At 44.7% G+C, this 144,179-nt stretch overlaps 2 protein-coding genes across 3 annotated transcripts in view; one reads left to right on the top strand and one right to left on the bottom strand.

Moving 5' to 3' along the window:
- The window catches only part of LOC121001799 (GTPase HRas-like), a 19,418-nt gene extending 2,095 nt beyond the window's left edge, over window positions 1-17,323 (top strand). For both annotated transcript variants that reach the window (XM_040433016.1, XM_040433022.1), the window contains exons 3-5: window positions 2,360-2,538; window positions 11,499-11,658; window positions 16,661-17,323. In XM_040433016.1, coding sequence (XP_040288950.1) covers window positions 2,360-2,538; window positions 11,499-11,658; window positions 16,661-16,771 — 450 coding nt within the window. In that variant the 3' untranslated portion in view covers window positions 16,772-17,323. The remainder of the gene's footprint in view (window positions 1-2,359; window positions 2,539-11,498; window positions 11,659-16,660) is intronic.
- Window positions 17,324-23,488: 6,165 nt separating this feature from the next.
- Window positions 23,489-133,233, bottom strand: KASH5 (KASH domain containing 5). The gene is made up of 14 exons (XM_040433007.1): window positions 133,159-133,233; window positions 119,863-119,917; window positions 116,518-116,679; window positions 105,366-105,483; window positions 97,544-97,594; window positions 95,305-95,382; window positions 95,144-95,200; window positions 91,522-91,581; window positions 88,143-88,207; window positions 79,309-79,390; window positions 77,309-77,413; window positions 61,709-61,836; window positions 45,445-45,495; window positions 23,489-23,946 (listed from the first exon to the last, which is right to left on the bottom strand). Coding segments are annotated over exons 2-14 (1,161 nt in total). The 5' UTR covers window positions 119,865-119,917; window positions 133,159-133,233; the 3' UTR covers window positions 23,489-23,744.
- Window positions 133,234-144,179: the final 10,946 nt, after the last annotated feature.

Raw genomic sequence — 144,179 nt, 5'->3', positions numbered from 1 at the left:
GTCCCCGCCTGCCATTGGCTGCCCCCCTCCCTCCAGACCCCAGATGTTTTCATCCGTGCACGGTGAGAAGCTGTAGCGGCAGTGCGGGGAGCAGGGCAAGTATATTCAATGTGGGGGGCCCGGCTTATTGGGGGACATTTTATACTCTCGGATAACCCCTTTAATCACAGGCATGTATCAGATAGAGCATTCACTAGCTTTTCATGATGTATCCTTTAAAGAGCACCCGTCATTGAGGTTAACAGTCCCTAGAGCTAGGGCCACACAGCGACTTTTTGTAATGCGACTCATTGATTTTTACTATTAAACCACAGCTGCAGTCCAAATGAATGCACTCAGTTGAATGCAATCTTGTGGACTGCAGCTGTAATGCAATAGTTAAAATCAAAAGGTTACAGTGTAGCCCAGGCCTACAGGTTATATTGGCATCATTTTAATGGATATGTCATGATAAGCTCATGGTGCCATTGATTCACCTGTCCATAGGCTACCGTGTTAAAGGGGTTGTGTCACTTCAGTAAATAGCATTTATCATATAGAGAACGTTAATACAAGGCACTTACTAATGTATTGTGACTGTCCATATTGCCTCCTTTGCTGGCTGGATTTATTTTTCTATCTCATTATACACTGCTCTTCTTCAAGAATTACGACCACCACTACAGCTCAGAGAGGTCGGTGCTATGTACTATCGCGTGTAAGCGCGACCACCATTGCTGGTAACTAGGGATGAGCAAATCTAGCTTCAGATCCAAAATTTGAAGGCGATTCGCTCCAAACCTCCTTTTAATGCTGTACAGAGATCTGTCTCCATACAGCATTAAAGGGGTTCTGCAAATCTTTTAAACTGATCTATCCTCTGGAAAGATCATCAGTATCGGGGACCGCCGATCAGCTGTTTGAGAAGGCAGCGGCGCTGGCAGTAGCCCCGTGGTCTTGGTGCGGCTAAGCTCCATTCAGGTGAACAGAGCTTAGCCCCACCTAGGCCAGTGATACTGGTCGTGACATCACTGGGCCTGAGGGAAACCGAGAGAAGGCAGTAGCGCCGTGGCCTGGGCGCGGCTAAGCTTCATTCAGGTGAACAGAGCTTAGCCCCGCCTAGGCCAGTGATACTAGTCGTGACGTCACTGGGCCTGAGGGAAACCGAGAGAAGGCAGCAGCGGTCCCGGGTGTCGGACCCCCGCCGATCAGATGCTGATGATCTATCCAGAGGAGAGTTCATCAGTTTAAAAGAACTGCAGAACCCCTTTAAAATGTATGGGCTCCGGCGAGGGAAATTCGTTTCGCAAGACTTTGGTGAATAACGTTGGGGTTTAATTTTTCAACTTTAAATCCCTTTAAAGCTTGGTACCGAAAGCCGACTTTGGATTCCTGATTTTAAAATGGTTTTCAATTTTAAAAATCTAATGCCAAAGTTGTAACTCATTTCAACTCGCCAGAGCCCATACATTTGAATACTGTAAGGAGACGAATCTCTGTGCCGCATTCAAACGAGGTATTGAGCGAAGCGACTTTGGATCTAGGATCTGAACCTTGCTTCACTCGTCAGTACTGGTAACCCCTGGATATGAGCAGTGTATAATATGATGGAAAAAATAAATCAAGCAGCAAAGGAAGCAGTATGGATAATAATATATTAGTAAATGGCTTGTTTTAACTTTATCTGCATAATAAATTCAGTTTGCTGATGTAAGACAACCCCTTTGGAATGATGTAGAATACTACACTTTTTTTTGCAATATAGTAATATACTAGCATATGCCAGCCAGGCGGAACCCAAATAGATGCACCTTTGGCCTCCATTTGAGTAATGACCCCCTATCCTATAGTCACATTTGGCATGTACATCAAGAGCTCTCCGAGCATGTATGCTAAATGTAGGGAGGAAACTCAGTGTAAACCCAACCTAAGATTGTGCTTTGTGTTCGGCTGTGTCTGGCAGACCCACACACTTTTGAATGGGAACATCAGGGCAAGTGGTTGACCACCAATCCATTCGAAGAGCTACCTTGGTGGCTGGATGACCATGGTCCCCTGTTCTGGTGATCAGTGGTGGGATCCAATTACCTATCCAGTGAGTGCTTTTGTCCGGAATGCACCTTTTAATGGAGGAGTCCAGTCAAAGTCAGTCTCTGATGTGTAGGTCATAGGTTCTGTACATGTCACATCATATTGGTGATCACCACTGAATGCTAGAATGAATGGTTGCCTTCACCCTCAGACCACTTTTTTTGGGTGAGTGGGGGAGCTGCACCATGTTACCGCTGTTCAGGTTCATCTGTGACCTATAAGAAATGTGGATGACGTGCCCATAAATGACATATCATAGTGCATTGTGTTGCTCTCTCTGCTATTACAGGATTCGTACAGAAAGCAGGTTGTCATAGATGGTGAAACATGTCTCTTGGACATTCTCGACACTGCAGGTCAAGAGGAGTATAGTGCCATGAGGGATCAGTACATGCGAACTGGAGAAGGATTTCTTTGTGTCTTTGCTATTAATAATACAAAATCCTTTGAGGATGTCCACCATTACAGGTTAGAGCCAGTGTCTTAACATGGTTAGATGGTATTCTTTGTTTCTTATATGGAGCCAAGCTGCAATACCAGACACAGTCTGTGGACCAGAGTGGCGCTGTGTGAGAAGCAGACCTTTTTGTGTCATCTTAGACCGCCCCTGTCACCTCTCCTGACATGTCTTTTAGTAACTATTAGCATTCCCCATGTAATAACAGTTCTGTCGCATGACTTATTTGTGCCATTTATGAATGAATTGCCAGCTGTCTGCAATGATGGTCCATCTGGGTGTTACCAGTTGGGCTTGTTGTCCCTGCACTGGCAGCACGGATTGGATAGTGGCAGGCTGTGCAGGGACATACCCTCAATTGGTAACATCTAGTTGGAGTTTTATTGCAGACTGCAGGCAATTCAATCATAAACTTATTTTAGGAATAATAGAGGTATAGCACAACGTAGAGCCATAGGAATAGATGCCCCAAAATTGTTATTACAATTTGAATGCACAATTCGCTCCCAGTATGTCGGCTTTATGGACCCCATTGACTGTATTGAGTTTACAGAGGATGTAGAGTGGTATTGTGTTTGAAGAGGTAACAAATGATCACTTATCCACAGGATAGGTGAAAACTGCTAGTTTTGGTGGGGTCCCACGGCTGAGACTCCCACCGATCACCAGAGTCCCATGACCCTGGTTTGAATAAAGTGGCATTCCATTCAAAGTCTATGGCACTGACAAAGGTAGCAGAGCACCGTACTTTGTCTGTCAGTCCCATAGACTTTGAATGGAGCAGTAGTGGGCATGCTTGACCTCCTCTATATTCAAATAGGGCACATGGGATCCCTATCCTGGCACTTGGAGGTCCCAACAGTTAGACCCCCTACCCATCTAGCAGTTATCACCTTTCTTGTGGATGGGGGATAATTTATTGTAACCTGAATACCCTTTTAACTGCAGTCAGTTATTTATTTTCTAGTTCTAAGTGGAGTAAGGCTTTAAAGAGGACCTGTCAGGTCGCCATGTCATTTTTAGTTTTCATAATTACCTTAGGCCTAGAAGCATGTAGTCCCCGATGCTTCTTTCCTGGATTCCTCTGGTTCCCCTGTGCTTGGGAGCTACATGTCCTCCACCTGACATCATCGCTCCGAAGTGCAGACGCACCAGAGGAAAGAAGCGTCGGGGACTACATGCTTCTAGGCTTAAGGTAATTCTGAAAACTAAAAATGACATAGCGACATGACGGGTTCCCTGTGATGTATGAGCTGCCGGCAGGAGGAGCTGAGCAGATTGATGTATAGTTTTATAGGAAAAGATTCAGTAAAACTTGTAATTTTATACATTTTAAATTCCTCCCCATTCTGGGCTTTGAAGTCAAGGAGGTGGTCCTATGAGTGATTGACAGCTATCTCTGTATAGTCATAGAGGGAAGGCTGTCAATCATTGATAGGACCGCCTCCTGAACTTCAAAGCCCAGAATGAGCAGGAATGTAAATGAATAAATTATAAGTTATACTGAATCTTTTCCCATAAAACTATATCGGTCTGCCCAGCTCTTCCTGCTCTATAACCTGCTGCCTGCAGATTACATTGCATTTTCATGGTGACAGGTTCCCTTTAAATTAGAAAAGACATATGTTAGCACAGCAATGTGCTGGCATTTTCTCTGCAAATCAAAGCACGAAAACTGTGAAAAACACATTTTGGACCCAGCCTTACACTCAAACTTTTGATGTACACTAAAATGTACAAAGCCAAAGCTGCACTTAATTAATTAAAGGGACAACTTCATCAGAATTTTTTTTTTTTTTTTTTTTTTTTTTTTTTTTTACACTCAATATTCATATAATTTTGCCTGTTTTTTCTAGAGTATACCATTGAAAATCAAATACAAAATATTGGCCTTCTGTAGCAGAAAATACAAATAAGGCTACTTTCACACTGGCGTTTCAGGGTCTGCCTGTGAGATCTGTTTCAAGGCTCTCACAAGCGGCCCCAAACGGATCAGTTTAGCCCCAATGCATTCTGAATGGATGCGGATCCATTCAGAATGCATCAGTTTGGCTCCGTTCCGCCTCCATTCCGCTCTGGAGGCGGACACCAAAACGCTGCTTGCAGCGTTTTGGTGTCCGCCTGGCGGTACGGAGCCAAACGGATCCGCCCTGACTTACAATGTAAGTCAATGGGGAAGGATCCGTTTACATTGACATAATATTGGTGCAATTGTAAACGGATCCGTCCCCCATTGACTTTCAATGTAAAGCCAGGAGTCCCTATTAACCACCTCAGCCCCTATAGCTTAAACACCCTTAAAGACGAGGCCACTTTTTACACTTCTGACCTACCCTACTTTCACCGTTTATTGCTCGGTCATGCAACTTACCACCCAAATGAATTTTACCTCCTTTTCTTCTCACTAATAGAGCTTTCATTTGGTGGTATTTCATTGCTGCTGGCATTTTTACTTTTTTTGTTATTAATCGAAATTTAACGATTTTTTTGCAAAAAAATGAAATTTTTTCACTTTCACTTGTAAAATTTTGCAAAAAAAACGACATCCATATATAAATTTTGCTCTAAATTTATTGTTCTACATGTCTTTGATAAAAAAAAATGTTTGGGTAAAAAAAAAATGGTTTGGGTAAAAGTTATAGCGTTTACAAACTATGGTACAAAAATGTGAATTTCCGCTTTTTGAAGCAGCTCTGACTTTCTGAGCACCTGTCATGTTTCCTGAGGTCCTACAATGCCCAGACAGTACAAAAGCCCCACAAATATTTTTTGTCACAAGTTAGTGGAAAATGATGATTTTTTTTTTTTTTTATTCCACTAACTTGTGACAAAAAATAAAAACTTCTATGAACTCACTATGCCCATCAGCGAATACCTTGGGGTGTCTTCTTTCCAAAATGGGGTCACTTGTGGGGTAGTTATACTGCCCTGGCATTCTAGGGGCCCAAATGTGTGGTAAGTAGTTTGAAATCAAAATGTGTAAAAAATGACCGGTGAAATCCGAAAGGTGCTCTTTGGAATGTGGGCCCCTTTGCCCACCTAGGCTGCAAGTTAGCGGAAATTGATTTTATTAATTTTTTTCTCACAAAGTCTCCCTTTCCGCTAACTTGGGACAAAAATTTCAATCTTTCATGGACTCAATATGCCCCTCACGGAATACCTGGGGGTGTCTTCTTTCCGAAATGGGGTCACATGTGGGGTATTTATACTGCCCTGGCATTCTAGGGGCCCTAAAGCGTGAGAAGAAGTCTGAAATATAAATGTCTAAAAAATTTTACGCATTTGGATTCCGTGAGGGGTATGGTGAGTTCATGTGAGATTTTATTTTTTGACACAAGTTAGTGGAATATGAGACTTTGTAAGAAATAAAAAAAAATTGGGCCAAAAAAATGTCTGAATGGAGCCTTACAGAGGGGTGATCAATGACAGGGGGGTGATCAGGGAGTCTATATGGGGTGATCACCCCCCTGTCATTGATCACCCCCCTATAAGGCTCCATTCAGATGTCAGTATGTGTTTTGCGGATCCGATCCATGTATCCGTGGATCCGTAAAAATCATACGGACATCTGAATGCAGCCTGACAGGGGAGGTGATCAATGACAGGGGAGGTGATCAATGACAGGGGAGGTGATCAATGACAGGGGAGGTGATCAATGACAGGGGAGGTGATCAATGACAGGGGGGGTGATCAATGACAGGGGGGTGATCAGGGAGTCTATATGGGGTGATCACCACAGTCATTGATCACGCCCCTGTAAGGCTCCATTCAGACGTCCGTATGCGTTTTGCGGATCCGATCCATCTATCAGTGGATCCGTAAAAATCATGCGGACGTCTGAATGGAGCTTTACAGGGGGGTGATCAATGACGGGGGTAAGCAATGACAGGGGGGTGTTTAGGGAGTCTATATGGGGTGATCAGGGGTTAATAAGTGACAGGGGGGGGTGTAGTGTGGTGCTTGGTGCTACATATTGCTGAGCTATCTGTGTCCTCTGGTGGTCGATCCAAACAAAAGGGACCACCAGAGGACCAGGTAGCAGGTATATTAGACGCTGTTATCAAAACAGCGTCTAATATACCTGTTAGGGGTTAAAAAAATCACATCTCCAGCCTGCCAGCGAACGATCGCCGCTGGCAGGCTGGAGATCCACTCGCTTACCTTCTGATCCTGTGAACACGCGCGCCTGTGTGCGCGCGTTCACAGGAGATCTCGCGTCTCGCGAGAGGACGCACCGGCGCGTCCACCCAGAAGAGCAGGGCCGCCGCCAAGACGTAATCCTGCGTACGGCAGTCCTGAGGAGGTTAATATACCATCGGATCTGAGTTTTCTCCAATCCGATGGTATATTTTAACTTGAAGCGTCCCCATCACCATGGGAACGCCTCTATGTTAGAATATACCATCGGATTTGAGTTAGATCATGAAAACCCAGATCCGACAGTATATTCTAACACAGAGGCGTTCCCATAGTGACGGGGACGCTTCAAGTTAGAATATACTAAGAACTGTGTACATAACTGCCCCCTGCTGCCTGGCAGTACCCGATCTCTTACCGCACCTGAGGGGTTAATTGTGCGGATCTCAGACCCCCCTCCCTCCCCAGTATTAAAAGCATTGGTGGCAGTGGCCACAGGCTAACAACCCCCCCCCCCCTCCCATCATTGGTGGCAGCGGAGCGGCATTTCCGATCGGAGTCCCAGTTTAATCGCTGGGGATCCGATCGGTTACCATTGCAGCCAGGACACTACTGCAGTCCTGGCTGCCATGGTTACCTAGCTTATACTTACATGCGCTGTCTGTGGCCGGCCGGCACTTCTCCTACTGGTAAGTGACAGGTCTGTGCGATGCCCCTGCTGCCTGACAGCACCCGATCAGTGCGGCACCTGACGGGTTAATTGTGCGGATCACAGCCCCCTGTAAGAGATCGGGTGCTGCCAGGTAGCAGGGGGCAGTTATGTACACAGTTCTTAGTATATTCTAACTTGAAGCGTCCCCATCACTATGGGAACGCCTATGTGTTAGAATATACTGTCGGATCTGAGTTTTCACGATCGTGAAAACTCAGATCTGAAAAAGGTGTTATGCAGACTGATCCGCACTGAACGGATACCATCGTTTGCATTTATAGGTGCGGATCCGTCTGTGCAGATACCAGACGGATCCGCACCTAGCGCAGGTGTGAAAGTAGCCTAAGACCTCCTGTATAGATCTGGAAACTATTATTAGTTTGCTACTGTTGTGAGGGAAAATGTTATCTGAAGGGTAATCCTCCGTTATTAAAGGGGTTGTCTGGCTTCTGTGCTGAACCAAAATACAGTCCTGATAAAAAGTTTAAGACCACTTGAAAAATGGCAAAAAATCAAATTTTGCATGGCTGGATCTTAACAAGGTTCCAAGTAGAGCTTCAACATGCAACAAGAAGAAATGGGAGTGAGACAAAACATTTTTTTGAGCATTCAATTTAATGAAAACAACGAATAAACTGAAACAGGCTGTTTTTCAGCTGATCAAAAGTTTAGGACTTCACCTCCAAAAAAAAACTAAACCTTCCCCCCCCCCCCCCCCCCAAAACAGAAATCCAACTTCCAAACATAAACTAATGAGTAGCTCCGCCGTTATTGTTTATCACTTCCAAAATTTGTTTCGACATGCTTGATGCAAGCGTTTCCATGAGGTAAGTGGGAACATTTCTCCAAGTGGTGAAGACGGCCGCACGAAGGTCATCTACTGTCTGGAACTGTTGTCCATTTTTGTAAACTTCCCTTGCCATCCATCCCCAAAGGTTCTCAATTGGATTTAGATTAGGGGAACACGCAGGATGGGCCAAAAGAGTGATGTTATTCTCCTGGAAGAAGTCCCTTGTCCTGCGGGCATTGTGTACCGTAGCGTTGTCCTGTTGAAAAACCCAGTCGTTACCACACAGACGAGGGACCCTCAGTCATGAGGAATGCTCTCTGCAACATCTGGACATAGCCAGCAGCCGTTTGACGCCCCTGCACTTCCTGAAGCTCCATTGTTCCACTGAAGGAAAAAGCACCCCAGACCATTATGGCCCCCCCTTCACTGTGGCACGTAGAAAACATCTCAGGTGGGATCTGCTTGTCATGCCAGTAACGTTGGACACCATCAGGACCATCAAGGTTACATTTTGAATGTCCCATGTTTGGTGCTCTCTTGCAAAGTCCAAACGAGCAGTTGTGTGGCGTTCAAGGAGATGAGGTCTTTGAAGACGTTTTTTTGTTTTTGAAGCCCTTCAGTCTCAGATGCCGTCTGATGGTTATGGGGCTGCAGTCAGCACTAGTTAAGGGCCTTAATTTGGGTCGAGGATCGCCCAGTGTCTTGACGGACAGCCAATTGGATCCTCCGGCTCAGTGCGGATGAATTTTTTTTTGGGTCTTCCACTTGACTTTTTTGTTCCATAACCCTCAGGATAATTTAAGAAATTGCAAATGACTGTCTTACTGCGTCCCACCTCAGCAGCGATGGCGCGCTGTGAGAGACCCTGCTTATGCAGTTAAACAACCCGACCACGTTCAAAAAGGGAGAGGTTTTTTTTGCCTTTGCCATCACAATGTGTGACTACCTGACAGAAAATGACAATGAATACACATCTTTGCACAGATTTGGCCTTTTAAAGGCATGTGGTCCTAAAATTAGGATCAGCTGAAAAACAGCCTGTTTCAGTTTAATCGTTATTTTCAATTAATTGAATGCTCAAAAAATGTTTTGTCTCACTCTTATTTCTTCTTGTTGCATGTTGAAGCTCTACTTGGAACCTTGTTAAGATCCAACAATGTAAAATATGATCTTAAAGGGCTTCTGTCACTCCACTAAACTCATTTTTTATTTTTTTTTTGTCTCCTTAAAATCCTTATGCTGCGATTTCTCAATATATAGGGCTATTACTCAGTTTGGTTCAGTAGTTCTATAAAAAAAAAAAAACTGACTTTTATAATATGCAAATTACCTCTCTAGCAGCAGGTAGGGCGGCTACCTGGTGCTAGCAGCCGCATCCTCCATTCATAATGACGCCCCCTCCTCATGTTGATTGACAGGGCCAGCGGACGCGCTCGTTCTCTGCTGGCCCTGTCTGCGTTATAAATCTCGCGCCGGTCTTCAGTTGGCGCAGGCGCACTGAGTGGAGGGCGCTCGCTTGGCCGCTCCATTCTCAGTGCGCCTGCGCCGGGTGTACATGTGACGTCATCGGCACAGGCGCACTGAGGATGGAGCGGCCGAGCGAGCGTTCTCCCCTCAGTGCACCTGCGCCGACTCAAGACAGGTACGGCGCCGATGCCAGATTTTGAATGCAGACATGGCCAGCAGAGAACGAGCGCGTCCGCTGGTCCTGTCAATCAACATGAGGGGGCGGCATTATGAATGGAGGATGCGGCTGCTAGCAGCAGGTAGCCGCCCTACCTGCTGCTAGAGAGGTAATTTGCATATTATAAAAGTCAGTTTTTTTTGTTATAGAACTACTGAACCAAACTGAGTAATAGCCCTATATATTGAGAAATCGCAGCATAAGGATTTTAAGGTGACAAAAAAAAAAAAAGTTTAGTGGAGTGACAGAAGCCCTTTAAACTTTTGATCAGGACTGTATAAGCTTTCCTTCACTCCTTTACCATGGAGGAGAGTGGAGCATCAGAGCATCTCCGTGCTCCAATGCTCCCCTTCCATTGCGCTTTATCACACAGGACAAAGTCTGTTTGTTGTGATACCCACCTCTAAAATGCCCATTTGTGCCGGTGATGTCACTGGGCTCCCTACTAGGTGGAAGTCTCTCCATAGCATACTGATGTGAAGCCCAGTACATCACTGGCTCACAACAAACAAGGGGAGCATCGGAGCAAGGAGATGCTCCACTCCTACATGGTAAAGATGTGAAGGGGAGCTTATATCCGGGTTTAGCCATGAACGTGGACAACCCCTTTTAATAGTAGATGTAGAATTGGGATGACTGTTCTATTGTTCTCTTGTTGGGCCTACATAAGATGCCCACAGAAGAGCATTGCATTGATTAGTGTAATATGTGATGCTCTAATCACTACAGGGGGTTCTATCTGGTTCCAGTGAATGGTCTGACTGATATAAAGTCAAGTGAGATTGTCTGCCATGCTAAATGTCCGGACATAAGAGGAAGTTAAAGAGCCATGACAAGAAGTAGAATACATGGAGTGACTACATAATTTATATCCAGAAAACCATTCACCCATTATTTTTTTTTGTGGGTTGGGGGGGGAAGATCACTTATGGGTTAAAGGGGTTTTCCAGGCTTTTCATATCGATGACCTATCCTCAGGATATGTCATCAATATCAGATTCTGACACCCGCCAATCAGCTGTGTAAAGAGAAGGCACGTGCTGTCTACATAGCAGCAGCAAGCAGGAAGAGAGACCGCTTCATACAGGTTATGGGCGGGGGTGCTGGGTGTCAGACACCGGCCGATCTGATATTGATGACCTATCCTGAGGGATAGGTCATCAATATTAAAACCTCGGAAAACCACTTTTATATCTGACAAACAATGTATTGTATCCCTTAATATAAAAAGGCAGAGAAAAGACCTTGCACTTTTTAAAACATGGACTTAGAGATGTGCCATGCCTCTGTTGGGGTTAGCTTCATGTAAAAGTCTTTGATGCAGCTCTTTCAGCCAAAGCCAGAAGTGCGTCCATCGGGAAGGAGATCAAAAGTCTTTCCTATAAATTTATCATTTCCTTCCCACCCATTTCAGGCTTTGGCTTAAAAACTGTCACAAAAGCTGCATGTGGCACCTCCTGGAAATCCTTGAAATACTCATGCAGGTAAGTAAGTGTAGTTTCTGTCCATTGGATGATGTGTATTCACAATTGACTAAATAATAAAGTTAATCCAGAGTTTGGTCTGGAATTACCTGTAATCTGACAATGGGGAGAAATGGCTCCAGTGCACAAATAATACAATGAACATTTTAATTTTCTTTCTCCAGAGAACAGATCAACAGGGTAAAAGATTCAGACGATGTCCCTATGGTATTAGTTGGTAACAAATGTGACCTTCCTTCACGGACAGTGGACACAAAGCAAGCACAGGATCTAGCGAAGAGTTATGGGATTCCGTTCATAGAAACCTCTGCCAAAACAAGACAGGTAAGCTTCCCGAGTGCTTCCTAATGGAATATCCTTCCCTCCTCCCGTCCACACTTTATATAACACGCCGCAATCTGTGTAGCTTTAATGCCTGATATTTGAAGGAGGCAAATTTTTCTTTTACTTTGGGTGCATATAAATTTCAAGCATGGCCAACCTTCTTTTCAGAAGATGACAGTCTGTCATTGGTCGGCTAAAACAATTGTCAACTATTAACCGCCTCCGGACCGCCTAACGCAGGTTCGCGTTCCGGAGGCGGCAGCTCCGGGCACAGTCACGCATATATGCGTCATCTCGCGAGACGCTAGATTTCCTGTGAACGCGCGGATCGGAAGGTAAGTGAGTGGATCTCCAGCCTGCCAGCGGCGATCGTTCGCAGGCAGGCTAGAGATGCGATTTTTTTTTTTTTTTTAACCCCTAACAGGTATATTAGACGCTGTTTTGATATTAGCGTTTAATATACCTGCTACCTGCTCCTCTGGTGGTCCCTTTTGCTTGGATCGACCACCAGAGGACACAGGCAGCTCAGTAATAAGTAGCACCACACCACACTACACCCCCCCGTCACTTATTAACCCCTGATCACCCCATATAGACTCCCTGATCACCCCCCTGTCATTGATCACCCCCCTGTAAGGCTCCATTCAGACGTCCGTATGTTTTTACGGATCCACGGATACATGGATCGAATCCGCAAAACACATACGGACATCTGAATGGAGCCTTACAGGGGGGTGATCAATGACAGGGGGGTGATCACCCCATATACACTCCATGATCACCCCCCTGTCATTGATCACCCCCCTGTAAGGCTCCATTCAGACGTCCGTATGTGTTTTGCGGATCCACGCATCCATGGATCGGATCCGCAAAACACATACGGACGTCTGAATGGAGCCTGACAGGGGGGTGATCACCCCATATAGACTCCCTGATCACCCCCCTGTCATTGATCACCCCCCTGTAAGGCTCCATTCAGACATTTTTTTGGCCCAAGTTAGCGGAAATTATTAATTTTTTATTTTTTTTCTTACAAAGTCTCATATTCCACTAACTTGTGTCAAAAAATTTAATCTCACATGAACTCACCATACCCCTCACAGAATCCAAATGCGTAAAAATTTTTGGACATTTATATTCCAGACTTCTTCTCGCGCTTTAGGGCCCCTAAAATGCCAGGGCAGTATAAATACCCCACATGTGACCCCATTTCGGAAAGAAGACACCCCAAGGTATTTCGTGAGGGGCATATTGAGTCCATGAAAGATTGAAATTTTTGTCCCAAGTTAGCGGAAAGGGAGACTTTGTGAGAGAAAAAAAAAAAAAAAAACAATTTCCGCTAACTTGTGCCAAAAAAAAAATAATTTCTATGAACTCGCCATGCCCCTCATTGAATACCTTGGGGTGTCTTCTTTCCAAAATGGGGTCACATGTGGGGTATTTATACTGCCCTGGCATTTTAGGGGCCCTAAAGCGTGAGAAGAAGTCTGGGATCCAAATGTCTAAAAATGCCCTCATAAAAGGAATTTGGGCCCCTTTGCGCATCTAGGCTGCAAAAAAGTGTCACACATGTGGTTTCGCCGTACTCAGGAGAAGTTGGGCAAAGTGTTTTGGTGTGTCATTTTACATATACCCATGCTGGGTGAGAGAAATATCTCGGTCAAATGCCAACTTTGTATAAAAAAATTGGAAAGGTTGTCTTTTGCCGACATATTTCTCACCCAGCATGGTTATATGTAAAATGACACCCCAAAACACATTGCCCAACTTCTCCTGAGTACGGCAATACCACATGTGTGACACTTTTTTGCAGCCTAGGTGGGCAAAGGGGCCCACATTCCAAAGGATTTCACAGGTCATTTTTTACACATTTTGATTTCAATATACTTCCCACACATTAGGGCCCCTAAATTGCCAGGGCAGTATAACTACCCCACAAATTACCCCATTTTGGAAAGAAGACACCCCAAGGTATTCCGTGAGGGGCATGGCGAGTTCCTAGAATTTTTTATTCTTTGTCACAAGTTAGTGGAATATGAGACTTTGTAAGGAAAAAAAAAAAAATCATCATATTCCGCTAACTTGTGACAAAAAATAAAAAGTTCTATGAACTCACTATTCCCATCAGCGAATACCTTAGGGTGTCTACTTTCCGAAATGGGGTCATTTGTGGGGTGTTTGTACTGTCTGGGCATTGTAGAACCTCAGGAAACATGACAGGTGCTCAGAAAGTCAGAGCTGCTTCAAAAAGCGGAAATTCACATTTTTGTACCATAGTTTGTAAACGCTATAACTTTTACCCAAACCATTTTTTTTTACCCAAACATTTTTTTTTATCAAAGACATGTAGAACAATAAATTTAGAGAAAAATTTATATATGGATGTCATTTGGGTGATAAGTTGCATGACCGAGCAATAAACGGTGAAAGTAGTGTAGTGCAGAAGTGTAAAAAGTGGCCTGGTCATTAAGGGTGTTTAAGCTAGGGGGGCGGAGGTGGTTAAAGTTCTCCAGCAAACAGTTGTTTTGATGAAAACATCACTTTTGCTTGCTTTTAGCATATATGCTGTTAGCGCTCTTGATGTACATGCCAAATATGACCATAGGGGTCATTAGTCAAATGGAGGCCGAAAGAACATCCATTTGGTCTCCGCCCTGACCAGCATATGCTAGTATATTGCAAAAAAAGAGAAAAGAACAGTGTAGTATTGTACACCATTCCAAAGGGGTTGTCCCTTTTAAGCAAATAGCATTTATCATGTAGAGAAAGTTAATACCAGGCACTGACTAATGTATTGCGATTGTCCATATTGCTTCCTTTGCTGGCTGGATTCATTTTTCCATCACATTATACACTGCGTGTTTCCATGGTTACGACCACTCTGCAATCCGTCAGCAATGGCCGTGCTTTCACACTATAGGAAAAAGCGCTGTCCTCTCTGGTGGCCAGGGCCATGGGAGCTCACATAGGCTGGTGCTTTTTCCTATAGTGTGCAAGCACGAGCACCACAGATGGATTACAGGGTGGTCTGTAACCATGGAAACGAGAAGTGTATAATGTGATGGAAAAATTAATCCATCGAGCAAAGGAAGCAATATGGACAATCACAATACATTAGTCAGTGCCTGGTATTAACTTTCTCTACATGATAAATGCCATTTGCTGAAGTGAGACAGCCCCTTTAAGCAAATGTTTAGATATAACATTTTAAAATATCTGAATTGTGTATTTATATATTATTGGAAAAAGTGCAGTTGTCACGATACTTTTTCTTGGTATTTCGATATTTGATACCAAGCAAAAAAAATATATATACAAAAGATACCCCCACACTAACCTCATGTTGCCAACTCAATATGATTACAGCAATACCAAACTTGTGTAGTTTTTATTTTGTTTTATTACTTAAAAATAAAAACCTTTTGAAAAGAAAAAATCTAATTTTCTATGCACCGCCATTTTCTGACTTTATTTTCAGTCTACAGAGCTGTATGAGGACTTGTTTTTTGCTGGACAGTCTGTAGTTTTTATTGGTACAATCTTTGGGGTACATACAACTTTTTGATCACTGCTATCTAACTTACCTCAAAGATGCTGCAATCGCTGTTGAATTCAACATCTGAGGGTTTCATTGACCGATTTTGGCGTGATCGCCGTTCCCCCAACATTGCGGATGGGTGTCTGCTGTAATATACATCCAGCACCCATCGCAGATAAAGTGGGCTCAATGCAGCAAACCTCTCCATACAAGTCCCTGCGCGTAATGTGTTAAAGGGTTAATGGAAGGCACATGGTGTTATTAATTTTAAACCTCAATGTGCCTCATATTAATAAGTAACACGATCATTAACCCCATGTTGCCCATTATGAGGCACATGATGGGGTCACTTGCTGTTAATGTTAGCCACATGAAGGTACTAAAGTAATAAGACCATGTGCCTCACATTAATACAGCCACACAGGATAGGCACGAACCATGGTGATGACCTTATCAAATGTCCTTTAACTTATCAGAATCCAGCACTGCGAGGACCCCGGTGAGTTTCTCTCCCTTGCCTTCCTATTCTCCCCTCTTCCTCCCCTGACATTCCCCCATCGTGCGGTTTAGTTTTTTCATTGGTGGCAGTGGCCGGGCGCATCCCATTGAGAGTTTCTCTCTCTCCTTCTGTGGCCGCTTATGAAAACACTGTGCACGCTCCATGTTCTCTGATGGGGACTGATACTAAGCTGTGCACTAGCGCAACTTGGTGTTGAAAAAATGCAGATCCGGATATCGTATAGAACCGGGTATCAAAGTATTGAAAAAAGTATCGAGACTTTGATACCTGGAGTAACCATAATTCGGCCACAGTTTACAGGTTTTGTCCCTACGGCGTTCCCTATGCAGCTTAATTCGTCGCATGGGATAAATATTTGTGTGTTTTATGTTTTTAGATTTTAATAGTACGGGCCCATGATTATTTTTTAGTTTATGTATTTATTCTAGGGTAACTTAATTCTAAGGTAATTTTCTGCAACAAAATCTAGTTTGGATTTTGCTGATGCAGATTTCCTATCCTGTGTGGCCACTTTCACATGGTCAGTATTTGTGAGCCAAAGCCAGACACAGAAATCTTTGCATTATCCATTTTCTCTGTAGGTTCCACTCCTGGTTTCGTCTTACAAAGCCCAAATACTGATGGTGTGAAAGCTTTTATAGGAAAGCGGCAACATTTGACTATCCTCAGGTTTATAAATGGTGATTTCTGTATGTAGTGTGATGAAAACTGTAGTATCGTGTGTACCATGCCAGGGTCATACTAGTATTGTACAAGGAAGCTACAGCGAGAGACAAATTGCTCTCCATTGTTTGGTAGCTTCAAGTGTTTATAGAAAGGGAAAGGATTTTGTAAGCAGAGGAGACGTTCCCATCCTGTTGGTGCCGTAATAAGGGACCTAATCTGGGGAAAATTCCTATCCATGATTAACTTGCTTTTCACTCTGCTTCTTTCCTGACACTAAGGGCGTTGAAGACGCGTTCTACACCCTCGTCCGTGAAATCCGCAAGCACAAAGAGAAGATCAACAATGGGAAAAAGAAGAAGTCCTCCAAAAGGAAGTGTATAATTCTTTAATTCAAGTGCCATCTTTCCTGAGGACCGCCAGTGAAGCCACAGCCTGTGTGCCAACTTGAACCAAGCAGATTGTGTGGACTTTAGTAATGCAGTGGAAGAGAACCAGTGCCATGAAATGCCAGATTCCCTTAATTTTGTTTTTATTGTAGGCAATGCATAAATCCAAATTTTTGGAGTGGGGTGTTCAGTCTTCAAAGATATACTCCTTTGGAGCCCCTTCTCGTGTATTCATTTGAGACAGGAACCTTAATATATGTGCAAACTTTTAATGGAAAGACTATTGCAGTGCCCACAGTACTTCTCCCCCAAGTAAGGATCTATGCCACCATATTTTTTATTTTCATTTTTGTAACCCTTTAGGGAGAAGCCAGTGGGTCAGATCTGCCTTTTGACAATTGTCTATGAATAAGCAGAACAGTATTTTAAAACTTCTCTAAAAGGAGGAAACCTAGGAACCTAATATCAAAGTGATGAAGCCTTGGTTGTGAACATAGTCTGAAAAGGGGGAAACATGCTAGAAAGAAATAAAGGACAAACATCTTTTAAAACTGAGGTGTGACTTGTTACTTTGGCTTTTACTTTAGTAATGTAAGAAGGCAGCGCTGATTATGATGACCACACTACACCTTCTAACTCGTTCACCTGTATTCTTTTAGACAGTCGAAGGGGATTCTGGCAAATTCCCAGCTGTCCACCTGTAATAAATGGTAAAGTCTAATATTCTGGATATTTTCTCCGATCCCATGTATACACTAGACCTCAGGGACACTGCTTCCATAGTGACACAAGGTCCAGTTCCTGCCACTAGATATTTCTCTGTGAACTAAAGGTCATTAGGACCTCGTACTAGGACTAGTGCAGAATATTTCTGAGGTGTCTCTCTCCTGGACGATCACCTTAACCCTAGGGTAATCCTGTGTAGCCATGTACTGCCTGTGTGGTAGAAATGCCAACCATGTAATACAGGTTCACCAGTGCCACTCTTGTTGTTTTTTGAGGGGTTAAGAGTGGGAGGTGGTCCCATCTGTGATAGCTTATGCCTGAGACAACAACCTTTTTGTTTTTTTTGTCTTCTAACAGGCTGGCACTTTAAAAAGGGACCAACTGAATCCTAGCCAACCTCTTTTTTGCAGCTGTCGAGAAAAACTTTGCTGCTTTTTTTCAAAAAATGCTCCAGATCTCTCGGGAAGTTGTGTGGTATTCATTCACTTCAGTGCTGGACACAACCTATTGATAGGTGTGATGCAGTTTTTGGAAGAAAACAACCTTTTTTGCTAATCCTTAACATGTGCTTTAAATGTCCATTTAATTTAGTTGTGAATTAAAGGGAATGTGTCATCAGAAAATGACCTATTGTTTAAATCACTTTTTTTTTGTTTAACATATTAAATAATTTTTGGTCGTTTTTTTGAATTTTCCATGTCAATTTCTATATTTAAAAAAAAAACATAAAATCCTGCAGTTTTCGCACTGATCACTAAGGCTAAACTTCCGTTATTTGGTCAGTTGTTTCGATCAGTTATTGGGAGCCAAAACCAGGTGTGGGTCAAAAACACAGAATAGGTGCAGATCTTTCCATTATACCTTATGTCTGTGGCTCACAATCACTAATGGAAATAACTGACGTGTGAACTCCACTTCTTGGTCTGTACAGATCACTTTACTGAAGTTATATATTATTCTAATCCTGCCTGTAATGATAAGGAGATATGACCTCTGTATATAGATAAGACAGGATCCACCATTCACAATAGGTGATTGTTAGAACTTATCTATTCTTTCCTTGTACAATCACCTCTGCACAGGTCACAGAGCATGCCTAGAAAACTAACATAGAAGTCAATGAGGTCCCCTCCTGACCACTATGGCCCATGGAGCTGCTGTAAAGCATTTTTTTAATGCTGTGTAAATTTCTTGAACTTGATTATGGCCACCTCCATAATCATGTTCAGGAAATGGAATAAAAATCTACAATCAGAAAATAAAATCAGATTAGAAGAAAAGGATATGTGCTACTATCTGACTTTTAACTGGCAGATAAAAAATTTCATGACGCATTTCCTTTAATAAAGCTCAATAGCCGTTATACTGCCTGCTAGCATTGCAGCCAATCAAATCCACCGCATTCCTTCACATGTAGCTGATTGGTGCTTGATTATACTATTACTTCTTTTTAAGAGGATATGAAAATCGGCTCTGTAAAATGTAAAGAAATCTTTTCCTTTTATAGTCAATTGGAAGATATCTATCCTATAAGTTCAGTGTTTGACCGTTTAAACAGGTCTTGATTTAATCTCTTTTAGGAAAGAAAGTTAATATACATATCTTTCCCAAGAGGAGGAGCATTGAATGGCCTATAAGACTCGCTCATGCCTATTAAGCCCTCTCCACAAGAAGAAATAGGGTCCCAGTAAAGGCCTCTTTCACAGCTAAGTCAGTTTTCTCTCCTGTGTACTGATGAGTGGATGCGGTACTGGCTTGGCTACAATCCTAAGTTATGTTGCAAGTAGGGCTGCAGCTATCAATTATTTTTGTAATCAAGTATTCTACTGATTTTACTCGAGTGCTCTAATAAGAAAAAACTAATTAAAAGAATGTTTTCCTTTTTAAAAACTGTTCCCCCCCCCCCCAGTGCCATCAGGTCCCCACCCCCAAGTGCCATCAGGCTTTCTGCCAGTGCCGTCAGGTGTCCCCCTCCTAGCCATCAGTCCCAGGGCCAGTGAAGTAAAATACTTACCTTTCCTGTATGGGCACTGCCGACACTCCGCAGTTGCATCATCTTCTTCACGCTCTGCACTGTATCCTGATGTCATACTGCGTCAGGTCATAGTGAGCGCTTACATGCACTACATCCTGATGATGTATGTATGTCAGGCTGGCCGGCAGGAGACCATGAAGCTTGAGTAATAGCATGCGCTTCACTCATACTCCGTGGTCACATGGCACAAACCAATTGTATCGTTTCGGCCCTAGTTGCATGGCCTGTGCAGCCTAGTGACTGCCTCAGGGGGATGAACAGGTCCGACATTGGGGTCTCCCTCCACCTCTACTGACTAAGCTGGGCAGTCACTAGGCTGCATAGGGGAATAGGTAGGGATACCCAAGTAGATGAGTTCTTTTTGTCCACTGGGGTCCCCCTCAATAGGGTGATCGTGGTGCTCCTTTGATAGGTTTAAGTCCAGGCCAAGTAGGGCGTGATAGGGTCAGAAACAAAGCACTTGGATCCTGGAGACCCTAATGGTGGTGCCACTTTGTGACCCTGTGGTAAGACTGTTCCTTTTTTTACTGAGCACTGGTAATAAAGGCACACTCGTGCAGCACATATTATTGAATATTATTGTACCTATGGGCTATTATCTTATAATATTGTTGATTAAAAGTTAAGCTTTAACAAGGTCACCCATTTTTGTTATAGTCCCTGACAAAAGTCTTGTCGCTTCTCTATTTTGTAGAAACTCCTGCTATTAACCTGACTTTTAATTAATCAATTGGTGTTAGAAATAGCTCATATGAAAAGCTAAAGCCCTCCCAAATGATGTTTAATGCACTGAAATATATTAGTTTCACTGAAAAAAGATTTATCATTTAATCAAGACAGGTCAAATTTTGGCAAATGTTTTGTCGCCTATACAGATATTTAACAACTTTACTGCAAATCCAAAAATATGTCAGCAAATTAAGTAGTGGTGCTGTGAGATCCAAATTTAATATCTTGTATGACTTCCACGAGCTTGAAGGACAGCATTAATGCAGTTTGGCAAGGATTCATACAATTTATTGATGAAGTCATCAGGAATAGCAAAGAAAACAATCTTGCGTGCCTTTCAGAGTTCATCAATATTCTTTGGTTTTGTCTTCCATGCTTCCTCTTTCATCCTACACCACATATGCTCAATGATGTTCATGTCTGGAGACTGGGCTGGCCAATCCTGGAGCATCTTGATCTTCTTCGCCTTAAGGAACTTTGATGTGGAGATGGAAGTATGCGATGGAGCACCATCCTGCTGCAGAATTTGGCCTTTTTTATGGTTGGGAATATAAGAGGTAGCTAAGATTTCTTGGTATTTTAGACTATTGATGTTGCCTTCCACCCTGCAGATCCCTCGCACACCCCCATACTGGATGTAACCCCAGACCATGATTTTGCCTCCACCAAACTTCACTGTTTTCTGGGTAAATCTCAGCTCCATGCGGGTTCCAGTAGGTCTCCTGCAATATTTGCGGCGACTGTGGTGTAATTCAACAGAAGATTCATCTGAAAAATCCACCTTCTGCCACTTTTCCAGCGTCCATTCTTTTAGCAGGCTGTGGCCCTTGGCAAATGCCACACTATTTTTCAATTGTCTTTTGTTTAGTGCTGGCTTATGGGCACTGGTTTCCCATTTCGAGACAGAATCCGACAAACTGTTCTGGTTGACACAGGGACTTCAGGTGACCAGGTCTCGTGGAGCTCTGCTGCATTGGAAAATGGGCTGGCCTTGGATTTTTGAGCCAACAAACGGTCCTCTCGAGTAGTTGTCTTGCGGGGTCAGCCTGGCCTTGTTCAAAACGTCTCCAGTCTCTTCAAATCTTTTTTTTATACTCTGAACTTGACGCTGAGACACATTGAAGGTGTCTGCCACATCAGCAGTGGATCTGGTCTTCAGCCTCTTGATAATCAACACTTTAGTTACCGGGTGAATCTTAGGCATGTTTGCAGAGGTCTAGTTGCTGTTGATGTGAAGGTCTAGTGTACTGGGGTTCTTTTTATATACACCTGAGACCTAATTGATCCATTATTAGTCACAGATGAAGCTCCTATGACAAGGCGACAACACTTAGGTCTTGGCAAAAATTGACTCAATGGGCTTTACCAAGCTGTGAATATTAGAATACTTTTTGTCAGTTTCGTTTTGCACTGAAACATGATTACAAAAGCTGTTGGGATTAAAATGACCCATTTCTTGTAACAAAATCTTGATTAGAAATAGATTTTAGCGGCACTTCAGGTCAATTTGTACACAAGCGACAAGACTTTTGTCAGGGACTGTATATTCTATTTAAAGGGTTGCCCTACACTTATCATTACTGAGCCATTCATTTAGGGTTTTTGTTTTTATCAATGTTGCCATGATGTATCAGATGTTTTCTGAAATTGTAGCAAGGTCTTAACAGGCTCTTTAGACAGCAGCTTCAATTTTATGATGCTTGGATATTATGGACAGGGTAAGGCTCTCTGCACACGGGTGAGGCCTGTCTTGCAAAAATTCCGCACAAATATCCATGTGTATTTCTGTGCATTTCCGCTCCAAAAACTGCAAGTGTTACTTGTGGCACAAAAGAGCCGCACATTGACATGACAATCCGCGCACACTGCACATGAGATTTCTCTAATCTCATACACTTTGCTGGTACTGTATTTCTCTGCAATTTTTCCACATGAGAATCTGCACAGAAAAACAGCGTGTGATCCATATCATGTGCAGGTAGACTAAATGGATTTTAAATTGGATCTTTTTGCAGTTTTTAACCAATCAAGGTCCCATCCTTTATGCACAAGTACACTTTGCTACACTTCCAGTAGATTTTATATGATATATTGTAGGGGGAGTTGACTGTAGTGAAGTGGATTGCGTCCAGTTTGTGTAGTTAAGGTTTATTTAACCCTTTGTAAAATTGTTCTTTGTGGTCCCTGAGCCAGGTTCTCATGGATGCACTGTGCTCTGGACTCGCAGCGCAGCTCCTGTCTTGAACTTCCAGCACTACTGGGGTTGCATAGCATTATATTGATTTATGATGCTATGTAACCCTTACAGTTCTGGAATGTGTTGGATAACACTGACATAATGTTTTAGCATGCAGTTTTGGAAACCAAAATCAGTGGATAATAGGAGAGAAAATATAAAGGACTGATACGACTTCTCTTTTTAGAATTGGGTTCCAAAACTGCATGCACAGTCCTCAGTTTGGCTGTACCCTAAGGCCCCTTGCACATGAGAGACTTTTCCACGTGAATGCAATGCGTGACGTGAACGCATAGCACCTGCACTGAATCCTGACCCATTCATTTCAAGGGGTCTGTGTACATGAGCGTTTTTTTTAAGCATCAGTTCTGCGTGAAAAATGAAGTATTTTCTATATTCTGCGTTTTTCACGCAGCCCTGGGCTTCAGTAAAAAAATGCATTGCATCCAGACTTGCAAGTCCGGATGCAATGCGTTTTTTACTGATGGTTGCGAAGAGATGTTTGTAAACATTCCGTTTTTTATCAAGCGCGTGAAAAACGCATCAAAATGCATTGCACCCGCGCGGAAAAAACTGAGCACAATTGCAGACAAAACGGACTGAACTTGCTTGCAAAATGGTGCGAGTTTCACTAAACGCATCTGGAGCCAATTCGTATAGTTCGTGTGAAAGAGGCCTAAGGGGTCACGCACACGGTTGTTGTTACAGTCATCATTCCTCTCAATGGGACAAAAAAATAGAATATGTCCTATACTTGTCTGTTTTGCGGACAAGGATAGGACATTTCTGTAGGAGAAAAAAAAAAAAGGCAGCATGCACTCTGCCGCGATTTGCGGACGGCAATACACTTATGACCGTGTACATGAGCCCTCAAGGTGTAGCAGTGGCCCATGGCTTGCTTTACTCTTCCAAAGGGCCTCTGAAGGGTCTATAACAACCAGACTCCAACCATTACCAAGCTGGAGTCTGGTTGTTATAGACCGTTCCTCCACTTTTCTTAGCATCAGTTTAGATAAATTTCCATCTTGGCAAAACTTGTAATCCAATAAATGATCAGTTAGTTTAAATTATAGGACAACTGGCATGGAAGGACGAGTAAATTCAGACAATGTAGAGAATAGACATGCAAGGTTATGGAACAGGAACTTGAACATATTTAAACTTGCTCTTAGCCAGCGTTTTAGTTCTTGCTGAGAGATAATAACTGTAGTACATATTAGTTATTCCTCTTACTACAGTCCAGGGGAGAACTAAATTGGTGGCAGCTTCAGATGTTGCAGTTTGAGGTGAGGCCACAGAATTGTTGATACAACTGTCCAGATGTTCTCTCCAGACCATATGGAGAAGATCAAGGTGTAGAGAAGAATCACCAGGAAAAGTCTCCGAGTGGAAAAGTAAGATCTCATCTTTGGAATAAAGGGAGCCAAGGAGCAGCCTTCCTCTGAAAATAACCTAAATATAATGAATGGTATCAGGGAATAAGTGACGTGAAAAGAATTCCAATATGATAACTAGCAAATGCCATAGGGAACCACATCACTCATCATAGGATTTATAATAAATGTAATGCAAAGTATACGTCACTAAGGTTGGGTTCACATCACATTTTATGTCTCCATTTGAAGTATATGTTAGTTAAAAAAGGATACAAAAACGCAGCACACTATGCTCTTGTATCCTGCACAGTCTGGTAAAATAAGTCCTTGCACAGTGATACTGTCCAATCTGTATTTCTTCGAACAGACATATTAAGGCCCCTTTCACGCGAGCGAGTTTTCCCGCGTGGGTGCAATGTGTGATATGAACGCATAGCGCCCGCACTGAATCTTGACCCATTCATTTCAATGAGTCTGTGTGCATGAGTGTTGTTTTTCACGCATCAGTTCTGCGTTGCGTGAAAATCGCAGCATGTTCTATATTCTGTGTTTTTTACGCAGAAGTGAATGGGGCTGCGTGAAAAACGCATTGCATCCGCAAGCAAGTGCGGATGCAATGCGTTTTTGACTGATTGTTGCTAAGAGATTTTGTTTGTAAACCTTCAGGTTTTTTTATCACGCGCGTGAAAAACACATTGAACCCGCCTGGAAAAAACAGAACAACTGATTGCAATTGCAGACAAAAGTGACTGAACTTGCTTGCAAAATGGTGCGAGTTTTACTGAACGCATTCGGACCTAATCCGTCACGCTCATCTGAAAGAGGCCTTAAGAGAGGTTCTCTAAAAATCTGGCAGATAGCAGGGGATATAAGAGAACAAGAAAAAACTCATAGGGCCCTTTTACACATGCAGATGATCAATTTTTGGGAACAAACGCTCATTGTCAGGAATTGGCCCATGATCTACTCGTTTATGGGGGCAGTAATTTCCCCAATAGTCAGCAGCACTAGCCACTGTGTAAACCGGTGATATGCTGTTGACATAGTCTTAAAGTATGGGGAATGAATGATCGTAGTAATGATTGTTCATTGTTCATGTTTAAATTTATCGTTCATTAGTATTCAATATGGTACAGAACTGGACCATGTAAAAGGATCTGCCAGTCTGGTGCTCCCACTAATCTCTGTTAAGGCGGATTTACACTACCCGACTGAGCAGACAATTAATGGGAAAGTATGTTCCTTCCCGATAACTGCCTGCTTGTTAGTGGAGGTAAACAGCAGTGTTTACATGCAGCAATCACCTCCACAGTATGGGGACAAGCATCAATTATTCTCATACAGATTCATTGTTTCTGGACGGCAGAATTCTGTTCACACAGCACAATCTGCTGACCAGAAATAATTATTTAATGTGCTGTATGAAAGATCATTTCACCCAGATAGAAATGCTCATTCAACAGGCGATTGGCAGCACACAGGCCTATTACCAGGAACGTGCATTCATAGGGATGTTCATTCCAGATAATATAATGTGCCCAACAGTTGTGCTATGTAAATCCGCCTTTACTGTCCTGCAGTGATGACATTGAGACTACCCAAATGTGACTGTTGCAGCCAATCACTCTTTGCAGTAATATGTGGGTTGCTGGAATGACACTTTGTGTGTGAATGTAACGATGATATATGTAAGTGATTACAATATTAGAGTGAAAGGGTAAGTTTATTGAGGAAAACTACAATTGAAGGGAGGCTCTACTATCCTGTTAGGCCCCTTTCATACGGGCGAGTTTTCCGCGCGGATGCAATGCGTGAGGTGAACGGATTCATTCATTCATTTCAATGGGGCTGTGCACATGAGCGGTGATTTTCACGCATCACTTGCAGCATGTTCTTTATTGTGTGTTTTTCACGCAACGCAGGCCCCATAGAAGTGAATGGGGCTGTGTGAAAATCGCAAGCAGGTGCGGATGTGGTGCGATTTTCACGCATGGTTGCTAAGGAGACGATTGGGATGGGGACCCGATCTTTATTATTTTCCCTTATAACATGGTTATAAGGGAAAATAATAGCATTATTAATACAGAATTCTAAGTAAATTAAGAATGGAAGGGTTAAAAAAAAATACTAATTTAACTCACCCCGTCCACTTGGTCGCGTAGCGGATCTCCTCTTCTTTCTTCGGGACCTGGGTAAAGGACCTTTGATGATGTCGCTGCGCTAATCACATGGTCCATCACATGATCCACCACCATGGTGATGGACCATGTGATGAGCGCAGTGACTTCATCAAAGGTCCTTTACCCAGGTACTGAAGAAAGAAGAAGAGATCCTCTACGCGACCAAGTGGATGGGTTAGTTAAATTTTTAATCCCTCAATGGACATTTTACTAAGCATTCTGTATTAAGAATGCTATTATTTTCCATTATAACCATGTTATAAGGGAAAATACAGGGAGTGCAGAATTATTAGGCAAGTTGTATTTTTGAGGATTAATTTTATTATTGAACAACAACCATGTTCTCAATGAACCCAAAAAACTCATTAATATCAAAGCTGAATATTTTTGGAAGTAGTTTTTAGTTTGTTTTTAGTTTTAGCTATTTTAGGGGGATATCTGTGTGTGCAGGTGACTATTACTGTGCATAATTATTAGGCAACTTAACAAAAAACAAATATATACCCATTTCAATTATTTATTTTTACCAGTGAAACCAATATAACATCTCAACATTCACAAATATACATTTCTGACATTCAAAAACAAAACAAAAACAAATCAGTGACCAATATAGCCACCTTTCTTTGCAAGGACACTCAAAAGCCTGCCATCCATGGATTCTGTCAGTGTTTTGATCTGTTCACCATCAACATTGCGTGCAGCAGCAACCACAGCCTCCCAGACACTGTTCAGAGAGGTGTACTGTTTTCCCTCCTTGTAAATTTCACATTTGATGATGGACCACAGGTTCTCAATGGGGTTCAGATCAGGTGAACAAGGAGGCCATGTCATTAGATTTTCTTCTTTTATACCCTTTCTTGCCAGCCACGCTGTGGAGTACTTGGACGCGTGTGATGGAGCATTGTCCTGCATGAAAATCATGTTTTTCTTGAAGGATGCAGACTTCTTCCTGTACCACTGCTTGAAGAAGGTGTCTTCCAGAAACTGGCAGTAGGACTGGGAGTTGAGCTTGACTCCATCCTCAACCCGAAAAGGCCCCACAAGCTCATCTTTGATGATACCAGCCCAAACCAGTACTCCACCACCACCTTGCTGGCGTCTGAGTCGGACTGGAGCTCTCTGCCCTTTACCAATCCAGCCACGGGCTTATCCATCTGGCCAATCAAGACTCACTCTCATTTCATCAGTCCATAAAACCTTAGAAAAATCAGTCTTGAGATATTTCTTGGCCCAGTCTTGACGTTTCAGCTTGTGTGTCTTGTTCAGTGGTGGTCTTTCAGCCTTTCTTACCTTGGCCATGTCTCTGAGTATTGCACACCTTGTGCTTTTGGGCACTCCAGTGATGTTGCAGCTCTGAAATATGGCCAAACTGGTGGCAAGTGGCATCTTGGCAGCTGCACGCTTGACTTTTCTCAGTTCATGGGCAGTTATTTTGCGCCTTGGTTTTTCCACACGCTTCTTGCGACCCTGTTGACTATTTTGAATGAAACGCTTGATTGTTCGATGATCACGCTTCAGAAGCTTTGCAATTTTAAGAGTGCTGCATCCCTCTGCAAGATATCTCACTATTTTTGACTTTTCTGAGCCTGTCAAGTCCTTCTTTCGACCCATTTTGCCAAAGGAAAGGAAGTTGCCTAATAATTATGCACACCTAATATAGGGTGTTGATGTCATTAGACCACACCCCTTCTCATTACAGAGATGCACATCACCTAATATGCTTAATTGGTAGTAGGCTTTCGAGCCTATACAGCTTGGAGTAAGACAACATGCATAAAGAGGATGATGTGGTCAAAATACTCATTTGCCTAATAATTCTGCACGCAGTGTAATAAAATCTACAGAACACCTAACCCAAACCTGAACTTCTGTGAAGAAGTCCGGTTTCGGGTCTGGGTACCAAACATGCCGATTTTTCTCACGCGCGTGAAAAACGAATTAAATGCTTCGCACTCGCGGTGAAAAATCACGCATTTTCCCGCAACACACCCGCATCTTTTCCCGCACGTCACCCTCAACGCCCGTGTGAACCCAGCCTTAGGCCGCTTCTAGTCCAGATAGAAGATGAGATATGGTGGGGCATGGAGGCATACAGGTTCTGTATAATATCCTGCGGCACATTTACCGACATATGTTACAGTTGGGCCTGTAGATCCTGCACTGGCGTCCAAGCTGGTCCCATAAATTATCAATTGGCGATAAATCTGGTGAAAGGACAGGCAAGGGAGTGTTGCAATCTGGAGGATACGTTTGTGGGAAACTGGGGTGCCTAGGGCCCATCAGTAAAATTTATTTTGGAGGCCAACTGAACAGCAACATGCAAATATTACTTTCTCAAACAGTGGCAGACAGCAGCAAGACGCTGCAAGATTATTTATTATGGGGGTAACTGCAGCAACTTTGAGAAGGCAGGTCCCTAAGGAAAGATGATTCTGGCTGGCCTTCCTCTATACCCAGAAGTTATCTCAGCCATCTGATGCATCTATAATAAAAATCTGGGCAGTTTGCTAAATAATCTACCCAGTTTTTTATATGAACATGGGCTAATTGAGGTGCGGTATGATGCTTATCTATATGCAGTGCAGTCTGTGCCACTTGTGTAAGCAATTGGGACTAGGGGCCCGTCTTGCTCAGGGGCCCATTGGGGAATGGAGAGCATTATCCTGCTAAGAAATGCCAGTTGGAAATCCTGCCATGAGAGACAAGATATGTGGCTGCAGGATGTCCTGCACATATTGCTGAGCTATTAGTGTTCCTTGTATTAGTACTAGGGTTCAGTGATTGTCGTATGCCATGTCTACCCAGATCATCACACCAGCAGTTCTAGCAGTGTGTCACTCTACAGCAAAGGCAGGGTTCAAGCGCTCACCTTGAGGCCTCCATACTGAATCCAATCATCGACAGATCCTAAACAGAACCTGGATTCTTAGCCAAAGATTATATGATTCCAGTGTGTAGCAGTCCAAATTTCATGTTCATGACACCACTGCAAACGAAGACTATGGTGGATGGCTGACAATGGAAAGACATGTAATGGGCACTGCGACACCAAATTTCCTTCTGCTAAGTGCCTTAAAATGGTTCAGGCAGAGACAGTGGTGTGTAATGAAGGTGCCACCTGTGTCTAGATGGTGGACAACAAAACTGAAGGGGCTGCTCGTGCTTCTCGGTGTACCAAACAATCCTCTCGACTAGTGGTCTGTCTGGGATGTCTGTGGCCTGTTAAGTGGTAGGCAATTAAGAGTGCCGTGTTTGTGTGAGGGGAGGCGGGGCTTTAATTATTTAAACCTGGCTCTCCTGCCCCCACTTGTTGGTTCGAATGCTTTCGAATCGGCTCGTGGGTTGGCTGTCCTTCCAGAGAGGTCGCGTGTCTCGTTAATTCGTGTGGTTGGCTGCGTCGGGGTCATCGCTGCGGAGTATAGGTAGGCCGGGGGGATGCCCACCCGTCTCGTTTATTTATGTCATGTTACGCGGCCGAGTGTGGCCGCGGTCCCCAGCCGCACCTGGGACTGCCCGCACTTTCCGATCCGGTTTAAGGCTCCCCCGCTCACATGCAGCGTCCCCCAGGCTAACGGTGCAATAGCCTCCTCGGTCACCCCTCACCTGTTGCTCCGCTGCGGCCAGTCGCACTCCCGCTCATACCATGGCGCTCACGCCGCCCACCGGCTTCACAGTGCGGCTTACTGCCCTTCGGCACTCCAGCAGGTTCTTAGCTGAGAGAGGGCAACACCTACAGGCAGACCATTCTTACAGGTTTAGTGTAAAACATATGAGTGGGTGAATTTTATATAATGTGCCATCGGCCCAAATAACTAGTTAAATTTTCATGCATCCTGTATAGCAAACAGATCAGGAATGATACTCTGAATTCAATGATTTATCAAACTGTATACATGTATGGGACATAATACCAGAATGCAACATCATTTGCAGATCTATTTGGTTAATGGATGAACTAGATAACTAGTAAACAGTAGGAAGAAGCAGATAACATGTTTGTACTGGTCTATAAAACCAGATGCACTCAGTGTTTTGTCATGTAGGGCCTGACACAGTGGTAGTGACATTCCTAACCTATATCCACCTAAGTTAATGAGTAATTTTTTTTTTTTTTTTTTAAAACAATATGAGGTAAGCTGGAAATGCCATAGGTCTGAACACACCTGAGACAGGTGAAAGTGTTACCAGTTACTGGTACTGCAGTCCAGGTACTGGGCTCCTTGCTCAGCACTAGTGTCTAGGTACTAAGGCAGGCATCAGTTGGTAAAAAAAAAGGGCTTTATTAAATAAGGGGGTTCAAGGAAGGGGGATTGCCACTACGCCTCGGGCACGTAGCCTGGCCGCCCATAGCACATACGGTACGTGGGGAGTTAGTGGCTCGGGTCGGGGCACAGCCGCGACAAGGCGGTGGATATTTAGGGAGCGGTTGCGTGGTTGAAGGATCACTCAGCCGGGGTTCGCTCACTCACATGTCTGTCCTTGTTTATTCAGGTCCACAGGTGGTTGGCTACTTTGCGATTCTGCGAGGTTTGTGGCTGTCATGGCCGCCAGGTGAGTCAGGTGTGGTGCGCATGCGTGGGCCACCCCTTTACTCCCGCGTGGACTTAGGGGACTGGGTATGGTGGCCTATCTAAGCTCAGGCCACTGACGCATGTCTTGCAGGGTGGCGCGTACAGTCGCGGCCTTTGGTGGGAAGTTGTAAGAAAAATAAATAAATAAATTGAAATTTTTTTTTAAAAAAGCCCTGCCACGACTGCAGGCATTAGTCTGTCACGACTACAGACTCGTTATAAAGCCCTGCCACGACTGCAGGCATTAGTCTGTCACGACTACAGACTCGTTAGAAAGCCCTGCCACGACTGCAGGCATTAGTCTGTCACGACTACAGACTCGTTAGAAAGCCCTGCCACGACTGCAGGCATTAGTCTGTCACGACTACAGACTCGTTAGAAAGCCCTGCCACGACTGCAGGCATTAGTCTGTCACGACTACAGACTCGTTAGAAAGCCCTGCCACGACTGCAGGCATTAGTCTCATGTCAACAGACTCGTGAGGTAATACTACCACGTCTACAGGCGATGGTCCGTTACCGCTACTCTCGATGTAGGGTCCCCTCACGACTACAGGGGCTAGTCGGTCACATCCACAGACTCGGTCGCACTCCCGTTGACTACAGGCACTGGGTGGGCATCTACGGGTAGTTGCGTCACGTCTACGCACGCGGGTCAGCCACGGCCTGGGAGGTCAGCCTTCACGGTCACAGGTAGGTCCGGTCAGGCTTCAGTCTCCCAGCGGGTTCCAGTCACAACAACCAGCCCCTAGGGGAGGGGGGGGGGGCACTCCCGCACCGGCGCACAATGCCAGGGAGCTGTGCGGCTCCTCACGCGGCACACGATTCAAACCAGCAGGGGCCGGGGCCCACGGTAAAGGAAGGGCTCCCTCTGATCCGGTGCACATTGCCAGGGAGTGGCGCTGCTCCCCACGTGGTACGAGTGTCCAGCCGGCGGTGGGTCGGCCCTAGCTGAGGGGGGGGGCTCCCCCGCACTGGTGCATTCTGCCAGGGAGCAGCGTGAGCTCCCCACGCGGCTGGGGGTAAACGCTCCTCATCTTCAATAAAGTCTGGCACGGGCCGCCGTGCCGTTAGGTAGGCAGAGATCAAGGGAAGGAGTACTAGGCTCGGTCAGGGGGAGCAGATCATAGGCGGTGGCTGGCTTCCTGCTGCCGGCCGTACATAAGGTTCCAAGGGGGTTATTTAGGCACAGGATGTTAGTTAGTCCGTGCAGGTGATCTGCGTTATACCATGCTCTTCATGCTCTTACTCGGAGCTGTGCCCATACGGGAGCTGCTTAAGTGGTTTATAGTATATAAAAATAAAAAAAATAATTTGAGTCTCTCACGCATGGCTTCTCCGTTTTAGGTTACACATATGACTCCTCTATTAGAGTCTCTCACGCATGGCTTCTCCGTTTTAGGTTTACACATATGACTCCGCCATTAGTCTCTCACGCATGGCTCCGCCATTAGTCTCTCGCGCATGGCTTCTCCGCTTTAGGTTTACACAGATGACTCCGCCATTAGAGTCTCTCACGCATGGAGGAAAAAAAAAGAAAAAAAGATTCCTTTACCAGGCCCAGCTGCGCTGGGACTAGTCTCTCATCTCACCATAGCTAAGAGACTGATGGCCAATTCCTTGGCCAGTAATACTCTGAGGGCTTACAAGACAGCTTGGCGCCTGTTTCAGAGATATGAGAACACCTACCCGGGGGCCTATCACTCACCTATTGGGCTTCGTCTGGGTTTTGCCACTCTCAATTAAACCTGTCCTATAGCACTGTTAACTATACCTGGCAGGTATTCAGCACCATTGGTACATGCTACATCCGGACCTACCGTCACTCTTCTCTGCCCACCCGATCAAAGCGGCGTTGAAGGGTTTGCGCAAGATGTCTGTTGTGAAACGACATGTGCGTCAGCCATTTACCGGTAGCTTGTTCAAGCCGTGACAGACAAACTGCAGGGTAAACCGTTCGGGCCGCAGGTTAGCGCTCTGGTAGAAACAGCCTGGTACCTGGCCTTCCATGGATTCCTCAGGTCAGACGAGCTCATAGGCACCAATACGCTGGCTGGGTGCTTGCGGAAAGGTCAGCTCATCCGGCGCGGGTCCATCTATGTCCTCACCTTGGCCTCGTCCAAGACGTCACGGTCGGGGGAATCGGTGCAGATGGTGTCCGGTGCAGGCCTTGGAGGCTTGGCTGCGTAGTATTTAGTCCAAGCCGGCATGTTCTCCCGTACTCGAACTAGGCAATGCCCGGCTAACCACCACGGCCTTTCTTAGGTACATTCGGGTTTAGTTGACAGGTTCAGGGGTCGGTCCTCTCTGGATCACAGGACATTCCTTCCGCATGGGCGCGGCAGCTGCGGCGTCCATGCATAAGGTGCCAGTACATGTCATCAAACGGTTGGGTCGTCGCAGTTCCGCGTGTTCCATGCGTTATATCCTGGATCCTTAATACGAAATGTCACTGGCTTTCGAGTTTTGGTTTTGTAGTTTCTGTTATCAAAGTCTTTTCAAACTCCTATGCATGGTTCTTTTGGCCCCTTTAGGCTACCCTTCGATAAGCAGTTCCGGCATAACTCTGCTGCTTCTAGGTAGGAGGGGGAGTATAGGCTTAGGTAGGGGACCCTCTCATCATGAGCCGATCCGAGCACAAGTGGTAGGCAATTAAGAGTGCCGTGTTTGTGTAAGGGGAGGTGGGGCTTTAATTTTTTAAACCTGGCTCTCCTGCCCCCACTTGTCGGTTCGAATGCTTTCGACCCCTCCTGAGGCCCTCCCTTCTTCTCAGGACTAGGGATGAGCGAACCCAAAAGACTAAAGATTAACTCCTCCAAAAGACTTCATTCTGTGATCGATCTGCAGCTGTGGATCATTGAAGTGCTATTATTGACTTGCTCACTTTTTTGAGGCTGCCCAGAGCGTTTTTAGATCACTTTTTTTCTGGGGTGATCGGCGGCCATTTTGTGACTTGTGGTGCGCCAACACAAGCTATCACCAAGTGTATTTAACCATCAATAGTGTGGTTATTTTGTGCTATATCCTACATCAGCTGCAGGCTGAGCCTGTGTCACCGAAGCGCATTTAACCATCAACAGTCTGGTTATTTTTTGGCCATATACTACATCAGCTGCAGGCTGAGCCTGTGTCACCGAAGTGCATTTAACCATCAACAGTCTGATTATTTTTTGGCCATATACTACATCTGGTGCAGGCTGAGCCTGTGTCACCCAAGTGCATTTAACCATCAACAGTGTGGTTATTTTTTGGCCATATACTACATCAGGGGCAAGTTGAGCCTGTCACCCAGCGCCTAAAAAATAGACCTGACATTTCTATTCAACCAAATCTGTACTGTTTTAGCTGGTCAAGTTATTTGTAGTGACCGTAAAAGCACACTTTTTGTTCTGGGTTGAAAAACTATTCCCAAATTTGCCATTCTCAAAATAACTAGTTTCTGGTATTTTGAGGCCTACTTGAAATCTATCCCAAAAAGGATATCTTACATTGAAGGTACTGATAGTGTCATTCAGAAAAACCTAAGACACACGCTACCGTGCAGATAGAAGTCTGATTCTGTGATTAAACCTATACCTGTCACACAGCGCAAAAAAAAAAAAGGCCTCACATTTCTATTCAACCAAATCTGTACTGTTTTAGCTGGTCAAGTTATTTGTAGTGACCGTAAAAGCACATTTTTTTTTCTGGGTTGAAAAACTATTCCCAAATTTGCCATTCTCAAAATAACTAGTTTCTGGTATTTGAGGCCTACTTGAAATCTATCCCAAAAAGGATATCTTACATTGAAGGTACTGATAGTGTCATTCAGAAAAACCTAAGACACACGCTACCGTGCAGATAGAAGTCTGATTCTGTGATTAAACCTATACCTGTCACACAGCGCAAAAAAAAACAGGCCTCACATTTCTATTCAACCAAATCTGTACTGTTTTAGCTGGTCAAGTTATTTGTAGTGACCGTAAAAGCACTTTTTATTTTCTGGATTGAAAAACTATTCCCAAATTTGCCATTCTCAAAATAACTAGTTTCTGGTATTTGAGGCCTACTTGAAATCTATCCCAAAAAGGATATCTTACATTGAAGGTACTGATAGTGTCATTCAGAAAAACCTAAGACACACGCTACCGTGCAGATAGAAGTCTGATTCTGTGATTAAACCTATACCTGTCACACAGCGCAAAAAAAAACAGGCCTCACATCTCTATTCAACCAAATCTGTACTGTTTTAGCTGGTCAAGTTATTTGTAGTGACCGTAAAAGCACTTTTTATTTTCTGGATTGAAAAACTATTCCCAAATTTGCCATTCTCAAAATAACTAGTTTCTGGTATTTGAGGCCTACTTGAAATCTATCCCAAAAAGGATATCTTACATTGAAGGTACTGATAGTGTCATTCAGAAAAACCTAAGACACACGCTACCGTGCAGATAGAAGTCTGATTCTGTGATTAAACCTATACCTGTCACACAGCGCAAAAAAAAACAGGCCTCACATTTCTATTCAACCAAATCTGTACTGTTTTAGCTAGTCAAGTTATTTGTAGTGACCGTAAAAGCACACTTTTTGTTCTGGGTTGAAAAACTATTCCCAAATTTGCCATTCTCAAAATTGTGGTGAACGGGAACAATGAGGAAAACATCTAATAAGGGACGCGGACGTGGACGTGGACATGGTCGTGGTGGTGTTAGTGGACCCTCTGGTGCTGGGAGAGGACGTGGCCGTTCTGCCACAGCCACACGTCCTAGTGTACCAACTACCTCAGGTCCCAGTAGCCGCCAGAATTTACAGGGATATTTGGTGGGGCCCAATGCCGTTCTAAGGATGGTAAGGCCTGAGCAGGTACAGGCATTAGTCAATTGGGTGGCCGACAGTGCATCCAGCACGTTCACATTATCTCCCACCCAGTCTTCTGCAGAAAGCGCACAGATGGCGCATGAAAACCAAGCCCATCAGTCTGTCACATCACCCCCATGCATATCAGGGAAACTGTCTGAGCCTCAAGTTATGCAGCAGTCTCTTATGCTGTTTGAAGACTCTGCTGCCAGGGTTTCCCAAGGGCATCCACCTAGCCCTTCACCAGGGGTGGAAGAGATAGAATGCACTAACGCACAACCACTTATGTTTCCTGATGATGAGGACATGGGAATACCACCTCAGCACGTCTCTGATGATGACGAAACACAGGTGCCAACTGCTGCGTCTTTCTGCAGTGTGCAGACTGAACAGGAGGTCAGGGATCAAGACTGGGTGGAAGACGATGCAGGGGACGATGAGGTCCTAGACCCCACATGGAATGAAGGTCGTGCCACTGACTTTCACAGTTCGGAGGAAGAGGCAGTGGTGAGACCGAGCCAACAGCGTAGCAAAAGAGGGAGCAGTGGGCAAAATCAGAACACCCGCCGCCAAGAGACTCCGCCTGCTACTGACCGCCGCCATCTGGGACCGAGCACCCCAAAGGCAGCTTCAAGGAGTTCCCTGGCATGGCACTTCTTCAAACAATGTGCTGACGACAAGACCCGAGTGGTTTGCACGCTGTGCCATCAGAGCCTGAAGCGAGGCATTAACGTTCTGAACCTTAGCACAACCTGCATGACCAGGCACCTGCATGCAAAGCATGAACTGCAGTGGAGTAAACACCTTAAAAACAAGGAAGTCACTCAGGCTCCCCCTGCTACCTCTTCTGCTGCTCTTCTGCAGCTCTCCATCTCACAAACATTTGAGAGAAAGCGTAAATTCCCACCTAGCCACCCTCGATCCCTGGCCCTGAATGCCAGCATTTCTAAACTACTGGCCTATGAAATGCTGTCATTTAGGCTGGTGGACACACACAGCTTCAAACAGCTCATGTCACTTGCTGTCCCACAGTATGTTGTTCCCAGCCGCCACTACTTCTCCAAGAGAGCCGTGCTTTCCCTGCACAAACAAGTGTCCGATAAAATCAAGTGTGCACTGCGCAACGCCATTTGTGGCAAGGTCCACCTAACCACAGATACGTGGACCAGTAAGCACGGCCAGGGACGCTATATCTCCCTAACTGCACACTGGGTAAATGTAGTGGCGGCTGGGCCCCAGGCGGAGAGCTGTTTGGCGCACGTCCTTCCGCCGCCAAGGATCGCAGGGCAACATTCTTTGCCTCCTGTTGCCTCCTCCTCCTACTCAGCTTCCTCCTCCTCTTCTTCCACCTGCTCATCCAGTCAGCCACACACCTTCACCACCAACTTCAGCACAGCCCGGGGTAAACGTCAGCAGGCCATTCTGAAACTCATATGTTTGGGGGACAGGCCCCACACCGCACAGGAGTTGTGGCGGGGTATAGAACAACAGACCGACGAGTGGTTGCTGCCGGTGAGCCTCAAGCCCGGCCTGGTGGTGTGCGATAATGGGCGAAATCTCGTTGCAGCTCTGGGACTAGCCGGTTTGACGCACATCCCTTGCCTGGCGCATGTGCTGAATTTGGTGGTGCAGAAGTTCATTCGCAACTACCCCGACATGTCAGAGCTGCTGCATAAAGTGCGGGCCGTCTGTTCGCGCTTCTGGCGTTCACACCCTGCCGCTGCTCGCCTGTCTGCGCTACAGCGTAACTTCGGCCTTCCCGCTCACCGCCTCATATGCGACGTACCCACCAGGTGGAACTCCACCTTGCATATGCTGGACAGACTGTGCGAGCAGCAGCAGGCCATAGTGGAGTTTCAGCTGCAGCACGCACGGGTCAGTCGCACTGCGGATCAGACACACTTCACCACCAATGACTGGGCCTCCATGCGAGACCTGTGTGCCCTGTTGCGTTGTTTCGAGTACTCCACCAACATGGCCAGTGGCGATGACGCCGTTATCAGCGTTACAATACCACTTCTATGTCTCCTTGAGAAAACACTTAGGGCGATGATGGAAGAGGAGGTGGCCCAGGAGGAAGAGGGGTCTTTTTTTAGCACTTTCAGGCCAGTCTCTTCGAAGTGACTCAGAGGGAGGTTTTTTGCAACACCAGAGGCCAGGTACAAATGTGGCCAGACAGGGCCCACTACTGGAGGACGAGGAGGACAAGGATGAGGAGGAGGTGGAGGAGGATGAGGATGAAGCATGTTCACAGCGGGGTGGCACCCAAAGCAGCTCGGGCCCATCACTGGTGCGTGGCTGGGGGGAAACTCAGGACGATGACGATACGCCTCCCACAGAGGACAGCTTGTCCTTACCTCTGGGCAGCCTGGCACACATGAGCGACTACATGCTGCAGTGCCTGCGCAACGACAGCAGAGTTGCCCACATTTTAACGTGTGCGGACTACTGGGTTGCCACCCTGCTGGATCCCCGGTACAAAGACAATGTGCCCACCTTACTTCCTACACTGGAGCGTGATAGGAAGATGCGCGAGTACAAGCGCACGTTGGTAGACGCGCTACTGAGAGCATTCCCAAATGTCACAGGGGAACCAGTGGAAGCCCAAGGCGAAGGCAGAGGAGGAGCAAGAGGTCGCCAACGCAGCTGTGTCACGGCCAGCTCCTCTGAGGGCAGGGTTAGCATGGCAGAGATGTGGAAAAGTTTTGTCAACACGCCACAGCTAACTGCACCACCACCTGATACGGAACGTGTTAGCAGGAGGCAACATTTCACTAACATGGTGGAACAGTACCTGTGCACACCCCTCCACGTACTGACTGATGGTTCGGCCCCATTCAACTTCTGGGTCTCCAAATTGTCCACGTAGCCAGAGCTAGCCTTTTATGCCTTAGAGGTGCTGGCCTGCCCGGCGGCCAGCGTTTTGTCTGAACGTGTATTCAGCACGGCAGGGGGCGTCATTACAGACAAACGCAGCCGCCTGTCTACAGCCAATGTGGACAAGCTGACGTTCATAAAAATGAACCAGGCATGGATCCCACAGGACCTGTCCATCCCTTGTGCAGATTAGATATTAACTACCTCCCCTTAACAATATATTATTCTACTCCAGGGCACTTCCTCATTCAATACTATTTTTAATTTCATTTTACCATTATATTGCGGGGCAACCCAAAGTTGAATGAACCTCTCCTCTGTCTGGGTGCCGGGGCCTAAATGTGTGACAGTGGCCTGTTCTAGTGGTGGGTGACGTGAAGCCTGATTCTCTGCTATGACATGAAGACAGATTCTGTGCTGACATAAGGCCAGATTCTCTGTTACGGGACCTCTCTCCTCTGCCTGGGTGCCTGGGCCTAAATATGTGACAGTGGCCTGTTCCAGTGGTGTGTGACGTGAAGCCTGATTCTCTGCTATGACATGAAGACAGATTCTGCGCTGACATAAGGCCAGATTCTCTGTTACGGGACCTCTCTCCTCTGCCTGGGTGCCTGGGCCTAAATGTGTGACAGTGGCCTGTTCCAGTGGTGGGTGACGTGAAGCCTGATTCTCTGCTATGACATGAAGACAGATTCTGCGCTGACATAAGGCCAGATTCTCTGTTACGGGACCTCTCTCCTCTGCCTGGGTGCCTGGGCCTAAATGTGTGACAGTGGCCTGTTCCAGTGGTGGGTGACGTGAAGCCTGATTCTCTGCTATGACATGAAGACAGATTCTGCGCTGACATAAGGCCAGATTCTCTGCTACGGGACCTCTCTCCTCTGCCTGGGTGCCTGGGCCTAAATATGTGACAGTGGCCTGTTCCAGTGGTGGGTGACGTGAAGCCTGATTCTCTGCTATGACATGAAGACAGATTCTGTGCTGACATAAGGCCAGATTCTCTGTTACGGGACCTCTCTCTTCTGCCTGGGTGCCTGGGCCTAAATGTGTGACAGTGGCCTGTTCCAGTGGTGGGTGACGTGAAGCCTGAATCTCTGCTATGACATGAAGACAGATTCTGCGCTGACATAAGGCCAGATTCTCTGTTACGGGACCTCTCTCCTCTGCCTGGGCCTAAATGTGTGACAGTGGCCTGTTCCAGTGGTGGGTGACGTGAAGCCTGATTCTCTGCTATGACATGAAGACAGATTCTGTGCTGACATAAGGCCAGATTCTCTGTTACGGGACCTCTCTCCTCTGCCTGGGTGCCTGGGCCTAAATGTGTGACAGTGGCCTGTTCCAGTGGTGGGTGACGTGAAGCCTGATTCTCTGCTATGACATGAAGACTGATTCTGCGCTGACATAAGGCCAGATTCTCTGTTACGGGACCTCTCTCCTCTGCCTGGGTGCCTGGGCCTAAATGTGTGACAGTGGCCTGTTCCAGTGGTGGGTGACGTGAAGCCTGATTCTCTGCTATGACATGAAGACAGATTCTGCGGTGACATAAGGCCAGATTCTCTGTTACGGGACCGCTCTCTTCTGTCTGGGTGCCGGGGCCTAAATGTGTGACAGTGGCCTGTTCCAGTGGTGGGTGACGTGAAGCCTGATTCTCTGATATGACATGAAGACAGATTCTGCGCTGACATAAGGCCAGATTCTCTGTTACGGGACCGCTCTCCTCTGTCTGGGTGCCGGGGCCTAAATGTGTGACAGTGGCCTGTTCCAGTGGTGGGTGACGTGAAGCCTGATTCTCTGCTATGACATGAAGACAGATTCTGTGCTGACATAAGGCCAGATTCTCTGTTACGGGACCTCTCTCCTCTGCTTGGGCCTAAATGTGTGACAGTGGCCTGTTCCAGTGGTGGGTGACGTGAAGCCTGATTCTCTGCTATGACATGAAGACAGATTACGCGCTGACATAAGGCCAGATTCTCTGTTACGGGACCGCTCTCCTCTGTCTGGGTGCCGGGGCCTAAATGTGTGACAGTGGCCTGTTCCAGTGGTGGGTGACGTGAAGCCTGATTCTCTGCTATGACATGAAGACTGATTCTGCGCTGACATAAGGCCAGATTCTCTGTTACGGGACCTCTCTCCTCTGCCTGGGTGCCTGGGCCTAAATGTGTGACAGTGGCCTGTTCCAGTGGTGGGTGACGTGAAGCCTGATTCTCTGCTATGACATGAAGACAGATTCTGCGGTGACATAAGGCCAGATTCTCTGTTACGGGACCGCTCTCTTCTGTCTGGGTGCCGGGGCCTAAATGTGTGACAGTGGCCTGTTCCAGTGGTGGGTGACGTGAAGCCTGATTCTCTGATATGACATGAAGACAGATTCTGCGCTGACATAAGGCCAGATTCTCTGTTACGGGACCGCTCTCCTCTGTCTGGGTGCCGGGGCCTAAATGTGTGACAGTGGCCTGTTCCAGTGGTGGGTGACGTGAAGCCTGATTCTCTGCTATGACATGAAGACAGATTCTGTGCTGACATAAGGCCAGATTCTCTGTTACGGGACCTCTCTCCTCTGCTTGGGCCTAAATGTGTGACAGTGGCCTGTTCCAGTGGTGGGTGACGTGAAGCCTGATTCTCTGCTATGACATGAAGACAGATTACGCGCTGACATAAGGCCAGATTCTCTGTTACGGGACCGCTCTCCTCTGTCTGGGTGCCGGGGCCTAAATGTGTGACAGTGGCCTGTTCCAGTGGTGTGTGACGTGAAGCCTGATTCTCTGCTATGACATGAAGACAGATTCTGCGCTGACATAAGGCCAGATTCTCTGTTACGGGACCTCTCTCCTCTGCCTGGGTGCCTGGGCCTAAATGTGTGACAGTGGCCTGTTCCAGTGGTGGGTGACGTGAAGCCTGATTCTCTGCTATGACATGAAGACAGATTCTGCGCTGACATAAGGCCAGATTCTCTGTTACGGGACCTCTCTCCTCTGCCTGGGTGCCTGGGCCTAAATGTGTGACAGTGGCCTGTTCCAGTGGTGGGTGACGTGAAGCCTGATTCTCTGCTATGACATGAATACTGATTCTGCGCTGACATAAGGCCAGATTCTCTGTTACGGGACCTCTCTCCTCTGCCTGGGTGCCTGGGCCTAAATGTGTGACAGTGGCCTGTTCCAGTGGTGGGTGACGTGAAGCCTGATTCTCTGCTATGACATGAAGACAGATTCTGCGGTGACATAAGGCCAGATTCTCTGTTACGGGACCGCTCTCTTCTGTCTGGGTGCCGGGGCCTAAATGTGTGACAGTGGCCTGTTCCAGTGGTGGGTGACGTGAAGCCTGATTCTCTGATATGACATGAAGACAGATTCTGCGCTGACATAAGGCCAGATTCTCTGTTACGGGACCGCTCTCCTCTGTCTGGGTGCCGGGGCCTAAATGTGTGACAGTGGCCTGTTCCAGTGGTGGGTGACGTGAAGCCTGATTCTCTGCTATGACATGAAGACTGATTCTGCGCTGACATAAGGCCAGATTCTCTGTTACGGGACCTCTCTCCTCTGCCTGGGTGCCTGGGCCTAAATGTGTGACAGTGGCCTGTTCCAGTGGTGGGTGACATGAAGCCTGATTCTCTGCTATGACATGAAGACTGATTCTGCGCTGACATAAGGCCAGATTCTCTGTTACGGGACCTCTCTCCTCTGCCTGGGTGCCTGGGCCTAAATGTGTGACAGTGGCCTGTTCCAGTGGTGGGTGACGTGAAGCCTGATTCTCTGCTATGACATGAAGACAGATTCTGCGGTGACATAAGGCCAGATTCTCTGTTACGGGACCGCTCTCTTCTGTCTGGGTGCCGGGGCCTAAATGTGTGACAGTGGCCTGTTCCAGTGGTGGGTGACGTGAAGCCTGATTCTCTGCTATGACATGAAGACAGATTCTGCGCTGACATAAGGCCAGATTCTCTGTTACGGGACCGCTCTTCTCTGTCTGGGTGCCGGGGCCTAAATGTGTGACAGTGGCCTGTTCCAGTGGTGGGTGACGTGAAGCCTGATTCTCTGCTATGACATGAAGACAGATTCTGTGCTGACATAAGGCCATATTCTCTGTTACGGGACCTCTCTCCTCTGCTTGGGCCTAAATGTGTGACAGTGGCCTGTTCCAGTGGTGGGTGACGTGAAGCCTGATTCTCTGCTATGACATGAAGACAGATTACGCGCTGACATAAGGCCAGATTCTCTGTTACGGGACCGCTCTCCTCTGTCTGGGTGCCGGGGCCTAAATGTGTGACAGTGGCCTGTTCCAGTGGTGGGTGACGTGAAGCCTGATTCTCTGCTATGACATGAAGACTGATTCTGCGCTGACATAAGGCCAGATTCTCTGTTACGGGACCTCTCTCCTCTGCCTTGGTGCCTGGGCCTAAATGTATGACAGTGGCCTGTTCCAGTGGTGGGTGACGTGAAGCCTGATTCTCTGCTATGACATGAAGACAGATTCTGCGCTGACATAAGGCCAGATTCTCTGTTACGGGACCGCTCTCCTCTGTCTGGGTGCCGGGGCCTAAATGTGTGACAGTGGCCTGTTCCAGTGGTGGGTGACGTGAAGCCTGATTCTCTGCTATGACATGAAGACTGATTCTGCGCTGACATAAGGCCAGATTCTCTGTTACGGGACCTCTCTCCTCTGCCTGGGTGCCTGGGCCTAAATGTGTGACAGTGGCCTGTTCCAGTGGTGGGTGACGTGAAGCCTGATTCTCTGCTATGACATGAAGACAGATTCTGTGCTGACATCAGGCCAGATTCTCTGTTACGGGACCTCTCTCCTCTGCCTGGGTGCCTGGGCCTAAATGTGTGACAGTGGCCTGTTCCAGTGGTGGGTGACTTGAAGCCTGATTCTCTGCTATGACATGAAGACTGATTCTGCGCTGACATAAGGCCAGATTCTCTGTTACGGGACCTCTCTCCTCTGCCTGGGTGCCTGGGCCTAAATGTGTGACAGTGGCCTGTTCCAGTGGTGGGTGACGTGAAGCCTGATTCTGTGCTGACATGAAGCCAGATTCTCTGCTATGGCATGAAGAGACTGATTCTCTGCTGACGTGAAGCCAGATTCTCTGCTATGAGACCTCTGTCCAATTGATATTGGGTCATTTTTATTTTTTTTATTTTTATTTTAATTCATTTCCCTATCCACATTTGTTTGCAGGGGATTTACCTACATGTTGCTGCCTTTTGCAGCCCTCTAGCTCTTTCCTGGGCTGTTTTACAGCCTTTTTAGTGCCCAAAAGTTCGGGTCCCCATTGACTTCAATGGGGTTCGGGTTCGGGACGAAGTTTGGTTCGGGTTCGGATCCCGAACCCGAACATTTCCGTGAAGTTCGGCCGAACTTCTCGAACCCGAACATCCAGGTGTTCGCTCAACTCTACTCAGGACTCATCATTGGTGTGGCCCCCTTTAGGCTACCCTTCGATAAGCAGTTCCGGCATAACTCTGCTGCTTCTAGGTAGGAGGGGGAGTATAGGCTTAGGTAGGGGACCCTCTCATCATGAGCCGATTCGAGCACAACTGTGTGCATGCACACACAAAGTCACTGCTCCCAACACCACCTAACAGCTAGGTAAGATCGGCCTAGCTGGTGGGCAGTTGTCGCAATGATCATCTTGCTTCTCTCAGTCCAGTGATGTGCCCCCTCTCAAAGTCAGTCAACCTGTACCAGTGGGATAGTGAGTGATGATTTAAATCTACTATAATCTAAGGATGCTTTCACACAGTCAGTGTTTGGTCAGTGTTGTACATCAGTGATTGTGAACCAAAGCCAGGAGTGGAACCTACACCCTATAAGGTATAATGGAAACATTTCCACCTCTTCTGTGTTTTTGACCCGCATCTGGTTTTGGCTCACAACCACTGATGGAAATCACTGATCAGACATGGATCAAGTGAATAAGGCCCTAGGCTAAAATTTGTGGTAAAATTTGCAGGCTTTCCTGTTTGTCTGTCGGAAACATCCAGATGGGTTCTTTCTTTCATGTCAATATGGTAAGGAGTAAAAGTCTTGAAATACTGCAGGAGCATACAGATGGTAAAAGAGTTTATCTCAAATATTTTATCTAAACAGACAATTAAAAGTCCTGTGATCACAGCTGCAAAGGTACTGATTCAGGCACTGTGTAGGAGTATATATATATACGGTTGGTCTTATCAGCTGAGTTCTATAAAAAAAAACAACTGGAAAAAAATGTAGCATGAGTTTTTTTTTTTTCATCGAACCAAAACTAGGAATGGATCCAAAGAAGAGAAATTTCAGTCTTTCAGGAACACTTCTACTTGATTTAGGATCCACTCTTGCCTATGGCCATGAAACTGCACCAAGACTGGTTTCACACAAAGAGTTTTTTGGAAAAACAGCACGTTTTCTTGCCAAAAACCACTGGCCAGATATTACATGCAATTGTGTAGTGAAGTATAATGTGCACTACTAGAAATGTGTTTTTGTTTGTGGATTTAGTTTTTTAGTTTTTTGCTTTTTTGGGTTGATGTAATTTTATTTATTTTTTTTAACATATAATAGGGGTCATTTTTTAAGGGACTTGAGACTATTATAGTCAAAAGATAGTCACAAGTCCCTTTTTTTAACTGGCCGTGCGACAATATTTAGTTAGATGGGCAGTTTCACACTGTGTTCGGCAGCTGGGCAGAGCTGGTGGGGTTGGGGGCCAATTTACTAACATTTACGCCTGGAAACAGGCATAAATGTTGGCAAAAAACGTCAGCCAGGGTCTGGCATAGTTTTCTCAACAGGCACAAGGACTTCTAGATGCGCCTAATTTATGACGAGGCACATTCCTTAGACAAATCTAATAGCAGCACAAGGGGGAAATTAAGTTCTCTTTGTAAATGTGCCCCAGTGTGCTCTTTTTATGGATTTTCTACTGTTTTTCCCATAGGTTTCTGTATAGGACTTGAAAAACACAGGAAATAAAATATGTTACAAATGTAACAAATCAGAAAAACATGCTTCTAAAACTTCTTCTAGAAAAGACTAAAAAAGCTTGAAGAAAAAGCATTTAAATGAAAGTATGATCTAGCCCGATCTCTTAACTGTTGTTACACATCTTTGAATATTAACTTTCACTCACCCGGTTATGCAAGCGGCAGCTGATATGGCATCTTGTACTCTCTGCTCCTGCCTATAATACAGAGAGTTGGTTATTCAGAAGCAGCAATGGTCACTCAGTAGAAAACCTATTTGTTTATAGAATGGTTTATGCCATATACTTTTCTCATAATTATAATACTTATTTGGAAGGTAAAAAACCTTGCAAAAAATGGCAAGTCCAGCCTTGGAGCCGACAACCCCTGGTGTCCTAACATATGCCCCTTTACATGAAAACATCACTCGCTGGTGTGTGGCCCCATTGCTGCTGCATTCCTGGATACTTACAGTTCCTGCAGGACCAGGAATCAGCTTGGTCCCATGAATGCTGCTGCCAAGCACAGACCTCAGCGGTCACATCGGCTTGAACAATTTGTTACAACTGTGTAGTATTGTTCAAGCTGATGTGACAGCTGTGGCCTGTAACTGACTGCAACGGTCACGGGACCAAGCTGCTTCCTGGTCCTACAGGGTGGGACCACAGACAGATGAGTAGTATTTTAATTTTAAAAGGCACAGGTTAGGACCCAAGGGGTTGCAGGCCCCAAGGCCAGATAACTCCTTTAAAGGGGTTGTCCTAAGATACAAAACTATCCCCTATCAACAGAATAGGAAATAAGTATCTGGTCGTGGGGGGCAAACTGCTGGGGTGTTTACTGATCACCGAGAATGGGGGTCCCAATTTCTCCAAATGAATGAGGGTGGTGATTGAGCAAGTGTGTTGCCTATATGCGTGTTGTCCTATGTTGAATGGAGTGGCAGAGTGCATATTCAACCACCCCCGTGGGGAACTTGCGACCCCTACTGATCAGATACTTATCCCCTACTATCTGTCATAAGTTGTCTCATATGTGACATACATTTGCAGAAATATTTGTACACAGATTATACAGTGGGGCAAAAAAGTATTTAGTCAGCCACCAATTGTGCAAGTTCTCCTACTTAAAGAGGACCTTTCACTAGTTTAAAAACTAAAAACTAACTATATCAGTGGGCAGAGCAGCGCCCAGGGGTCCCCCTGCACTTACTAGTATGTCTGGGCGCCGCTCCGTTCGCCCGGTATAGGCTCCAGTGTGTGCAGCTCCCTCTGTTGTACGGGGCAGAGTTTTTGTATTAGGGTTGTCCCTTGCTGCAGCGCTGGCCAATCGTAGCGCACAGCTCATAGCCTGGGAGTCCCTGGCTACTAGTAAGTGCAGGGGGACCCCTGGGTGCCGCTCTGCCCACTGATATAGTTAGTTTTTAGTTTTTAAACTAGTGAAAGGTCCTCTTTAAAGGGCTTCTGTCACCCCCCTAAACAAATTTTTTATTTTTTGGCTACTTAAAATCCTTATACTGCGATTTATCAATATATAGTGCTCTTACTCTTTTTCGTTCAGTAGTTTCTTTAAAAAAATGGACTTTTATAATATGTAAATTACCTCTCTACCAGCAAGTAGGGTGGCTACTTGCTGGTAGCAGCCGCATCCTCCTTTCATAAAGACGCCCCCTCCTCATGTTGATTGACAGGGCCAGCGAGCGCTCTCGTCCTCTGGCTGGCCCTGTCTGCGTTTTAAATCTCGTGCCTTCGCCGTACCGGTCTTCAGTCGGCGCAGGCGCACTGATAGGAGGACGCTCGCTCGGCCGCTCCTTCCTCAATGCGCCTGCGCTGATGATGTCACATCTACACCCGACACAGGCGCACTAAGGAAGGAGCGGCCGAGTGAGCGTCCTCCTATCAGTGCGCCTGCACCGACTGAAGACCGGTACGGCGAAGGCGCAAGATTTAAAACGCCGACAGGGCCAGCCAGAGGACGAGAGCGCTCGCTGGCCCTGTCAATCAACATGAGGAGGGGGTGTCTTTATGAAAGGAGGATGCGGCTGCTACCAGCAAGTAGCCACCCTACTTGCTGGTAGAGAGGCAATTTACATATTATAAAAGTCCGTTTTTTGAAGAAACTACTGAACGAAAAAGAGTAAGATCACTATATATTGATAAATCACAGTATAAGGATTTTAAGTAGCCAAAAAATGAAAAATTAGTTTAGGGGGGTGACAGAAGCCCTTTAAAAAGATGAGAGAGGCCTGTAATTTTCATCATAGGTACACTTCAACTTTGTGGGACAGAATGGGGGGAAAGAATACAGGAAATCACATTGTAGGATTTCTAATGAATTAATTGGTAAATTCCTCGGTAAAATAAGTATTTGGTCACCTACAAACAAGCAAGATTTCTTGCTCTCACAGACATGTAACTTCTTCTTTAAGAGGCTCCTCTGTCCTCCACTCGTTACCTGTACTAATGGCACCTGTTTGAACTTATCAATATAAAAGACACCTGTCCACAACCTCAAACAGTCACACTCCAAACTCCACTATGGCCAAGACCAAAGAGCTGTCGAAGGACACCAGAAACAAAATTGTAGACCTGCACCAGGCTGGGAACACTGAATCTGCAATAGGTAAGCAGCTTGGACTGAAGAAATCAACTGTGGGAGCAATTATTAGAAAATGGAAGACATACAAGACCACTGATAATCTCCCTCGATCTGGGGCTCCACGCAAGATCTCACCCCGTGGGGTCAAAATTATCACAAGAACGGTGAGCAAAAATCCGAGAACCACATGGGGGGACCTAGTGAATGACCTGTAGAGAGCTGGGACCAAATTAACAAAGGCTACCATCAGTAACACACTACGCCGCCAGGGACTCAAGTCCTGCAGTGCCAGACGTGTCCCCCTGCTTAAATGTAATAAAAATATACCCAGTCCGTCAATAATGGTGATAAATTGCTGCGTGTCTCAGACGTGTTGTGGGTTCAGTTCACACGAGGTAAAATGCAGTAATGATGTATGAGGCCGCACATTTTTCTTCCACACAACTAATCACAGGTATTAACACTTTTGCTTCCTCACAGTGGAATCGAGTCTCACAGACGTCTTCTGTCTTAAAACATCCTGTGAAACATCAGAAAGGTGCACTGATAGTAAAGCACTATTTAAACATACACTGCTATATCTTTGCCAGAATACTCACAAACACCAGCGGGATATAGGCACATCACGTGAATGATGATCTGTTGTCCTTTTTCTGTTTTCTGTCTTCACTGTTATAGTGATCCTCCAGCTATAGTGCTTTAAATGGGCAATCTACTGTGTGGCAACTGGGGTAGTTATCAATGCAAAGCTTGGCACAATTGCCCTTCAGCACTACTATAAAGTGGCCATCCTCAGCTGTCATGTAAGTACAGGGCTTGCTGGGGGCAGATCACCACGCATTATAGTACAAACCACTCGGCACCTCCGGCACTATAGCTGGAGGATCACTAGAACAGTGAAGACAGAAAACAGAAAAAGGACAACAAATCATCATTCACCTGATGTGCCTATATCCCGCTGGTGTTTGTGAGTATTCTGGCAAAGATATAGCGGTGTATGTTTAAATGGTGCTTCACTATCAGTGCACCTTTCTGATGTTTCACAGGATGTTTTAAGACCGAAGACGTCTGTGAGACTTGATTCCACTGTGAGGAAGCAAAAGTGTTAATACCTGTGATTAGTTGTGTGGAAGAAAAACGCGCGCCCTCAAATATTATTACTGTGTCCCCTGCTTAAGCCAGTACATGTCCGGGCCCGTCTGAAATTTGCTAGAGAGCATTTGGATGATCCAGAAGAGTACTGGGAGAATGTCATATGGTCAGAGGAAACCAAAGTAGAACTTTTTGGTAAAAACTCAACTAGTCGTGTTTGGAGGAGAAAGAATGTTCAGTTGCATCCAAAGAACACCATACCTACTGTGAAGCATGGTGGTGGAAACATCATGCTTTTGGGCTGTTCTTCTGCAAAGGGACCAGGACGACTGATCCATGTAAAGGAAGGAATGAATGGGGCCATGTATCATGAGATTTTGAGTGAAAGCCTCCTTCCATCAGCAAGGGCATTGAAGATGAAACGTGGCTGGGTCTTTCAGCATGACAGTGATGACAAACACACCGCCCGAGCAACGAAGGAGTGGCTACATAAGAAGCATTTCAAGGTCCTGAAGTGGCCTAGCCAGTCTCCAGATCTCAACCCCATAGAAAACCTTTGGAGGGAGTTGAAAGTCCGTGTTGGCCAGCGAAAGCCCCAAAACATCACTGCTCTAGAGGAGATCTGCATGGAGGAATGGACCAAAATACCTGGAACAGTGTGTGAAAACCTTGTGAAGACTTACAGAAAACGTTTGACCTCTGTCATTGCCAACAAAGGGTATATAACAAAGTATTGAGATGAACTTTTGTTATTGACCAAATACTTATTTTCCACCATAATTTGCAAATAAATTCTTTAATAATCAGACAATGTGATTTTCTGGATTTTTTTTTTCTCAGTATGTCTCTCATAGTTGATGTATACCTATGATGAAAATTACAGGCCTCTCATCTTTTTAAGTGGGAGAACTTTACTGCATTTTACCTCGTGTGAACTGAACCCACAACACGTCTGAGACACGCAGCAATTTATCACCATTATTGACGGACTGGGTATATTTTTATTACATTTAAGCAGGGGGACACGTCTGGCACTGCAGGATTTAAGTCCCTGGTGGCGTAGTGTATTACTGATGGTAGCCTTTGTTACTTTGGTCCCAGCTCTCTACAGGTCATTCACTAGGTCCCCCCGTGTGGTTCTGGGATTTTTGCTCACCGTTCTTGTGATCATTTTGACCCCACGGGGTGAGATCTTGCATGGAGCCCCAGATCGAGGGAGATTATCAGTGGTCTTGTATGTCTTCCATTTTCTAATAATTGCTCCCACAGTTGATTTCTTCACTCCAAGCTGCTTGCCTATTGCAGATTCAGTCTTCCCAGCCTGGTGCAGGTCTACAATTTTGTTTCTGGTGTCCTTCGACAGCTCTTTGGTCTTGGCCATAGTGGAGTTTGGAGTGTGACTGAGGTTGTGGACAGGTATCTTTTATACTAATAAGTTTAAACAGCTGCTATTAATACAGGTAACGAGTGGAGGACAGAGGAGCCTCTTAAAAAAGAAGTTACAGGTCTGTGAGAGCCAGAAATCTTGCTTGTTTGTAGGTGACCAAATACTTATTTTACCGAGGAATTTACCAATTAATTCATTAGAAATCCTTCAATGTGATTTCCTGTATTCTTTCCCCCATTCTGTCTCTCATAGTTGAAGTGTACCTATGATGAAAATTACAGGCCTCTCTCATCTTTTAAAGTGGGAGAACTTGCACAAGTGGGAGAACTTGCAGAATTGGTGGCTGACTAAATACTTTTTTGCCCCACTATATAACAGAGACAAGTATGTGCCATTTTATGCAACTAATATAAATGGTCTTCAGTGCTATTCAAAATAGCTTGAAATACAACCTACCCTTAAAGGGAATGTATCATCAAAAATGATCTAGTGTTTAAATCAAATTTATCTATTAAAGGTGTTAAGGGTAAGGGATATGGGACATGGGGACCCTCTCAAGACCCCCAGTGATCCGACATATATCATCTATCCCGTCCTTTTCATGTTATAACCCCTAGCACATATATTATATTGTATTTTTCTAATTTTCCATATCACTATCTATATTTTTTGTTTAAAAAATCTGAAATCCTGCAGTTTTCTTTTTGGGTTTACACATTTTGTTTTTGTTGCAGTAAAATAATGCAACAAAAATTGCATTGTAAAAACTGCATGCTTTTGCCACGTTTTTGTGATACAGTAAGTAGTGCCATTGTTTTTAAAGTTGAAATATACAGTATTAACTACTTGTGAACCACTGGACAACTTAAAACTTCCAGCAAATCCACATTAGACTCTGCAAGGATGTTTCTGAACATCTTTGCAAAGTCTGCACCTGCACAGAGATCATACAGCTACAGAGCACAGAGCAGGTGTCAATGACAGCCAGGTTCCCCATAGAGAAGGCAGAGATGGTTTATCACTGTCCCAGCCTTCCAGATTGCTTTATATATGGCATTCGATGCTGTGTATTCTAATCTGGACGTGGCCTTACTGCTTCATGCTCCCATCCTGGCAATCATCACATGATCTTAGCAGACCCAAATCATCTCTGAAGTGAGGCCCCCAAATTTTTCTCCTTATAACTAGAGCTAACCTGTCCTGTAGAGAGTCATCTAATTATCATCACAGGCACTATTACAATAAAAGGTAACACCTTGATTATAGAGCTGGAGGCCCATAACAATGAACCTATTGTCAGTGGTGCTTCCCTGAACAATGACCTCTGCACAGGACAATGACCACACCACTATCCCAATGAAATCAATGAATTATCTCTAGACATATGTATTAGTTATGCCCCTTAAATGCCCCTTCACAGTAAGGGCTCATGCTCACATCCGTAGCCTGTTTGGGGGGACCATGGTTTGGTTCCGCATCCGAGCTGCATTTTTTGTGGCTCGGGGGGGGGGGGGGGGGGGGGGGAACCATTCACTTCAATGGGGCCACAAAAGATGCAGACAGCACTCCGTGTGCTGTTCACATCCCTTGCTCAGTTCCGTGGCCCCGCAAAAATTATGAGTCATGTCCTGTTCTTGTCCGTTTTGCGGACAAGAATAGGCATTTCTATAAAGGGCCTTTTATTCCGTTCCGCAAATTGCGGAAGGCACACGGACGCATCAGTGTTTTGCGGATCCACAATTTGCGGACCGCAAAATACGGCACGTTCATGTGAACAAGCTTTAAGAATGACTCCTGAGTGCCTCTCCTACAGATGTGCTGCCCCCTTAGTGCCCTCTCACAATCGTGCTGTCCCCTTAAAGCCCCACTTAAAGGGATTTTGTCACCAGGTTTCCCCCGTCAGCTAAAAATATGCTGATGTTCAGGGCGTCTTCACGATTCCTAATGTGGGCTTATAAATGTCATCTGTGGGCTTATTTAGCTAAAAAAACTGCTTTTACTAACCTGTCAGTCAAACAAATAAGGTGCCCAAGGGGATGTTAATGGATGCAAGGTGCCGGCCGCACCCGCCGCCGTTCGTGCCCAGCGCCGCCTTTCCAGACTTCTGTGCCGCCTCCTAATCCTCTGTGCCGCCTCTCGCTCTCCCTCCCTCCCCCCTCCTTCTGCTGTAAGATCTCGCGCTTGCGCACAGGGCTCTGCCTGATGCGCCCGTGCGGACTTCTCAATTTGGCTTCTTACAGCGAAGTGCGCATGCGCCGGCACTTCGCTCAACCCCTGTATGCGCGAGATCTTACAGCAGGAGGAGGGGGGAGGGAGGGAGAGCGAGAGGCGGCACAGAGGATTAGGAGGCGGCACAGAAGTCCGGAAAGGCGGCGCTGGGCACGAACGGCGGCGGGTGCGGCCGGCACCTTGCATCCATTAACATCCCCTTGGGCACCTTATTTGTTTGACTGACAGGTTAGTAAAAGCAGTTTTTTAGCTAAATAAGCCCACAGATGACATTTATAAGCCCACATTAGGAATCGTGAAGACGCCCTGAACATCAGCATATTTTTAGCTGACAGGGGTGAAACCTGGTGACAGAATCCCTTTAAAAGCCGTAATTACTCACCGGTAATTCTGTTTCCTCATGGTCACGACAGCACCACCAGAGAGATGGACTCCTCCCCCCGGGACAGGAAGCCTAGGGCACAAAAGGAAGCACTTCCTTCCCCTTTATCAGTGAATTACAGAGATCTAGGAAGCCTTCCAGTTAGTTAACATCTTACAAAACGCATACAACTTAAACAACCAAAGAACAGGCTAACACCTTTTTTTTTTTTTTTTAACCACACCCCGTGAACTCCACTTGTGCACACACAAAAATAGAAGGGTGGGAAGTCCCTTGGTGCTGTCGTGACCATGAGGAAACAGAATTACCGGTGAGTAATTACCGGCTTTCCCCCTGTCACGACAGTACCACCAGAGAGAATACCAGAGAAGAAAATTAGGGTGGGACCACCGCCTGAAGCACTTTACGGCCAAAAGTTAAGGAAGAAAAGGAACCCACGTCCAGTCTATAGTGACGTAAAAAAGTGTGTGGAGACGACCAGGTAGCTGCCCTGCAAATCTGGTCAATGGAGGCCCCTCTCCTTTCCGCCCAGGAAGATGCCACCGCCCGAGTGGAATGGGCCTTCAGATTATCCGGAGGAGACAAACCTGCAGTCCTGAAGTCTTTAGTCCTGTCTATGTATTCCAGAACACATCTACGTACATCCAACATATGAAAAACCCTTTCTCCTTCGGAAGAGGGATTAGCACAGAAGGAGGGCAGCACCACTTCCTGGGACATATGAAAAGCGCAGACCACCTTGGGCAGAAATGCTGGATCCGGCTTAAAGATTATTCTGTCTTCTAGGATCTGAGTATAGGGCTCTCTGACAGATAAGGCTGCTAACTCCCCTACCCTATGAGCCGATGTCACTGCGACCAAGAGGGCGGTCTTCTGAACTAGCAGTCTGAGAGGAACATTATCTAAGGGCTCAAAAGGACCTACACATAAGGACTGAAGAACCACTGAAAGATCCCAAGTTGGCGATCGTATCGGTACGGATAACTGCAGTCTCTTGACTGACTTAAAGAGGACCTTTCACCGATTTTTACACTATGAACTAAGTATACAGATATGTAGAGCGCCGCCCGTGGATCTCACTGCACTTACTATTATCCCCGGGCGCCGCTCCGTTCTCCTGCTATGCCCTCCGGTATCTCTGTTCACTAAGTTATAGTAGGCGGAGTCTCCCAGGCTGTGAGCTCTGCGCTGCGATTGGCCAGCGCTAGAGCAGAACAAGGGAAGACTCCGCCTACCATAACTTAGGGACTGAAATCTCTGCCTACTATAACTTAGTGAGCGGAGATAACGGAGGGCATAACGGGAGAACGGAGCGGCGCCCAGGGATAATAGTAAGTGCAGTGAGATCCCCGGGCGCCGCTCTACATGTCTGTATAGTTAGTTCATAGTGTAATAATCGGTGAAAGGTCCTCTTTAAGGAATCTGATGATCCAGGGATGATCCGCAATCTTCTGGCCAAACAAAACTCCCAAGGCAGAAACCTGAACTTTGAGAGTGGCCACTCTCAACTCCTTTTCCAGACCTTTCTGCAGTAAATTCAAAATATCCGCCAAGCTGGGTTTTTCCGGGTCAAAGGAAGCAAGGTTACTCATGGACAGAAATTTTCTCCAGATCTTGACATAAATCTTATACGTATCTTCTTTCCTGCTGGCTTGTAACGTGGAGATGACGGCATCAGACAATCCCTTAGCTTTTAAGGTTAACCTTTCAAAAGCCAAGCCGTCAAATGGAGATTGAGCACCTTCGAATGACATACTGGGCCCTGTAAGAGTAGGTTGGGAAGCTCCGGAAGGACCCAGGGATCCCCTAGCGACATGGATCTTAGACAGGAGAACCAAGCCCTCCGGGGCCAAAAGGGAGCCACCAGGATGACTTTTGCCCCTTTTTCCTTTATCTTTTTGATGACTCTGGGGACCAGCGCCAGCGGGGGAAAAGCGTACGCTAGGTCCCAATCCCATTTTTGAGATAAAGCGTCCACTGCTAGAGGTCCGTCCGCCAGAGATAGCGAGTAAAATTTGCTGACTTGCCTGTTTACTCTAGTGGCAAAGAGATCTATCTGAGGCTTGCCCCATAATGCCGAGATCTTTCGGAACACCTCTGGATTTAACTTCCACTCTCCTTGACGAATCCGGTGTCTGCTGAGATAGTCTGCTCTCAGGTTCAGGTCTCCTCTTAAGTGAACCGCTGATATTGAATTTAGTTGGGATTCTGCCAGAGAGAGAAACTTTTCCTTGGCCTCTGCCACCAGCAGGAAGTCGTCCAAGTACAGGGTGAAGATGCCGTCCCCCTCTCTGATGTGGGCCGCCATCTCGGCAATGATCTTTGGGAAGATCCTTGGAGCGACGGCAATTCCGAATGGTAGGGCACAGAACTGTAGGTGCAACAGATGGGAGTTTACATGAACTGCCAACCTTAGGTACTTCTGGAAGTCCTTGTGGATGGGCACATGGAGGTAGGCGTCCCTTAGGTCTAGAGATGCCATATAACAGTCCTTTGTTAACAGATTTATCGTTGACTTCAGGGTCTCCATCTTGAACCGATGGTAACTGAGAAACTGATTCAGAGGCTTCAGATTTATGACTCTGAAGGTTCCGTTTGACTTTTTTTCTTCGTATAGAAACCCTGACCTATTTCTTCTGCTGGAACCGGAACCAGAACCCCTTTTTCCATCAGTGATAAGACTTCCAGCTGGAGAGAAGACAGACCCGAGGGACCCGGTGGACATTTTGTGACTATGTAACGGGTAGGTGGCAGGCTGATGAACTCGAGACGGAGACCATCTCTTAGGGTCTCCAGGACCCACGTACTCCTTGAAATTAACTGCCACTCCACCAAGAAGTTTCTTAGCCTGCCACCTACCCGCAAGACCCTGTCATTGGGGGCTGGGCTTTTTAGAGGAGGAAGAGGAGGGCTGGTTAAACATAAAGCCGCTACCTTTACGGGAACCCCTCCATCTAAAGCCTGACTGGCCTCTACCTCTATCCTGGCCCCCTCCCCTTCCCTTCGCACGAAAGGACCGGTATTGCCTAGAGGACTGAGGAAGAGGGAACCCTTTCTTCTTATCTCCCGCTTTTTCTAACAAATCTGTGAGGACCAAACCAAAAAGCAACTCGCCCTCACATGGTATGGCACACAATTTATTTTTGGAGCTGAGATCCCACGACCAGTTCTTTACCCATAGAGCCCGCCTAGCCGAGTTAGTCAAGGCCCCAGCCCTAGCAGACAGCCTCAGGGTATCCGAAGAAGAGTCCGCCAAGAAGGCGGCCGCTTGCCTAATTGTGGGAAGAGAGGCAAGCAGTTGCTCCTTAGGAACTTCATTTTGGATATCTGCTGAGAGCTGGTCAATCCATAATATCATGGACCTAGCCACTGAGGTACCTGCTATGCTTGGTTTGAGAGCTGCCCCTGTGGACTCCCAGGCTCTCTTAACCCCCCGGTACGCCATGTTTGCCGAGTCCTTAAGGACCCAGGACGTACCGGTTTGTCCTAACTTTAAAACGGCATTGCGGCGCGGCGGGGGTTAATCGCAACAGGATGTCCGCTGAAATCATGTCCGCCATCGGGTCCCCATGCGGCTGTAAGGGGGACCCGATGGCATGGAAGGCAGCACGATGCCTTCCTTAGGCATCTGCGCTGCCTTCCGGTGACGAGCCTGTGAGATCCAGCCCCCTGGATCTCACAGGCCAGAAACTGTATGAGTAATACACACAGTATTACTCATACAGCCAATGCATTCCAATACAGAAGTATTGGAATGCATTGTAAAGGGGATTAGACCCCCAAAAGTTCAAGTCCCAAGTGGGACAAAAAATAAAGTGAAAAAAAAAATTGAAAAATAACGTTTTCCCCCCAAAAATTAAAAGTTTCAAGTAAAAATAAACAAAAACGTAATTTTCCCCAAATAAAGTAAAAAAAAAATGGTAAAAAATAGGGGGGAAAAAAAATTGACATATTAGGTATCGCTGTGTCCGTATCGACCGGCTCTATAAACATATCACATGACCTAACCCCTCAGATGAACACCGTAAAAATAAAAAACTATGCTAAATAAACCATTGTTTTTGTCACCTTACATCACAAAAAGTACAACAGCAAGCGATCAAAAAGGCGTTTGCCCACCAAAATAGTACCAATCTAACCGTCACCTCATCCCGCAAAAAATGAGCCCCTACCTGAGACAATCGCCCAAAAAAAAAAAAAAAACTATGGCTCAGAATATGGAGACACTAAAACATCATTTTTTTGTTTAAAACAAGCTGTCATTGTGTAAAACTTACATAAATAAAAAAAATTTACATATTAGGTATCGCCGCGTCCTTATCCACCGGCTCTATAAAAATATCACATGACTTAATCCCTCAGATGAACACCGTAAAAAAAATAAAAAAACTGTGCTAAATAAACAATTCTTTGTCACCTTACATCACAAAAAGTGTAATAGCAGGCGATCAAAAAGTCACACGCACCCCAAAATAGTGCCAATAAAACCGTCATCTCATCCCGCAAAAATCATACCCTACCCAAGGTAATCGCCCAAAAACTGAAAAAATTATGGCTCTCAGACTATGGAAACACTAAAACATGATTTTTTTTGCTTCAAAAATGAAATCATTGTGTAAAACTTGCATAAAAAAAAAAAAGTATACATATTAGGTATCGCTGCGTCCGTGACAACTTGGTCTATAAAAATATCACATGATCTAACCTGTCAGACAAATGTTCTAAATATCAAAAAATAAAAATGGTGCCAAAACAGCTATTTCTTGTTACCTTGCCTCACAAAAGTGTAATATAGAGCAACCAAAAATCATATGTACCCTAAACTAGTACCAGCAATTCTGCCACCCTATCCCATAGTTTCTAAAATGGGGTCACTTTTTGGGAGTTTCTACTCTAGGGGTGCATCAGGGGGGCTTCAAATGGTACATGGTGTCAAAAAAACCAGTCCAGCAAAACCTGCCTTCCAAAAACCGTATGGCATTCCTTTCCTTCTGCGCCCTGCCATGTGCCCGTACAGCGGTTTACGACCACATATGGGGTGTTTCTGTAAACTACAGAATCAGGGCCATAAATATTGAGTTTGGTTTGGCTGTTAACCCTTGCTTTGTAACTGGAAAAAAATTATTAAAATGGAAAATCTGCCAAAAATGTGAAATTTTGAAATTGTATCTCTATTTTCCATTAATTCTTGTGGAACACCCATTTTTGGGTGGTTTCTATTATGTAAGCCTCGCAAAGTGACTTCAGACCTGAACTGGTCCCTAAAAAGTCCTTAAGGTGAAATAGGGCTGAGTCCTTAAGGGGTTAAGGAACCCCTCCGCCTTTTTATCCAAGGGCTCCCTAAGAGACCCCAAATCTTCAAAAGGTAGAGAACCCTTTCTAGAAACCTTGGCAATAGCCACATCAATTTTAGGCTACATGCACATGAACGTTGTTTGTTTCCGTGTCCGTTCCGTTTTTTTTGCGAATAGGATGCGGACCCATTCATTTCAATGGGTCCGCAAAAACGAGGACAGCACACCATGTGCTGTCCGCATCAGTATGTCCGTTCCGTTGCTCCACAAAAAAAATAGTGCATGTCCTATTTTTTTCTAGTTTGCGGACAAGGATAAGCATTATTACAATGGAACCGCAAAAAAATGGATGCCATACGGAACATCATCCGATTTTTTTGTGGATCCGCAATTTCCGGACCGCAAAACACATACGGTCGTGTGCATGTAGCCTTAGGGCTTGTTCACACGACCGTATGGCTTTTTCAGTGTTTTGCGGACCATTTTTCACAGATCCTTTGTTCCGTTTTTTGTTTCCGTTGTGTTTCCGTTTCTGTTCCGTTTTTCCGTATGGCATATACAGTATACAGTAATTACATAGAAAAAAATTGGGCTGGGCATAAAATTTTCAATAGATGGTTCCGCAAAAATGGAACGGATACGGAAGACATACGGATGCATTTCAGTATGTGTTCCGTTTTTTTTGCGGACCCATTGACTTGAATGGAGCCACGGAACGTGATTTGCGGACAATAATAGGACAAGACTCAAAATGTAGTGGAACGAAAATACGGACATACGGAAACGGAATGCTCACGGAGTACATTCTGTTTTTTTTGCGGACCCATTGAAATGAATGGTTCCGTATACGGACAGTATACGGAACGCAATAAACGTTCGTGTGAACAAGCCCTTAGGCCTTTTTCACACTACCGGTTTTTTTTCCGCTTTGCGGGCTGTTTTTTGCGTTCTGTATACGGTCCGTATACGGAACCATTCATTTCAATGGTTCCGCAAAAAAAAACGAATGTACTCCGTATGCATTCCGTTTCCGTATTTCCGTTTTTCCGTTCCGTTGAAAGATAGAACATGTCCTATTATTGCCCGCAAATCACGTTCCGTGGCTCCATTCAAGTCAATGGGTCGGCAAAAAAAACGGAACACATACGGAAATGCATTCGTATGTCTTCCGTATCCGTTCCGTTTTTGCGGAACCATCTATTGAAAATATTATGCCCAGCCCAATTTTTTCTATGTAATTACTGTATACTGTATATGCCATACGGTAAAATGGAGCGGAAAAACGGACCGGAAACAAAAAAAAAAGGAACAACGGATCCGTGAAAAACGGACCGGAAAACACTGAAATATCCATACCGTAGTGTGAAAGAGGCCTTAGGAGAATAATCCCAGGAACTGTTCTCTGCGTCATTAAAGGGGTATTTCCTCTTTATGGCCCTAGGAATAAACGATTTCTTATCCGGGTTCTCCCATTCCCGTTTAATAAGTTGGGACACAGTCCGGTGAATAGGGAAAACTTTCCTTTTCTTTACTTCAAGACCATCAAACATGATGTCCTGGATAGATTTCTGCTCTCTAGCCTCTTCCAGACCCATAGCTGATCTTACTGTCTTGACCAACTGATCCGTATCTTCACATTGAAATAACGGTCTGCTTGACATATCATCTTCAGACCTTTCCGACTCTTCTCTTGCATAAACGTAAGAGAAATAGCTGGAGCAATATCATATATACAAAAATATACATCGAAGTAAAGGTCGGACAAGCCGCAGACTATACCCGAGTCCGAATGGGCCATAATTAAACCTTCTTCCTCAACGTCAGATAGCACTGGGACAGAAGGGGCAACTGCCGGCTGAGGTGTAGGTGACGTAAGCACTGGCAAAACTCCTCTTAGGGAGGCTTCTATTTGGTTCTTGACCATGTCCTGCATCTGCAGTAGTAATGACGGCGTTTCTTGCGCAATAACCTTATTAGTGCAGCTGACACAATTAGGCCGCAAGACTGACTTTGCACATGGCACATTCTTTGCCCTCAACCTTTTTACATTTCCTGGGACCCTCATCCTAAAAAGAAAAAGGTAACCATACCAAGGGTCAGGACAAAAAAATTATTCAAAAGCCAAACGCATACACTCACCGTAAATGGTACCTTGGTAGAAGATTCTGAGCGAGCCCTCCTGGAGCCCGTATCCTCACTGAAGACACTCATCTTCTGGGCAAACACCCCCTCCTGGAAGCTGAATCACCGACGCTGGCTGTTCAGTTCACTTAATGGAGGCAGAACTGCAGCCAAAGGAACTCCTTTTAAATCTGCAGCTCTGAGAGTGGGAGAGCCGGCATCTGACGTCATCAGTAAGCGCTGCATCGTCCCTCCTCCTCCCCAGCCCCATGTGATCTTGGTCCCGCCTCCAACATGGCCGCAGCCATCGGCACTCCCAGCGCAACCACGCCGGAGCACCGGACCCGTCCTTCACACCACCCGCAGCTGCGATACAGCTGAAGCGTTAAGCTTTCCAACTAACTTGCCGCGGCCCCTCCCGCACTACGAGCGGGCCGCGGCGGTGGCGAGGAGCGGGCGGAGGGAGCAGGAGGCGGGCGGCAAGTCAAAGGACCTGCAGCTGGGGGTGAACGAACCGCCTCCACACCCGGAGCCATACGGGGGACCTAGCTACCCTGAACTACAGGGATTTCTAACTTCCACGGTCCCCCAGCCAGACCCTACACACAGCCCACCAGGCTATGAGATTACTCCAGGCTTCCTAGGGACAGGAAACCACTGATGAAGGGGAAGGAAGTGCTTCCTTTTGTGCTCTAGGTTTCCTGTCCCTGGGGGAGGAGTCCATCTCTCTGGTGGTGCTGTCGTGACAGGGGGAAATAGTGTTACCCCCTTAGTGCCCCCTTACAATAATGCTGCCCCCTTAGTTCCCCCTTTGAATTAGTGTTACCCCCTTAGTGCTTCCCTCACAGATTAATTAATAAAATAAAAAAAGTAACGCTCACTTAGCCCCATTCCCCTAATGAATGGAACACATCATTCCCCAGCTTGTGTTCAGCTCAGCAGGCGCAATTACATCACTGCATTGCGCTTGCCTGCTGGGGAATTCACAGGCGGGTGAATGGTGGAGCAGGAACCTGATGGCTCCCTGCTTTACCATTGCATTTAATTGCATCTGCGACCTCAGATACAGTTGAAAACAGGATATCCTGGGTCTGAGGGATCACCGACGAAATCGGGGCAGTTCATGCAAGATGGCTTCTTCCATAACCATGTAAAACAGAATAACAGAAACTCTACAATTCTAAAAAAAATAATATGCTTCACTATCTAGTTTTATTGAGTCAATTTTTTTTTGGTGATACAGTCCCTTTAAAGAACATAATAAAGAACTATGGTAAATCCATGTAGGATGAATAGTTCATCTGAATTAAGAACACTGGAGATGATACCTTGTCCTCTTATTGTTAGTGTTAATCTGCTTTGCTCCTTTTAGCTTGCTTGCGTATGTTTCCCACACACACTTAAGATGGCTCAGGCAGCTGAGGCGTTTTAACAAGATATTGCTCTGTTCTTCTAGCTGTAGTTTTAGAAAAGAAGGCACAAAAATAAACAATTATATAAGGTACTGACAGCTGCATGTTCTACTAATATCCTCTGTTGAAATACTCAACCAACTAGTCACTCTTTGCATTTAAACTTAGGCCTCTTTCGCACGGCCGTAGTGCTCCCGTGGCCGTATTGTGGGCCACATACGGCAGTTCCATAATACACGGGTCACCAGCTGTGTGCATTCCGCATAGCAGATGCTGACACATTCACTTCCATGGTGTTTGGTTCCGTGCTTCTGTTCCGCAAAAATATAGAACTTGTTCTATCTTTTTGCGTAACTGACGGATCGCAGACCCCATTCAAGTGAATGGGTCTGCTATCCGCATGTGGCTTCCCCACAGTCGGTGCCCGTGCATTGCGGACCTCAATTTGCGGTCCGCAGCATGGGCGCGGAGCCCTTACGTTCGTGGGCATGAGCCCTTAGGCTGCATGCACACTACTGTGCAGTCCGGGAAACGTGGCCCGTGTGTCGCCTGCGTCTCCAGGACCGACAGTGGCTCCTCTGACACAAACTCACTGCATCATAGTGATATACGAAGCAGTCAGTACCTACCTGATCATGGGTCTACTGTACTGTACAATACAATAGATCTGCAGTCAGATAGGAACTCACTCCACCTCTAACTCTGCCTAGTTTCTCTCCATACATGCCTAATCCAGCTTATTCTCCTTTGTGCCCCACACACTTGGCGAGTACCTTCTGTGTGACACACTGCAATAGTGTCCCCACTCAGTGATTATGTCTCCTTTGTGCCCTCTTAGAGTAATGATACCCCTTAAGTGCCTCCTTACTACTCCCTCCCCATATGAATCCCCCCTAGTGCTCCCCTTACAGTAAGAATGCCTCTTTAGTGCCCTCGCACAGTAGTTATGCCCCTTTAGTGCTCCAACACAGTAGTTATGTTCCCTTAGTGCCCCTACGCATTATTTATGCCCCATAAGTGCCCCATTTACAGTAGTGCTGCCTGCTTAGTGCTCCTCATAATAGTGTTGCCCTCTTAATGAGTACAAGACAATAGATCCATGGTCAGACAGGAGCTCACTGCATTTTACATCACTATAAATCAGTGAGTTTGTTTCAGTGGAGCAGCCATTGGTCCAAGAGATGCGTCTGACATATAGGCCGCGTTTCCCGGACTGCACATGGTCGTGTGCATGTAGCCTTAAATTTTTCCACTGGTCATTAGTCTTACACCTCCCACATACTGTAGATCTCTATATTCCCTATGGACAGTTCTCAGCAAGATCTCATTAATCCTGATGCCAGACCTATCAAGGTGAAGCTGTTGAGGTCCACTAACAGGATCACATATTATAAAACATGTTTAACTGTTACCAGCATGGTCTGACAGCAGTGGGGAAAGAATAGAAGCTTATTACATGCTTGGATAAACTGATTCTTTATGAATATTTCTGACCACTTTTGAAGGGCAGCAGTGCAAGTCTGATTTTATCTTTTAGGAGTATTGAAAGAACTGACCTACAAAGTTTGCAGTGCTCTTTGAATACATTCACATATGCATCAAGGGAACTTTGCGAGTCTGTTCCGGCAGTGATGCAGACTAACAGTTACTGTATCCGATATAGCCAGACACTGCCAGGCACCGCCAGATCCCCATTCACTGTAATTATATCTGATGGGGTTCTGGTGGGTTTCTGGGTCCCCTTTGGACAGGTGTAATACAGGCTTTAGTGAGCCTATTTCCATAGATTGTTCAAACAAGCCATTGTTTTTACTTGTATGAGAGGATTTCAGTTTACTAAATGGGAATGCTAAGTGACTAATGGCTGTATCAGACAGCCCGATGTGGCAGACATTGTCGGGATAGAAGCATTCCTTCCCAGCAATCGCCTGCTCGTCAGTGGAGGAGGCTGCTACTATTACATGCAGCGATCTCCTCCGCATCATGAGGAGGAGGGATCGCGTCCCCATACCGTATAGTGCTTTGCCGGCGGCAGATCATGATTAGACAGCACAACCTGCCGCCTGCAAATAAGGATTTTTAAGTGTGATTTTTAAGTGTGCTTAAAAATCACAATTGCCCAATGAAAGAGCGTTTGCTCATTCATCTGGCAATTGGCGGCAGTCAAGATGATCGCTAACGAGCATTCATATGAAAACTTATTAGCAATCATCTGCCCAAAAATTTCTCATACAGTTTATGCCTTTGGGTTCATTTAGAAAGTGGGTCTGTTCTCTGTATGCTTTTAATGTAATATTGAATAAAAAAAATAAAAATCTGGGAATTTAACCCCTTCAAGACCAAGCCAGTTTTTAACATAAGGAGCAAGCCATCTGACATGTTTCACTTTATGTGGAAATAACTCTGGAATGCTTTTACTTACACTCACCTAAAGAATTATTAGGAACACCTGTTCTATTTCTCATTAATGCAATTATCTAGTCAACCAATCACATGGCAGTTGCTTAAATGCATTTAGGGTGGTGGTCCTGGTCAAGACAATCTCCTGAACTCCAAACTTATAGGTCAGAATGGGAAAGAAAGGTGATTTAAGCAATTTTGAGCGTGGCATGGTTGTTGGTGCCAGACGGGCCGGTCTGAGTATTTCACAATCTGCTCAGTTACTGGGATTTTCACGCACAACCATTTCTAGGGTTTACAAAGAATGGTGTGAAAAGGGAAAAACATCCAGTATGCGGCAGTCCTGTGGGCAAAAATGCCTTGTGGATGATAGAGGTCAGAGGAGAATGGGCCGGCTGATTCAAGCTGATAGAAGAGCAATGTTGACTGAAATAACCACTCGTTACAACCGAGGTATGCAGCAAAGCATTTGTGAAGCCACAACACGCACAACCTTGAGGCGGATGGGCTACAACAGCAGAAGACCCCACCAGGTACCACTCATCTCCACTACAAATAGGAAAAAGAGGCTACAATTTGCACGAGCTCACCAAAATTGGACTGTTGAAGACTGGAAAAATGTTGCCTGGTCTGATGAGTCTCGATTTCTGTTGAGACATTCAAATGGTATGAGTCCGAATTTGGCGTAAACAGAATGAGAACATGTATCCATCCTCTGATGGCTACTTCCAGCAGGATAATGCACCATGTCACAAAGCTCGAATCATTTAAAATTGGTTTCTTGAACATGACAATGAGTTCACTGTACTAAAATGGCCCCCACAGTCATCAGATCTCAACCCAATAGAGCATCTTTGGGATGTGGTGGAACGGGAGCTTCGTGCCCTGGATGTGCATCCCTCAAATCTCCATCAACTGCAAGATGCTATCCTATCAATATGGGCCAACATTTCTAAAGAATGCTATCAGCACCTTGTTGAATCAATGCCACGTAGAATTAAGGCAGTTCTGAAGGCAAAAGGGGGTCCAACACCGTATTAGTATGGTGTTCCTAATAATTCTTTAGGTGAGTGTATATAAGCGATTCTGAGATTGTTTTCTCGTGACACATTGTACTTCATGTTGGTGGTAAATGAGTCAATATGTTTCACCTTTATTTATAAAAAAAATCCAACATTTACAGAAAATTTGGAAAAATTCACTTTTTTTGAAATTTGAATGTCTCTGCTTTTAAAGCAGATTGTGATACCTCATAAAATAGTTGTTACCGTACATTTGCGAGATGTCTACTTCATGTTGGCATCATTTTGTAAACGTCATTTTATTTTTTTAGGACGTTAGAAGGCTTAGAATTTTAGCAGAAATTCTTAAAATTTTTACGAAAATGTACAAAACCCACTTTTTAAGGACCAGTTCAGTTATGAAGTCACTTTCTGGGGCTTACATAGTAGAAACCACCCATAAATGACCTCATTTTAGAAACTACACCCTTCAAGTTATTCAAAACTGATTTTAAAAACTTTGTTAACCCTTTTTTTGCAGATTTTCCCTGTAACACAGTAAGGTTCAACAGCCAAAGAAAACGTAATATTTATTACCCTGATTCTGTAGTTTACAGAAACACCCCATATGTGGTTGTAAACTGCTGTATGGGTATATGGCAGGGTGCAGAGGGAAAGTAGCGCCATATGGATTTTGGAGGGCAGATGTCACTGGGATAATTTTAAGTTGCCATGTCACATTTGAAGACCCCCTTAATCACCCCTGGAGTAGAAACTTCCAAAAAGTGACCCCATTTTGTAAACTACGGGATAGGCCTCATGCACACGACCGTTGTGTGCATCCGTGGCCGTTGTTCCGTTTTCCGTGATTTTCTGTGGACCTATTGACTTTCAATGGGTCAGTTGAAAACTCGGAAAATGCACCGTTGTTCACCCGCGGCCGTGATCTGTGTTTCCTGTCTGTCAAAAAAATATGACCTGTCCTATTTTTTTGACGGACAACAGTTCACGGACCCATTCAAGTCAATGGGTCCGTGAAAAAACACGGATGTACACAAGATTGGCATCCGCGTCCGTGATCCGTGGCCGTAGGCTACTTTCACACAGACGGATCCGCAGATCCGTCTGCATAAAAGCTTTTTCAGAGCTGAGTTTTCACTTCGTGAAAACTCAGATCCGACAGTACAGTATATTCTAACACAGAGGCGTTCCCATAGTGATGGGGACACTTCAAGTTAGAATATACTACGAACTGTGTGCATGACTTCCCCCTGCTGCCTGGCAGCACCCGATCTCTTACAGGGGGCTGTGATCCGCACAATTAACATATCATAGCCCCCTGTAAGAGATCAGGTGCTGCCAGTTTTAAATTCATTGGTGACCAGTACGGCCCCCCCTCCCTCCCCTGTATTTAACTCATTGGTGGCCAGTGCGGCCCCCCTCCCTCCCTCCCCTGTATTTAACTCATTGGTGGCCAGTGAGGCCCCCCTCCCTCCCCAGTATTATATTCATTGGTGGCCAGTTCAGCCTCCCCTCTCCCCCCCCTAATTAAAATCACCTTCCCCCATCATTGGTGGCAGTGGAGAGTTCCGATCGGAGTCACAGTTTAATCGTTGGGGCTCCGATCGGTTACCATGGCAGCCAAGACGCTACTGCAGTCCTGGCTGCCATGGTTACTTAGCAATAGAAGCATTATACTTACCTGCGATGTCTGTGACCGGCCGGGCGCTCCTCCTACTGGTAAGTGACAGGTCTGTGCTATAAGCAATGCGCCGCACAGACCTGTCACTTACCAGTAGGAGGAGCGCCCGGCCGGTCAAAGACATCGCAGGTAAGTATAATGCATCTATTGCTAAGTAACCATGGCAGCCAGGACTGCAGTAGCGTCTTGGCTGCCATGGTAACCGATCGGAGCCCCAGTGATTAAACTGGGACTCCGATCGGAACTCTCCACTGCCACCAATGATGGCGGAAGGTGATTTTAATTAGGGGGGGGGAGGCCGCACTGGCCACCAATGATGGGTGGGGGTGATTTTAATTAGGGGGGGGAGAGGGGAGGCTGCACTGGCCACCAATGATGGGGGAAGGTGATTTTAATTAGGTGGGGGGGGAGAGGGGAGGCCGCACTGGCCACCAATGATGGGGGAAGGTGATTTTAATTGGGGGGGGGAGAAGGGAGGCTGCACTGGCCACCAATGAATTTAAAACTGGGAAGGGAGGGGGTCTGCCCCCTCCTGCCTGCCAGCACCTGATCTCTTACAAGGGGCTATGATACGCACAATTAACCCCTCAGCTGCGGCACCTGAGGGGTTAATTGTGCGGATCACAGCCCCCTGTAAGAGATCGGGTGCTGCCAGGCAGCAGGGGGCAGTTATTACACAGTTCTCAGTATATTCTAACTTGAAGCGTCCCCATCACTATGGGAACACCTCTGTGTTAGAATATACTGTCGGATCTGAGTTTCACGATCTAACTCAAATCCGATGGTATATTGTAACATACAGGGAGTGCAGAATTATTAGGCAAGTTGTATTTTTGAGGATTAATTTTATTATTGAACAACAACCATGTTCTCAATGAACCCAAAAAACTCATTAATATCAAAGCTGAATATTTTTGGAAGTAGTTTTTAGTTTGTTTTTAGTTTTAGCTATTTTAGGGCGATATCTGTGTGTGCAGGTGACTATTACTGTGCATAATTATTAGGCAACTTAACAAAAAACAAATATATACCCATTTCAATTATTTATTTTTACCAGTGAAACCAATATAACATCTCAACATTCACAAATATACATTTCTGACATTCAAAAACAAAACAAAAACAAATCAGTGACCAATATAGCCACCTTTCTTTGTAAGGACACTCAAAAGCCTGCCATCCATGGATTCTGTCAGTGTTTTGATCTGTTCACCATCAACATTGCGTGCAGCAGCAACCACAGCCTCCCAGACACTGTTCAGAGAGGTGTACTGTTTTCCCTCCTTGGAAATCTCACATTTGATGATGGACCACAGGTTCTCAATGGGGTTCAGATCAGGTGAACAAGGAGGCCATGTCATTAGATTTTCTTCTTTTATACCCTTTCTTGCCAGCCACGCTGTGGAGTACTTGGACGCGTGTGATGGAGCATTGTCCTGCATGAAAATCATGTTTTTCTTGAAGGATGCAGACTTCTTCCTGTACCACTGCTTGAAGAAGGTGTCTTCCAGAAACTGGCAGTAGGACTGGGAGTTGAGCTTGACTCCATCCTCAACCCGAAAAGGCCCCACAAGCTCATCTTTGATGATACCAGCCCAAACCAGTACTCCACCTCCACCTTGCTGGCGTCTGAGTCGGACTGGAGCTCTCTGCCCTTTACCAATCCAGCCACGGGCCCATCCATCTGGCCCATCAAGACTCACTCTCATTTCATCAGTCCATAAAACCTTAGAAAAATCAGTCTTGAGATATTTCTTGGCCCAGTCTTGACGTTTCAGCTTGTGTGTCTTGTTCAGTGGTGGTCGTCTTTCAGCCTTTCTTACCTTGGCCATGTCTATGAGTATTGCACACCTTGTGCTTTTGGACACTCCAGTGATGTTGCAGCTCTGAAATATGGCCAAACTGGTGGCAAGTGGCATCTTGGCAGCTGCACGCTTGACTTTTCTCAGTTCATGGGCAGTTATTTTGCGCCTTGGTTTTTCCACACGCTTCTTGCGACCCTGTTGACTATTTTGAATGAAACGCTTGATTGTTCGATGATCACGCTTCAGAAGCTTTGCAATTTCAAGAGTGCTGCATCCCTCTGCAAGATATCTCACTATTTTTGACTTTTCTGAGCTTGTCAAGTCCTTCTTTTGACCCATTTTGCCAAAGGAAAGGATAATAATTATGCACACCTAATATAGGGTATTGATGTCATTAGACCACACCCCTTCTCATTACAGAGATGCACATCACCTAATATGCTTAATTGGTAGTAGGCTTTCGAGCCTATACAGCATGGAGTAAGACAACATGCATAAAGAGGATGATGTGGTCAAAATACTCATTTGCCTAATAATTCTGCACGCAGTGTAGAGGCGTTCCCATGGTGATGGGGACGCTTCAAGTTAAAATATACCATCGGATTGGAGAAAACTCAGAACCGATGGTATAATAGGGACTCCTGACTTTACATTGAAAGTCAATGGGGGACGGATCCATTTGCAAGTGCACCATATTGTGTCAACGTCAAACGGATCCGTCCCCATTGACTTGCATTGTAAGTCAGGACGGATCCGTTTGGCTCCGCACGGCCAGGCGGACACCAAAATGACTTTTTCCTTCATGTCCGTGGATCCTCCAAAAATCAAGGAAGACCCACGGAAGAAAAAACGGTCACGGATCACGGAACAACGGAAATCCATTTTGCGGACCGCAAAAGAAAACGGTCGTGTGCATGAGGCCTGACCCAAAACACACAGCAAAAGTGGTGAAGAAATGGTTAGCAGACAACAACATTAACGTTTTGGAGTGGCCCAGCCAGAGTCCAGACTTGAATCCAATTGAGAATCTGTGGAGGGAGCTAAAGATCAGGATGATGGCAAGAAGACCCTCCAACCTGAAAGATTTGGAGCTCATTGTTAAAAATGAATGGGCAAAAATACCTGTGGAGACATGCAAAAAGCTGGTCTGCAATTATAGGAAGCGTTTGATTGCTGTAATAGCCAATAAAGGCTTTTCTATTGATTATTGAGAAGGGTATGAATAATTTTGGACTGGACACTTTTTTCTTAAATGTAAATAAAAGCTGAGAAATGTTTTTTTCCCCCACAATAATACCTCTTGTACATCGTCTTATTATCTTTTGGGAGACACCTATGTAATTTCCCATAAAAAAATGACTTGCTGGTTGAATAAAAGTAACTTTAAGTTAAAATTTGCCAGGGGTATGAATAATTATGAGCAGCACTGTATACCATATTTTTCGCCCCATAAGATGCACTTCTCCCCCCCCAAAAGTGGGGGAAAGTGCCCCTGCGTCTTATGGGGCGAATGCTGGCAATTTACATTGCAGTCTGCTATGCTGCAGCATCGCAGACTGCGATGTATTAGTGAGGAGGGAGGAGGGTCTGTAGTAGGCGGGGAGAGACTGTACTCTGGCCCGCCGCTCAGTATGTACTGTATTATACCTAGTGTTAATCATAATATCTAAACGGCGCTCCCCCTGCTCCCCATCTGTACCGTACTTACCGGTACATGTCACACTCCGTCTCCTGTAGTAAGCGCTAGCAGGCAGGCCGGGCTGCAGGCGGCCGTAACTCACTGAGGTCACGTGCCTGCTCCGCCTACTTTATGAATGAAGCAGGCGGAGTAGGCACGGGACCTCAGTGAGTTACGGCCGCCTGCAGCCCGGCCTGCCTGCTAGCGCTTACTACAGAAGACGGAGTGTGACATGTACCTGTAAGTACGGTACAGATGGGGAGCAGGGGGAGCGCAGTTTAGAAATTATGATTAACACTAGGTATAATACAGTACATACTGAGCGGTGGGGCCAGAGTACAGTGCCTGCACTGCCCCGCCGCTCTCCCCGCCTTCTACAGACCCTCCTTAGGGATCTATGGATGGGATAATGATGGGGGGGGTCTGTGGATGGCATTATGATGGGGGGATCTGTGGATGGCATTATGATGGTGGGGGGGATCTGTGGATGGCATTATGATGATGGGGGGGTCTGTGGATGGCATTATGATGGGGGGGTCTGTGGATGGCATTATGATGGGGGGGATCTGTGGATGGGACTGTTATGGGGGATCTGTGGATGACACATATAGCAGTGTCATCCACAGATCCACTACCCCATAACAGTGCCATCCACAGATCCCCCCACCATCATAATGCCATCCACAGATCCCCCCACCATCATAATGCCATCCACAGATCTCCCCCACCATCATAATGCCATCCACATATCCCCCCCACCATCATAATGCCATCCACAGATCCCCCCACCATCATAATGCCATCCGCAACTCCCCCCATAACAGTGCCATCCACAGATCCCCCACATAACAGTGACATCCACAGATCCCCCACATAACAGTGACATCCACAAATCCCCCACCCCATAACAGTGCATCATCCACAGATCCCCCATAATAGTGTCATGCACAGACCACCATTAGTTCAAACCCACTAAAAGCACACCTTTTGGTTAAAAATATTTTTTTTCTTATTTTCCTCCTCAAAAACCTAGGTGCGTCTTATGGGCCGGTGCGTCTTATAGGGCGAAAAATACGGTAATTATAATTAAAAAAAAGACATGAAGGAGAATACAGCACCACATACCTCTTACATCCAGTGACATCTCCTGTCATGTAGACCTTCTCTTTCCTCTTCTCCTCCATTTGACCCAGACCACCATGGCAAATTCTTTCAGCCACATCGTCTCTACAGTTTGTAACACAGACACGTTCGATTTCTCAATTTTTCCATCAACCTCCTCATCCTGGTGTCCCCACAGTGTCATCCCGCTGCCGCCCCCAATACTGTGCCCGTTGTGCTCCCCAATGTCCAAGATACTATACTGCTGAAAAAATAGTGACCCTAATAGACATAATTGGAGTCATTTATCAAACTGGTGTAAAGTAGAACTGGATTTCCAAAAGAGCTGTCAAATATGAAAGGTGGAATCTGATTGGCTGCTATGGGCAACTAAGCCAGTTCTGCTTTACACCAGTTTGATAAATTACCACAAATGTTCCTATAGTGTCTACAGCAGCTATAATGTCCCCTAGAGTGCCCCGAGTAATAATACCACCCTCTATTGTGCTCCAGGCAATAATACCTGTATAGTGTCCCCAAAAATAATAGAATTGCCCCTACAGTGTCTCCCTAATAGCAACACCCCCATATAGTAATTTCCACCACACTGCCCCATATAGTAATCCCTCCCATAGTAATTTGCCCCCACACAGTAGTAATTTGCCCCACACTGCCCCTACGTAGTAATTTCCACCACACTGCCCCCACATAGTAATTTGCCCCCACACTGCCCCACATAGTAATTTGCCCCCACATAGCAATTTCCCCACACTGTCCCCACATAGCAATTTCCCCACACTGTCCCCACACTGCCCCTACACAATAGTTTTCACCACACTGCCCCCACATAGCAATTTCCCCACACTGCCCCCACACAATAGTTTCCCCCACACTGCCCCCACATAGTAATTTGTCCCCACATAGCAATTTCCCCCCACACTGCCCCTACACAATAGTTTTCCCCACACTGCCCCCACATAGCAATTTCCCCACACTGCCCCCACACAATAGTTTCCCCCACACTGCCCCCACATAGTAATTTGTCCCCACATAGCAATTTCCCCCACACTGCCCCCACACAATAGTTATCCCCACACTGCCCCTACATAGTAATTTGTCCCCACATAGCAATTTCCACACACTGTCCGCACATAGAAATTACCCAACACTGTCCCCACATAGAAATTACCCCACACTGTCCCCACATAGAAATTACCCCACACTGTCCACACAGCAATTTCCCCACACTGCCTCCACATAGAAATTACCCCACACTGTTCCCACATAGAAATTACCCCACACTGTCCCCACATAGAAATTACCCCACACTGTCCCCACATAGCAATTTCCCCCACACTGTCCCCACATAGCAATTTCCCCCACACTGCCCCCACACAATAGTTTCCCCCACACTGCCCCCACATAGTAATTTGTCCCCACATAGCAATTTCCCCCACACTGCCCCCACACAATAGTTTTCCCCACACTGCCCCTACATAGTAATTTGTCCCCACATAGCAATTTCCCCACACTGTCCCCACATAGCAATTTCCCCACACTGTCCCTACATAGCAATTTCCACACACTGTCCGCACATAGAAATTACCCCACACTGTCCCCACATCGAAATTACCCCACACTGTCCCCACATCGAAATAACCCCACACTGTCCCCACATAGAAATTACCCCACACTGTCCACACATAGCGATTTCCCTACACTGTCCCCACATAGAAATTACCCCACACTGTCCCCACATAGAAATTACCCCACACTGTCCCCACATAGACATTACCCCACACTGTCCCCACATAGCAATTTCCCCCACACTGTCCCCACATAGCAATTTCTCCCACACTGCCCCCACACAATAATTTCCCCACACTGTCTCCACATAGAAATTACCCCACACTGTTCCCAGATAGAAATTACCCCACACTGTCCCCACATAGAAATTACCCCACACTGTCCCCACATAGCAATTTCCCCCACACTGTCCCCACATAGCAATTTCTCCCACACTGCCCCCACACAATAGTTTCCCCCACACTGCCCCCACATAGTAATTTGTCCCCACATAGCAATTTCCCCCACACTGCCCCCACACAATAGTTTTCCCCACACTGCCCCTACATAGTAATTTGTCCCCACATAGCAATTTCCCCACACTGTCCCCACATAGCAATTTCCCCACACTGTCCCCACATAGCAATTTCCACACACTGTCCGCACATAGAAATTACCCCACACTGTCCCCACATCGAAATTACCCCACACTGTCCCCACATCGAAATAACCCCACACTGTCCCCACATAGAAATTACCCCACACTGTCCACACATAGCAATTTCCCCACACTGTCCCCACATAGAAATTACCCCACACTGTCCCCACATAGAAATTACCCCACACTGTCCCCACATAGACATTACCCCACACTGTCCCCACATAGCAATTTCCCCCACACTGTCCCCACATAGCAATTTCTCCCACACTGCCCCCACACAATAGTTTCCCCCACACTGCCCCCACATAGTAATTTGTCCCCACATAGCAATTTCCCCACACTGTCCTCACATAGAAATTACCCCACACTGTCCCCACATAGCAATTTCCCCCACACTGCCCCCCACACAATAGTTTCCCCCACATTGACTCCACATAGTAATTTGCCACCACATAGTAATTTGCCCCCACACAGTAATTTGTCCCCACATAGCTATTTCCCCACATAGCAATTTCCCCACACTGTCCCCACATAGCAATTACCCCACACTGTCCCCACCTAGCAATTTCCCCCACACTGCCCCCACACAATAGTTTCCCCCACATTGCCCCTACATAGTAATTTTCCCCCACACTGCCCCATATAGAATTTTGCCCCCACATAGTAGTCCCTCCCATAATAATTTGCACCCACACTGCCACCACATAGTAATTTGTCCCCACATAGCAATTTCCCCACACTGCCCCCACACAATAGTTTCCCCCACACTGCCCCTACATAGTAATTTGTCCCCACATAGCAATTTCCCCACACTGTCCCCACATAGCAATTTCCACACACTGTCCGCACATAGAAATTACCCCACACTGTCCCCACATCGAAATTACCCCACACTGTCCGCACATAGAAATTACCCCACACTGTCCACACATAGAAATTTCCCCACACTGTCCCCACATAGAAATTACCCCACACTGTCCCCACATAGAAATTACCCCACACTGTCCCCACATAGAAATTACCCCACACTGTCCCCACATAGAAATTACCCCACACTGTCCCCACATAGAAATTACCCCACACTGTCCCCACATAGACATTACCCCACACTGTCCCCACATAGCAATTTCCCCCACACTGTCCCCACATAGCAATTTCCCCCACACTGTCCCCACATAGCAATTTCTCCCACACTGCCCCCACACAATAGTTTCCCCCACACTGCCCCCACATAGTAATTTGTCCCCACATAGCAATTTCCCCACACTGTCCCACATAGAAATTACCCCACACTGTCCCCACATAGCAATTTCCCCCACACTGCCCCCACACAATAGTTTCCCCCACATTGACTCCACATAGTAATTTGCCCCCACATAGTAATTTGCCCCCACACAGTAATTTGTCCCCACATAGCTATTTACCCACATAGCAATTTCCCTACACTGTCCCCACATAGCAATTACCCCACACTGTCCCCACATAGCAATTTCCCCCACACTGCCCCCACACAATAGTTTCCCCCACATTGCCCCCACATAGTAATTTGCCCCCACACTGCCCCCCACATAGTAGTCCCTCCCATAATAATTTGCCCCCGCACTGCCCCCACATAGTAATTTGTCCCCACATAGCAATTTCCCCACACTGTCCCCACATAGAAATTACCCCACACTGTCCCCACATAGCAATTTCCCCCAGACTGCCCCCCACACAATAGTTTCCCCCACATTGACCCCTCATAGTAATTTCCCCCCATAGTAATTTTCCCCCACACAGTAATTTGTCCCCACATAGCAATTTCCCCACACTGTCCTCACATAGCAATTACCCCACACTGTCCCCACATAGCAATTTCCCCCACACTGCCCACACACAATAGTTTCCCCCACATTGCCCCCACATAGTAATTTGCCCCCACACTGCCCCATAAAGTAATTTGCCCCCACATAGTAATCCCTCCCATAATAATTTGCCCCCACACTACCCCCACATAGTAATTTGCCCCCATACTGCCCCATATAGTAATTTGCCCCCACATAGTAGTCCCTCCCATAATAATTTGCCCCCACACTGCCCCCACATAGTAATTTGCCCCCACACTGCCCCATATAGTAATTTGCCCCCACATAGTAGTCCCTCCCATAATAATTTGCCCCCACATAGTAATTTGTCCCCACATAGTATTCCCTCCCATAATAATTTGTCCCCACATAGTATTCCCGCCCATAATAATTTGCCCCCACATAGTAATTTGTCCCCACATAGTATTCCCTCCCATAATAATTTTCCCCCACATAGTAATTTTTCCCCACATAGTATTCCCTCCCATAATAATTTGGCCACACACAGCCCCCACATTCCCCCCATGTACTCAATGTCTCTTCCGTAATATGTCCTCCTGTGTGTGTGTCCCCCACATGTCCCCCAAAGTAGGCACATGAAATAAAAACTGAAAAAACTGAAAAAAATGAAAAGCTAAATACTCACCTATGTCCAGGGCCTGGCGCTTGCTCGCAGAGGAAGGCGGGATGAGGCAGGCGTGCACACGTCACAGTGCTGCGTCCCAGCACAGGCGCGCGATGACGTCATCACGCACGCCTGCGCCGGGATTTCACTACCGCATAGGCCTCAGGCCTACTAGGCCTGAATCCTATGGCGCTGATCGGCGACGAGACAGGGAGCTATGCGCTCCCGTGCCCCTCCGCAGTATGTGGGCGTTCGGGTCAGTGTTGGGCCCCCCAGCGGTGCTGGGCCCGGGGCTGCCGACCTGAACGTCCCTATTGTAATCCGCCACTGATCAGTGAAGACAGCCCCTTGCAGGTGTAGAACTCGTTGATGAGAAAAACTAATTTGTAAAACTCAATATGCCCATCTCTAGATAGGATTAATAGCACTGTTTCTATTTTTGCAGATAAAATGCAATCAGGATGGTGATACAGTTGAATACGGTGACAAGGGCAGTAGTATTTTGTGCTACACTATGGTAGTTGGTTCTGCTGAAGCAGTATTTTGTGCTACACTATGGTGCAGCAGGCCCCACCTACTTCTGTTGTCCCTGCCTACTTCTGTTGTCCCTGCTTAATTCTGTTGTCCCTGCCTACTTGTGATGGCCCTGCCTAATTCTGTTGTCCCTGCCTAATTCTGTTGTCCCCTGCCTACTTGTGATGGCCCTGCCTAATTCTGTTGTCCCCTGCCTACTTGTGATGGCCCTGCCTAATTCTGTTGTCCCTGCCTACTTGTGATGACCAGTCTTCTGTCAATTTGAACCTGTCTAGAACATGGGGCCACTTTTAGTTTCCACTTTAAATTCCCAGTCTGCCCCTGTTTCTCGCACTTTACAAACATACTAATAAGGTAATTGGGAAATTAGATTGTGAACCCCAATAGAGACGAGAACCAGTGTGAGTGAAGACAATCTTTATACAGCTCTGTGGGATATATTAGGATAGGTTCAGACCTGAAGTGACAGAAGACAGAAAAACAGAATTGCTGATGCAAAAATAATTTAGTATTTTTTTTTTTTTTTACTGGAACAGCAACAGCAAATTGAATCTAGGCTTAGCATTATATAAATGAATAAAATAAAGTAATAGATTTACCTCTGTGTCTGTCCTGGTATCCTTCTCCATTGTTTCCACCCCCAGAGAGCATTCCACTATATGGCACAAGGGATCAGGGAGTGCTAATTTTGGATCTGAGTTTGACTAGAAACACACGATAACCAAAGAATTATTAGTATTCATCTTTTTATTGATCACACTCATGTTGCTTGTACAAAAATGCCATTGTATCCATAATAATCTAGAAACAGAAAAATAATTTGTGAAATACTCTGAAAAGGGCATGGCTGTGGATACATTATGTGGAGAAATGGCTATGGGTGGAGTTGTCACTATGGGGTAACAATTCTATTTTTGTATGTTTCCACTATTCATTTTTTAAGGTTTTGTGTTTATACTGTATTGATCCAGTGTGTACCCGCATATATAGAGAACTGTTTACATTTTAAAGGGGTTGTACCACAAAAAAAATATTCAGATCTACTATCAGACGCTGTTCCAGTTATAGGGAGAGAGCTGCAGGAGAAAGGAGACCCCCTTAGAGGTGAATGCATAGGAATCCATACAGTTACCATTGGTATCAATGGAAGTTGTATATAATGTCTTCTCACTGAGCTTCCCCTGGTGGTGGCTGCTGGAAAATGCAGTCAATTTATGTCTGGATTTATAGAAGCAGTTCAGTGCCAGACTCCCCCTCTCCCCAGGCTCCATAGTAGTTGGTATAAGGAACATATGTGAGCAGAATTTGAGATGCCTGTATATTACAATTGTGTAAGGTTTCCTATACTACAGTATAAACAAAAACAAAAAAAGTAAAATCACAACAACCCTTCAAAGAGGTTCTCCAGATTTTTTTTAAAGAGGTATTCTGGTTGTTTGAAGTTATCCCCTATCCCAGTGGGGATTCAACGGGTGCCCTGTACCCCCTGCAGCCCCCCTGAAATGAACGGTGCCGCCATAAGCATATGTGCGTGGCTGCTCCGTTCATTTCTATGGGAATTCTGGGGTTACAGGGCACCCGTTCCTGTGATCGGTGGGGGTTTTAAGGACAACATCTGCATGGAGTTTTGTTCTTCCTGTGTTTGTGTGGGATTCCTCTGAGTATTCCAGTTTCCTCCCACAGTCTAAAGACATTCTGATAGGGAACTTATATTGTGAACCCCCTTGGGGACAGCCTGATGCTAATGTTTGTAAAGCGCTGCAGAATATGCTAGCGCTACATAAGTGTATGAAATAAATAAAAACCATGCAGATCGGGGATGACTTCAAACAACCAGAATACTCCTTTAACAAATTTTGGATCCCCCCACCTCTCCGCTGGAGGGACACATATTTAACTGCTCCCTGCTGCTCAGCTCTAGGTCCTTTGGTGCACTGCTGGGTCACATGTTGGGTCATGTGCTGCTTTGGAGACAATTCACTGCTGTGACCAGTCATCTGCTGCAGCAGCACATGTGACTCCTGTCCATGCCAGAAGTTTACAAGCGGGGATTGGAGCACGACCACCGCTAGATCGAAAGAGCTGCTATGGAGTGGCAGGGTGCAGGTAAGTGTGCTTCTATGCATAGGTCCGGCAGGGGGAAGGGGAGCAAAAATGTGTTAAAACGCTTAAGAACACCTTTAAGAGCTTATGCACTCAGTCATATTACAGAAATTGTTTGTATGAGGCCATGATAAGGATGCCATATTGATGCATGAGGCCATTAATTGTGGCATGCTCCATTAGATGCCCTATCCATATAGAAGCTTTGTATCTAAGGAAAAGAGAGAGAAAGAATAGTAAATCCTACTAAACTATCCAATAAATACTTTTCACTCCATTTCTAGCATCTGGATTTTCTTTGCCGCCTTTACAGTTGCCATGGTGACCACATGACTGAAATCTATTTTCAGTGAATTCCTTTCTAGATAGGATCTTCTTTTAAAATATAACTTTCAAGGTAAAAGTATAAAAATTTGAATTTCACTGCAATAGACAAGAATGGTATGCACATGCTTTCTGATGCAAGCCTTGGCTATAGTACATGATGTTGCTTTACCTCTTGAATCTCCTCTATTTCATTACACACGGACCATACGGAACGAGAGCTGGAACGTTGCTCGTGGGAAAGACTTGAATGTCTGTAAAGACGCAGTAAAGGACATGAGCCTCTTCGCTTTTGTAGACTGTCCACTATGTACAGACTTCTTTTGAATTCAGGGTATAAAGACATGGCCTTCAGTCTTTCAGGAGCAGACACATTTGATATATTATATTTTACACTAGCTATTATTTTGTGGTGAGGGCACATTTGCTTCATGTATAGAAGCTTGAATCAATGGTAAAAAAAAGAAAACTGAGTATAATTGGATTCTGTTTAGTTCCATTTAAGTAAAGCAACCTGGGATTTTTCTTTTCTGTTTAGAAAACATGCATTGTGTGGAGCTGCATGTAAAAGACAGATACACAATGCACTCACGGTTCTATTAGAAGTTTCAGATATTTCACATATAGTTGCCAGAAGTTATCATTATATCGAAATGTCGAAGGTTTATTCCCAACATATAATGTTATAGCATATCACTAGAATATGGCACAGCATTCTGATTAGTGAGAGTCTAACCTGAAAAATTGAGTGTGCTATGTTGTAGTTGCTTAAAGGGGTTGGTAACTTTCGGGTTACTGTTGACCAATGTATTCGTAAAATGATTATATGGCACTTACTAATATAGTCTTTATGGGAATTTTTCACCATTTTGTACATGTCATAAGGTATACTCCCTTGTTTACAAAGTAAACTGTGCTGTCCACACAGAGGTCTTGTCCATAAAATGGCTGCTGATGGAGGGTCATATGACCAGACACATCAACTCCATGTGATCTTTCCTCCATTCAACTACACTGCACCTGCCGTCTGCACACTGTTAGGAGTTTAGTACAGGTACAGTGTGTTTGAATGGAGAAGATATCACATGGAGGTAATTTCACTGGTCATAAGTAGTGTTGAGCGAACAGTTCGAGCATAGTTCGGGTCCGTACCGAATTTTGGGGTGTTCGTGACCCGGACCCGAACCCGAACTTTTTCGTAAAAGTTCGGGTTCGGGTTCGTCGTTCGGCATGTATTTTGGCGCATTTTGAAAGGCTGCAAAGCAGCCAATCAACATGCATCATACTACTTGCCCTAAGATGCCATCGCAGCCATGCCTACTATTGGCAAGGCTGTGATTGGCCAAGTGCAGCATGTGACTCAGCCTCTTTATAAGCTTGTGCGCACGTCGGGACGTGCTCACTCCCGATGTGAATAGAACAGGGATAGACGCAGCTGATGCTAGGGCGAGAATAGGCAGGGATAATTGAATAACTGGCTTCCGCCGTTCACATCCTGCCGCTGTCTCCACTATATCACACAGCAGCGTTCAGCTCTCAATATCTCAAACCTTAGAGAGGAAGCGCAAATTCCCCCCGAGTCACCCTCGAGCCCTTGGCCTGAACGCCAGCATTTCTAAACTGCTGGCCTTTGAAATGCTGTCATTCCGGCTGGTGGACACAGACAGCTTCAAACAGCTGATGGCCATGGCTGTCCCGCAGTATGTGGTTCCCAGCCGCCACTACTTCTCCAAGACAGCCGTGCCTTCCCTGCACATGCAAGTGTCCGATAAAATCAAGTGTGCACTGCGCAACGCCATTTGTGGCAAGGTCCACCTAACCACAGATACGTGGACCAGTAAGCACGGCCAGGGACGCTATATCTCACTAACTGCACACTGGATGAATGTAGTGGCGGCTGGGCCCCCGGCGGACAGTTCCTTGGCGCACGTCCTTCCGCCCCCTAGGATCGCAGGGCATCATTCTCTGCCTCCTGTAGCCTCCTCCTTCTACTCGGCTTCCTCCTCCACTGCTTCCACCAGCTCATCCGGTCAGCCACACACCTTCACCACCAACTTCAGCACAGCCCGGGGTAAACGTCAGCAGGCCATTCTGAAACTCATATGTTTGGGGGACAGGCCCCACAGCGCAAAGGAGTTGTGGCGGGGTATTGAACAACAGACCGACGAGTGGTTTCTGCCGGTGGGCCTCAAGCCAGGCCTGGTGGTATGCGATAATGGGCGAAATCTCGTGGCAGCTCTGGGACTAGCCGGTTTGACGCACATCCCTTGCCTGGCGCATGTGCTGAACTTGGTGGTGCAGAGGTTCATTCACCACTACCCCAACATGTCAGAGCTGCTGCATAAAGTGCGGGCCGTCTGTGCGCGCTTCCGCCGTTCACATCCTGCCGCTGCTCGCCTGTCTGCGCTACAGCGGAACTTCGGCCTTCCCGCTCACCGCCTCATATGCGACGTGCCCACCCGGTGGAACTCCACCTTGCACATGCTGGAGAGACTGTGCGAGCAGCAGCAGGCCATAGTGGAGTTTCAGCTGCAGCACGCTCGCGTCAGTCGTACTGCCGAACAGCACCACTTCACCACCAATGATTGGGCCTCCATGCGAGACCTGTGTGCCCTGCTGCGCTGTTTCGAGTACTCCACCAACATGGCCAGTGGCGATGACACTGTTATCAGCGTTACAATACCACTTCTATGTCTCCTTGAGAAAACACTTAGGGCAATGATGTTAGAGGAGGTGGCCCAGGTGGAGGAGGAGGATGAGGGCTCGTTTCTAACACTTTCGGGCCAGTCTGTTCGAAGTGGCTCAGAGGGAGGTTTGTTTAAGCAGCAGAGGACAGGTTCACAAGTCGCCAGCCAAGGCACTGTACTGGAGGACGAGGAGGATGAGGAGGAGGAGGTGGAGGGGGACGAGGATGACGCAAGTTCACAGCGGGGTGGCAGCCCAGGCCCATCACTGGTGCGTGGCTGGGGGGATACGGTGGACGATGACGATACGCCTCCCACAGAGGACAGCTTGTCCTTACCCATGGGTAGCCTGGCCCACATGAGCGAATATATGCTCCAATGCCTGCGCAACGACAGCAGAGTTGCCCACGTTTTAACGTGTGCAGACTACTGGGTGGCCACCCTGCTGGATCCCCGGTATAAAGACAATGTGCCCACTTTAATTCCTGAACTGGAGCGCGACCGTAAGATGCGCGAGTACAAGCGCACGCTGATAGAGACGCTCTTGAGAGCATTCCCACATGTCACAGGGGAACAGGTGGAAGGTGAAGGCAGAGGAGTGGCAAGAGGTCGCCAACGCAGCTGTGTCACGGCCAGCTCATCTGAGGGCAGGGTTAGCATGGCAGAAATGTGGAAAAGTTTTGTCTCCACGCCACAGCTATCTGCACCGACACCTGATACGGAACGTGTTAGCAGGAGGCAGCATTTCACTAACATGGTTGAACAGTATGTCTGCACACCCCTCCACATCCTGACGGATGGTTCGGCCCCATTCAACTACTGGGTTTCGAAATTGTCCACGTGGCCAGAGTTAGCATGTTATGCCTTGGAGGTGCTTTCCTGCCCGGCGGCCAGCGTTTTATCTGAACGCGTATTCAGCACGGCAGGGGGCGTCATTACTGACAAGCGCAGCCGCCTGTCCACAGCCAACGTGGACAAGCTGACCTTCATAAAGATGAACCAGGCATGGATCCCACAGGACCTGTCCCTCCCTTGTGCAGAGTAGTCCTTATTAACTGCCTAAAACATGTCTTGTTGTGCTACGGGCCACTTCTTTATTTGATACAAATTTTATGAAACCCACAGTTGAATGAAACTCTTCTCTGTCTGGGCGCCGGGGCCTAACCAGATGAAAGTGGCCGGTTAAACTAACGGGTGACATGAAGCCATAACCTCTGCCATGCTACCTCTGTCTTCTGTCTGGGTGCTGAGGCCTAAGTCAAATAAAGCGGTCTTCTGCTGTGCTGGGGGATATGAAGCTAATCTCTGACCTCTCTCCTCTGTCTGGGTCCAAAGGCCTAAATCACTGAAAGAGGCCTTCTCCTGTGGTGTGTGATATGATGCCAGAATATGTGCTGTGGGGCCTCTCTCCTCTTCCTGGGTGCAGGGGTCAAATAAACTAAATTGTGGCCTACTCCTGTGGTGGTTGATATGATGCCTGATTCTCTGATGTGGAACCTCTCTCCTCTGTTTGGGTGAAGGGGTCAAAGTAACTAAATGGTGGCTTCTCCTGTGGTGGCTGATATGATGCCAGAATATGTGCTGTGGTGCCTCTCTCCTCTTCCTGGGTGCAGGGGTCAAAGTAACTCAATGGTGGCTTCTCCTGTGGTGGCTGATATGATGCCAGAATATGTGCTGTGGTGCCTCTCTCCTCTTCCTGGGTGCAGGGGTCAAAGTAACTAAATGGTGGCTTCTCCTGTGGTGGCTGATATGATGCCAGAATATGTGCTGTGGTGCCTCTCTCCTCTTCCTGGGTGCAGGGGTCAAAGTAACTAAATGGTGGCTTCTCCTGTGGTGGCTGATATGATGCCAGAATATGTGCTGTGGGGCCTCTCTCCTCTTCCTGGGTGCAGGGGTCAAAGTAACTCAATGGTGGCTTCTCCTGTGGTGGCTGATATGATGCCAGAATATGTGCTGTGGTGCCTCTCTCCTCTGTCTGGGTCCAAAGGCCTAAATCACTGAAAGAGGCCTTCTCCTGTGGTGTGTGATATGATGCCTGAATATGTGCTGTGGTGCCTCTCTCCTCTTCCTGGGTGCGGGGGTCAAAGTAACTCAATGGTGGCTTCTCCTGTGGTGGCTGATATGATGCCAGAATATGTGCTGTGGTGCCTCTCTCCTCTTCCTGGGTGCAGGGGTCAAAGTAACTAAATGGTGGCTTCTCCTGTGGTGGCTGATATGATGCCAGAATATGTGCTGTGGGGCCTCTCTCCTCTTCCTGGGTGCAGGGGTCAAAGTAACTCAATGGTGGCTTCTCCTGTGGTGGCTGATATGATGCCAGAATATGTGCTGTGGTGCCTCTCTCCTCTGTCTGGGTCCAAAGGCCTAAATCACTGAAAGAGGCCTTCTCCTGTGGTGTGTGATATGATGCCTGAATATGTGCTGTGGTGCCTCTCTCCTCTTCCTGGGTGCGGGGGTCAAAGTAACTCAATGGTGGCTTCTCCTGTGGTGGCTGATATGATGCCAGAATATGTGCTGTGGTGCCTCTCTCCTCTTCCTGGGTGCGGGGGTCAAAGTAACTCAATGGTGGCTTCTCCTGTGGTGGCTGATATGATGCCAGAATATGTGCTGTGGTGCCTCTCTCCTCTTCCTGGGTGCAGGGGTCAAAGTAACTAAATGGTGGCTTCTCCTGTGGTGGTTGATATGATGCCTGATTCTCTGCTGTGAAACCTCTCTCCTCCATCTGGGTGTAGGGGTCAAAGTCTTTCAAAGTCGCCTTCTCCTGTGCTGATTGATATAAAGCTGATGGTTGTGCCATCTGACATGGTTGCCAGGGTCTGATTCAATGGGGGCCTACTCCTGTGGTGGGTGATCTAAATGCCTGATTCTCTGCTGTGAAACCTCTCTCCTCCGTCTGGGTGTAGGGGTCAAAGTCTTTCAAAGTCGCCTTCTCCTGTGCTGATTGATATGAAGCTGATGGTTGTGCCATCTGACATGGTTGCCGGGGTCCCATTAAATTGTGGCCTACTCCTGTGGTGGTTGATATGATGCCTGATTCTCTGATGTGGAACCTCTCTCCTCTGTTTGGGTGAAGGGGTCAAAGTAACTAAATGGTGGCTTCTCCTGTGGTGGCTGATATGATGCCAGAATATGTGCTGTGGGGCCTCTCTCCTCTTCCTGGGTGCAGGGGTCAAAGTAACTCAATGGTGGCTTCTCCTGTGGTGGCTGATATGATGCCAGAATATGTGCTGTGGTGCCTCTCTCCTCTTCCTGGGTGCGGGGGTCAAAGTAACTCAATGGTGGCTTCTCCTGTGGTGGCTGATATGATGCCAGAATATGTGCTGTGGTGCCTCTCTCCTCTTCCTGGGTGCGGGGGTCAAAGTAACTCAATGGTGGCTTCTCCTGTGGTGGCTGATATGATGCCAGAATATGTGCTGTGGTGCCTCTCTCCTCTTCCTGGGTGCGGGGGTCAAAGTAACTCAATGGTGGCTTCTCCTGTGGTGGCTGATATGATGCCAGAATATGTGCTGTGGTGCCTCTCTCCTCTTCCTGGGTGCGGGGGTCAAAGTAACTCAATGGTGGCTTCTCCTGTGGTGGCTGATATGATGCCAGAATATGTGCTGTGGTGCCTCTCTCCTCTTCCTGGGTGCGGGGGTCAAAGTAACTCAATGGTGGCTTCTCCTGTGGTGGCTGATATGATGCCAGAATATGTGCTGTGGTGCCTCTCTCCTCTTCCTGGGTGCAGGGGTCAAAGTAACTAAATGGTGGCTTCTCCTGTGGTGGTTGATATGATGCCTGATTCTCTGCTGTGAAACCTCTCTCCTCCATCTGGGTGTAGGGGTCAAAGTCTTTCAAAGTCGCCTTCTCCTGTGCTGATTGATATAAAGCTGATGGTTGTGCCATCTGACATGGTTGCCAGGGTCTGATTCAATGGGGGCCTACTCCTGTGGTGGGTGATCTAAATGCCTGATTCTCTGCTGTGAAACCTCTCTCCTCCGTCTGGGTGTAGGGGTCAAAGTCTTTCAAAGTCGCCTTCTCCTGTGCTGATTGATATGAAGCTGATGGTTGTGCCATCTGACATGGTTGCCGGGGTCCCATTAAATTGGGGCCTACTCCTGTGGTGGGTGATCTAAATGCCTGATTCTCTGCTTTGAAACCTCTCTCCTCCGTCCGGGTGTAGGGGTCAAAGTCTGTCAAAGTCGCCTTCTCCTGTGCTGATTGATATAAAGCTTATGCTTGTGCCATCTGACATGGTTGCCGGGGTCTGATTCAATGGTGGCCTACTCCTGTGGTGGGTGATCTAAATGCCTGATTCTCTGCTGTGTAACCTCTCTCCTCCGTCTGGGTGTAGGGGTCAAAGTAACTAAATGGTGGCCTACTCCTGTGGTGGGTGATATGATGCCTGGTTCTCTGCTGTGGGACCTCTCTCCTTTGTCTGGGTGCTGTGGTCAAAATAATAGTAAGTGACCTTCTCCATTGGTGGGTGACTTGAAGCCTGATTCTGTGCTATGGGACCTCACTCCAATTAATATTGTTTAATTTTTATTTATTTTATGTTAACTCATCATTTCCCTATCTACATTTGTTTGCAGGGGATTTAACTACATTTTGCTGCCTTTTGCAGCCCTCTAGCCCTTTCCGGGTGTGTTTTACAGCCTTTTTAGTGCCCAAAAGTTCGGGTCCCTATTGACTTCTATGGGGTTCGGGTTCGGGATGAAGTTCGGGTCGAGTTCGGATCCCGAACCCGAACATTTTTCGAAAGTTCGGCCGAACTCGTCGAACCCGAACATCCAGGTGTTCGCTCAACTCTAGTCATATGACCTTCCATCAGTAGCCATTTTATGGACAAGACCTTTGTGTGGACAGTCAAAATACTTTGTAACCAAAGGAGAATTTCAACAAAGACTATATTAGTAAGTGCCATAACCATTTCACAAACACATTGTCAACAGTAGCCAGAAAGTGGCCAACCCCTTTAAGCATCCGTCTGGAGTAAAACACTGAAGGAGGCGCAGGACTCCACTAGCGCTGTCCTGAAGGACAGAGGCATTCTGGTACCATAATGGTTAAAGTGGTTTTCCAGGAAATTTATATTGATGGCTTGTCCTCAGGATAGGCCATTGATATCAGACAGGAGGGGTTCTGACACCCAGTTCCCCACCGATCTGTTGCTTCAAGAAGCTACTATCTCCAGAAACTATACAGTGGAAACTACACTGTGTAGAACTACTTTGCCAACCAACTGGTTTGACTTAAGGGCTACTCCTAAGGGCATTATCATGGAAGTTGCCTGATTTTCCCCCTTCAACCCCTAGACAGCAATCTGGACTTCGAAGCAGGGATGCCACCAGGCCGCTACCTCTTGGAATAGTGCTGGTGTGGTTGGCTACTGACCCACAGGCATCAGAGACACTGGTGCAAAGCACTGAGGGGTCAGACAATGCTAATAGTCAGAAACAGGCAGAGGTCAGGGCAGGATGAGTAAGTGCAAATCTGTGAAACTAGTCTTAGGTCAAGGCAGGTGGCAGTGGGTCAATATGGTAACTAGTCATGGACTAGTGCATGGAGTTTGTATGTTTGTGTGTTTGCGTGGGTTTCCTCCGGGTACTTCGGTTTCCTCCCACACTCCAAAGACATACTGATAGGGACCTTAGATTGTGAGCCCCATTGGGGAGAGTTGGATGCTAATGTCCGTAAAGCGCTGCGGAATATAGTAGCGCTGTATAAGTGCATAAAATAAATAAATAATAATGGTAAACAGGCAAAGGTCAGGTCAGGCAGCAGAGAGTCAGAATTGGTAAATGGTCAAATTATCGGGACTACAGATTAAGAAGCTGGCTGTGTCTGCTTTCAGCATCTTTATGTGGCACCAAAATGTCATTGTTTATAGAATATAGCCTCATGTAAACAGGGGATGTTACTTTTATTGACCATAACTTAAATGGACAGGATTCATGGTCTGTCATAAATAGAAACAAAGATGGTATAATCTTCAATACTGGTCAATGGAAACCCCAGAACCGTTCTATATCCCTCTAAAAAGATGGCAACAATATAAGATTACCACAGCTGTGACTGAGTTAGAGGCTATATGGTAACATAAAACTGTGATAACGTCATGATGCTAATTATTCCATATTTAGAAAAAAGTTGCAAGTGACCTTTTGACTATCACAAGGTCCCATTAAACTCGCCATTCTCTTTCTTTCCCATGTCCCCATCTTGTTCCTTTTTGCAAATAGTCAGTGCTGTATTTTTCCCCATCCCCATAAGTCAACGTATCCTTTACATTTAGAATTTTATTGCTTCTTTAGAACTTTCTGTTATTTCTGTACATGCAGCTTACATGGCTATGTCTTCATGGGTCTGTGCAAGCTCTTCTTGTAAGTTATTCTTTTCGTTTTTAAGCTCCTGGAAGGAAAGTGAAAAGAAAAGTAAGAATCACCATTCTGAAACATAAATGCATAAACAATAAATCCCTTGCCCCTGCTGCTGTACTTTTACCCCTCAGATTATGTGTTTTGCTGCCTCTTTTTCTTCAAATATTATTTGCTGTATTGGTAACCAACTAACCACATGTGCATATGCCACAAGCCCCAGAGGAGTGGAGGATAGGGGTAGTAGTGGCTCTGACTGCAACAGTTATTCACAGTGGCAAAATCAACACAACTAGGAATTTAAACACCCCTTCTCCTGTTTACTTCACTCACTGTACTCAGCCAACCATGCCAAGCAGAGCCAATAAGTGGCACAGGGCTTTCCTATGACTACCACCACTGTATTAAACAATTAGTGAGGGTCACAGACAGCCACCTTGCACCAGCATGTGGGTGTAGGCGGTACTATTGTGGTCTCTAGTCTTGTCTTATGGGAGTGTGTCTGGTATTTTTTATCAGTGGCAAGTAAGATGATTGTATGCTCAGTAGTGGTGTCTGGGGGAAGAAAATTACATCAGACCGATGGGTACTAAAAAATAACAAAAATAAAATCTAACCCTTAGTCAAATTCCCATTTCAAACAAAAAATCCCTATCACCAAACAAGTGCCTATATCAGGTATTACAAAAAGATCCAGAGGAAGGAAAAGATATCCAGAGCTCACATATCTAAATAGTGGAACACCTATAGTGGAACACCTAAAGGGTTAACAAAGTTTGTAAAATCAGTTTTGAATACCTTGAGGGGTGTAGTTTATAGAATGGGGTCATTTTTGGGTGGTTTCTATTATGTAAGCCTCACAAAGTGACTTCAGACCTGAACTGGTCCCTAAAAATTGGGTTTTTGAAAATTTCAGAAAAATTTCAAGATTTGCTTCTAAACTTCTAAGCCTTGTAACATCCCCAAAAAATAAAATATCATTCCCAAAATGATCCAAACATGAAGTAGACATATGGGGAATGTAAAGTAATAACTTTTTTTGGAGGTATTACTATGTATTATAGAAGTAGAAAAATTTAAACTTGGAAATTTGCAATTTTTTACAAATTATTGGTAAATTTGGTATTTTTTATAAATAAAAATGAATTTTTTTTACTTCATTTTACCAGTGTCATGAAGTACAATATGTGATGAAAAAACTATCTCAGAATGGCCTGGATAAGTCAAAGCGTTTTAAAGTTATCAGCACTTAAAATGACACTGGTCAGATTTGCAAAAAATGGCCAAGTCCAGAAGGTGAAATCGGGCCGAGTCCTTAAGGGGTTAATTATCAGAAATTAAATGCCTCCTTCAGCGGCATATGCCAGTCTTTATTTCTGCGTGTCATAGAAATCTTGTTCTACACACCCTTTCCCTTTGGTCCAACCCCTTTTTAAATGGAAGATGGACATTGATCCAGGGATTTGTTCTGTGGATGGATATGGCAGGATTACAGGTTGGACTTGAAGGACTTTTGTCTTTTCCCAACCTTAACAACTATGTAACTATGTAATATGGGGTTGTGTGTGTGGATAATTTAATGCTATCTTTACTTGAAAATGAAAATCTACTCTGGGTATATAGCTGAAAATGCAGTGACTGAAAATAGAGTATTCTGTAAGAGGTGTGTATATAAAACTCAGTACCACAAAGGCCTGTCTCATTCAATATGATGATGAATGCCGAAACTCTTGGCCTTAAACACATCAGAACACTTATGGGCCCCATTAAAAACAATGGGATCCAGCAGGTCCCATTCAGATATGTCACAGAAGTCATGGCTATGTTATAAACTGAAGCCAAAGCACTAGAAAAAATTGAGTCTGAAAATATGATAGCATTTATTTAATCCTGCAACTGATAATAGCCGGCAATTTTTCTTTCTTTTTAGGCCCCTTTCACACGGGCGAGTTTTCCGTGCGGGTGCAATGCGTGACTTGAACGCATTGCACCCGCACTGAATCCTAACCCATTCATTTCAATGGGGCTGTGTACATAAGCGATGTTTTTCACGCATTACTTGTGTGTTGCGTGAAAATCGCAACATGTTCTATATTCAGCGTTTTTCACGCAACGCAGGCCCCATAGAAGTGAATGGGGCTGCTTGAAAATCGCATTGCATCCACAAGCAAGTGCGGATGTAATGAGATTTTCACGGATGGTTGCTAAGGAGATGATGGGAATAAATAGGGATGAGCCCCGGGACCCCAATAAAATCCATTTACTTTATTATTTTCCATTATAACATGGTTATAATGGAAAATAATAGCATTCTTTAATACAGAATGCGAAGTAAAATGACCATTGAGGGTTAAAAAATAATAAAAAAAATTACTCACCTCTTCCACTTGATCGCGCAGCCATTATCGTCTTCAGAACCTGCAAAAAGACCTGCGCTGACGTCATCACACTCACCATGTGATGAGCGCGGTGACGTCAGCGCAGGTCCTGCTGAATGAACATAGAAGAACCTTCTATCTTCATTCAGCAGGACCTGCGCTGACATCACCTCGCTCACCACATGGTGAGTGCGATGATGTCAGCGCAGGTCCTTTTGCAGGTCCTGCAAGAAGAAGAAAGAAGACGATAACGACTGCGCGATCAAGTGGAAGAGGTGAGTAACTTTTTTATTATTTTTTAACCCTCAATGGTCATTTTACTTAGCATTCTGTATTAAAGAATGCTATTATTTTTCATTATAACCATGTTATAATGGAAAATAATAAAATCTACAGAACACCGAACCCAAACTCGAACTTCAGTGAAGAAGTCGGGGTTCGGGTCTGGGTGGGCATGGTGGGTGGGCACGGTGCTGCCATCACTGATGACGTCACCGTGTCCGCATAGTGTGATGACATGGTGACATCATCACGTCAACGTGCATGAGAATTGGAGCGTTTTCTTCAATCGAGATGTCCGCAATGGCGTCTCTTTGATCAGATAGATGAGTAGGTATCTTTTTGTTTTAACCCCTGATTAACCTCCTGATAGGCTGAATTTGACTCCCAGATGCTGTCATCAGCACCAAGCGCGGCATCTGAGGGGTTAAATGACGGGGCGGCGTGATTGGAGGTCCCCGTCATTGCACCCGCTACATACAATGGAGTAGCGTAACAAATTGAATTTTTTTCTCAAGGTTCAGCGAAGCAGACAAATAGAATTTTTGAAATTTTTTGCCACTAATTATTATTATTATTATAGCCTTTTCTATTTCATATCTGTCTGAAAAGATTGATAAAATCCAGTTCGAGCTGATTGTATGACATTTTATTCTTTCTCTTAAATTTAAAAAGAAATCAGATGACCTACCTGTAACAATGTTTTTTGCTCTTTCACTAGTCCCATTAAATCTTCTGTTTGGATCATTTTCTATAAATCAGCACAAAGAAACACAGAAGTGATATGCACATACACACCATGAATTACCATTACATAATTATATGTGCCAGCATTGGCTTCTTCTTGTGCTTTAACACCTTCACGCATTGTTATGTACATGTACGTGAGGGAAAGCTTCTTCTTGCCACATCCTTATATACATGTACGTGATGTGATCGGGCGGATGCAGGAGCTGCACCCGTCCAATCAGCAGCACGGGCCCGGCTGTAACTGCGGGGTTTGCAGAGGGAGGGGGCTCCCTCTTACTCCATCTGCTCCCCGTGCTGCGCTGACAAAAAAACATATGTACCCCAAAATAGTACCAATCAAACCGTCATCTCTTCCCGCAAAAAACAAGCCCCTATATAAGACAATCACCCAAAAGATAAAAAAAAATATGGCTTTCAGAAAATGGAGACACTGAAATACATTTTTAAAAAGTAGACATTAGGTATCGCCACATCTGTAATGAACTGCTCTAGAAAAATATTATATGACTTACCCCCTCAGGTGAACATCATAAAAAAGTGCAAAAAATGCATTTTTTTTTGTCACCTTTCATTACAAAAAGTGTTCTACCAAGCGATGAAAAAGTCATATGCAACCCAAAATAGTACCAATCAAACCGTCATCTCTTCCTGCAAAAAATGAGCTCCTACAGAAGACAATCGCACATCAGAAAATGGAGGTGCTAAAACATGATTTTTTAAAAAAAAATGCTTTTATTGTGTAAAACCGAAATACAATAGGTATTGCCGCTTCCGTAACAACATACTCTATAAAAATGTCACATGACCTAACCCCTAAGGTGAATTACATAAAAAAAAAAGAAAAGAAAAAGTTTCCCAAACAACCAATTTTTTGGTCACTCTGCCACTTAAAGTGTAATATTGAGTGATCAAAAAAATCATATGTACCCAAAAATGGTACCTATAAAAATGTCAACTCTTTCTGCAAAAAATGAGCCCCTACTCAAGACAATCGGCAGAAAAATAAAAAAAATATAGCTTTCAGAAAATGGTGACACAAAAAAACATGATTTTTTCCCCTCAAATGCTTTAATTGTGTAAAACTGAAATAATAAAAAAAAAATGGACATATTCGGTATTGCTACATCCATAATAACTTGCTCTATAAAAATATCACATGATCTACCCCTCAGGTGAACGCTGTTAAAAAAAAAAAAAAACTGTGCCAAAAAAGTACATTTTTGGTCACCTTGACCAAAAAAGTGTCATATTGAATTATCAAAAAATCATATGTACCCAAAAATGGCACCAATAAAAATTTCCTGCAAAAAAAGAGGCCCTGCACAAGACGATCAGCAGAAAAATTTAAGAAATGTAGCTTTCAGAATATAAACTGAAACATTATTTTTGTTTTAAAAAATGCTGTATTATGTAAAACTGAAAAAAAAATACACATATTTGGTATTGCCGCGTACGTATCAACCTGCTCTATAAAAACAGCATATGATCTATCCTATGTAAAAAAACATGAAATATGAACTGCCACAACAGGCATTTTTTGGTTTCCTTGCCTCACAAAAAGTGTAATATCGATCAATAAAAAATTATATGTACCCCAAAATAGTACCAATAAAACTGTCACCTCATCCCGTAGTTTATAAAATGGGGTCACTTTTTGGGAGTTTCTACTCTAGGGGTGTATCAGGGGGTCTTCAAATGAGACATGGCAACTTTATTAAAATTATCCCAGCAACATCTGCCCTCCAAAATCCATATGTCGCTTCTTTCCCTTTGCACCCTGCCGTGTGCCCATACAAAAATTTACGACCACATATGGGGTGTTTCTGTAAACTGCAGAATCAGGGTAATAAATATTGAGTTTTCTTTGGCTGTTTACCCTTGCTGTGTTACAGGTTAAAATAGATTAAAAACGAAAATCTGCAAAAAAAAGTGAAAATTTTAAATTTTCCCTTCATTTTCCTTTCATTCTTGTGGAACACCAAAAGCGTTAGCAAAGTTTGTAAAAATCAGTTTTGAATAACTTGAAGGGTGTTGTTTTTAAAATGGGTCCATTTATGGGTGGTTTCTACTATGTAGGCCCCACAAAATTTTAAGAATTGCTTTCAATAAGTCTTCTAACTGTCTGATAAATAAAATGTCATTTTCATAATGATGCCAACATGAAGTGGACATCTGGGAAATGTACAGTAACAACTATTTTATGAGGTATCACAATCTGCTTTAAAAGCAGAGAGATACACATTTCTTTAAAATTGTGAATTTTTCAAAATTTTCTGTAAATTTTGGAATTTTGTATAAAGGTGAAACATATTGACTCAAATTTACCACTAACATGAAGTACAATGTGTCACGAGAAAACAATCTCAGAATCACTTTCCAGCGTTCCAGAGTTATTACCACATAAAGTGAAACATATCAGATTTTCAAAATGTGGCTTGGTCCTTATGGTGAAAACTGGCTTGGTCTTAAAGGGGTTAATAATAATTGAAGGGATGGTCCCATGTTAGCTTGGACATATTTTGAAAAGATCCACCTAATTGGAAGAACAGTTTTGTTTTCAGAGTCTGAAGTGTAGAAGAACACAAAGTATGAGCATGAAGGGGAGCAGATAGACCATGTATTATTATGAAGCTTCAGTGACATCTGCTGGTAATGTTCTACCACATGTCCTTTACATCTTGAGATTGTGATTACTTCCTCACTGGAGCACTTGTCAGTTTCATTGTCGATAGCATAGGGATAATAAGGGTAGGTGAATCTTTGATGATCCTTACATAGCCTTATATAACTTTTAAAAGGGGAACACTCCCTTTATTTGCACAAGAAATTGAATTTACCAACAAGAAAATTATATACTTTGTTGTAGCCCTGAAAATTGATCAGAAGAAGCTAAATTGCTCTTTACAAATTGTAACATTCAATAGTTTTATTATTCTAGTGGTGGAATAGAGCATTCTGAAATAATAAAATAATGTATTATCCATAGGATGCGCCATAAATAATTGAAGGAATCTGTTACTGGGAAATTCAGTGTTAAACCAAACACAATGCCTTGTAGGGATAGCTCAGCTTTTTTGGAGAAAAATTTACTTGTAATCAATATGCAGGGTGGGCCTAAGCATCATTACTCCTCCTGCTTCCTCTGTCATCCCCTCCCAATCCTTGACTGACAGGACCTGGTTCCTGCAACGTGATCTTGTCTGGCCCTGTCAATCAAAAAAAGAGAAGGAGGGGCTGGCAGAGAAATCAAGAAGAGCAAACGTGCACAGTGTGGTTTGGGCCCGCCCTCACTGCACTTAACTGTTCATTTGAATAAGGATTAAAAGTACTTTTTCTCCAGAATAAAGCAATGGATCACTAAGAGAAGGGTATCATTACATTCAACTGAGCTAGCCCTACAAGGTATTATTCCTGAATTTTCTGGTGACAGATTTCCTTTGACAGACGGCGGTCCACCTATGAGATAAGATTATTTTAGGGTTATTATCCGGTATACTATACGTATGTTAGAAGCTTCTGTAATGGTTTTATTTATTTTACCAATACATAACATGAAGACTCACCTGTGTTAGTAGTTCATCTTTCTGTGCCAGTAGGTTTTCATATTCATACAGTTGGTGCTGTTAATATATACAGTAATAAAAAAAGAGAGTAAAGCAATTGTCACTGTATGGAGCACTCCTATTGATGTGTAATGCAATCCATCTCGGTACCATGCACTCACCAGTAGCTTTGAGTTCTCCACTCTAAGACTATCCAGCTTTTCTTTGACCTTCTCCTTCTCTGAGATCAGCTTATCATTCTGCAGGACATATTTTCAGATATCAAAGAGGATCTGTCACCTGTCAATTGTGAAACTGCCTACCTCGCTGTATTGCCACCACTTCCCTGATTTGTCTATGTTTTCTGTGCTCCACCACCACTTCATTTCTGAGATATTGTGGCTGCTAGTTCTGGTTAGTGCTGAGAATATTCTTCACTGCTGTGAAAAAGTAAGCACAGCGAGGTCTTGTTGAGTTCTCATTGCAGCACATGATATAGCACAGAGATCAGCAACCTCTGTCACTCCAGTTGTTCTGAAACTACAACTCCCAGCATGCCTCATTCACTTCTATGGGAGATACAAGAACAGCCAAGCAAGTGTGCATGCTGGGAGTTGTAGTTTCACAGAAGCTGGAGTGCCAAAGGTTGGTGAACGCAGATATAGTATCAAGGAGAAGATGGACAGACATCAAGAGTAGGAGCGCACCAAGCAGGGAGCAGCATCACTACAACTGCCCATCAAGAGCTCCAGTCCAGCATAAAAATACTCTCTAAAAAAAAAAAATACTCTCACTATCTTCACCAATCTGATGCTGTGTTGATTGGACAGCATCAGAACAGTGAAGAACACTACTACTTCAGAAATTAGCGCCTGGGTTCCCCTCACTTGACTACCATTGACATTAGCATATTGGTTTGTAGAATTAACAGCCCTGATATCTCAGTAATGGGGTGGAAGGGATGGGTGGTGTTGGGCAATTTTTTTTTTAAATAAATTCACTTGTTTTAAAAAATTGAAAAAGGTGTACCATGCTTTACAGAAACACAAAGCTTAGCACTGCTGCTCATATCAAGGACGTAAGTGGGACAGAATGTATGCAGTCCAAACTCAATGTTTTAAGCTCATTCTACACCAACTGTATCTTCCTAAATCAGACAAAAGTCTTGAAAGGTACTGGTTTCCCTTGCAGAGAACCACCTGGTGTAAAAAATATAACATGCACAATGCTCCTTGGGAAAAAAGAATGCAGATTAGCTCTCACTAGTGCAGGTAGCTAGCCTATAAAAGTCTTGAAACATAAGTAAGGATATCAGCCAAAACAATGGTTATAGATATGCAGTGAGCCCCTGATGAGCCAGTGCAGATGATGAGAGTGGTAGCGATGAAATGCTGTGTCACGGTGTACTCTCTCAGGTTGTTGCTCTGTGGGGTTCAGTGCAGTCAAAATGGAGATTGAAGAATTAGGCCAGAAGTGAACATTTCTCTTTACTTAGAGCAAAATACTTGTATAACATGGCACATACAGCAGTAGTAAGTACAAAGTGCAGTTTCTCTGGCACCAAATAAGGAGGTATGGTGGCAGTTTGGATGGCAATAGATTGGCAGCAGCAAGCACTTGTGGATTTAGGTGTTCACTGTAGTACAGGCTTAATGTTTGCCTAGTCTAGCGATGGTTTAGGTAGGTGGTGGTGTCTGGGCTGTATTCCCTCACCTTGCAGCAGTGTCTTTAAAGCCATATTTTGCTAATCGCTCTGCTGTCTTGTCTCTTAAGTTTTTTCTTGAGGCAGGATTAAGTTGTCCTCACAGGAGAAGAATATCTGGTTCCTGAGTTTCCCTCAGGAATAAGATGAGGTTCCTGGGAGTAGGAACTCTGACATGTGCTTTCTCACTTTCCCACTATCAGAACAGGAACTTTCCTCTCTCCTTCCTAGTTAGACAGGAACTCTCCTCTCTCCTTCCTAGTTAGACAGGAACTCTCCCCTCCTGGCAGGACGCAGGACCAGCCCACTCCTACTAAGAGGGAAGAAACAGGGTGGTTAGCCCTGTTCCTGCCAACCATTACCTCCTCTGGTGGAAAAATTGGTATAGCATCACATTACATTACATAACATTGTATAAAAGCATTACAAAACAGTTGCAGATACCCCCAGGTCTGGGGTACTGCAGATTGATGTTGGCTGATATCCTTCGTCATTTTTCAAAGGCAATAGGTGGCACTAGAGAGATTGATGGGGAGAGTTAGTTTGCAGACAACATCAGACAAACATCACAAACGAGCTGTAAAAAATGGTGGAATCTGATTGGTTGCTATGGGCAACTAAGCCAGTTCTACTTTACACCAGTTTAATAAATCTCTCCTAGTGTGCCTATAGCTCTTTAAAAATAATTGGTAGAGACTTTCCTTCATCTTTTACATTACCTCCTCCTGTAAAGTCTGCTTGTGGCTACTTAGCAAATGTTCCTCCTTTTCCTGCAAATATAGATACAGAAAAGATGAATAAAAGCTGATAAAAATGTCATTCATCTTTAAAGAGGCAATCCCATCACACATATCACGTAGATATCTGAATTGTGTCTATCTTTTATCTGGAATATGCCACAAATGGCTGCTGGGGATATGTTATAAATGTTTATGATGGGAACACCCCCTTATTTAAAGTGGGTTTGAGTAGGGGTATGACCACATGAACAGGCGTGACGTGTAGCCTTATAGGCCACAGTGGGTTCTTATTTTTTAATTAGGACCGCATTGTTTAATTTGTCTCCATAGTTAAAGGGGTTGTCTGAATTCAGAGCTGAACCCGGACATACTCACATTTTAACCCAGGAAGCCCCCCTAATATGAGCATTGGACCATTTTATGCTCTGATACACTTTTTTCCCTGTGCTGAATCACACAGGGCAAAAGCGTTTTTTGGAGATCCGGTGCTAGGCGGAGGTTTCTGCCCAACAGTGAGCCCGGTGACACATGCATTTACACTCTCCTCCTCTCTGGTGTGCTGACTGGGGAGTAGGGTAACTCCGGGAAGTGTAAGCTGCAATATTGATATGCCATAAATGTCTCGGATGATATTGGAATTATACCTTTACCTTTTGTTGTGGCCCTTGGGAATTATTCAGTATGACAATATGGACCTTGGACCAGAAAAGGTTGTGATTTAAGGGGCTGTTCACACCTCGTTTTCGCTGTATGTCAAGCGGATTTGTTTGTAAAAAAAACAAAAAACTAAAGAAGCATATGGCTTGACGTACTCATAGACTATAATTGGGCAAACAGTTTAAAAGTGCATACTTTTGATTCCGTTTGTCATTGTTTACATTTTTTTTACAAGACAGAATAACGTAGCATACCACGCATTTCTTTCCTGCAAAAAAAGTATAGAAACGTGTAAGTATCTTTCTTTTTTACATTGCAGGGAGATGGATGGAAACGTAAGAAAATACGTTTCCATCTCTTAAACATATCCTTTTTTTTTAGATAATGGCTTCAAACCTTCAAAATTCATTTTAAAAAGAAAGGTTTCACTAAAACGTATACTTTTTTTGTTAAAAAGACAGACACAAAACGTATTGAAAAGTATGCACAGCCGTCAAACATATGCATTAAAAGAAAAGGATAGAAAACCACAAAATTGCATAAGTTTGTATAAGTTTTTTTACTCTTTGTCTAAATGTATCCACTTGATGTACAGCAAAAACGAGATGTGAACAACCCCTAATATGTGTGGAGATGTTCTGACTTTCCCCTGATTGCAGATGTCAGGTAAAAACGGGATTGGGCTGTTGGATTTCAACATGCCTGATCCTTTTGTTTGCAGGGGAGAAATCTTGCCTCAAGAGATGTCTGGCAGTGGCTTATTCGGCTCTCCCTATACAGAACACATACATCCTTGGCTGAGCATGCATGTGCATGGGGATTCGGGATGAACAGCCATCAGTTGAATGAGCAGCTGACAGCTATTGATAGTGTACAGCCACCCTAAAATGTGTATCATCTAGGAATTGTATGAGAAGCAACCTAACTGCATAAAATGGCCCCTAAACCCATAGATGGCGTAAATGTATACATGCCATCTAGACCTACACCAGATTTATCACAGAGGCTCAGTTGTCTAACTTTATAGCAAATATTGGTTGACTTACTTTGAGGCAGAATTTTAGAATTGTGGTGCAATTTTGTTGCAAAATGTTGCATCTTAGTCCATGCCATCCCAATAAAGACCCACTCCTTTCTGGAATGGTACCACCCCCTTTTCAAGGTGCAGATACTTTAGTAAATCTGGGCAAATATATTTGTATTTTTCACTATAACAAATGTAACAGCGAGGTTTCTCAGCATTTGTTAACTGGCAATTGCTTCATGTGGGAATACAAGCTTTTTGAGTGCAATACCAGTATACGGCACAACTTCCATTTTTCACCTACCTTAGGGTACTTTCACACTTGCGTTTTTCTTTTCCGGCATAGAGTTCCGTCCTAGGGGCTCTATACGGGAAAAGAACTGATCAGTTTTATCCCCATGCATTCTGAATGGAGAGTAATCCGTTCAGAATGCATCAGGATGTCTTAAGTTCAGTCTTTTTGACTGATCAGGACAAAGATAAAACCGCAACATGCTACGGTTTTATCTCTGGCCAAAAAAAACTGAAGACTTGCCTGAATTTCCATAGGAATGTATTAGTGCCGGATCCGGCATTCAAAATACCGGAATGCTGGATCCGTCCTTCCGGTCTGCGCATCAAAAAATGTGAAAAAAATAAATGTTGAGTCTGTTTTTCCGGATCACACCGGAAAGACGGATCCGGCATTTCAATGCATTTGTAAGATGGATCAGGATCCTGATCAGTCTTACAAATGCCATCAGCTGGGATACGTTTTGCTAGATCCGGCAGGCAGTTCTGGCAGCCGCAAGAGTGAAAGTAGCCATACAGTAATAACTGCTGTAAGAAGTATGACTGTATAAGTGGCAGAAACATCTGCAACAACAAATCTTCTACATGAATTCCCTACTGGTTCAGAATTTTAATAGTGCATGACTTATATCACTGTGCATTGCCTGAATACTACTGTTTGGGCTGTGGGCAGTGGCATGTGGTTTTGCGGACATACTATAATGGAAACCAAATAGTGTCCCTGAAACTTATAATTCCGTAAACATAGTGTCCTCCAAAAATAATTGTGTTAAGCTGATACTGTGCCAGGATGCCTCCCAATGTAACAACAGTCCTCCCAAAAGTCCCATCAAGAGAAATAATTCTCTGCCAGAGTGCACTGGTAACAGTGCACCCAATAGTAATAATGTCCCTCATTTTGCCCCTAGAAGTAATAATGCCCCCATAGTGTCCCCAGTAGGGTTAATTCCCTCTATAATGTATGCCAGTACAAAAAATGACCCCTTATAATGTTTGCCAGTAAAATAATTCCCATTTGCAATGTGTGCCAGTACAAAAATCCTCCCTTATAATGTGTGGCAGTATAAAAATACCCTCTTATGTGTGCCAGTGCAAAAAAAAAATGTCCCCATAGTGGCCACCTTAGAATGTGTGCCATTACTAAAATGCTCCATTATAATGTGCACTAAGTACAAAAAAAAATGTCTCCTTATGTGTCAAAAAATGCACCCTTTTAGTGCCCCCTGTAGAACGGATGTCCCCATAGTGGCCCCCTTATAATGTGTGCCAGTAAAAAAATGCTCCTTTTTACAGCCGCAATGTCCCCATAGTGCTTTCTCCAGTTACAAACTAATGACCCTCACCCCATTGTGGTCCAACAGCATGCTGCCAAATTAAAATATTAAACTCAAATACTTACCTCCATTCTGCTGTCAGCGATGTAGTGCAAGACATAGACCTCTTCTAGTCTGTGCCCTGAGCTCTATGCAGCCCCACTCAGGCAGTGCGATAATGATGACACCGGCCTCTGATAGGCTACAGGAACTAGGACTAAAGCCTATTAGAGGAAACTGTGCGCCAGAGAGACATCGCTCCCATCCCCCGTCGCAGCATTCAACTGTATTCCTGTGCTGAGTACAGCGATGCAGATATGTAGAGATGAGTGTTCCCACAATGGAAGTGCTCATTACACATGCCCCTACCTGGTGCTGCCTGAGGCAATCGTCTCACCTCGCCTCATTGATAGTGCACCCCTGTGTGTTATGCTCCGTTCATTGAGAGAATGGGGCTAGGAGAGAATAACTTTTTTATTTTATTAACAATATGGGGCAGCACTACTGTAAAGGGGTCACTACGGGGGCTACACTATTTTAATGGGGTTCTAAGGGGGCAACATCATAGTAAACGGTGGGTACGGGAGTAGCACTATTGTGAGGAGGCACTAAGGGGGCATAACTGCTATGTGGGGGCACTAAGGGGGCATACCTACTGTGTGGTGACATTAATAGGACTGGGTGAGATTGGACATGTATAGATAGGTGTTGGACGGGGTTAGAGGCACAGCTTAGCATAGCAAAAAAATTGCTACACTCGCAATTGATGTTGTACCTCCTTGGGATTTTTAAATGTTGGGAGGTACGGTATTATGTGTTGACAGAATGTCAGTTTTCCTATTTATTCCTGTTAGTGACATCAAGGAATTGCTTTATTTGATTTACTATTACGTCATGGTGATCAGGCAGGCCCCGGAGAACTGCAGGGGCCCGGCAGTCGCTGATAGCCGGGCCCTGCTGTATCCACCGACATCGCTGTAAAAGCCAATGACAGCGGATTAACCCCCTCTATGCCGCGGTCAGTGCTGACCATGGCATAGAAGGGATTTGCGGTCAGTGAGGGATCCCATCGGGTCCCCGTTCTGCAGTGACGGGAACCCAATGGGTGAGAAGTCACCTGATGCCTTGCAGAGGCTGCCCAATGCCTTGCAAGGCATCGGGACCTGCCTTCTATGGAAGCCGAGAAGATCCAGCCCCAGGCTTGGTTTCCTAGGCAACCTCCTAATAGGCAATGCATTACAATACAGTTGAAGTCCCATATTGGGACAGAAATAAAGTTTAAAAAAAGTAAAAAAATAAATAAAAAAGTGTTTTTAATAATAAAAAATAACATTTCAAGCAAAAAAAAAACAAAAAACCTTTCCCTTGATTTTATAATAAAAAAAATTAATGAAAAAAACACACATATTAGGTATAAGATATCCCATAAGATAAACTCTGTAAAAAATTAAAAATAAAAACTGTCTGAAAAAAAGCCATTTTTGTCACCTTACATCACAAAAGTGCAACACCAAGCGATCAAAAAGGCATATGCCCCCAAAAATCGTACCAATCAAACCATTACCTCATCCGACAAAAAATGAGCCCCTACCTAAGACAATCGCCCCAAAAAAAAATAACTATAGCTCTCAGAATATGGAGACACTAAAACATCATATTTCTTTTTGCTTCAAAAATGCTATTATTGTGTTAAAGTGAAATTAATAAAAAAGTAGACATATTAGGTATAGCTGCATCCGTAATGACCTACCCTATTAGAATATCACATGACCTAAGCACTCAGGTAAACACCGTAAAAAATAAATAAAAAAACTGTTCCCAATAAGCCATTTTTTCACCTTATATCACAAAAAGCCCAACACTAAGCGATCAAGAAGGAGTATGTTGCCCAAAATAGTACCAATCAAGCCGTCACCTCATCCCGCAAAAAATGAGACCCTACATAAGATAATCGGATAAAAAAAACTATGAATCTCAGACTATGGAGACACTAAAATATGTTTTTTTTGTTTCAAAAATGCTATTATTGTTTTAAAGTGAAATAAATAAAAAAAAATTGACATATTAGGTATCAAAGCATCTGTAACAACGTGCTCTATAAAAATATCACATGACCTAACCCCTCAGGTGAATGCTGTAAAAATAAATAAATAAATAAAAACTGTGCCAAAACAATAAATTTTTTGGTCACCTTGCCCCTTAAAGTATAATAAAGAATGATCAAAAAATCATATGTACCCCAAAATGGTACCAATAAAAACGTCAACTCTTCCACCAAAAAATTTGCCTTCCAAAAAAAAATTTGCCTTCCAAAAACCATACGGTGCTCCTTTTCTTCTGCGCCCTGCCGTGCTCCCTTATATCAGTTTACCATCACATGTGGGGTGTTTCTGTAAACTGCAGAATCAGGGTAATAGATATTGAGTTTTGTTTGGCTGTTAACCCTTGATGTGTTACAGGAAAATATTGATTAAAATGGAAAATCTGCCAAAAAAGTGAAATTTAAAAATGTTAAAATTTGCTTCTAAAATTCTAAGCCTTCTAACGTCCTAAAATTTTTTAATTACATTTACAACATGATGCCAACATAAAGTAGACATATGGGGAATGTTAAGTAATATATATTTTATGAGGTATCACTATCTGTTTTAAAAGCAGACAAATGGAGATTTTTAAAATTGCGAATTTTTCAGATTTTTGGGTAAATTTAGGATTTTTACATAAATGAAGGTAAAATATGTTAACTCAAATTTATGACTGTCATGAAGTACAATGTGTCACGAGAAAAGAAGCTCAGAATGGCTTGGATAAGTAAAAGTGTTCTAAAGTTATTACCACAGATTTTGCAAAGAATGGCTGTCACAGCCTTTGCTGTGTGCGCCGTGACACTTGTGCCATGCTTGCGGTTGCCGGTGGCAACCTGTTGCTGTTAAGGCATGTGGTGGCAGTGTCTCGGCTTTGGCTGTGTGCGCCGTGACATGGTTGCCACGGATGCTGTTGCTGGTGGCAACGTGTTGCTGTTATGGCATGTGGTGGCAGTGTCTTGGCTTTGGCTGTGTGCACCGGGACATGCTTGCCACGCATGCTGTTGCCGGTGGCAACATGTTGCCTGGTGTGTGCACTTCTCCTTTAAGTTGTAGCCTTCCACTGTCTGGTGCTGTAAGGGTTAACTCCCTGATTGGGTGTGGTCGCTTTGGGCTATTTAGCTTCTGCTGGATGCCTGTAGCTCAGTGTTCCTCCAGGCTTGGTGTGTGCTGGTGGTTCACTGCTCCTGGCTTTACCATCTGTCCAGTGAGGGCCACCCTTGTGGTCATCAAGGCCTTCCCAGTTTCTCCCTTGTATCCTCTATGTACCCAACCTCACTTGTTGTATGTTTGGTGTGGGTTTATGTTCAGGGTTTGTTGTATGTCTTGTTTGTTGTTACATGTCTGGGCTGTTGTTGGTGTTTGTCCCTGCATGTGTGCAAGACGTTTGCCCTGTATGTTGAAGCCTGTTTGCAGCACTGCTTGGGGCTGCCATGCACTGTGTGAGCATGGGGAGTTCTGGCAGAGTTGGTATGCTGGATTCCTGTGTGGGTTGTTTGTATTGTGACCTGCAGTGTGTTCTGGCTCCTGTACTTATGCACGGGTTCCAGTTGTGGAGGCATCGGCAGGTAAGTGAGTAGTCTTGTTGTTTTTGCCTGCCGATCCTCTAGCTGTGTATGGGCTTCTTTTTTCCCTGCTACTAGGCCATTTGAGACTCCTGTTCATCCCTGTCTGGGAAGAACAGGTCGTCTCTCCCCTGCTCCTATGTGAGGGATTATCAGGGCGACTCAGGGCCATAGGTATCCTGGTATGAGCCGTCCTACCATCCAGGTCCGCTCATATGGTGAGGAGTTAGGGTGAGGATTAGGGACGCAATAGGAGGTGACCTGCTCCCTGATTCCGGCGTCCTGGCCTAGCTGCTTCCCCCTTTATCCCTTTATATTGTACGGTGGGGGGGTTTCCCCACTCCCCACCGTGACAACGACCTGGACAGGAGGGCGAAAACTGGCCAGGGGTAGAAGGGGTTAAAGTGCCATTCATTTAATGGCTCTGTACATATGAAAAGGGGTATACATACATAATACAGACAATTGCACCAAGCATGAACAAGACAAATTACAACTGGTATAGCAGGAGAGAGGGCCCTGCGAGTGAGGGCTTACAATCTACGAGTTGATAAATCTCCCCCAGTGTGTCAGTTGGAGAGTCAGTATCTTGGTCACATGACACAGCTGAGGACCAGAAGGGAGTAGATAACTTGCACTGTTTTCAGTGGGAGGACACGGATTATGCCTGTGACTTAAATCTAAGTAATAGGCCATTTTATGATGACACATTCCATTTATGTGTTTTTTTTCTACGTGGATTTTGTCATCGAAAATGTGCCAAAGTCCTTGTCAGTAGTTAACCATTTGAACACATCCTTAAAATTCCAAAAATTTATGCTTAAAATTAGATGAATGTATGTGATCTGTTTATTGAACTTTACTAACCATTTGCTTTTTTTCAGTAATTACAACACTAATTTTGTCTTCTAGGTTTTTGACGAATATCTTCGTATCTTCAAGCTCATTCCAAATGGACCGAGCATGTTGCATGGCCTGCTGGGAACTAAAATATACATATTATCAAACTTTAAATGATGTATCAGAAGAAAGCAGGTTTTAAAGGGAATCTGTAACCAGTTGATTGCTGCTAGGTTCTAACATCTCCAGCACATGCCAAGACAGCTTTTTCCATGTGAATCAGCAGCAGGTGGATGGGAGAGGCAGCATGAGCTCATGAATATCGGCATGCGTTGGAGCTGTTTAGCACAAGATTTTAGCAATATGGCTGGGTCAGTTAACGCTTTCCTGACCGCCTTACGTATATATACATCGGGGTATGGGACTTTAAATATGGCGCCTGCTTGCACGTGCAAAGGGTGCCATAGCCACCAAGTGCCTGCTGTTTTAACCCTTCAGATGCCGTGGTAAAATGTAAGCACAGCATCTGCGATGATAAAAACTGGGATCGCAGGCTCCCGGCCATGCTCCGACTCCTACCTGTGAGGATCGGGGGAGCTGGAGTGTGTGTGCAGCAGCCCCTGCCTTCCTGAGTGACAGGAGGCTGCTGCACATTAGTTCCTATGGAGAGCCTGCCGGTGGCAGGGCTCCATAGGAAAACAGTAATTTTCTCATAGACTCCAGTGCTAATGCATTAGCATTGAAGTCTATGAGAGAATCAATCTAATGATTGCTTGTTATAGTTTCCTAGGGAAACTATAAAAAAGTGTAAAAGAATAAATAAATTCAAATTACCCCTCTTTCCCCAAAAGTAAAATACAAACAATTAAAAAAATAAACATCATGGGTATTGCCACATGCAAAAATACCCTATTGAAATATAAAAATATTTATCCCATACGGCAAAAGGCGAAATGGAAAAAACATCAAAAGGCCCGATTTGCCATTTTTTGGCAGCTTAACCTCCCACAAAAAATGTAATGCAAAGTGGTCCAAAAGTCATACCAACCCCCAAAATGGTATCAATGAAAAGAACAGATTGCCCTGCAAAAAATGAGCCCTAACACAGCTCCATACACATTTTAAAAAAAAAGGTATGGGGGCAAGAATATGGTGATGCAAACAAAAATTAGTGCTGGAGATTGACCCCTTGACCTCTGCAGGGGCAGGAACACAGAGAGTTTAAAAGGCACCACCCACTCTCACCCTCAGTGTTTCCTGTCCCTACGGGGGGCACCTCACAGAGAGACCTCCTGTTGGAGGTGAGAAGATCACAGCGTTTGTTTTTTTTTTGGTACCTTTGGGATCGCTTATCCCTTCCCTCTGCCCTCTGGGGGCTTTGTCCTAAGCTGGGCAGAGGAGGAATATGGAGTGGATCTCGTTCCTGCTCTTGCGGGTGCCTGAATCCCTCCCCAAAGCGCAGGGTCCCCCTTCCCTCCTGTAGGAATCTGACCGCGCACTGTCGAACGCGCTGCTCGCTGACCCATGTGTGAAGCCGCAGCCGGAAGGAGGTTGAGGGGGCGGAGCTATGAGACGGGACGCACGAGCACAAAGATGACGTCAGACGCCGCATCCATCACTGCAAGGCGGGAGATTTGAAAGGTCTAGCGTCCCAGTAAAGGCTCCTGCTCCAGATGTTGGCCCCCGATACCCCTGCAGACCAGATGGACTCTATAGATACCCCCTCGGCTGCTCAGATCGTGAGTCCCCCTGTGGGGAAAGGAAAATATGTATCATGTTGTTATGTACCTCTTGCAATAGCTTACTGATACTGGGTTGCTCCTCTTTTAGGGAATTAAAGAGCCCAGAACTAAGGTCAAGATCCCTACATGTGCTACTTGTGGCAAAAGATTACCGGAAAATCATAAAAAGAAGCTCTGCCAAGTCTGTATTAATGAGCTTGTTAAAGAGGAGCAACCATCCATACTTATGGAGGTCAAATCAATGATTCAGAGCGAGATAAAATCCTCGCTAGCATCTCTCAGATCTGCCCCTCTGACATGGAGTGTCCGTTCCATCCTCCTCTGAATCAGAGGACATGGACGAAGACGCTTCCACCTCTAGACAGAACGTAGACGCACTGTCAGAGGGAGAGATAGTGGAGGACAGGAAAAAAAATTATTTTCTTCTGAAGAGATGGAGGAATTATTAGATGCCGTAAGAGCAACCATGGGCATAGAGGAGGTACAAAAACCTCGATCGGTCCAAGACAAAATGTTTGGGCGGCTCAGAGCCAAGAAATCTAAAGTATTTCCAGTAAATGAAAATATAAAGGATATGATCATGGATGAGTGGACGGACCCTGAGAGGAGACTGGGAGTCCCCAGAGAATTCAAAAATAGATTACTCTTTGACCCAACCGACATAAAAATATTTAACGAGATTCCGAAAAATCGACGTCCAGGTGGCAAAGGTGGTCAAGAAGACCTCCCTTCCCTCTGCGGACTCCTCCCAATTACAGGATCCGATGGAAAGAAAAGCGGATTCTCTCCTAAAATCTAGATCCATGTACTTCTGGCTTAACGAGCTTGAAAACCATATTAAAGAGGACCTTTCACCGATTCTTACCCTATGAACTAAGTATACAGCCATGTAGAGCGGCGCCCGGGGATCTCACTGCACTTACTATTATCCCCGGGCGCCGCTCCGTTCTCCTGCTATGTCCTCCGGTATCTCCGTTTCCTAAGTTATGGTAGGCGGAGTCTGCCCTAGCGCTGGCCAATCGCATTGCAGAGCTCACAGCCTGGGAGAAAATAACCTCCCAGGCTGTGAGCTCTGCGCTGCGGTTGGCCAGCGCTAGAGCAGACTCCGCCTACCATAACTTAGGGACTGGTATCTCCGCCTACTATAGCTTAGTGAGCGGAGATACCGGAGGGCATAACGGCAGAACGGAGCGGCGCCCGGGGATAATAGTAAGTGCAGAGAGATCCCCGGGCGCCGCTCTCCATGTCTGTATAGTTAGTTCATAGGGTAAGAATCGGTGAAAGGTCCTCTTTAAGAACAAAACCCCGAGAGAGGAAATTCTAAATTCCATTCGTCTCCTCAAATCAGCTACAGCATTTTTGGCGGATGCCTCAGCCGAGTCCGTGAGGTTTGCCGCCAAGGATGCTGATCTTTCTAATTCCGCTAGGAGTGCCCTGTGGGTGAAATCTTGGGGAGGCAATAGAGCGTCAAAGTCTAAATTATGCTCTATCGCTTTTTCAGGAGAATATGTTTTTGGTCCCATACTGGATTCTATACTCGAGAAAGTAGCCGATAAAAAGAAGGAATTCCCTGAGGAAAACAAAAAGAAGCCCTTTCGTCCCTTTAACACCCAATGCAGGTCCTATGGGGGAAAGGGAAAACAGGTAGGTGGAGCTACCAAAAAGGAGGAAAGGGCAGAGGTTTCCTCCTTACTCCCCAAAACAAACAGCCTGACAAGCAATGACGCCAGAGTGGGAGGAAGGTTGAGGAGATTTCTACCCTTTTGGGAAACCACGACCCAGAACCGCTGGGCCTTGGATATTTTAGAATACGGTTATCGGATAGAATTTTCCTCAACCCCTCCAAAAAAGTTTCGGATAACCTCTCACAGCTCAAAAGTTCTGGAAAGGATATGGCAGGGTGTTGTGCAGTTGATAGTCAGGCGTGGTAGTAAAGGTCCCTTATTCAGAAGAAGAAAGGGGCTATTATTTCAACCTATTTTTGGCACAGAAGCCAAACGGCTCCTTTCGTACCATCATAAACCTGAAGGGATTAAATACATCCATTGTTTACAGAAGGTTCAAAATGGAATCTATAACGTCCATCACTCCTCTAATCCAAGTGGGAGATTACATGACGTCCATAGATTTAAAGGACGCTTACTATCACGTCCCGATACACGAAAACTCTCAAAAATATCTCAGGTTTGCCCTGTTAGACAGCACCGGAGTGGTAAACCACTTCCAGTTCATGGCTGGAATACTTTTAGATTCAAGAGCTCAGATGACATCTCTTCCTCAGGAAAAATTAATATCCTTCATAGGAAAAACAAAAAAATTTCAGGGTCAGACCAAGTGCTCCATACTCAATGCCATGAGTCTATTGGGAACAATGACCTCCTGCATAACATCGGTATTGTGGTCCCAGGCTCATACCAGGATAATCCAGTCATGGATCCTGAAGAATTGTGACAAGAAACAGTCCTCCTTTTAGAGAAAAAGATATCCATCCCCATTCACGTAAGGTCCAATTTGAATTGGTGGGTAGAAAAGACAAACCTGTCAAAAGGAGTAAGTTAGATAAAAGATCCAGAGATTCAGGTGTTCACGGACGCAAGCGGCACTGGATGGGGGGCGAGATTAGGTTCCTCAATCTACCAGGGCAGATGGACAGAAGACATAAAAGCAAGATCTTTAAACTACCAAGAACTAAGGGCAATCTGGGAGACACTAAGGTCATCCCAAAAGATAGTACTCGGAAAGCACCTGAAGATTCTCTCCGACAATGTGACGGCGGTAGCATACTTAAAACACCAGGGAGGCACAAGGTCTCCAAGTCTAGAAGAACTGGCGAGGGGAATATTCTTTTGGGCGGAAAAAAATGGTCCCTAAATCCAGAAGTGTTCAGACAGATCTCCAAAAGGTGGGGAACCCCTCAGATAGATCTATTCGCAGCAAAAGAAAATGCGAAGGTCGGGCAAACCCCAGGGAAGACCCTTGGGCGGTGGACGCATTCTCAATCAAATGGACCTGGGATCTCGCCTATGCTTTCCCTCCATGGGCATTAATCCTCGGAGTACTACAAAAGATAAGGTCCGACCCGGTAACAGTGATCCTAGTGGTCCCATACTGGACAAAGAGAAACTGGTTCCTGATATTAAAGGAATTAGCGCTGGAGAAACCATGGAGAATTCCCCTCCGAGAGGACATTTTATCGCAGGGTCCGATCCTCAATCAGAATCCAGGTCTATTAAAATTGTCAGCATGGATCCTGAGCACGAGGTATTAAAAAGTAGGGGTCTTTCTGAAAAGGTCATCAATACCCTTAAATCTAGCAGGAAAAAAGTCACCTCCGCGATATATCTTAAGATCTGGAGGAAATACTGCAATTGGCTGGGTCAGAACCCTCCGGTAAATTCTCCCCCAAACATCATAAATATTCTGGATTTTCTCCAAAAGGGGCTGGATTTGGGCTTGAGACCTAGTACATTTAAAGTACAGATCTCGGCCTTAGGAGCATGCTATGACACAGACCTGGCCAGCCATAGATGAGTGAGAAGATTCGTAAGGGCTGCCTCGAGATTAAGACCATCCATAACACCTCTGGCCCCTCAGTGGGACTTAGACCGGGTCCTGAAAGGACTAATGAAACCACCATTTACCCCAGTACAGGACATTTCTCTAAAACACCTGACGCTCAAGGTTGCCTTCTTAATATGTATCAGCTAGACGTTTAGGAGAGATCCAGGCACTCTCCTGTTGAGAACCCTATCTTTCTGTGTTTCCCGGCAAAATAGTATTAAGGTTGGATCCGGGTTTCCTTCCGAAGGTCGTTTCTGACTTTCATAGAGACCAGGAAATTGTCCTCCCATTATTTCCTAAAGAGGTGTCGAGTACATCTGAGGATCAATACCAACTCCTGGATGTTCGAGATACTGTCTTACAGTACCTAAAGGCAACAGAAGAATTCAGGAAGGAAGATAATCTTTTCATTCAGTTTGCTGGTCCAAGCAAAGGAAAGAAAGCATCCAAAGCCTCCATTGGGCGCTGGATCAGGTCCACCATATCTTGCTGCTACCAGATGGCGGGTGATGATAATCCTACAGAGATAAGGGCTCATCCCACAAGAGCGGTGGCCTCCTCATGAGCAGAAAGAGGAGGTGTTTCCTTAGATAAAATCTGCAGAGCAGCGACCTGGTCCAGTATTAATACCTTTATTAAACACTACCGAATTAACGTTTTGGGGTTGAAAGCAGAGTGTGCTTGGCGTGTATGCTGTACCTGCATTCCCTGGACTTTGTGTGGCTGTCATGGCCCATAACAGGTAGGAATTAGTGTTAGGGACCACTCATAGAGGCGACCTTGACGTGGTGAGTGGCTTATTACGCTTTGGCCAAAATGTACACCAATGCCTCATTCAGCATCCAGCATGGAGGCAGGCAGAGTGCTGGTTGCAGAGTGCTATTGCATTTGTATTTTACCGAATCCACCCACCCTAATAAATAATCTGGTAGTTCTCCAGGTTAAGCCGTCATGGTGGACGAAATGGAAAGACCGTAACTAGACTTACCGGTATTCTGTTTCCTTGAGTCCACCCTGACGGCTGATATATTCCCCCCCCTGAATATTTAAAGAAGGTTTGAGTATAAATAAAAATAAAAAAAAATTGATATATATAATTAAAAAAAAAAAATAATAATAATAATAATAAAAAAAAATAATATTATATAAAATTAAGGCTGCACCCACTTGCTAATTTGGAAAGCACTGAGGGTGAGAGTGGGTGGTGGCCTTTTAAACTCTCTGTGTTCCTGCCCCTACAGAGGTCAAGGGGTCAATCTCCAGGTTAAGCCATCATGGTGGACTCAAGGAAACAGAATTACCGGTAAGTCTAATTACGGTCTTTTCCCACACAAGAAAAACTATACATATGTGGTATTGTTGTAATTAGAGATGAGCAAATCGAAGTTGACGAAGTGGAATTCGATCCCAATTTCAAGAAAAATTTGATTTGCACCGAATCCGAATTTCCTCACGCTTCGTGGTAACGAAACACATTTTTTTCCTAAAATGGCTGCTGCACGTGTGAGGACATGGAGCAAGGAACTCTGGTAAGGCGGAATCACCCATAATGCCATGCATGCAGCCAATCAGCAGCCAGCCAGCCCTGTGATGTCAGAGCCCTATAAATAGCCTCAACCATCTTGGATTATGCTATTTTTCTGTGTACTTAGTGCAAGGAGAGATGTCAGCAGGCGCTAGGGACAATGCTAGAAAAAACTTAATTGTGCTAAAAAACGATTTACAATTTCAGGGAAAGATCATTCAAGGTGTAGGGAAAGGATAGGGAGGAATCATTCCACAGCATTTATGTTGAACAGGCTCCAAATTGCCATTATACAGCTCTGCAATTCCAGCAAACTGTTCTTATTAGGGTGCAAGTGCTGTGTGATACAGCCATTAACAGGGTTTATTACAAGGAAATATTTCTACGTCTTATTTGCCCTTGTGCGGTGCAGTTATATATTCTAAGGCATTTTTTGGCTTGTATTAGTGGGAAAAAAAGGGCTTGTTAGCTGTTGTGTGGTGAAGTGAGAAAGTTGCAGCCCTTTTTGGCATGTATTAGTGCCAACAAAATATATATTATTTGCCATTCAGCGGTGCAGTTATATTTACTAAAGCCTTTTGTGGAGTGTATTAGTGGCACAAAAAAAGTATTTGCCATTGTGTGGTGAAGTGTGAAAATTACAGCCCTTTTTGTCGTGTATTAGTGGCAAAAGTAAAATATATTTGCCGTTCAGCGGTGCAGTTATATGTTCTAAAGCCTTCTGTGGTGTGTATAAGTGGAAAAAAGTAAGGTCCTATTTGCCGTTCAGCGGTGTATTTATGTTCTAAAGCCCGTTTGTGGAGTGTTAAGTGGAAAAAAAATAAATAAATTTGCCGTTCAGGGGTGCAGTTATATGTTCTAAGGTGGATGCTCAACAGAGCGGATTCGTTTTTTGGGGGTTATTGTTCGGACGAATCAGAGGAAGGGCAAAATAATCAGTGACGTTAACACAAACTTGCGTCTTAATGAAAGACACAGTGTTCTAAACTACTATAAAGGCTCTCTGTAGCCAGGAAATAGCAGTTTTTTTAACGCGATTCGCCGCAAATTCGGATTGAAGCAAATTTTTAATTCTGCGGACCATCCGAATCGAATTTTTGAAAAATTCGCTCATCTTTAGTTGTAATCTTACTGACCCAGACAATGAAAGTAACAGGTCAGCTTTATTGCATAGGAAGCAGGTGGCAGCAATGGATTGGTAAGGAATTCGTTTCAGTTTAGTATATCTAGGCTGGAATGGATCATTCCAGCTTAGCTCCCCCTCTGTGGAAGTGTGGACTGTTCCCACATCCTGCACCTTGGGTGGAGAAGGAAGTTAGAGTCAGTGTAGCCCACCCCCTGCTAGGGTTAGGGTGTGTGTGTAGGAGATCCCCTGCATAGGGAAGAAATCCATGATCTTGTCTCGGCTGAGACATTGATCACATACCCAGACTGAGCCCTGCAGCCTTAGCTGGGTGACAAGAAAGCAGACAACCTCCAGAGTTCCAGGACAAAAGCATCCCCTGAGAAACTATCTGTCAGTAAAGTCCAAAGACCTAGAAGCCATATTCCTTATCAGCTAGTCAGTCCCCACCAAGCAGAAGATATAGAGAAGCACAGAAGATAAATTCCTGCCACAGTTATAGAGCTAACAAGCAGACGTCTGCAAGCTCCAGATTTAGAGTGCAGAAGATTTATACCTGCCAGTCATTGCCAAAACCTGCTGGGACCAGAGACCAAAGACCAAAGCTGTATTCTGCTTGGATGAAAGTTATCTTCAGTAAAGAAAAGTTTGAACTTCATCTAAAGGTCTGGACATCAATTTTTGGTGCAAAATTCCTTTATTACTCCTACTATCACTACACTCAATTTATTGCAAGTGAGCCAGGAGTCCAGCCATACCCATGTAGGAGACACTGTTGACACCATTATCATCACCATACAGAGACATTATAGGCAATAACACCACTCTAGCAATCCTAACCTGGGACGTGCGTTATAACACCTTGTGAGGGCCCTGTGATAGTACCCTGCGCACGCTGCAATTGGCGTCACGAACAAAACATAAACTATAATCTACCAATATCCTGACCCACTGCATAAGTGGCGTCAGCGTATACCCGTATCCTGCTCATTGCACATTCTGCTGGGAAAGACATTCTACTGCAGTTGTCAGAAGGGACATGAGGAGTTGTATACAGCACCACTGGTGCATACAGCACCACAGGCCGGCATAGACAGAAGCCGATATTACCTCTATTCCGTACGTTCTTATTTCCTGACGGGCAAGGGGGGTCAGGGAACTATCTCCTATCCTCATGGAGCCCCTGCTGTCTCCTTTCCTCCCTCATGTACCCAGAGCTCCTGTTCCACCCTCCTATCTCATATTGCCCTGCACACATCTCCTGCCACTACTTCTTGTATGAACCCCCCTCAGAGCCCCTTCCACCTACTTGCTGTGTCCACCTCTCCTGTCCATCCAGGGCCCGGGCCCCTGTCTCACTCCTCTGCCTCTCATTATGGTGGTGTCTAAACTGCATGCATCATAAGGACCTTCTAACATCACAGGGTCATGGGACTGTGCCCCCCTTATACCTTGCATTGTGCCCTCTTACCACACCCTGTACAGTGCCCCTAGTCATTCCCTGTACTGTGCCCTCTTATACCCTTATATCTGGTCACTGTATGGCGGTGCTATCCAGTCACTGTATGGTGGTGTTATCCAGTTACTGTATGACCGTCTATCTGGTCAGTGTATGAAAGTATCCAGTCACTGAATGGAGGTGTTATCGAGTCACTATATGGTGGTTTTATCTGGTCACTGTATGGAAGTATCTAGTCACTGTATGGCGGCAGTGGCGTAAGTACCGGGGAAGCGGCTGCTTTGGGGTCCGGGATGACAAGAGGCCCGGCAGTGTGACAGTTTCTTCTTGGTGTCTTATAATGTGATCATTCATCTTACTAATAACGTTTTTCGTCCGGGCCCCTTCACAGCAGCAGCGGTGCAGCCGCAACCCCTCCCCCTCCGGGCCCCTTCACAGCAGCAGCGGCACCGCCCGCCCTGATTTTACTGCCTGCCTGTGTCTGCCAATACAGGAATCTGGCCGGTACAAGCCGGCAGCGCACAGGCTGTATTAGACCTGCCCACAGTACTGACCTGACTGAGGGAGCGGCTGTGGCAGGCGGAACAAACATTGCGACAGCCAGGAGCAGCAGCACCACAGCGCAGATCGGTGACCTGTCACTGGGCTGGCCAGGCAAGGTATGTGACAACAGGATGGGGCCATGTGGCAGGCAGGCACTATAGATGGTGGACATGTGGCAGGCACTATAGATGGGGGGCCATGTGGCAGGGGCGCTGACGAAGCTACATGCGAAACCCGGGTCGGGCTGTGCGAAAGACCATTGTTGTAATGACATGCTGAAAAATTACTTTCTTTCTGTGAGTATAAAAAAACAGAGGATTTTAACTGCACTGGTGGTACTCTCACTATTGTGCGGTTTATGACATCTTGCAGATAGCCCACGACGGCTCGGCATAGAGGTGTGGGTGGTTCTGAACCATACAGAGATGACATGCTGAGCTTTCCAACCTGTGTGGAAGTATACTGCGATTTAATCTAGAGGTGTCTGTCTTGAGCCGGATTAAGTGAATACCTGCATTCGAGGAAAAAAGCTCTGTGGGAATGAGGAGCAGCGCGGTCCCACCAGATTGACCTGTTAATTATCCACACTATCGCGCATTAGAAGTTTGTTACTCACTGTTAGATGTAAAGTAGCGGAGATGAGTGTCTGCCGTGGCGTCCCACGTGGTGTTCGGCACAGACGAATCTTTCCTCCTGGAGGTAAGATTCATCTGTGCCGAACACCACGTGGGACGCCACGGCAGGCACTCATCTCCGCTCCTGTAATCTAACAGTGAGTAACAAATTTATAACGCGCGATAGTGTGGATAATTAACAGGGAGAATCGAACGTCCATTGCCATATAGAGGGACATTTAAACAACATTTAACCCTATACTAAATATTAATGGGATCTAGACAATATGTATTAATATGAAAGGAAACCACACATATTGAATGGAATAGTTTTGTGATATCTGGACATTTAATTATACAATCTTTTTAAATCTTCTCTGAAACACCATAAATTACTTTTAAGTTATACTAGTTGCATGATGGATGAAGCCCAAAGAAGAGGTGACCATTATAAAGAGAGCCCTTCTAGTGCATACTGCCTGCTGTGCAGATGCTTTCCTCAACAAACCCCCATTGTGCACTCTATGTAAGTAGCATTACCAAAATATAATTTGCCCAAGGCCTGCCTCAATGGTGTGTATACCACTGGATGAGTTTACTAATCCCACTTACCTTTTTATTTTACTTTTTAGGTCAGTTATCTCTTCAGTCAGACGAGTGTTGGTATCCTCTGCTAAATCAAGACTTCTTTGTAGTTTTGTTTTCTCGTCAGTCAACTTTTTATTAGTACAATTCAGCTCAGCAATTTTGACGCTAAGTTCTGTATGCTCTCTCCTTACGAAAAAAAAGTAATTTCCAAAGAAAGTATATGTGAATGATTTTGCTCACTACACATTAGACATCATAATTATCTTTATTTTACCAATAGTCATTTTGTGATGGCCATTTTTTAAAAACTCACAAAAGAAAGTGCAGCCATATTGGCTGTTACTTTGAAGTAATTTCTCAGAAATTATCATTATGCTGATTTAAAAGTGATATCCAATATGGATGCACTTTCTGTAGTCACTTCTATTAAAAATTGCCACCGCAAGAAAACAAAATGTTAATGACTTAGTAACTAAAACTGACACACATTCAAACATTGCTGACAGGTGTAAGTCGGACCCCATTATACTGACAGAGGCGAATGGAGTGTTTTCTTAAAAACAGAATACATCCACCATGTATTCAGTTTTTAACTTCATGGCATAGTTCAGCAGACTGTGCTATTCCATACAGAGGTATCCAGTAAAAAAAAAGTATGCTGTGTGGTATACGATATTTTTAACATGGGGGCCTACTGTCTTAGATTTTGATATGGAAAGTAATCTAATTTCGGCAGTCCTATACATTAATGACAGAACAGCTACATCACCTGCTCATTCTCCTTTGTCATATGTTAGAAATTGAGGATCCCCTAGCAAGAAATATTTGAGGGGAGGGGAGGGGTTGCCTTTGTTCTGTCTATGCAGATAAAGCAGTATTACACAGGGCTGACTATACTGAGTACCATAACTATACCTACAGCAGATCTGCCCAGCACGGGCAGACATACCATATGTTCAAATTGTTCATTAAACAGGTTACATATAGGGAACATCACTAATCAGTTTTTGGCTCACAATTACCAGTGGATTATTATAAAGCAATATACAGGAGGTGGTCTGTGATGAGCAATTTCAAAGCAAGAGGCCCATATACAGGTGAAACTCGAAAAATTTGAATATCGTGCAAAATTTCATTTATTTCCGTAGTGCAACTTAAAAGGAATTGCATTAATGCAACTTAAAATTAGAATTTTGTGAAAAGGTTCAATATTTTAGGCTCAAAGTGTCACACTCTAGTCAGCTAATTAATCCATACCCCCTGAGCAAAGGGCAGGGCTCGACAAATCCCATGCGCCAGGTCGCCATGGCGACCAGGAATTTAGTCCTGGCGCTTGGGTATTTGTCAGCCCGTTTTCAAAGGTGCCCGGGCGATGGGTGCGGAGCTGCCGTTCTGTCCGGAGGCAGCACCGTTTGAAACAGCTCCTCAGTCTGAGTCAGTGAGTCACAGCACACACAGAGAGTGAGACGCTGGCAGCAGGGAGGGGAGGGACTCGGGAGGAGTGTAATCTGATCCTAGAGTGGAAGCTGCTTCTGCCAGCCCCTCCCCTCCCCACCCACCAACCAATCAGAGCTGAGGCAATGCAAGCACTAGCAGCTCTGGGTCACTGACACAAGTACAGGAGGGAGTCTAGAAAGAATCAAATGAGTCTCAGGTTAAAAGAATCTAAAGATCCGACTTAGGCTGCGTTCACACGGGCGAGTATTCCGCGCGGGTGCAATCCCGACCCATTCATTTCAATGGGGCTGTTCAAATGAGCGGTGATTTTCACGCATCACTTGTGCGTTGCGTGAAAATCGCAGCATGCTCTATATTCTGCGTTTTTCACGCAACGCAGGCCCCATAGAAGTAAATGGGGTTGCGTGAAAATCGCAAGCATCCGCAAGCAAGTGCGGATGCGGTGCGATTTTCACGCATGGTTCCTAGGTGACAGTCTATTCACTATATTATTTTCCCTTATAACATGGTTATAAGGGAAAATAATAGCATTCTGAAAACAGAATGCTTAGTAGGTGATCAATTGAGGGTTAAAAAAAATAAAAAAAATTAACTCACCTTCTCCTCTTGTTCGCGTAGTTCCCGGTCTCTTCTTTACTTCTTTAATGATGAACTGTGGGCTAAAGGACCTGTGGTGATGTCAGATCACATGCTCCAATCACATGGTCCATCACCAAGGAAATTTGTCAAGCCCTGGCAAAGGGTACCTCAAAATTGTGACTTTGGGGTTTCATAAGCTGTAAGCCATAATCATCCAAATTATAACAAGGGCTTGAAATATCTCGCTTTGCATGTAATGAGTCTATCTCATATGTTAGTTTCACCTTTTAAGTTTCATTACTGAAGTAAATGAACTTTGCACAATATTCTAATTTTTCGAGTTTCACCTGTACTGTTCTTGCACAGGGGCCCTCTGCTGTCTGTGTCTGCACCTACTGCTCAGGCTATTGTAAAATCCATTTATATCTGCAGACCTGAATTTTATTATGCATAAAGTCAATTTTAAGTTCCCAGTTTTTGGCTGGGAACTAGCTTAAAGATGTGTAGTTGACAACACATTGATAAATAGAAAGTTTAAAGAGATTATTACACAAATTGAAAAATTTAATTATAAGGAGTAATACACACACAATTTTAACAACATCAATTAAAAATGCTGCCCTTCAGTGCATTTTACCTTTTCTTCTCATTTTCCCTTTCTGTGGATAAGCAACAGCTTCACACACATGGCCATCAAGCATCTGCATCTCCCATAAATAGACAGTACCCCAGAATAAAGTACTTGAACAGGGGTGTAGCTATAGGGGAAGCAGGGGAAGCGGCTGCTTTGGGGCCCTGACCCAGAAGGGGCCCATCCAGGAGGAGGAGGACTAAAGGATTTGGTCAGGGCACCCTCAATAGTATCACACAATGAAATTATATACAGTGACAGTATAGACAGTGTATAAAACAGATGGAACAGCTGCCGGGCCTGGTCTGGGAGAGCGATCTTTACTAGCCACAGGAATGGGGGCGGCATGCTGCATGTGTATTGCAATAATACTTAATTGAAATTAATACTTTTAGTGGGGTAACCCCTTTAACAAAAAGTAAATCAGGAATTCTCACTGTATTGAATCTATTTCACAAGTAAAGCTTTAGGAAGATAAAATATTCACATTCTTTAAGCAGGAGAGCTGTATACGAGTGTTATGAGATGGTGATTTAACATAAAATACGAATGTTTCTACAGATGGAGGCATTAGCCAGTTCTTTAAATTAAATCCATAATGGGAATAGAGGGCAGACATTCTCAAAAGTATGTCACTGGGTCTCATAACCTATCTAGGTGTACTGGCGGGGACTTTACAACATTATTTGCAGCTCACTTACATGTATCTATTCGAATGACCTCCATATTCATCTACTTGTGTTATGCCCTGGATCTCTGTAGAGGATAAAAATATTTCTTCAACTTGCAGAAGAAGAAAATTCATTGTTAAATAAGTGTTTACCTCATATTAGCATTAGTACCCCCCCCTCAAAAAAAAAAAAAAAAAAGAAAAGAAAGAAAGAAACTCTGAAAAAAGTCATATATTGTGATTTTGAATAATAAAAAGACAACAATAAATTTAAAAAATAACCTAATAATTATATAGTCCAGCCTGCTCCATCAGTCTGCACACATAGCTGACGTCTTTGTGAGAACGCATTGGCATTATACTTGTGGTGGGAAAAGGGCCAGCTGTATTCTTGTGAAGGCACTGAGAGGGCAGACATGCAGAAATTCTGAAACAACTTCTACTAAAGACCTAACTCTCTAGGACATTATGACTAGGGATGATCCTAGATCCAAAGTTGCTTAGCTTAAAACTTCGGATTAATGCTATACGGAGATCCATCTCCATACGGTATTCAAATGTATGGCCTCTAAAGAGGCGAAGTCAGTTATTCCCAAAGTCTTGCGTGACTTCAGTGAATAACTTCGGTATTTGATTTTGAAACTGGAAAAATATATTAAAACTTGGATCCAAACTCGGCTTAGCTTCCAATTCATACCTCGGAACTGAAGCCGAGTTCGGATTTTAAAATGGTTTTCCAGTTTAAAAATCAAATACCGAAGTTATTCACTAAAGACACGCGAGACTTTGGGAATAACTGACTAAGCCTCATTGGAGGCTGTACATTTTAATGCTGTACAGGGACGCATCTCCGTACAGCATTAATCCGAAGTTCTAAGTGAAGAGAATTCGGATCTAGGATTCGAAGCTCACTTCTGCTCATCCCTAATTATGTCTACAGTCGTGGCCAAAAGTTTTGAGAATTACATAAATATTGGAAATTGGAAAAGTTGCTGCTTAAGTTTTTATAATAGCAATTTGCATATACTCCAGAATGTTATGAAGAGTGATCAGATGAATTGCATAGTCCTTCTTTGCCATGAAAATTAACTTAATCCCCAAAAAAACTTTCCACTGCATTTCATTGCTGTCATTAAAGGACCTGCTGAGATCATTTCAGTAATCGTCTTGTTAACTCAGGTGAGAATGTTGACGAGCACAAGGCTGGAGATCATTATGTCAGGCTGATTGGGTTAAAATGGCAGACTTGACATGTTAAAAGGAGGGTGATGCTTGAAATCATTGTTCTTCCATTGTTAACCATGGTGACCTGCAAAGAAACGCGTGCAGCCATCATTGCGTTGCATAAAAATGGCTTCACAGTCAAGGATATTGTGGCTACTAAGATTGCACCTCAATCAACAATTTATAGGATCACCAAGAACTTCAAGGAAAGAGGTTCAATTCTTGTTAAGAAGGCTTCAGGGCGTCCAAGAAAGTCCAGCAAGCGCCAGGATCGTCTCCTAAAGAGGATTCAGCTGCGGGATCGGAGTGCCACCAGTGCAGAGCTTGCTCGGGAATGGCAGCAGGCAGGTGTGAGCGCATCTACACACACAGTGAGGCGAAGACTTTTGGAAGATGGCCTGGTGTCAAGAAGGGCAGCAAAGAAGCCACTTCTCTACAAAAACAACCATCAGGGACAGATTGATCTTCTGCAGAAAGTATGGTAAATGGACTGCTGAGGACTGGGGCAAAGTCATATTCTCCGATGAAGCCTCTTTCCGATTGTTTGGGGCATCTGGAAAAAGGCTTGTCCGGAGAAGAAAAGGTGAGCGCTACCATCAGTCCTGTGTCATGCCAACAGTAAAGCATCCTGAGACCATTCATGTGTGGGGTTGCTTCTCATCCAAGGGAGTGGGCTCACTCACAATTTTGCCCAAAAACAAAGCCATGAATAAAGAATGGTACCAAAACACCCTCCAACAGCAACTTCTTCCAACAATGCAACAACAGTTTGGTGAAGAACAATGCATTTTCCAGCACGATGGAGCACCGTGCCATAAGGCAAAAGTGATAACTAAGTGGCTCGGGGACCAAAACGTTGACATTTTGGGTCCATGGCTTGGAAACTCCCCAGATCTTAATCCCATTGAGAACATGTGGTCAATCATCAAGAAGCGGGTGGACAAACAAAAACCCACTAATTCTGACAAACTCCAAGAAGTGATTATGAAAGAATGGGTTGCTATCAGTCAGGAATTGGCCCAGAAGTTGATTGAGAGCATTCCCAGTCGAATTGCAGAGGTCCTGAAAAAGAAGGGCCAACACTGCAAATACTGACACTTTGCATAAATGTCATGTAATTGTCGATAAAAGCCTTTGAAACGTATGAAGTGCGTGTAATTATATTTCACTACATCACAGAAACAACTGAAACAAAGATCTAAAAGCAGTTTAGCAGCAAACTTTGTGAAAACTAATATTTGTGTCATTCTCAAAACTTTTGGCCACGACTGTACACATGACTGAAATGCTGCAGTTTTGCACAGATTTTTAGTACCAGCAAAGTGAATTTGTTTTTAGCAATTCTCATCCATATGCTGTGGAAAAAATCCAGAGTAGAAATTACCCAATGGTGCAGACTTTAAATCTATGACTTGTCAATTTATGCTGCAGATTTTTTATTGCAGATTTCTCTCTTTACAATACAAAGTGAAATCTGTGTCAAATCCTTTCTGCAATGAAATCCACAGCAAAGACACACAATTTGGTACATTTTTTTTCTGCTGTGGACTTTCTGTTGCAGAAATTTGTAGCATTTCAGTCATGTGTAGACATACCCTAAGGCTCCATTCACACGCCCGCAATTTCGTTCCGCATTTTGCGGAACAGAATTGAGGACCCATTCATTTTTATGGGGCAGCACGATGTGCTGCCCTGATACGGAATTGCGGACCCGCACTTCCGGGTCCGCAATTCCGTTCCTGGAAAAAATACAACATGTCCTATTCTATATATATAGTTAAGGCTGCGTGCAGCCTGCAATTGTGGGTGGAGCGACCTCCCCCATTTAAACCCCCTAGTCCAAGCAGGAGGGCGCTCGTTTCTTTGCAGTTCCGCCCGTCCGTGGCGTCACTTCCGGTTTCGTTACCGGCTGTGACGTCACTTCCGGTTTCGCGTCCTTGTGGAATCCAGACCACGGCGCCTCCGGTAAGTTGGTCCCGGCTGGGTAGCCGAGCCCTGTCGGCAGTGCGGACGCACCCCCGCTTCTCTCCCTGCAGCCTAGCAGAGTATCACCGATCTGCGGCCCGGGCAGACGCGCCTGCCACCGGCACCTCGTGTTCCACCGATTCGCAGCCCGGCCGGTAGCTCCACGTCAGGCCCCCTGCCTCACGCCGGCCGCCGGAGCATGCATCGCCCAGTCGCCTCCCCCCTCCAGGTACCGGGCACCTCCGGCGCATGCGCCGCAAGTTGGTGCGGCGCGGCCCGGAAAGGGGGGCAGGCGGGGACGGCGCCGCTGGTGTGAATGATGGGGCTGTTGTTGTAGGCTCTAGCATCATCTGGGCAATATACTCTTAAAGGGAGATTACTTACAGGCTTATAATGCACTCACCCCCCTTATATTATATATCCTATGTATCTTGCACATATGTTAATCTCTCCATTATAATACCTAATATTGGCTGTAGAAGTACACCACAAACGCACTACTAATATACAGTAAGTGCGTTATCTTACAAACATTTTAGTACCCTTCCTCATTCCCCTCTACTTGCACTAAGAAGACAATTTACATCCAGGGCCGTAGATAATTTTTTTTCCTGGGGGGGTTCAGCTTTCTCAAATTACACTAGTCCGGGGCTGGCAGGCGGCAGTGCAGGAGGCGGAGCACAGGGGTGTGATTAGGGTGTGTGAAGAGGCTGCGGTGCTTCATGAGCTCCACAGTCTCTTCTTAGGCCATATGACATCTTTAGACTAAAAAAAAATACCCCAAATTGGGTCCTAAACTGAAAAATTTGGTCGCCAAATTCAAAATACATATAATTGTAATAAAAAAGACATGGAGGAGAATACAGCACCACATACCTCTTACATCCAGTGACATCTCCTGTCATGTAGACCTTCTTTTTCCTCTTCTCCTCCATTTGACCCAGACCACCATGGCAAATTCTTTCAGCCGCATCTCGTCTCTACAGTTTGTAACACAGACACGTTAGATTTCTCAATTTTTCCATCAACCTCCTCAACCTGGTGTCCCCACAGTGTCATCCTGCCACCCCCAATACTGTGCCCGTTGTGCCCCCCAATGCCCCAGGTACTATACTGCTGAAAAAATAGTGACCCTAATAGACATAATTGGGGTAATTTATAAAACTGGTGTAAAGTAGAACTGGAATCCCAAAAGGGCTGTCAAATATGAAAGGTGGAATCTGATTGGCTGCTATGGGCAACTAAGCCAGTTCTGCGTTACACCAGTTTGATAAATTACCCCAAATGTTCCTATAGTGTCCACAGCAGCTATAATGTCCCCTAGAGTGCCCCGAGTAATAATACCACCCTCTATTGTGCTCCAGGCAATAATCCCTGTATAGTGTCCCCAGAAATAATAGAATTGCCCCTACAGTGCCTCCCCAATAGCAACACCCCCATATAGTAATTTCCACCACACTGCCCCCACATAGTAATCCCCCCATAGTAATTTTCCCCCACACAGTAATTTCCCCCAAACTTCTCCCATATAGTAGTTTGCCCCCACACAGTAATTTGCCCCACACTGTCCCCACATAGTAATTTCCACCACACTGCCCCACATAGTAATTTGCCCCCACACTGCCCCCACATAGTAATTTGCCCCCACATAGTAATTTGCCCCCACATAGCAATTTCCCAACACTGTCCCCACAAAGAAATTACCCCACACTCTCCCCACATAGAAATTACCCCCACATTGCCCCCACACAATAGTTTCCCTTACACTGCCATATATAGAAATTTGCCCCCAGATAGTAGTCCTTCCCATAATAATTTGCCCCCATTTAGCAATTTGCCCCCACAGTGCCCCATCTACTAATTTGCCCCCACATAGTATTCCCTCCCATAATAATTTGGCCCCATACAGCCCCCACATTCCCCCCATCATGTACTCGATTTATTTTCCCTAATATGTCCTCCTGTGTGTCCCCCCCTCACATGTCCCCCAAAGTAGGCACATGAAATAAAAAAAATAAAAAATGAACAAAAAATGAAAAGCTAAATACTCACCTATGTCCAGGGCCAGGCGCTTGCTTGCAGAGGAAGGCGGGATGAGTCAGGCGCGTCACAGTGCTGCGTCCCGGCACAGGCCTGAAGCCTATGGCGGTGATCGGCGACGGGACAGGGAGCTATGCGCTCCCGTGCCCCGCCGCAGTAATACAGTATGTGGGCGTTCGGGTCAGCGGCACGCCTGGGGGGGGTTTGAACCCCCCTATCCCCCCCCTTATCTACGCCCTGTTTACATCGATACTTCAGACGCCTGCAAGCCAACCAAGGTTAGGAAGTTTAGATGCGGCACTGTGGTTACTGTGGTTAAGTCATCTGTTGACCAGTTTGGGTTGTTGTGGCTGCCAGGGAAGGTTGGCACTGTGGCGGTCATGCCTTCTTCCTGACTATGTTCCCCGATGCGGGGGTCCCGGGCGGCAGGACTAGCAGCACAGCCGCCCTGTCTGCAGTGGGCGCCGCTTCTCAGTGCGGGCGAGTCGCTGGCTGCCTGGCTGTTTGGCCTGCTGCCCTTGACCCCCGGGCTGCTGAGGGAAAGGAGGATTGTGATTTACTGCCAGGCGCAGGCCCCGGTCACCCTGGGCTCCTGCCAATCACGCTATTACGTTCATAAATCTTCACCCCCTGGGGGGCTGTGGTATTCCTTGAATTCAGGGGCCAGAATTTCCCTGAACCTCTCAGGGTTACGGCTGCCCTAAAATGGCCCAGGGGTCCAGTCTTCCCTGAATCGCTCAGGCGTGATGTCATTCCTGATACCGCTCAGGTGTCACTTGTTCCCCGATCCGCTCTGATGTTATGTCGTCCCGGTAACCACCGGGTGTCATATGTTCCCTGAATCGCTTAGGTGTAATGTCTTCCCTGAATCGCTTAGGTGTAATGTCTTCCCTGAATCGCTCTGGTGTAATGTCTTCCCTGAATCGCTCTGGTGTAATGTCTTCCCTGAATCGCTCTGGTGTAATGTCTTCCCTGAATCGCTCTAGTGTAATGTCTTCCCTGGATCGCTCTAGTGTAATGTCTTCCCTGCATCGCTCTAGTGTAATGTCTTCCCTGAATCGCTCTAGTATAATGTCTTCCCTGGATCGCTAGTGTAATGTCTTCCCTGAATCGCTCTAGTGTAATGTCTTTCCTGAATCGCTCTAGTGTAATGTCTTCCCTGAATCGCTCTAGGGTAATGTCTTCCCTGAATCGCTCTGGTATAATGTCTTCCCTGAATCGCTCAAGTGTAAATGTCTTCCCGGAATCGCTAGTGTGATGAATCGCTAGGGGGTAATGTCTTCCCTGAATCGCTCAGGTGTAATGTCTTCCCTGAATCGCTCAGGTGTAATGTCGTCCCTGAATCGCTCAGGTGTAATGTCTTCCCTGAATCGCTCAGGTGTAATGTCTTCCCTGAATCGCTCAGGTGTAATGTCTTCCCTGAATCGCTCAGGTGTAATGTCGTCCCTGAATCGCTCGGGTGTAATGTCGTCCCTGAATCGCTCGGGGGTAATATTCCCTGAATCACTCAGGTGTCATGTTTTTCCTAAGATCGCAGGGGTCATGTTCCCGGAGTCACAGGTGTCATGTCTTCCCTGAATCATTCAGGTTTTGTCTTCTCTGATTCGCTCAGGCGTCGTGTTTTCTCCAATCTGCAGGTGTCATTTACCCAAGAACCGCATGGGTCATGTCTTCCCGGGATCCCTCAGGATTATGTTTTCTCCAATTCACAGGTGTCATGTTCCCAAAAATCGCATGTGCCATTTCTTCCCTAAGTGACTCAGGGGCCAGGTCCCTGAATCGCTCTGGTGTTATGCCTCCCTTAGTCACTTAGGGGTTAGGTTCCCTGAATCGGTCGGGTCTTGCGTGTCCCCTGAATCGCTCAGGTGTCATGTATTTCCCTGAAATCGCTCAGGTGCCATGTTCTCCCTGATTCGGGTTTTGTTTTTCCTTCCTCTTCCAGGTCGGTTGTTCCCAGATTGCATATTTTCCTCAACAGTCTGGTTATGTATTCCCCTGATTCACGAAGGTCAGGTTAGCCTGATTCGCTCAGGCTTCTGTTTTTCCCTGGTCTCCCAGGGAGTAGGTAGTGGCCAGGTCCAACCAGATTCAAGGTACTGCCCGACCCTCCCAGGTGTCCGTCATCTTCATGAAGGTGCATGTAATTGCCTGCGTTGCTTAGGATTCCATGTCGCCTGAACCGCTCAGGAGTCAGTGCATCGCCCGAATGACGCAGGTGCTATGCATCAACCTGTAACTTTCAGGGATTTGTTCAGCAGCGTCCGGCTGGTTCCTGGGTACCCGATTCGTGTCCTGTGTGTTTGGATTTCTGTTTCCGCAGGTTTGTTGCATGCGGCGCGACTTCGGGCTCTGATTCTGGCTGTCCAGGGTCACCCAGCAGTTGGCCATGCCGCCCAGGCTGCATCCCGATTCTCCATCGCCTCTTTCCAGTGCCACCAGATCGCACCTCTCTCCGGGTCTCGTACCGACGCAAGCTTATTTTTCCTGTGAGCAGGGCCTCAGGCCACCGGAATGTCGATCCATCCTCAGTTATATCGCAGGGCTCCCCCATGCCCGGTCACTCCACGGTGCCGGGATTCAGGTAAGTTCCAGCCGAGTGGCGGCGTGACGCTTCTCCGCAGCTCAGAGCCTTCCTTCATTTATCACAAGCCACCATTCCTAGGTCTTCAGTATCGCCGGAGAGTTGGCAGCACTGTCCGTTGATTCGGTTAGGTTGCGATTCTTTCCATACCATGTTCATTTCTGTTTCCTTCTGATTCTCAGGTTTTATGTATTTCCCGGATTAGTTCAGAATTCATGTTTTTTGCCCATTTCACCCAGGTCTAATTCCCGGAGTCGCGCGGGTTTTACGTGTTTCCTGGATCGCTCGGTCCATGCATTTCCCTGGGTCGCCCGGATTCATGTATTTACCTGAGTTCCTCGGGTTATGTTTCCAGAACCGCCCGGGTTCATGTTTTCTGGGTCGCTCGGGTTATGTATGTGCCCAGGTCACTCAGGTTTTACGTTTCCCTGAATCTCAGGTCGGGTATTTCCTGGATCGCTCAGGTTTAGGTATTTCCCTGAATCGCTCAGGTTTTGTATTTTCCTGTCTTTCAGGTTGCCGGTATCTCCAGGTGGTATGTTTTCCTGATTCACCCAGGTTACGTATTTTCCGGAATCACTCAGGTTTTGTTTTCCTGTCTTCAGTTTGGCGGTATTTCCAGGTTGTGTGTTTTCTTGTTTCACTCAGGTTGCATATTCTCTGAATCGCTCAGGTCTTTTCCCACAGGTGGTTCGCATTGCCTGAATGTCCATCCCAGCCACTAAGTCCAATCAGGCTGGTCCTCCCACCGAGGTAGAGTTCTTCCCTTTGGCCAACTGTCGGTGTCCCGTCAAGACGCTCCAAGAGCTTCTGGCCTCACTCCAGTTTCCCGCGTTAGTCGACCCGTTGCTCCCAATCAACGGTAGGCCCTCTTCTTCAGCCCAGTTCGTCTCCAATGTCCGCACCCTGACGGCAGGGTTGGGGTTCAACCCTAGCGCAGTATTCGGGCACTCCTTTCGCGTAGGGGCCGCTTCCGCGGCATCCAGTCATCAGGTACCGGCACACGTCACCCGCAGGGGGGGTCGTTAGCGGTCGTCCTGCTACGCAAGGTACATTCACAATCCGCGAGTTGAGATTGTCAGAGCCTTTCGTTCTTTGGGCTTTATGGGTTCCATGATGCTCCAATAAATACATTGCACCCTACTCCGGGCCGGTTCTCTTTGCCCACTTATCTAGGCCTTACCTCGTCACTGGCACACTCCAGCCAGTTGGTTCAGGGCAGTACATAGGCATGCCTACTCTGTTCCTCGATTAGCTCCTACCACAAATATATTCTATTAGTGCCGGCAATGTGCGGTCTGCAAAATGCGAAACGCACATTGCCGGTGTCCGTGTTTTGCTGATCTGCGGATCCGCAAAACACACACGGATGTGTGAATGGACCCTTAGGGCTTAGTCCATAGCGCCCCATACTATATTACATAGGCTATGTGATAACATCACATCTTGGCACATTTTTTACAGACTTCAAATACATTATGCCTCACATTACCAATGTGAGTCACATTGGAGTGACAATATGACTCATTCCCCTGGTTACTATATTATAGATGCATGAGACCATGCTACGGCTTATAAGCCCTTATACTGGTCATCCAGTAATCCTGGTCTCTTCCAGCTCCAATTTGGTAACTATTAACTTACCCAGCAATGGCTATTTATGCCTTTGAGGGACTGGAGTCATTACGATTGTTTACATGGATTATAGGGGGAGTCAGTCCCCCCCCCCCCCTGTTTAGTAATGAAATAAGGTAAACTAAAGTAAAAACTAAACTGCAATTTTACTTACCAGTAGACAGCTGTAAATCTTTGACAAATATCTCATCTTCAGTTGTATCATTTACATCCCTGATTACCAACAGATAGCCCTTTGGTTAGTGATTTATCATTACACGTGTTCTCTCCAACATGCAAATGAGTAATTGGCTGTGCCACAGCAATATTGACACCTATTCTTACAATACCACCAATGCTAATATCATTTCTGCAGACTATAAAGTACCTTATAATCAGGGTTGCTGGTCAATGTAGAAGAAACAAATTGCTTGACTGAAGGTGACCAATCACATTAGGGAGATGAAGTTTGAAGTTTGGACAATTGTTAAATGAACGATCACCTATAGAACAACTGCTAACTAAAACTAAAGCCTGCATAATTATACCAATCTGTTATGTTATGCTTTGTTATGTCTGGTTCCCCTCTCTGCACTGGAAAGTGTCATCTGTCTTGCATAAATGTATGATACACTATGTTAGACAGTGTAATAGGAAGTGTTATTTGGGTCTTACGCTGCAGAGGTAACGTTAGCTGGTGTACCACAAAGAACAGTACTACACTAGGAGGGTAATACGCCTGGTTTGCACAAGTTTGGACATAGCTAAATATTAGTGAAAAATGTTGCAGACAGCCTGCAATGGCATGTCTGCATTTTAGGGGAGCCATATACTACCTTGGGCAGGATGTGCTGGATATTGTAGGTAAACTACACTCACAAAAGTTAGGAAAGCACACTAAATATGCTAAACTGTTAAATAAATGCACTGTAAAGGTGTGTGTTGTAAACAACACTGAGGTTATGTTGCAAGTTGTATTATTGCTATTGAATAATGTGTGGATGCACAGGACCTTTTAGTCATGTGACAGTTTATTCAGGTCCTTAAGCTATAGGTAGAGCACATAGCTGAGAGAGAAGAAATAGAAGAGCATCTAAACTACAGTAGACTAGGTATTATTGCTAGAGGCATTATAGGGACATTTTATTACTAGGGGCATTTTAGTATTAGTATTACTGGGGACAAAATAGGGAGCATTAACACTGAAGGCACTATACAGGCATCATTACTGGGAGCATAATAAGAAAGGATTATCATTGCTGGAGGCACTATAGGGACATTATTAGTACAGGGACATTTTAGGGGATATTTTTACTGGGGGCACTATAGAGAGGTATTATTATTGCTGGAGGCACCATAGGGGATTGTTATTACTTGCGGCATTTTAAGAGATATTATTGTTACTGGAGGGGGGACACTGTAGGGGGTATAATTTATACTTGAGGTACTATATGACCATTATTAATACTGAGGTACTATAGGGTCATTATTATTACTAGAGGCATTTTAAGGGACATTATTACTACTGGGTGCACAATTTTTTCTGGAGTATAGTATTTGGGGGCATTAGGGAGCGCAGAGGGAACTGTGTTGGAAGTGGCAGTAGGATGTTAGAAAATGTGTGTCCAGCTCTCCAGTTGGAAAAGTTTGCTTGTTTTATCCCGCACGGATCCGGAGTCGGTCCAAGTTCCAGAAATGCAACTAATAAAAATGAAGTAAAGGATCCAGCAGAAAAAATCCAATACTGCTTTATTTCTTCATTTAAAAAAAACTATGGATTATTATGCTGTAATCTAATTTTAAATGAAGAAATAAAGCAGTATTGTATTTTATCCACTGGATCCTTTATTTCATTTTTATTGGTGGTAGTAGGACGACACCTTAAGGGCACAAGAATGGGGAGTCCTCTTCTGCCTAGAAGAACTCTACAGTTGGGAATCTAACTCTAGACTCCCCTTTTTGATAACCTAGAACCCCTGGATAACCTATAACAATTATTAACCGCTACTATACTTGCCCATCTTCACTCCCACAGAAAGGACCCACATTCCTTTACTGCTGATGCTTTATAGCTTTATTCTTTCTCCTAGACAGATGTGACTGCTAACAGCATTTGTTACAGGTTATTTTATGTTATTTTACATATTTTGTGTACAGTGATGTGCTGCTTATTTCTCTGTATTCATTATTTGCTATGTAATGTTGACCTATTAATCTCTCAATATGTCTGTATATAAAAAAACAACTAATAAAAACAGAATAAATAAAAAAAACTCTGCAGAGACAAGACATCGCTGAAAGAATTTGTCATGGCAGTCTGGGCCAAATGGAGATGAGGAAAGAGAACATCTACATCAGACTAGACATTACTAGATGTAATAGGTATGTAGTGCTGTAATCTCCTGTATGTTTGGTATTTGGTGCTGCTGGGGCAGTATATTGCGTTGGGCTTTGGCATTTGGTTCTGCTGGAGAACCATGTACCAAATTGTAGCACAAGATACTGCCCCTCGATGGTATTGTTGGCCCCGCATATGTGTTAGCCCTTGTTGAACCCTCCTACTCATGTTGGCTCCACCCAGTGTCAGTTTGGGCCCACCAACAACATTGGGACCACTTTTAGATTTTTTCAAGGGTCACTTTAAATTCACATTGTGCCCCTGGTGAAAGCTATCTCTGCATCCCCTAACTACATGCCTGCTTGTCAGCTTTTATGGATCAACCTATGCAAAAACTGTATTGTAAATTTGACCTAAAGTTTTGATTTATATTTTTTCCTACATTGGGTGTTGTAGAAGGCATCTGCGCTCTTTTTAAGGTGGTGGAGCAGTAAATCTTTATTATTGGGTTAAAATGTTTTCCACTTATTGAATTCTTCATTAGTTATAAATATTTAACAAATAATTATGTCAAACCTGTCTATCCAGCAGCTTTCAATCCACTTGGACATGGCCTTACGAAATGTTGGCAGATCCACGAAGGTACTCCGACCATCTGGTTCCAGCATGTTACTTAGGTACTGAAGACGTTTCCCATCACGACTGGGGTCTGTCACACTTTTCAAGTAATCAATGATCTGGAAAGCTGGCACCATCCCTTCAGATAAATGCACTTATTGTATAGTTATATGGCATGTTCTACTATTTAGTCAATCTGCTTTCCTGGTTCAATGACAATAAAGGAGACCTACTGTACCAGAAGTAGGAGTCATCAGTATGTGAAATTGCAGGCCTACAGATTGTCACTGCACTACTTTCAGGTTCTTATGACAGCATCCAACAGATGTCTCCCCTTCTGTATATGCAAATCGATGTTCACAGTTATGTGTATGTGTGCAAATGAGGGGTGAAAATTGGCTAATGGACATGGGATAGATAGAGCCAGTTAACCCCTTTTTAGATGGTATTTTATATATGATTCTTCTAAGTACCACTTATAGACCATACTCTTAGAATAACTGGTTTCAAATGTCCTTATTCAGCAGGGCCCCCAGAGCAGGCATGTGGAATGCCTCTATGGCATCCATGCCCATTCTTATCATAATAGTTCTTTGGAATCATATAGACAGTGCCACTTAGCCCTTCTCAGACAATCAGCAGAAGTGAACAAGATAATGTTACAGGTGATGTCACTTCACAGATCTCATGATGGCTTCTTTTTAGCCTCCATCTATGGCACTTTAGGGACTGTTTATATTAAAAGGGATGGGGATACATTGAGATCTTGGCTTCAACACGTCAAACAACTAAATATCATTGTGTAGCTGTTCAGCAATTTAACTGAATAGAGTTGCAGCACAAATTGCAAGTTGATGTGACAGATACCCCAGAATCTCAAAAACTCCAGCAACATAGAATTTCTTGCAACTGCACTTGGTCGGACCTTTGAAGGGCAGCTTACTTACCTGCTTCCCGGCGCTGGCTCCCAACTCCTTCTCCTCCCAGCCTGCGATGCTCCACTGCACTCCCTCGCTGAAAACATCCAGCATCATGATAAATGGCCACATGACGCAAGGGGATCTGGTCACCACTGCGGCCAGTGATTGGATGCAGGCAGCATCAAGACAGATGTTTTCAGCGAGGGAGTGCAGCAGAGCCAAAAAGGAGCAGGGAGACAATGCTGGGAAGCAAGTAAGAAAGCTTCCCTTTGCAGGTTCAGCCAATTGCCAAAAACCCCACCCACTCTTGCACAAGCCCTTTAATGCCTCGAGAATTTAAAATGCAATATATACTGTACTGTTGTGCCTTCAAAACAGCAGATTGTGAAGGGCAGCCTAACGTGTTGACAGGTTTACGTAATCACAGATCACACACAGACAGTCGTGCTGATCATTTTCAGATGAGCAACATCTACCAATGTTTGTAAAACAATGGAGAAAGTTAGATGTACTTTTCAGCTAGAGAACAGAAAAATGAGATCTGTGTATATGACTATAAAATTACCTAAAAGAGTCATACTGCTGGAATTTACAATCCAAAGCAAGGTTTTAACTCTGGACTTGTTAATTCTGTGTGCGAGATTTCCATGCTCCTAAGACTGGCCATACACATAGGGGTACATTTATTAATATCAGCGTTTTATATGCTGGTCTTAATAAAGCCCCGCACTGGCGGTGGATCCGCAGCAGTTATGTAGAGGCACTAGCCTCTACATAACTTCAGCCGATCCACTGCTGGTTCTAAATGTCTGGTAGTTCTGGTAGTTCATACGTAAACTATTATAGCGGCTGAGTAACGGATGATGATCTTGACTCCACCTTTTGTAGGATTGTATCTATAGAAAGTTTTCAGAAGATTCGCGTGGTTACACATCTGTCATCCAAAAATATTAACAGACATGTTTACACTATGATCTCTATCTGGTGGAGGTTTAAAAACTTTGTTCGTTGTAAGCTGACAATCTTCTGTCTTGTTTCTTCTTAACAGCTTTTCACTAATAGGTAAAAGCATCTTATACAGTACCTGTCACCAAAAAAATCAGGGAAGTTATAGAGTAGGAGGAGCTGACCAGATTGACATGTAGTTTTGTGGGAAAAGATTCAGTATAATTTTTAACCCCTTAAGGACCCTGCCATATTTCACTTTAAGGACCAGGCAATTTTTTGCAAATCTGACGTGTCACTTTATGTGGTGATAACTTTGAAACGCTTTTACTTATCCAGGCCATTCTGAGATTGTTTTCTCATCAAATAATGTACTTCATGACAGTGGTAAAATTGATTAAAAAAAATAAAAAATGTATTAAAAAAACTCCAAAATGTACCAAAATTTTAGAAATATTGGCAAATTAGCAAATTTCAGTTTCTCTACTTTTATAATAGATAGTAATAACTCCAAAACTAGTTATTGCTTTACATTTACCATATGTCTACTACATGTTTGGATCATTTTGAGAATGCCATTTTATTTTTTGGGGACGTTAGAAGCTTAGAAGTTTAGAAGCAAATCTTGAAATTTTTCAGAAAATTTCCAAAACCCACTTTTTAAAGATCAGTTCAGGTCTGAAGAAACTACACCCCTCAAGGTATTCAAAACTGGTTTTATAAACATTGTTAACCGTTTAGGTGTTCCACAAGAATTAATGGAAATTGGAGATTACATTTCAGAATTTCACTTATTTGGCAGATTTTCCATTTTAATATTTTTTTTTTGCCACTAATAAAGCAAGGGTTAACAGCCAAACAAAACTCAAAATTTATGGCCCTGATTCTGTAGTTTACAGAAACACCCCATATGTGGTCGTAAACTGCTGTACGGGCACACGGCAGGGCGCAGAAGGAAAGGAATGCCATACGGTTTTTGGAAGGCAGATTTTGCTGGACTGTTTTTTTTGACACCATGTCCCATTTGAAGCCCCCCTGATGCACCCCTAGAGTAGAAACTCCAAAAAAGTGGCCTCATTTTAGAAACTACGGGATAGGGTGGCAGTATTGTTGGTACTAGTTTAGGGTACATATGATTTTTGGTTGCTCTATATTACACTTTTTGTGAGGCAAGATAAAAAGAAATAGCTGTTTTGGCACCGTTTTTATTTTTTGCTATTTACAACATTCATCTGACAGGTTAGATCATGTGATATTTTTATAGACCAGGTTGTCACGGATGCGGCGATACCTAATATGTATACTTTTTTTTATTTATGTAAGTTTTACACAATGATTTCATTTTTGAAGCAAAAAAAATCATGTTTTAGTGTTTCCATAGTCTGATAGCCATAATTTTTTCAGTTTTTTGGCGATTACCTTGGGTAGGGTATGATTTTTGCGGGATGAGATTACGGTTTTATTGGCACTATTTTGGGGTGCGTGTGACTTTTTGATCGCTTGCTATTACACTTTTTGTGATGTAAGGTGACAAAAAATGGTTTATTTAGCACAGTTTTTATTTTACATTTTTACGGTGTTCATCTGAGGGGTTAGGTCATGTGATATTTTTATAGAGCCGGTCGATACGGACACAGTGATACCTAATATGTATACTTTTTTTTTATTTATGTAAGTTTTACACAATAATATAATTTAAAAAAAAATAAAAAATCATGTTTTAGTGTCTCCATATTCTGAGAGCCATAGTTTTTTCAGTTTTTGGGCGATTATCTTAGGTAGGGTCTCATTTTTTGCAGGATGAGATGACGGTTTTATTGGCACTATTTTGTGGTGCATATGACTTTTTGATCGCTTGCTATTACACTTTTTGTGATGTAAGGTGACAAAAAATGGTTTATTTAGCACAGTTTTTATTTTACATTTTTACGGTGTTCATCTGAGAGGTTAGGTAATGTGATATTTTTATAGAGCCGGATGATACGAACGCGGCGATACCAACTATGTATACTTTTTTTTTTATTTATGTAAGTTTTACACAATAACAGCTTTTTTCAAACAAAAAAAATGATGTTTTAATGTCTCCATATTCTGAGCCATATTTTTTTTTATTTTTTAGGCGATTGTCTCAGGTAGGGGCTCATTTTTTGCGGGATGAGGTAACGGTTAGATTGGTACTATTTTGGTGGGCAAACGCCTTTTTGATCGCTTGCTGTTGTACTTTTTGTGTTGTAAGGTGACAAAAAATTGGTTCATTTAGCACAGTTTTTATTTTTTACAGTGTTCATCTGAGGGGTTTTGTCACATGATATGTTTATAGAGCCGGTAGATACGGACGCGGCAATACCTAATATTTTTTCTTTTTTTTACCCCCTATTTTTTTTACCAATTTTTTTTAACTTTATTTGGGGAAAATTACGTTTTTGTTTATTTTTACTTGAAACTTTAATTTTTGGGGGGGAAACTTTATTTTTCAACTTTTTTTTTCACTAAATTTTTTGTCCCACTTTGAGACTTAAACTTTGGGGGGTATATTCCTTTACAATGCATTCCAATACTTCTGTATTGGAATGCATTGACTGTGTGTATTACTCATACAGCTTCCGGTGCCTGTGAGATCCTTCCTTAGACATCGCACTGCCTTCCATGCCATCGGGTCTCCCCCACAGCCGCATGGGGACCGATGGCACCACCCGATCGCCGCCGCAACCGCAGGTAAAGCCGCAAACCGCATACGCAGGTAAAGCCGCAAACCACATGACCACCCCCGGCATTGTGACAGGATGCCCGCTGAATGATTTCAGCGGGCATCCTGTCCCGATAAACCCCCGCCGCGCCGGAATCGCGGTTTAAACCCTTGACGTACCGGTACGTCATGGGTCCTTAAGGACTCGGGAAACATGCCGTACTGGTTCGTCATGCGTCCTTATGGGGTTAATGAAAAATAGAGATGAAATTTCAGAATTTCACTTTTTGGGCAGATTTTCTATTTTAATTCATTTTTTCCAGTTACAAAGCAAGGGTTAACAGCCAAACAAAACTCAATATTTATGGCTCTGATTCTGTAGTTTACAGAAACACCCCATAAGTGGTCGTAAACTGCTGCACGGGCACATGGCATTGCGCAGAAGGAAAGGAACACCATATGGTTTTTGGAAGGCAGATTTTGTTGGGATAATTTTAAGCTGCCATGTCACATTTGAAGACCCCTTGATGCACCCCTAGAGTAGAACCTCCAAAAAAGCGACCCCATTTTAGAAACTACACCCCTCAAGGTATACAAAACGGATTTTACAAACTTTGTTAACCCTTTAGGTGTTCCACAAGAATTAATGGAAAATAGAGATGAAATTTCAGAATTTCACTTTTTTGGCAGATTTTCTATTTTAATCATTTTTTTCCCGTTACAAAGCAAGGGTTAACAGCCAAACAAAACTCAATATTTATGGCTCTGATTCTGTAGTTTACAGAAACACCCCATAAGTGGTCATAAACTGCTGCACGGGCAGATGGCACACCATAGGTAACAAAAAATAGCTGTTTTGGCACAGTTTTTTTTTTGTTATTTACAACATTCATCTGACAGGTTAAATCATGTGGTATTTTTATAGAGCAGGTTGTTACGGATGAGAATACCAAATATGACAACTTTTTTTGGTTGTTTGTTTCAGTTTTGCATAACAAAGCATTTTTGAAAAAAATAGTTTAGTGTCTCCACATTCTGAAAGCCGTAGTTTTATTTATTTTCTGAGCGACTGTCCTGTGTAGGGGCTCATTTTTTTTGGAATAAGATGATGGTTTGATTGGTACTATGACTTTTTGATTGCTTGCTATTACACTTTTTGTGATGTAAGGTGACAAAAAATTGACCAAACCTGAGGGGTTAGGTCATGTGATATTTTTATAGAGCAGTTATTACAGACACGGCGATACCTAATATGTCTATTTATTTTTATTTATGTAAGTTATTTTTGAAACAAAAAAAAAATCATGTTTTAGTGTCTCCATATTCTGAGAGCTATAGTTTTTTCAGTTTTTGGGTGATTGTCTTAGGTAGGGTATCATTTTTGCGGGATGAGAGGATTGCCACTATTTTGCAGTGCATATGACTTTTTGATTACACTTTTTGTGATGTAAGGTGACATAAAAATTGCTTTTTTGACACCGTTTTAATTATTTTCTTTTTATGGTGGTCACCTGAGGGGTTAGGTCATGTGTAGGGTTGAGCGAACCCAAACTTTAGGATTTTTGGACCCCCAAACTCGAACATTTTCGTAAAAGTTCGGGTTCGGTGTTCGGCGCTTTCTTGACGCTTTTTGAAAGGCTGCACTGCAGCCAATCAACAAGCGTCATACTACTTGCCATCACAGCCATGCCTACTAATGGCATGGCTGTGATTGGCCAGAGCAGCATGTGACACAGGCTCTATATAAGCTTGGGTCACGTAGCGCTGCACGTCACTCTGCTGTTACAAGTGTAGGGAGAGGATGCTGCTGGACTTGTGATTTCAGGGAGAGCATAGGAGAGAATCTAACTCAGCGATCTACAGACAAATAGTTGTGTGGGTGCAGGGCATTATCGTTTTACCCTGCCCTGAGCTCATTGACCAAAAATACTAACTTTTAGAATTCTGTTTGTTAGGTGGGTGGCGGCGGCCATTTTATGCATGCTCAGTGCACCAGCACTGCATCTGAGCTTTTGAGACATTGCAAATCATAATTTTTTTGGGGGCAAACTACAACATCTGGATTAGTCAGTGTGCAATTTAAGGTAGAAATACACCCATCATTTTCTGGGGTTTGAAAAACACATAAAAAAAATAAAAAAAATGTATTTGCCAGATCTGCAAGTGTTAAATTCAAGTTTAAAGGGTTTCTATCACTTCGTTTCACCTATTTAGCTTTCAGACACTAGCGATCCGCTAGTGTCTGCTTTATCTAACCATCCTAATATAACTGTTTATTGGGCAGCCGTTTAGCTAAAAAAATAACTTATATAGATATGCAAATGAGCCTCTAGGTGCTATGGGGGCGTGATTAGCACCTAGAGGCTCCGTCTACCTTAACAAACTGCCGCCGCCCAGCGCGTCCCTCCAGCCCGCCCATCTCCTCCGGAATGCGATGCTCCTCGTATTCGGCGCATGCGCAGTGAATGTCTGATCGCTTCCCTGCTCAGACATCTCCACTGCGCCTGCGCCGATGACGTCCTAGTGCTCCGAGGAACAGGCGCAGTGGAGATGTCTGAGCAGGGAAGCGATCAGACATTCACTGCGCATGCGCCGAATACGAGGAGCATCGCATTCCGGAGGAGATGGGCGGGCTGGAGGGACGCGCTGGGCGGCGGCAGTTTGTTAAGGTAGACGGAGCCTCTAGGTGCTAATCACGCCCCCATAGCACCTAGAGGCTCATTTGCATATCTATATAAGTTATTTTTTTAGCTAAACGGCTGCCCAATAAACAGTTATATTAGGATGGTTAGATAAAGCAGACACTAGCGGATCGCTAGTGTCTGAAAGCTAAATAGGTGAAACGAAGTGATAGAAACCCTTTAATATATACAGCATTCATATTCTGTTAGCAAAAAAAGACTTTTTGTGCAATCTACAACATCTGTATTAGTCAGTGTGCAATTTAAGCTAGAAATACACCCATCATTTTCTGGGGTTTGAAAAACACATTTATTTGACAAAAAACACTATTTTCAGGCCTTGCAGCATCAGCACGTGTGAAATTACAGGGTTATATACTGCTGTCAAATTCAGTTGTTAAACAAACAGTCGTTTGGGCTCCAAAAATTTAGTTGGCAGCCTTTGATGCAGATGTCATTGTAAGATACACCCTTAATACATTTGGGTTACATTCAGAGATTTTAAATACCGCCATTTGGTGCACCAATATTGAATTCAGGCCTACAGAGGTTCAGGCCCTGTGAGATACCACCTCTACATACGGGGGTTTGAATTAGGCATTTGAAATACAGCCTTTTTGTGCAAAGATTTATTTACTTCAGGCCTACACTGATTCAGGGCGTGTGAGATCCCCCATATACATACAGGGGTTTGAATTAGGCATTTGAAATACAGTGATTTGAAATACAGCCTTTTTGTGCAAAGATATATTTACTTCAGGCCTACACAGGTTCAGACCGTGTGAGATACTACCTCTACATACAGGGGTTTGAATTAGGCATTTGAAATACAGCCATTTTTAAATACTGCCATTTTGTGCAAAGATATATTTACTTCAGGCCTACACAGGTTCAGGTCCTCTGAGATACTACCTCTACATACAGGGGTTTGAATTAGCCATTTAAAATACAGCCATTTGAAATACAGCCTTTTTGTGCAAAGATATATTTACTTCAGGCCTACACAGGTTCAGACCGTGTGAGATACCCCCCTACATTTGAATCAGGCATTTGAAATACAGCCATTTGAAATACAGCCTTTTTGTGCAAAGATATATTTACTGCAGGCCTACACTGATTCAGGGTGTTTGTGATCCCCACTATACATACAGGGGTTTGAATCAGGCATTTGAAATACAGCCATTTGAACTACAGCCTTTTTGTGCAAAGATATATTTACTTCAGGCCTACACTGATTCAGGGCGTGTGAGATCCCCCCTATACATATAGGGGTTTGAATTAGCATTTGAAATACAGCCATTTTAAATACCACCTTTTTGTGCAAAGATATATTTACTTCAGGCCTACACTGATTCAGGGCGTTTGTGATCCCCACTATACATACAGGGGTTTGAATTAGGCATTTGAAATACAGCCATTTCAAATACCGCCATTTTGTGCAAAGATATATTTACTTCAGGCCTACAGAGGTTCAGGCCCTCTGAGATACTACCTCTACATACAGGGGTTTGAATTTGCAATTTGAAATACAGCCATTTGAAATACATCCTTTTTGTGGAAAGATATATTTACTTCAGGCCTACACTGGTTCAGACCGTGTGAGATACCCCCTACATACAGGGGTTTGAATCAGGCATTTGAAATACAGCCATTTGAAATACAGCCATTTTGTGCAAAGAAATGTTTAATTGAGGCCTAGTCTGGTTCAGGCCGTGTGAGATACACCCTTTACATACTGTCGTTCTTTTTTACTATTAATTAAACACCCATTTAGGGCAAGATCCTAATTTAAATAAATATGAGGAGAGCGTCAAATAAGGGACGTGGCCCATGTCATGGTGCTGCTGGTGGAGCTCCTGTTGCAGGGAGAGGACGTGGTCGATATGTGCCAGCTACACGCACAAGTGAAACCCCTTCCTCAGGTGCGAGTAGGTGACAAAACCTGCAGCGGTATTTGGTCGGGCCTAATGCTGCTCTACGAATGGTGAGGCCTGAACAAGTACAGGCGATAGTAGATTGGGTTGCTGACAGTGTATCCAGTTCCTTCACATTGTCTCCCACCCAGTCTCCTGCTGAAAGACCACAGTTGGCACCTGCAGCCGATGTCCATCAGTCTTTCACCTCACCCCCTTGCAAATCAGCCAAGCAGTCTGAGCCCCAAGTCATGAAGCAGTCTCTTCTGCATTTTGATGACTCTGTTAGCAGGGTTTCCCAGGGCCATCCACCTAGCCCTGCCCCAGAAGTGGAAGAGATTGAGTGCACCGATGCCCAACCACTTATTTTTCAAGATGAGTACATGGGAGGACCATCGCAGCACGTCTCGGATGATGACGAAACACAGGGGCCAACTGGTGGGGCTTTCGAAAGCGTGCAGACCGACAAGGAAGTCAGGGGTGAAGACTGGGTGGAAGATGATGTGGAGGACGATGAGGTCCTCGACCCCACATGGAATCAAGGTCATGCGAGTGATCGATGTAGTTCGGAGGAAGAGGCGGTGGTCGCACAGAGCCACCAGCACAGCAGAAGAGGGAGCAGGGTGCAAAAGCAGAGCGGCCGTCCTGTAGACAGTACGCCTCCTACTGCCCACCACAGCAAGGGACCGAGCACACCAAAGCACTCCAAGGAGTTCCCTGGCGTGGCAGTTCTTCAGACAATGTGTTGACGACAAGACACAAATGGTTTGCACGCTGTGCAATCAGAGCCTGAAGCGAGGCATAAACGTTCTCAACCTGAGCACAACCTGCATGACCAGGCATTTAAGTGCAAAGCACGAGCTGCAGTGGAGTAGACACCTCAAAAACCAAGAAAGGTCTCTGGCTCCTCCTGCTTCCTCTTCTGCTGATGTAAGGTAACCAAAAAATGGTTTATTTAGCAGTTTTTCTTTTCTTTTCTTGAAGGTGTTCATCTGAGGGGTTAGGTCATGTGATAGTTTTATAGAGCCGGTCGATACGAACACGGTGATACCTAATATGTCTACTTTTCTTACAAGATTCTACAGATGGTGTAAGCTTAGGGGTTGTCTAGACCTGCACGAAATTTATCACAGTGGCTTAGACTGGATGATAAATCTGGTACAGAGATAGTTTTTTTTTTTCTTACTCTATATTTACTATTAGTTGGCTTACTTTAAGATACATTTTTATGGCAGAATTGCTCCAAAAGTTTGGCACAAAATGTCATGTTAGGCCAAGCCCCTTTCTTACAATGCCCCACTCAGTTTTCATTAAGGCAGGCCCCCCTTCTTGAGCGTGTCAGAAAAGTGTAGAAACATTAGATCCACCAAACTGTGAAATTTTGTGGCATTTTTAGACAGATTTTTGATTAGTAAATTTTTGTTTTATAAATCTAGGACTTTGTTTCCATTTTTTATCAGTTGCATATCAATAACGTCTGTGAACAGCAATTTTCTAGTTTTGCCACAGATTCTCAATGGGATTTAGGTCTGGACTTTGAATGGGCCATTCTAACACATGAATATGCTTTCATCTAGAGCATTCCATTGTAGCTCTGGCTGTATGTTTGGTGTCGTTGTCCTGCTGGAAGGTGAATCTCTGCCCCAGTTTGAAGTCTTTTGCAGCCTCTACCAGATTTTCCTCCAGGATTTCCCTGTATTTAGCTCCATACATCTTCCCATCATCTCTGACTAGCTTCCCACCCTGTGTTCAGTGTGTTCAGAGTGATGTACAGTTTTAATTTTACGCCACAAATAGCGTTTTGCATTTGGGCCAAAAACTTCCACTTTGGTCTCATCCTATCAGAGCACCGTCTCCCACATGTTTGCTGTGTCCCCTACATGGCTTGTGGCAAACTGCAAATTTGACTTTTTATGGCTTGTTTTCAAAAATGGATATCTTCTTGCCATTCTTCCATAAAGGCCAGATTTGTGGAGTACACAACTTATAGTTGTCATGTGGACAGATTGTCTCACTTGAGCTGTGAATCTCTGCAGCTCCTCTAGAGTGACCATCTTGGCTGCTTCTCTAATTAGTGCTCTACTTGCTTGGGCTGTCAGTTTAAGTGGACCGACATGTCTTGGTAGGTTTGCAGTTGTGCCATACGCCTTCCATTTTTGGATGAAGGATTGAACAGTGCTCAATGAGATATTCAGAGCTTGGGTTATTTTTTTTAAAAACCTAACCCTGCTTTACACTTCTCCACAATTTTATTCCTGACCTGTCTTGTGTGTTCCTTGATTTTCATGATGCTGTTTGATCACTGATGTTCTCTAACAAATCTCTAACGCTGGGTTCAGACCTGAGCGTACTCAAGGAGCGCCCATTGTCGCGCGTTCCCGGAAGTCTATGTACGGGAACGTGCGACCATACGTCCCAAAAAAGCTCCTGTACTTCTTGGGGTGTAGGGCGTTTTACAGCGCGTTCGTACGCGCTGTAAAACGCTCAGGTGAGAACCATGCCCATAGGGAATCATTGTTTCTTGCCTGTTGAGCGTTTTACAGTACGTAGGAACGCGCTGTAAAACGCTCAGGTGTGAACCAACCCAGCCTGAGGCCGTCACAGAATAGCTGTAGCTATTCTGAGAATAAATTACACACGGGTGGACTCTATTTACTAATTAGGTGACTTTTGAAGGTAATTGGTCACATTGGATTTTTTTTGGAGGTATCAGAGCACAGGGGGTGAATACAAATGCACACCACACTTTAAAATTTGTGGGTGTAACATAAAATAGGTGGGAAAAAAATCAAGCAGTATGATTTGTACGTTTTGATTTGGTAA

Source organism: Bufo bufo, chromosome 1, assembly GCF_905171765.1.
Source record: "Bufo bufo chromosome 1, aBufBuf1.1, whole genome shotgun sequence".
Taxonomy (NCBI): Eukaryota; Metazoa; Chordata; class Amphibia; order Anura; family Bufonidae; genus Bufo; species Bufo bufo.
This window is presented reverse-complemented; position numbering and strand designations above follow the sequence as displayed.

Bases quoted from the DNA above. Each gene is read 5' to 3' on its own strand.
- KASH5 (XM_040433007.1), bottom strand. The intron at 97,595-105,365 runs GTTAGTAAAGTT...CTATATTTGCAG, and splicing joins TTACTGAAAAAAAGCAAATG to GAAAAGGAGGAACATTTGCT. The intron at 95,383-97,543 runs GTAATGTAAAAG...TATGTCCTGCAG, and splicing joins AGCAGACTTTACAGGAGGAG to AATGATAAGCTGATCTCAGA.